Source organism: Miniopterus natalensis, chromosome 6 (genome assembly GCF_054644295.1).
Source record: "Miniopterus natalensis isolate mMinNat1 chromosome 6, mMinNat1.hap1, whole genome shotgun sequence".
Taxonomy (NCBI): domain Eukaryota; kingdom Metazoa; phylum Chordata; class Mammalia; order Chiroptera; family Miniopteridae; genus Miniopterus; species Miniopterus natalensis.
Window position 1 is genome coordinate 6151474 of NC_142086.1, and position 144179 is coordinate 6295652.

The 144179-nt window shown below is 40.5% G+C and overlaps 1 protein-coding gene and 1 pseudogene across 2 annotated transcripts; both read right to left on the reverse strand.

Annotated features, from left to right (window-relative positions):
- Positions 1-5962: 5962 nt before the first annotated feature.
- On the reverse strand, positions 5963-110767 carry PLOD2 (procollagen-lysine,2-oxoglutarate 5-dioxygenase 2). 2 transcript variants are annotated; one of them, XM_087818066.1, is made up of 20 exons: positions 110643-110766; positions 58003-58094; positions 56084-56220; positions 51079-51242; positions 47367-47479; positions 45460-45523; positions 43210-43307; positions 34555-34656; positions 30144-30269; positions 28078-28199; positions 26419-26523; positions 24048-24173; positions 20914-21055; positions 19883-19945; positions 18789-18902; positions 14974-15039; positions 13693-13797; positions 11964-12110; positions 11739-11864; positions 5963-11572 (listed from the first exon to the last, which is right to left on the reverse strand). In XM_087818066.1, exons 1-20 carry the CDS (start codon positions 110749-110751, stop codon positions 11417-11419), a joined length of 2277 nt encoding a protein of 758 aa, XP_087674192.1. In that variant the 5' UTR covers positions 110752-110766; the 3' UTR covers positions 5963-11416. The 2 variants fall into 2 exon arrangements, with proteins under 2 accessions (XP_087674192.1, XP_087674193.1); XM_087818067.1 differs by lacking the exon at positions 19883-19945 and having other exon boundaries at positions 110643-110767.
- Positions 110768-117207: 6440 nt separating this feature from the next.
- On the reverse strand, positions 117208-117308 carry LOC148092845 (U6 spliceosomal RNA; annotated as a pseudogene).
- Between the last annotated feature and the right edge of the window lie 26871 nt (positions 117309-144179).

The window sequence follows — 144179 nt, forward strand, 5'->3', positions numbered from 1 at the left end:
TGAGTCATAAGACAGATGGTTTTGTACAAGGCCCTCAAATATTTGTTGAAAGAAATGACTTGATAAATGAAAAAGCATCCTGCTGGCATATGTCACAATAGTAATTTGCTAATATATTAATGAATTTTTTAAATTGCGATCATAATTTTTAATGTATTTAAATGATGCTTTGTACTTTCCAGCCACCCTTCCTGCTTCAACATTCTCTGCCATGCAACTGCAGTTTCTCCTCCCAGAGGTTCCAGGGGCATTTCTCCAGCCCTCGTCTGGGGCCAGCTAGATGACTTATTTGGCGTAAGGATCAGGTGGAAGTGATGACGCGTCCGTTCCAGACCTAGACCCCGAGACGCCTTCCGTGTTCACTTGCCCTCTCCTCTCCCCCATCACTGCCTGAGAAAAGCCCGCCGGGGTTAGCCCGTGAGGCCTGCGCGGAGGAGACCTCACTAAGCTGCACCCAGGCCGCTCGTAGATCAATGACATTCAGTTGCTGTGATTTAAGGCCCTGGGACTGGGAGTGGTTATGTTGTCCTCAGGGTGGCAAAGGCTCACTGGTAGCTTTGTAAGGCAGGAAATGACCTCAGCCCCTCAGGACCCCAGTCTGGGGGTAACAGCAATGACATTCCATATATGTAGGAAGGTGTTCAGACAAAAGAAACAAGACAAATTCAGTTCCAGTCGATGGTGTATACAATTTCCACACAGACGCAAAGTAAAACAAGCTTCAATATTATCTTGTTACTTGATCTACTTGGGGCCCTTAAGCATAGACAGGATTAGAACTGAGTTGAAAGCAAACAAGACTAAATCTCTAGGTGAAGGCCTAATATGTACAGTAATAGAAAAAAAAGATGGGTAGCTGGTAGTGAGAGGAATGCCTTAATGTCATATAAAGAAGACTCTGTAGAGTAAGGAATGTGTTTCTTCTATTGACTTGGTTATCAAGAGAGCTTAATATAGCTTTGTGTGTAATTACAACCTTCCTTATCTTCATTTAATGTTATTAACATTATTCCTTTGAACTCTCTCTAATTCATTTTAGGTGGGCAGGACAGATATGAATATCAGTGTGTGATGTGTTAACCGATGGACGAGTGCCTTCACAATTGTACACCATAATCATCAACAGGGGACCAATTACCAAGAATACTGAGGGATACCTCATGAGGGTGCTCCTTGCCTTTGGTAAAGGGCCAATAGCATCTTGTTAATTAAATGCTAATTCACTATACTCAGGCAATCTTAACAACTTTGATAAAAGGGCCTTTGCCAAATGACCCAGAGACGCAAGTTTAAATAATTGTAGTTGTTCTAATTAACCCTTACTCAATACTGTGATTCATTTTAGATGTGCCCAACAAAGTTTTCTGCTACCAAATTTTCTTAAACAACAGTGTTTTTAATAACTGGACGATATCAAAAGTCAAGGAATAAAAAATGGTTTAATTTGAATATGCCTTTAGACCCAGTATTTTAAATAAAAAGCCACTAGCATAGGATTAATGCATGTATTATTTGGAAAACCTTGAATTAAAAAAAAAAATTTAATCCTCACCTGAGGATATTTTTTTCCATTGATTTTCAGAGAGCATGAGAGATAGAAACATCAATGTGAGGGAGACACATCGATTGGTTGCTTCCCTCACCCCCCCCCCCAGCGCAACCGAGATACGCACTCTCGGCCGGAATTAAACCGAGGACCCTTTAGTCCCGGGGCCAGTGCTCTGACCACGGAGCCAAACCGGCTAGCGCAGAATAACCTTGAATTTTGTACCCCATGCTTACTAGGCTAGGTCATTTGCTATCAAGGATCATCCAAGTTTATTCAATAGTATGATCTTAGGATGCTTTTATATATGGTACGTGTTAACCAAATTATATTATGCATAAACCCAATAATGTAAGACATACTAAATTGAGAGGGAAGTTTGAAAGTGATTGTAAACTTTATAGTTTAAAAAAATCCTTTCCAAAGTTTTCTACACATTTTGTAGACATTAATAGTAATTTTAATGTTCTTTGTTGAAGATTGAAATGAAAAAATTTCATGTGGAGCCCAGGTGCCTCAGTTGATTGGAGCGTTGTCCTATACAGAAAAAGGCTGCAGGTTCAATTCCTGGTCAGGGCACAAATCTAGGTTGGGGGTTCCATCCCTGGTTGGGGCCAGTTTGGGAGGCAACTAATCAATGTTTCTCTCTCATGTGGATGATTTTCTCTCTCCCTCCCTTCCTCTCTCTCTAAAATTAGTGAACATATCCTCAGGTGAGGATTAAAAATTTAAAAATAAAAGGCATTTTTTTCCATATCATTTCCAAAAGTATAAACTTTAATGGAAGTTATAAAAGACAGATTTGGGCAAAGTCGAGAAAAAGCTTGGCTGTCTCTGAGTCAGGATTCAGTGAACTGCCAGCCACTGGATTATAATGAAGAAAATGTCTATAATTTCAGGTCCAATGATGGGCACGAAACAGACACCGAATAGCATTTGCTAAATGAAGTTTCCAAGTACACTCTGGATGATCATGAATCAGGGAAGCTTGAAAGGGATTTGTTTAGGGTGGGAGTGGGACAGAGACTGGACTACCTAGCTTTTAGGACCACTTCCAATCCTGAGATTCTATTGTTAAATGATACAAATTAAACCACTAAACCCTAAAAGAACTTTAGGTCTTAATTATTTTTAAATCAATACATACCTAAATCCAAATTAAACATGTTTTTATCACAGGTAATTTTAGTATTAGGTAAAAATAAGCTATCTTGTGAGCCTTGAAACCCCGGGGGCTTAGCTTGGCCTCCTGTGTGCCTGTGCCTGGATGATCCACGTCACTTCCCACAGGCGACTGGCCAGAAGCAGTCGCACCACCCACCTAACTGGGAGTGGGTGGAAGATCTGGGAAGCACATGGACAGTCAGTGAAAACTCCACGTAACTGCCACAAAAGTAACCATCACTGCAGATCAGACTCTGGAAGAAGCATCTGAGAGTAGACAGCAATTCATCAGGTGACACAGACAAGAACACATTCTGAACTTCTTGTTCTGTCCTCATTATAGAGCTTAAACAACAGCGTAACCCTGGACTATTTGCAAGAAAGACTACTGAAAGATGACACTGTCTGAAACACAGTACACACAGCATGCTCTCCAAAAGCAACTGAATCTTCTATCTTAGGGCCAAGACAAACATCCCAAACTAGTAGGTATAGCACCTCTAATCAATGGCAAGTTTATGTCCATTTTTAGAATGTGGGTTTATGTTCATTTTTCACAGTCTTAGCTTGAAATTTAATTAGTCTGATTATAACTCCTGAATCTCATGTCTCTATTGCTTTGCACACTGGAATTCACTGTTACCTTTCATATGTGGCAGATGTGCCAAATCCTTGACCAATTTGAAACAGTTAATAATATTGTCTGTGTATTTACATAAAAATACTGCTTCCCAAGTCTGTTTTATTCAAACTCTTACACACAGACAAGACGTTTCTAAGCTCTACTATTTTTTCTTTTTCCTGACATCACCCCAGTTACAGCTCTCCTAAACAATTAAGATTTTGAACAGATTCATTCAGGTCCATACTTTTGAAATTATAAAACTTCAATTCCATTACTTTTCACATTTCTAGGACTATACTGGATACATATCAAAATAGTGTTTGGTTAAAATCAACAAGCCACACCCAATGAGCAGGGCAATCGGTAACCATGGTAACAGTTCCAGAGAAAATACATATTGAGGCCACACTCTCCAAGACATTTGAAAAATTATTGTTTTCACATGTTTCTATTTTAGAACTATTTTTAAGTTTAAAGTGAGATAACAAAATATAGATTTCTTAGTATATTGATAATGCTTTTTAAAATATTTTACTAAAAATTGTTTTAAGATGCATAGTCAAATTCATTCAATTCAAAACACCTATTGAAAGTCTAATGAACACAGGGCCCTAAGCAGGCTACTCCTAAGCTGACTGATCTTTGTCTCAGTCCTTAGGCCCAGAATGCTGAGGGTAACAGTGATAGCAGCTTCTTTCCATAACATATTAGTACATCACTCTGTCCAACTTGGGGCACCTACATATTCCTTTATTCAGAAATAATGCACAAACTTTCTCAAGTGTTTACCGCACATAGCGTAACCAAAATACATATAGATTTATTTTTATTTTTGGTCTCTCTTAAATTCAAAACTCCTATCCCCTCCTGGGATAATTTTGATTCAAATACAATACAATCTCAGACATAAAAACAAACAAAACCAACTGCTTTTACTCATTCACACAAATGCCTACTATATGCCAGGCAGTATGATCCACTCTAAGGCTGGAAAAATTGAGTAAGGCCCAGGCCCTTCCCTCAAGGAGCTAATGGCCCTATTGAGGAAAATGAAAGGTAAATAACCCACTATGTTAAACACTCAGAAAGGCAGATCCTATTTTAGAGGCCTTACAAGCAACTCTCCCTGTTTCAGTTATCTATAGCAAGGTAACAAACTCTACAGAACTTAGTGACTTAAAACAGTGTATCTTTCTCTCATGGCTCTGTGAGTTGACTGGGCTCAGCTGGGTTGGTTCTGTCTTGGGGATTCACATGTGGCTGCAGGCAGAAATCAACCATGGGGAAAAGAGTCATCTGAAGGTTTGGGTTTGATGCCCAAATAACTCACTCACAGGGTGGCAAATGATACAAGAGCTCAGCTTCAGAGGGTGGCTGGAGTGCTTGGACATGGCCTCTCATGTAGCGTGGGCTTTCCACAGAATGGTACCTGAATTCCCCAGGGAGTGCCCTAAGAGTGAATGTTCCAGGAGGTCAAAGCCACAGAGTCTCTATGACTCAACTTGAAGTTACACAGTCACTCAAACTTCACTCTGTTGGTTACAGGAGACCCACCCAGGTTCCACATGAGAGGAAACAGTACAAACACGTGAATCCTCGAGACATGGTTCATGGAGGACCATCTTTGGAGACTTCCTATTACAGGCATCGAATCATTTAGGTTTCAATAATACATACTTTTAAAAATGTTCTCTCTTCTTGGCTCACAGATGATCAATAAGGAAGTTGCCTTGGCACAACTGAAAATCAGTGCTGTGACTCTAGTTAGATGAGGAGCAGCTGGGTTCATTCCAGGAGCCAGGGCACAGGTGACCACAGCAAGGAAAGGTCATCAGGAAGGATGTACGGTCAGCGTTTGAATGTGCGAGGCGAAGTATATTAGAACTACCTAGTACACTTTCCTTCACCAACTTTAAGGGGAACAAATTTTGTTAATCTTCAGAAAAATAAAACAGAGATTATTAATTTCAGACTTTGAGTTGCTCAATTTTTATATCACAGGAATGCTGTCCTCAGTGCTGTACTTATAAGCACTGTGCTGATTACGAAGAAAAAAATTACTGTGATTTACCTTTCCCTGACACACAAAAAAAATTTTTTAATTTTATGTTTTTATTGATTTCAGAAAGAGGAAGGAAGAGGGAGAGCTAGAAACATCACTGATGAGAGAGTCATTGATCAGCTGCTCCTGCACGCCCCTTACTGGGGGTCAAGCCTGCAAACCTAGCATGTGCCCTGACCAGGAATCGAACGATTACCTTCTGGCGCATAGGTCAACGATCAACTGCTGAGCCACGCCTGGCCAGGCAAAGAAATTTTTAAAATTATATTTCCTTTTACAATTTAACTCTCGGGAACAATTCCAGTATTATGTGAGTGACCTTTTTTACTGAAAACAAATTACTGGATCAGTAGTAATTGATCCAGTAATTTTATTACTAGTACAGGCCCATATTCCCTAGTGAACATAAATTAGCAGTTTACAAAGTGTACAAAGAACAGTAAAGAAATTACTTCAGTGTATTAACTAAAAATATGCCAGCTATCACTTATTTCAGAATAAGGTGTCCCAATTTCTCCTTTCAAACTATTGTATTGAATACCACAAAAAAAGTTGTTGAAAAAACTAATTTTCCAATATAATAATTTTTTATTTATATTAGCCTTTATGAAAAATTTTGAAAGCATGAATATTGTTTAAAAATTTAAAGCTCTTGCTCTTTGCTTAAAATTTATACCCTATTAGTTATCTACATTAATGACAAGGTGGGTCTGTGATGTCATAATTTGGCAAGATTCGTAATACATAATCACATGAAAATAATTTAATACAACAAAGTTTAATAAGATGTCATCATTTTCCAAATATGCACATATTTTTCAATTAATTATCTAACAATTAATGCTCTGTAGAATAAAAATATGACTTAACATGTCCACTTCTCACTTTGTCAAAATGTAAAATTTTCCAAGTAGGTGGAGAATTATATAGCACCATGTGATTTCTTAAGGATTCTTTCTACCATTTCATAGTAACATTCGTGAACAAAAAGGTAATGAATATAAATCAGTGTCGAGAATAATGTCTTTTGGTCTGATTTGCTTCTGGACCCAGGGCTTGGAAAAGCAGACCTGGGTGCCCATCTTGGTCCTGTCCAAGCACACACAGCCCCAGCAGAGGGAACCACAAGCTGTGAAGTGCAGAAAACTTCAAACAGGGTACTCAAGGCCAGTCACAAACAGCACCTGACATTGGTCTGCACCAGAGACCATCCAAAAGACTGGGAGTCCTAGAAAACCCATCTAATACATAAAAACAAATCCAAACAAGCAGCCAAGATGGAGAGAGAAAAAAAAGCCCCAAATGAACGAACAAAAGAATTCTCAAAAGATAAAGGAAATGGAGCCCAGCCAGGCATGGCTCAGAGGTTGAGTGTTGACCTAGGATCCGAGGAGATCGGGGTTTGATTCCCAGTCAGGGAACATGCCTGGGTTGCAGGCTGCAGCCAATCAATGACTCTCTCATCATTGATGTTTCTATCTATCTCTCTCTCCCTCTCCCTTCCTCTCTCTGAAATCAATAAAGATATATTTAAAAAAAAAAAAAAGGGGAAATGGAGATAAGCAATCTGTCAGATATAGAGTTCATAATTCTGATCATAAGGATACTCAACAGCATGAGAAAATATATGGAAACTATGAAGGAAATCGAGAATGAAATAGTAGAAATAAAAAATACATTGGAAGGAATAAACAGCAGATTAAGGGAAGCTGAGGATTGGATCAGCAAATTAGAAGACAAGGTAGAAAACAATCACTCATCAGAGATCCAAAAAGAAAAAGCAATTAAAAAACAGGACAGTCTAAGGGAGCTGTGGGACAACATGAAACGTAACAATATTCACATCAGAGGAATACCAGAAGGTGATGAAAGTAAGCAATGATTAAAGAATCTGTTTGAAGAAATAATGGAAGAAAACTTCCCTAACTTGGTCAAGGAAAAAGTCACACAAGTTCAGGAGGCCCAGAGAGTCCCAAGCAAGAATGCAAAGCCCATGCCCAGACACATCATAATCAAAATGCCAAAAATTCAAGACAAAGGGAGAATCTTAAAGGCAGCAAGAGAAAAGCAATCTGTTACCTACAAAGGCTCCCCCATAATGCTGTCAGCTGATTTCTCATCAGAAAGTCTACAGGCCAGAAGGGAATGGCATGAAGTATTCAAGGAAATGCAAAACAAGTATCTGAATCCAAGAATACTCTATCCAGCAAGGCTATCATTCAAGACAGATGGTGAAATAAAGTGCTTCCCAGAGAAAAAAAAGTCAAAGGAGTTTATCACCACCAAACCAGCACTGCAAGAAATGTTAAAGGGACTGCTGTAATAAGAAGTTGAAATAGGGAGAGAGAGAAACATAGGCATAAGGAAACAAAATGGCAATAGATAAGTACCTATCAATAATAACCTTAAATACAAATGGATTAAATGCTCCAATCAATAGACATAGGGTAGCTGAATAGATAAGAAAAACATGACCCAAATATATGCTGTCTATAAGAGACCCACCTCAGAACAAAAGACTCACACAAGCTGACAAAAGCTTCTGGAAAACTTTAAGGGAGAGATCGACAGCCATAGAGTCATAGTAGGGGACTTTGATACCCCACTGATTTTACTGGATAGACTTTCCAGACAAAAAATCAACAAGGACACAGTGACTCCAAGTGACACAGTAGATCAGATGGATTTAAATGACATTTACAGAACATTTCACCCCAAAGCTGCAGAATATACATTCTTCTTAAATGCACATGGGACATTCTCAAAGATAGACCACATGTCAGGACACAAAACAAGTCTCTACAAGTTCAAGAAGATTGAAATCATATCAAGCATCTTCTTGGACATTTACACCATGGAATACTTTGCAATAGTGTGGTAAAGGCCTGGGGCGGGGGGTGCAGGGTGGAGGAGATCAATTGGGGGGGGGGGACATCTGTAATACTTTCAACAATAAAGATAAAAGAACAAAACAAAAAACCAAAAATGAAGCAAAATGGAGATGATAATATAATAGACAACTACTAAAGTATCTGTGTTGGGAGAAATATTCATGCTTATATCTGTGCACATCAGGAATTAGAAATAGTGTGGCCACGATGAGCATTTAAAGCCTTTGTTAATATACACATGCCCATGAGCACACATGCAAACATAAATGGTTATCTTTGACATTCATATACTTTTTAATGAAATTAAATTACTTATGGGAATTCTCCCCTTTCTACTGTTTTTAAGTTAAACAATAATATGCAAATTATTTCCACAGAAAAAGATTTCATGTCCTCAAAAAATTAAAAATAGCAATGATATAACCTACCTAGCAATTCCACTTCTGGGTATATGTCTGAAGGAAACAAAATCACTGTCTCCAAAAGACATCTGCACCCCTATGTTAATTACAGCCTTATTTAATAACCAAGACATGGAAACAACCTAAGTGTCTACTGATGGATGAATATGTAAAGAAGTTACACACACACAGACACACACACAATGTATTATTAGTCAACCATAAAACAGGAAGAAATATTGCTATTTGAGACAACAGAGATGAGCCTTGAGGGTGTTAAGTGAAATAAGTCAGACAAAGATAACTACTGTATGCTCTCTCACATGTAGAATCTGAAAAACAGGAACTCGCGGAAACAGAGTACAAACTGATGGTTGCCAGAGCTGAGCGTGTTTCAAGCTGCAGCTTTCTCCATTCAATCCTGTTTTCCATTTTTCAAATTTTCTGATCTACTTATGGGAATTTCTCACTTTCCCTTGTTAATCATAAATTTTTCTTTTAAAAAGCACTTACATCATTTCATGAAATCTAGGATGAGAAGGAAAACAGATAGAAAGTGTACTCAGCTGACTATATCAATCCCATTTCTAGAAAAATGGCATGTGATTAAAACAGTGATTATAGGTCAGCACCCATGGATACTACCACTGAAAAGAGCCAGGGTCTGGGAGATGTCTGTCCTCCGAAATGTACCACGGGGGCAGTGGGCTGGCTGGTGCTGGCAGCACTCTGTTTTTATAGCCGGAGTCTGTTCTGACTGGGTGGCATCCACGACATACCAGCTGTAACATATTTGGAATACCATCCCTTAAGTATACTAAATGTAACTCACAAATCATTACTAAAATGTCTCCTCAACCACCTTGACAAATAGTAGGAATTTACTCTGGGTATTAAGTGTCATTGAAGAAGAGAAAAGAGGTAGAACCCAGCTTCCTTATTTCCTAAGTCCATCTCCCAGTAATTGTAGCATGTTGTTCATCGCCACATCCTCAATGTGTGCCTGGCCCACAGCAGGACCTTGGAAAACAGCATTGAATAAATAAATATACAATTGAGTCTGGGCCAGGTAGCTCAGTTGGTTAGAGCATCGTCTCCACAGGCCAAGGTTGCGGGTTCAATCTCCAGTCGGGGCACATACAAGAGGCAACTAATGAACGCATAAATTAGTGGAACAGCAGAGCAGTGTTTCTTTCTTTCTCCCTTTCTCTCTCTCTCATCCTTTCTCTCTCAAATCAATAAAATAAAAATATATAGAAAATAGAATAATGAATAAAATAATAAATATATATCTCTATTTCCTCACTTGTAAAATAAGTTAGATCAAATCCCTAGTCACTTTGAGATTGAAGTTATTAATTCTATTTGTAATTCAATAAATAGTTTTCATTAAGTTATGATACTAGTAAATGTACCAAGCAAGGTGAAAAAATCATAGCCTATTATATCCAGATACTCTTTCAGCCTACTTAATTATAACTATCTTCTTAAGCTAAATCACCAATAATAAAGAGAACAGAGACTTATTTTAAATTATTTTATTTTTCATAATTTTCTAACACACGGTGTTAGAAAAATGAATTTTGGCACCATGACTTAGAACTTTTTTTCAAGTTTAGCCTTTAAATTAAAAACAGTAGCTACAATAAGGATATTTAAACCTCACTCAGAGAAACGGTGAAAATCAAGGCACAAATTCTTTTGTGTAGGGAAATCATTTCAAAGTGGGATTTTAAAAAGCTATAAAAAGAGTAAGAAGGACAGAATGGAGACTATGCTGGGAAGACAAAAGTGAATATCCCTCCCTGAAAACAAAACGAGGGGGGTGCACAGGGCAACAGAAAGCTTCGCCAATTTATCTTCCTGATGTAAAATTCAAGTGCTTAAAAAAATAATCGTAAAATGCTGCTACTCATCTCAAAGAAAAATGAACCCTCATTATTTTCTGGAATTAAGAAAACAACCCTCTTTGACTTAAATGGAAAGGCCTGAAAGCCTTCCTAAACCTAATATTTATGTAATATAATCCACCTTGGAAAATTCATCCGAAGGAACACGGGGCGTTATTTCTAATACAAATGTAAAAAAGTCTAACAATCTAAACAAAAATACTTTCAACTGGATATGCAGCTTATTGTGTTTTGTACTAAGTCTCTTAAGGAAAAACACTGTGTAATACTGTTCTGTACATTCCGTCAGGAACTACTATAAAATGTACCTATACAGGTGGTCAAAAAAGTACTTATACAATCAATTGCACACAAATTCAGTTAGAATTCCAGTTTTCCAACATTTAAAAAGTTGCCAATTTTCATTTATATCCATTTTATCTACATGTTGATAAATAAAATTCTTCCCAGGCTTTGTTAAATAAGAAAATATTACTAGTCTCATTTGTCACTTGTGCATTTGTACCCGATTATTTTATCAGCTGAAACACAAATCCAGAAAAATTGTCATTATTCTGAGACAATAAGGCAAAGAAATAAATATTCGATTTTACTGTTTTTTCCTTTCTTTTCTTCTTCAATCTGCGTTTTAAGGCTCAGAGCAGACATTAGGATATATCAAACTTTTTTTAAAAAGTTTCTCAAATGTTTGGCCCAAAGTGAAGCTGTTCTGCTGAAGTTACTTAAATATTCTCTCGTCTTCTCCATCACAACTTCGGGCATGTTCGTGCCAGTCATCCATCCGTTAGAAACAGTGATTCAGGGACAGGGGAATAACTTAGGGGTCTATGAAAGACACTGCAATGTACCGAGTTCCGTTCTTCACGGGGAGTCCTTCGTGCAGGTGCGTGAGTCTCCCTGGGTGCATGAAGCTCCAGCCCTTCCTCGGCGACTCGATCGAGCAGTTGTACCTTAGAAATTTGCAACCGCCTCCCTAGAAGAGATGGACAAATAAACAGCCTATTATGTTTATTTTTTTATCAGTGGCAAAATTAAAATTATGCCATATAAGCAGAATCTTTAAAACAAAGGTGGGGGGGGGAGTAAAGGCCTTTTTGTAGTGACTATTTGAAGAATGTAAAAAATAGCTCCCACATTACCTGGAAATCTTCCCCCACATTATTGAGCGCAATGTTGATGGTGAAGGTAGAAGCATCGTGATGAGGGCGCAGGGAGCGCTGTCTGTCGGGGGAGTATTTCACCACAAAATTCAACAATGCAAAGCCCTAAAAGCAAAGTAAATGAATGGATCTGCTTATCGACAGAAACGTACACAGCACGCCTGTGTGGAACTGTGGGGGGGGGGGGCGGGGGCGGGGGCCCACCTTGGTGTAGTAGCCCGCGAAGACCTTCAGCGTGACCGGCGCGATGAACTCCCGGATGAAGTGAAGCCACACGTTCTCCAGGTCGATCTGCTTCATGTGGATGTCATCAGTTGGGACGTTTTCATAACCGCCAGATATACGGCTGTCCTAAAAACAGGATTAATGATATCATAAAGTATGGCCCACGAGCAACCCACATTTGTACTATCTTGGAACTTTTGCAACCCCAAGGTCATCAAAAACAAAGAAATTAACAGTTTAAGTGTGGCACACCATCTGCTTGAACTGCAAAACTATCAAAAAGACTTAGGCGACACGGCTTCGCAAATATCCATGAAGCAAAACACTGCAGAGTCGGTAGACTCCTTTCCTACTTACAAAATGCGCTAACACAAAAATTAAAGGACGAAGTAAGAGGTAACAAGTGTTTATTTGAGATCCAAAAGAAGAGTTACTCAGAAAGCACTGATTGGGGCAGAAACCCCAGTAGTGTTCTGATTAGGAGGCGAAGGCAGTGGGTGTTTGTGAGAAAGGGAGGGGACAACGACATCGATGGAAGGAAGCATTTCTACAGGTACAGGCGAGCCAGCGGTGACGCTGATGCTGAACAGTGTCCTCAGTTTCAGTCCAGGCAGTCCTGGCATCTCCTTTCTTGCCATCTTTGCACACAGTGGGTTGGGATTCAATGCTGCCCTTGGGTCCAGTCCAGGGTTATCTTGCCTTTTTAACATTCCAAAGATACAGGGACTAAGATGTGCAAGACAATGGGATGGCAGCTCCAAATTCATTTTAAAATGGCTCCATTTATATTATTTTTTGCAAATGTGATATAAGGTCTGACTATAAAGTAAACAAAATTTCCAAAGCCCGCCCAAGCCCCCTAAGGAATGCCTTTTACAGCAGGCCCTCAGGCGGTCTTAGCTGCCTGATGGGCCCCGGCTCGCTGGATTTCCCGCCACAGGAACAAGCTCTCCCTGCTCTGTTCCCCACTTCCACTCTGTGGCGCCCAAGTCCTCCTCTGGCAGCTCTTCATCACCCTGCCTGCAACCTGCTGCTTCAGTTCCTCACTGTTCTCTGAACGTCTGTCTCCCTGACTAGCTAACCAGCCGAGGTGCGCACTCAGCGGAGGCACTGGTATTCAAGGCTATTCCGCTTAAATGTCTTGGTATCCTTAAGGAGCCGGCATCTGTGGGCTCCGAGGAAAAGAAACACACTGACCCACTGGCAGTCAGACCTCTCGCCAAGTCTTTGACAATGAATGTAAATAAAAAACTGAATTACACTAAAGACATTCAGGTTCCTCCTTCTTAGGTTTTATACCAAAAAAAAATAGCTTTGACAATCAACCAGAGAAGCTTAGTCTTGGTATTTTCACTACAGTTCCCTGTAATGCAGAGAATAAGAAGTGGCCTTGAAGAAAATCATGCAGTAAAGACACACATTCCCTTACAGTCTCGGGCCTGGGACACTGGCCTTAGGGACTGGCCAGTGTGATTGCGTGTGTAAAAGGGAAGCTGAGGCCCAGACAGATCAAATGTTAAACATTAATTAGTTAGTGGCAGAATTAGACTTAAAAACAGCTCTCCTGACCGTCTTGGCTGCCCATTCATTTAGGTCCCCTCAGAGACGCACGACACAAGGGACAAATCCGCTCTGAATCCCCTGAATACCTACCCCTCCTCCCGCCCCACATACACATTTCGGTTTTCTCTGTGAAATTACAGCTTACATGATGTTTCCCTCCAGACCATTGGCCATAATGCTCCATTTCTTCCACCAACTCATCACAGGCTTTTTCAGAAAATATGGGAAACCAAAAGACATCTGGACAAGGCTGTAAAACATGGCATCGGCATTAAGACAATAACATTCTGGGTCTTCTAACTAATAACTAGCATTTCAAAAAGAATAGAGCAGAATGTTCAATATTTATCTCACACAGATGTCCTTTTCAAGAAGTCTGTCCTACATTAGTGACATTACTATTAACAAACAATACTAGTTTTAGGGTCTCTTAAGACTTTTATTTTTTTTTACATTTTAACATCGGTGAAATCAACCTGCGTCTTAAAGTCATTGTGATGTAATTTTAATCCCACGGTCTTGGTCAAACACTCATTCTGCCCTCACCTTGTGTGTGCGTATGTGTGTCAGTAGGCATACACGCATTTAGCTGGTGTTGCATTTGCTGAACTGAGTTGCCTTTTAAAATGTTTCTTTAAAGTGATTTTACACTATAATTTGTGACAGAAATGAAAAGTGATTGTGTAGCAGTTCCCTAGAACATACAACATCTATGTCCTAGTAAATGTAAAATAAGTCTTTCCATATGTATAAAATAAAAACATTCTAAATGACTAGAAAACATTGTGTCATAGTTTAATTGGCAGTATTTTGTTTTCTTTTTCATAGTACACAAAATAAAGAGATATTGCAGAATCAAAGTTGCCTTAATTCTCTGAAATAAGGTATGAGCAATAGTTTGGAATACTACTAATCTAAACCAGAGTTCGTTTTGTAAAAGGCACCTCTGAGAAGAGATACCTAGAGCCAATTTCTTTCAAAGGCAAACTGTCACTAAAGAGCTCTGCCAATGGTTCCTTATTTTTAGTGGTTGGAGAAAACAATGACATTAACTCAGACACAGAAAACACTGGTGACTGCAGCGGGGGAGGGAGGACTGGAGGTGGAAGAGGATATGGGGGGATAAATGGTGATGAGAAAAAATAAAATACAATAAAAAATAAAATAAAAAGAAAGCTATGACACTGAGAGCACACTTAAAAAACACATGATCTTAAAATTTGTGTTCATCTCCACATTCTACAGTTTTACAACTATATGACCCTTAGGCTATAAAACTGGGAATTAAGCCATAGAAATTTTACCTAAGGGGTAGTTTCTCCACTTTCACAACATCTTCCACTAAAGCAGTATTGCAGTAATAAAATGCCCTTCTGGAAAATACAGCAAAAAGGCTCTACATATCACAGTAATTATTAATACGAACCTGTTCAACTATATTTTCAGTGAAAATCTTTGCATAATCACGGTTTATATACTTTTCCTTCCAGTCCTACAAAAAAAAATAAATTGCACAGATTAAAGCAAATACATTCACAAATATTTTAATAGGAAATATAAAGTATATGCATTTTGGAAATTGCTCAAACAAGTTATAATGTGTGTTTTAGACAAAATAGGAGTTCTCAGAAACCACAGTTTGTTTTTTTATTTTTGCCTGATTCTATGTATGATCATATGTCTTTCTATGAAACACAAAATTTTTATTTATGAAGTTTTATAACTCAGGATTTTAAAACTTGAGTACTCTTATAGTCATTAGATTTGTATGCTATATCCTATGCATGTACACAGGGCAGGTAAAGATGTGTGTTTAAAAGTGAGTAACAACAAAATCCTACAAAAAAATATTAGTAAATATTAACTAATCAATTTGAGTCTTACTTATACTTCTATAGTGAATTACTCTAAAATAATATCAACTTTAAAATGTACTTAAAATTTCTTCCTTTACTAGTTTTAATATTTATTGAAGAATGATCATAGGGTTACTAATACTTTAACTTCTTTCTAAACTATTTTTAACTTACTAAAATTAAGGTATAGGACCACATATTAAAAATATGTCCTCTTCATGCCTCATGCTAATTCATGAAACAATTCTTCTCTTTGACTAATCTCTGACACATAAACCACACACTGATCTCAATTTTTGTCAACATCAGCTAAGGAATCCTTTTCCTGGGTTTCATGTAAAAACCCAATTATTTAGAGAGTATATGTAAGGACAGGAAAAGGGCCTCTCTTTTTCCCTGCTGTGGCCTTCCACAATTTATGAGAAGCACCTGGTAAATAAACTCTAAGACTGTTGTCTTCTCTGTTCAAACTGTGGGACAAATAAGCTACTTCAAGGCTACATTCTTGCATCTCCCTCCTCCCTGCTGTTTGCACAACTCAGGGATAATTCACACCAAGAAATCTCTAGTTAGTAGAAAGTTCCCTTCCCTCCTCCCTTTCAAACAGGCCTCTTTTGGACTCTTCATGACTTTTGCTCTAAGGATGTTTTAATGGCATTGGAAAAATACTGATAAGACCCCTCCCTAGGACATCTGCTGGATTGTCTTCTGGAAAACAAACTGTAACTTTTCAAGACAAACCTCTCTGGTATCTGCACAACTTCAAGACAACCCAAACCCCTTGCTTCCTTGTTGCCTAGCAACAGCCCCTGCTTAAAAGAGCAGGCAGCCTTTTGTTCTCTGCCCTTGCATTGATTAGCAATGCATGGGCCCTTTCCCTTCAGGGAAAGTAAAATAAACTTCCTCTCTGCATCTCTTCTTTTAGTTGTGAATTCTTTCACAGCCTGCCATCAGCCAAACCCTAACAGTATATATTAAAATATGAAATGATTTATTATCCAAAAAGATCTCTTCTTAAATGTATTTAGGAAATCTAACAAAATTATTAATTTTCTCTTTACAAAGTACAAATATAGGGAAGCGACAGGGAAGAACTGAGGTACAGACGTAAAATAATTCCAGTCAAAATCTGTTTCAAAAAATATTTGTCTGAAATATACCTTTTGAGGCCAGATTTCAAAGGGGTCCAGATAATTTGTATGCGTTCTTAGTTTAGCCCACCTCTGCTTATATGTAGCTAAGATATTGCTGATATAGAGAACCAAAGCTATCTTCGAATTCTTTAATACATTTCATTTACAGTATATAATTATAAGGATCAAATCACTGCATTATCTCATTCCCTCTAATATTGATTAGTTATCTGATTCCAAAATACGGGGAAAATTAGAAGTAAATAATCATTCATAACATTTCAGAATCCTTCTGTATTCTTTCCTATACATCATTATTGATTTTTGAAGTTAAAGAAAAAAGCCCCTAAGGTTTTACATTAATTTTTCATTTTGACGACCTTTAAAATATCATTGAACAAACTGTGACCTTACTAATTTCTAGGATCTCTGATAATGGGACAATCATTAATTATTGTGCTAAGACACCTTACAAGGTATATCTATAAGGTGAATTTCCAATAAACCAAAGTAAAGCCATAGAAAGAAAAGTTGTTCCAACTTACTTGTGATATTATCATTATATAGTCTCCAAAGATTTGAATTTTTACACAAACATCTACAATTAAGAATATAATTTGGAATATTATTTCAGGAACCTAACATTACCTAAGAAATCAAATCATTCTATTTCTCAAAATAACAAGAAATTCAGCCCGGCCAGGCATGGCTCAGCGGTTGAGCATTGAACTAGGATCCAGGAGATAGTGGTTCAATTCCCGGTCAGAGCACATGCTGGGGTTGTGGGCCTGATCCCCAGTCCAGGACGTGCAGGAGGCAGCCGATCAGTGACGACTCTCATCATTGATGCTTCTATCTCTCTATCTCTCTCTCTCCCTCTCCCTTCCTCTCTCTGAAATCAATAAAGATATATTTTTAAAAAAATAAAAACAAAAATAACAAGAAATTCAGTGTTAAAGTAAAATATGTAATTTCACCCTCACCATTAAAAAAAGCCTTTTCTCAAGTCTATGCTTGTCAAAGATGAAGATATGTAGCTAACATGGACTGAAAGTACTTTTAATTAATTAATTTATTTATTAATTTATTTATTTTTTGTTAATCTTCACCTGAGGATATTTTTCCATTGATTTTTGAAGAGACTGGAAGGAAGAGAAGGAGGGAGGAGGAGAGAGAGAGGTGGGTGTGAGACATGCCGATTAGTGCAAGTACTTTTAAAGATATTCTTTTTCTATTCAACAGAGTACTCAGAAACCATTAAATTTACTATTCCAGGTTGCTAACTACTCCTACAAAATAAAACATAATTCTGATTAGGTGGATTGAGTGTTTGTAATTTAAAACTTTTACTACTGGCAAGTGAAAACCCTAAATAGTATTACAAAGATTATTACTGAAGAGGGTATTTTCCCTTGAATAAATGTGCTGACTTCACTACAGAAAACAGAAAAGAAAAAAAAAGTTAATTCGTATAGATTCAAATCTTTCAGAAAAGAAATAATTTTATAATTTAAAAGGAAATAGTGTCCCAACTTAATATTTTCTTTATATGTTAAACCCACTTACTCTGTAACTTTCTCTGGCTATCTTTGGTTATAGTCACAAAATTGTTATAAAAAATAAACAAATGATAAAATAAAATGTATTTTCTCAAACTAACTCTTGAATTTTCTTCCTGAAAATCAAAGTGTAATATTGTCGTATGTGAGCTACTTGTAAACATTTTTTCTGAAACTGATGAAAAATTTGATGGTGCTTTTCGATATATAAGTAGAAATACTGGGAGAAAGAAAAGAAATTTCCACCCTAGCCGGTTTTGCTCAATGGTTGGAGCGTTGGCCCTTGGACTGAAGGGGCTCCAGTTCGATTCCAGTCAAGGGCATGTACCTCAGTTGCAGGCTCAACCCCTGGCCCGGGGACAGGTGCCGGAGGCAACCAATGGATGTGTTTCTCTCTCTCTCCCCCCCTTCCACTCTCTCTGAAAAGCAATGGGAAAAATACCCTCCAGTGAGGATTAAAAAAAAAGTTCCTTCCCCGAACCTAATATATATCTTAATAAAAAAAAAGTTCCTGGTCAGGTTTAGATCTACTCTCTAGGACATAAAATATAATTAATTACATCTTTTAAAAATTTATATAATTAAAGAAACTTTTAAGGCCTATTACCACATTTTCATATTAGTCACCCAATTTATTTTCATCCATTTAGAGTTACAGGAAAATAAGTAATAAATAGAGTATGAAATACATACCACAGGATTTTCAAAAATCTGCCAGAGGTCGTTGTTATAATGGGAAGTATTGTAATTAGCAGTTGATAACAGTCTTCCAAATTCATGTCTATTAGAAATGTACATAAATACACCCTATATGCCAAAAAAGAATAGTATTAACAATCTTAGAATAAAGTACAAGAAAATGTAGTTAACCATAGAAAAATACGGCATATTAATTTCAACTTTTATATTTTCATTTATGAACATGCATTTTTATTTTTCATATAAAACATGCATAATTGAAAATGAAAGAAATAAAATTTAGATTCATTATGAATTCAGACACCACACAAAACTAATTGCTAGCACTGACACTCAACTGAAAAAAAGAAGAGGCAGAATTGACTGCTTTTGTCTCTTTCTCATTGATCCTAGATGTAGACAGCGGGGAAAATTCCTGTTTGAAAGCAGAAGTATTTTTGAGACAGTGTGCAATGAACTGTACCTCTTTTCACTTCTTTCCCTTTCAAAGAAGACATCACATTTTTAAACAAGAATTCAAATGTCAACATTCTTTCATCAGTCTATTTTATTCTTTTATTGTCCTAATGTTTAAAAACTGAAAGCAGAAAGTACTCATACATTCATTAAAGGCAGCCAAAGAAAATCACTCTCACGTCCCTGTCCCAAACCAAATAAATGTGGCAACACCACTAGCGTTAGGTTGTTTCTTTTTGTACCTGTTTTAATGGTAAAAGAGTTAGTTATTAATAATAAAAAAATTCATGAAGAGTATCCAAGTCTCATTTTTACCAAGATATACTTTATACTTACTCCTACCTCTTCTTTCCCTTAAAAATCCAAAAACTAGTGAAAGGGATTTATGTTTCACTTCCTCACCTGTCAGCCATAAAACGTAAATCAGCCCAAAAGAACTGAGAGTTGAATACCCTACAAGGCCCACCCCCAATACACAAAGCTCCCAAGCACATACTCAGACTCAGAATCAATGAATACCAACAGTTTACCAAGCTAAATGGAAAGTTTAAGTAACTTTACTGCTAGGCAAAATACCGTATCTAGTATTAATTAAATAAACAAAAACAAATAAAAAGAAATAAAAAGAACACCTTTGGGGGGATGAGCATTTGGAATGTTTCCGGAGTAGGGGAGTCTTTTTCCCTTTGTAAAGTCTAAAATGAAGAGAAGCATCAGGTAAGTTGACCTGCAAACCCACCCTCTCAGGTATTCTCAGGTAAATAAAATAGCAGCCCTTCATGAGAAGCTGACATTCTTAAATGCTCTTCATAGAAAACATGCAGAACAAGCAAAGCTTATAGAGCAAAGAACAATTCTAGCCCTTTTTTTGTTTTTGGTGAAACATAAATCCAAGCTCATTCCGTAGTATAATTTCCATTAGACATAAAATTAAGACAAAGAGAAAAATGTGTGAGAGAGGCCATTCCGGGATGCGCTGTTGAGTGAAATTAGCCAAACATGAGCACAAATTACAATTACAGATACTGAGGATATTCAATAACAATGCACATAGGTTTGTAGGAAAAACATATTCACACAACACATGCCTTATGAAGCTAATAAAAAAATACTTGCCAACTTTTCTGATTTTGCACAAAATTACATTTGCTTACATAAATTTGAATACAATAATATAATCCTTTCTAAAACAGAAAACCATATAAATATGTTTTAAAAGATATTGATACATTTTGAAAAACAAATTATTTTCTATAGTCATTTAAGTTATATAATGAAAGGAGATTTGTAGAATAGCAATGTATCATTAATGTTTCACACAGATTACATATACTACTTATCTCAATACTTTTCCTAGTTCAGTGGTAAGGAGAGTGGGGATATTGATAATAAAGTTGATTTGTAACAAATTCATATTTATTATTGAATCCCACTGTTGCTGATGAGTTAGCCTAAGCACCAACCTAAGTTTTCAGATATTTCATAAGTAAATGTTCACAAATTACTCTCCATAATTGTTCCCAATATTTCAACACACAACCAAAAAAATTGGCTAGTATTTACAAATTAGAAAGAAAAGGCACATCAAAAGACAATGGCACATCGACTGGGAAAGCAAGCCATCTTCTAAGAACATCGTGCAAGCCACGATTGTATCCCCTACCATTTCTCTAGCATTTCGGCAAAGAGCCATGTCAGGGTCCAGTCTGTCACGAACAAAATAGTTCCTTTCATTCATCTCTGATCGAAGTGTCTTCCCTTTAATTAAGTACACATTAGCCAAGTACGGGACATTCCATATCCCTCTGAAAGTAAAGAAAAGACATTCCAAAATACCACAAATTTTAAATTATTTAAAGTTTTATTTTTGTTTTAAAAACAAATGCCTTGTATGTTTTAAATGTTATATGTATAAATTACTGAATCAAGTTACATACAAATACAAACACATTTGATGATATTTAACATATATATATACACATACATATATGATATATATATATATATATACAGTGTCCCAAAAACATGTATACATACTAACTCAATTGATGTTTCTTTCTTTTCAGCCAGACTAAGCTTTGAACAAGGGAAATTCATCCTAAAATGATATTGGAAATTTGAAAAAGCAGTTGAAATACAAACATTGCCTTTATAATTATTCAAAGTGTGTATACATTTTTGGGGGACACCCTATATAAGAGATTATTTGGTATACACTACATTTTCATGAGATACCTTCCCTAGGTAAACTTTATTTTAAGCTTGATATCTGTTTGGCATTTTGGCTGTCACACCTCAACTTAGTTGTTACAGTTAGAGTATAATATTCTGTTGTACAGAAGGTGTTTCCATTTAAAATTAAGCAGTTTGGCCATGGCTGGTGTTGCTCAGTGGTTAGAGCATTGGCCCTCGCACAGAAGGGTCACGGATTCAATTCCCGGTCAAGGGCATGTACCTGGGTTGCAGGTTTGATCCCTGTCTCGATCGGAGGCTCATGCAGGAGGCAACCAATCCATGTGTCTCTTTCATGTTGTTGTTTGTTTCTCCCTCTCTCTCTCTCCCTCTCTCCCTCTCTCTCCCTCTCTCTAAAGGTGAATAGAAAATATATCCTCGGCTGAGTATTAACAACAACAACAACAAAGATTAAGCAGTTTGATAGAAAAAAATAATGACATCCAACTGGTTTGCTAGCGCTAGTTCACGCTGGCTCCCCTGAGCTGACTAACTTCACTTCCCAGGTCTATGCTCAATGACTTCCCATTAGAAACTTGAAATCAGTCGTAGTAGAAGTATTTACACCACAGATATTGGTAAGCACTGCAAACCAGAACATCCTCCAACCCCAAGAACGGGCTGTCAGACATTCACCAGCACACTGCTGAATAGAGCCTAAAATTATACTAAAATATATTATCTTAAAATTCATTACGCCATCTCAAATTCTTGTTTAAAAGAGAAGATATGAAGGAATACAGCCCGAAGAACACGGGAGGTGCCTTATTTTGTCCTTTGTCCTTCCCAGAGACCCATCGCCTCACTCTGACCATGGCTCACTTCACAAGAACAGTATAAGAAGGATACACATGCCTGCTGCCTTCAGAGAACCTTGACCAAAGAAAATGTACATAGTAAAAAGAACATGATATTTTGTCTTACTAGATAAGCCTTGAGATAAAATGGTCATAAAAAATATATATTGTCATCTGAATTCAGAAATTATTCACTGGCAACGTGCAGTGTTCCAGTTTTGAAAGAAAACACACACACAAATATGTCATAAGGTCTTTCCTTCGTGTAGTTTTTGTACATGACATATATTCTTGTATTAACTAGACCAAAAACCTCTACCTTATTCTTTCTTTTTGCTGTTGTTAATCCTCACTTGAGGATATTTTTTTCCATTGATTATTGTTGTTGTTTTTTGTAGAGAGAGTGGAAGGGGGCAGAGAGACACACACACACACACACACACACACACACACACGATTGGTTGCCTCCTGCATGTGCCCTGACCAGAGCCGGGGACTGAACCTGCAACCCAGGTATGTGCCCTGGATGAAGAACTGAACCCAAGACCCTTCAGTGCACCGGCCGATGCTCTACCACTGAGCCACACCGGCCAGGGCTCCACCTTTCCCTAACTCTCACACTTTACACAATGACAGGAGGTTGGACAGAAAATCACCAGCGTCTACAGCAACGTAAATAAAACACAAACTCTATTCTACTTCTGTGAACCCTGATTTCTACTATACCCACGGACACATCAGGCATATGGTCTATACAAATAATCCCAGAGACAGTAAGTACTTTGAAATAACAGAATACAATCTTAATAGTGCTTTCTCAGCTATCTGCTTTTTAATTGCAGCTAACAAAAGCCTTTATCATTTTTATGTCACTCAAATTTCCTATTACTACTTTCACATAAATTACTATTTTCACAAACAAAACATCTTTTTACTAATCAAATGTTGGACAAGACGTGTGTGGGTTTTTTTCTAAATTTAAGGGCACATATTTTAGTCATGAAAGAATGCTTTCCCATTTTAATTGGGCTGACGTATTTCAGAAAAACAGGCAAAGCACTTAACATCTCAGTCACTCAGGTCCACTGTCTGTATGGAAAAAGAATGACAGTCTTCTGTAATGTTACCTTAGCAAAAAAATGCTATTTCAATTGTGATTATTTTTTAGTTTAAAAAATATCAACTGTGGTCTCAGAAATAAATATCAATCATGCACACACTTTGTAACAAGTACATTCTTTTCAAATTCTAGAAAACTGAATTCAGATATTAGTGAAGAAATTGATATTTAAAGTAGAGTATTTTACACAGAAAACACTTGCAACAGAAAATGTTGGAAGGTTTTGATTCAGAGTATTGTTTTTGTTTGTTCATTCATAAGTTTTAAAAGCTATCACAACAATCTTCATCCTGGCCACTAAATAAATTAGCTAAACTAAACTTGCATTCCAAAATTTTAACTAAAGAATAGTATTCTTCTAATAATCACTTATAAGATTGCTACTTATGGTAACCATATATTGTCTCTTAGTATTTCACACAACAGTTTGTTCCTTGGAAGATTTAGAATTGTGAAAACATTTTTTGTAAAATACTCATTTACACTAATATTTCAGGATCCCAAGTCATCCTCAGGTTTTCAAGTTTCCATTAAACATAAAGAAAAAAGATAAATAGTAAAAAAAAAAAAAAAAATCCAAGTAGTATTAACAAGTCCCCATCCTAGCTCATGGTATTTTACATTAAAAGATTAAATTAAGTGACTTACACTCTATTCCCTTGAACAATATCCACATAATCTTCAGATCGAGCATAGTACCCATCAGGACTCAGAGCTCCCCAGAAGTTGGACCACAGCTTTCCGTGGCGAGTTACAAGAGGAGCGATGATCTTTCTAAAGACAAAGAAAAAAGTCCAGGTAACTACTGTTTTTTAATGACCACAGAATTATGTGTCCTGAACTCAGCACGACACAAAAACATTAAAGTTCATTCAACACACATGTAGTTAGTCCAAAAAACTAAAATAGAGAAATTGCTTCCCAACACTTTTTCTTAGGTGATCGTCAATGGTATTTCTTTTGTTTTGAATGTTTCTGTTGTTGAAAGTACTACAGACGCCCCCCCTTTGTATCCTCATTGGCCCTCCACCCCGCACCCCCCAGGCCTTCACTGCACTTTCCTCCGTGTCCCTGGGTTTGCAGATATGCATATAAATTCTTTAGTTAATCTCTCCCCACCCACCCACCCATTTCTTAAAAAGAGTAACAAAATGTGAATGAAAGTACAAAAAGGACTTCTGAAAGTCCCTTTCTTATGTCCAAAAGAGTGAAACTAACTTAACTATTTAAGTGTTTCAGAAACTATACTATATAAAATCAAATACCATCACTGTTATTAGAGAGACATAATAGTCCTGGGTGCATTAAGGTGTCCAATAAATATCTGTTGAATAAAAAAAATGAATGATGGGCTAACATATTTGTAAATAGGCCAGTTTTCCTAAAGTTAAGTCCTGAATTACTTTAAAGTTATGTTTCCATTTTTTTACAACTTTTAAAAATGTTGTGCTGCCCGAATGGTGTGGCTCAGTGGTTGAGCACTGACCTATGAACCAGGAGGTCCTGGCTCGATTCTCAGTCAGGGCACATGCCGGGGCTTCGGGCTCTGTTCCCCGTAGGGGGCGTGCAGGAGGCGGCCGATCAATGACTCTCTCATCACAGATGTTCCTCTCTCTCTCCCTTCCTCTCTCTGAAATCAACAAAAAACATATATTTAATAAATAAATAAATAAAATGGGTTATTTATTTATAAATAAATAAAAAATGTTCCAGGCAACATGGCAACATGGAACATTTTTCGGGCCTTGAACTAATTTTGAAAACAAGAGGGAAGACAATGGCCAGAGGGCTCTAACCACCTACCAGGAAACAGTCCCTCTGAGGAAAGCTCATTACAAATCCAAAACATGTCACACTTCTTCTTAGGGAAATCTAATTTACAATGTGTCAACATTTTCCAAATAAGGTCACAAAATCTGAAGCTCCTCTAGAATTACTTCTAAAGTATTGTGCACTGTAGTGGTATCTCATAATTTTTAAGAAAAGCTCACAAAACTCCTCCAAGAGAAGCTTATGGACCAGCTACTCTCATAAAAAGCCTATTCCACAACAGGCCAGTCTCCCACAACGCTCCAGGGTAGGAGAGTCAAGCATAATAGATCTCTCATCTGCTTTACTTGGCAAAATAAAAACAGTAACTAACATCTGACTGCTAACCATTCTTACTGTTATAATAATTGTGTTAATATATGTAAACATGCTGGCACTTAATAAGCACTCATTAAAGGTGGGCTATTGCCCTGAGCAGCGTGGATCAGTGGTTAGAGTGTGGGCCTGCACACTGAGGGGCCGAGGGTTCAATTCCTGGTCAAGGGCACCTACCTCAGCGCAGGTTTGATCCCCAGCCCTGGTCAGGCCGCGTGCGGGAGGCAGTCAGTCGATGTGTCTCTCTCACATCGATGTTTCTCTCTCTCTCTCCCTCTCTCCCTTCCACTCTCTCTAAAAATCACTGGAAAAAATATCCCCCGGTGAAGATTAACAAGAACAACAACAAACGTGGGCTATTAGTACAAGTATTCATAATACTATTAGTGGTAGCAGTAGTATTAATAAGTGAAGACTTAATATCATTATGAGCTGGTATAGATGGTGTCAAATAATTTATATCTCTGAAATTTCAAATTCTACAACTCTGTGTACAATATGTTTTTAGGTCAAAAGTTTTATGAAATTCTACTTTAAAAATATCTACAGAAAATTTACAAATTCCAAATTTTACTGGTATCAGATATATCATAATTTCACCTATTTTTAAACAGAAAAATAGGACAAACATCATTGACAAACATCATGTTTGTGACTGTAATAATAAAAACTTCTAAATTTTACCAGGTTCTTTTCTATTTGACTACCTTAAAAGAAAACTAATTAGAATTGAAAGTTTGTAAGGTGCAGAAAATAAGTTAGTGTGAATTCCCTCAATCTGCAAACCTTCCACAGATTCCATTACAGTGTGTCCCACCGACGAAGAAATGATCATCATTTTCAAAATAAACTCTCACTGAATTTTATATAGTACCTGTTTTGTTCAATCAAAATTTTTAAAGTCCTTGGATTTGTCAAAACAACATCTGCATCCACACTAAAGTAATAATCACAGCTGTCATCCTGACGGCAAAAATTCCTGGCATTGAAAAATAAATGAAAAAATAAGAATTAGAAAAATAATATACTTGCTGTTGAAAAATGTTAATATAAATTTGACATGTAAAATAAAGTTTCTCTAACATAGTTTTCTAATAAAAATAGTAAGGCAATAACCAAAAGGATAAATATTGAGTTTCAGAATGGTCAATTTATCAACACAGATGTTCACAGATAGATCAACACTAAAAATGTAGGCCAGGTAAAATATGTTTTCAGCCAGTAAATACTTTAGGACATAAAACAACCAGTCAGAATGGCAGTTTAGAATTTAGAGCTAATCTTCTCTAATAGGCAAAAATAATTTGCCCCAGTGTACAACAATATTTTTTTCAAAAAAATTAAAATGTTTTTGCACATGCATGGGCATGCACACAAACACACACAGTGTGAAATATTAGAAATATTGTATATCCACCACTCAGTTTTTAGTCAATCTTGGAGATAGAGGTCAATGACTCCTAGGTATTAAAACTTTTTGAAACTTACTTCATTGGATCCTTTCTAAGGCTGTTTGTTACTCCCCTGCTTCTCACCAGGGACACTGACTGTGACGGAAGCTTTCCTTGGTAGTCTGAGGTGTTCTATCAGGACACCATGGAATGAATCCTCTGTGATACATGAAATTCTTCCCAGTACTATGGTTCTGCATCTGGGGTCCTTTCTTTCTGGGCTCCCAGTTATCACTCGCAGGTATTGTCAGTGTGTATCTCCACACCACATTTATTTCTGAGCAATTATCAAACCCTTACACCAGGCAGTAGTTAAATTTGTACAAATAATTTTAAAAAATAAGTTTTGCCTATGGACCCAAGGATACTCCAATGAACAAGCTATGGAACCATTAGTGAGAACCTTAGTTTGGTTTTTCTGAGGCCTGTTTTCCATATACCCCTTCCCCTATACGAGGCCATGTCCGTCACACTGAGCCCAGAACATGAAGTCACCGTGACTCACCTGCTCTTTAATCAGCAGCTACTACCCACTGCCTCGAACACTCAATTAACACTTACTGAATAAAAGGTTGTCTTTACTATTAACAGAATTTTTTTTAGTAATCTGTTTGAAGTATTAAAAGGGCTAAACAAAGGATCTAAAATATATCTTCTGTTAACATATTTTCTAGGCCAGTAGGTAGCTAGAATATAGGAAAACCCTTTTTCCCCTTGGTCTAAAACACTCATTTTTACCACACACAACCTTCAGACAGTAAACATGTAAATCACTGCTTACATAAGTCATACTATACATTTGTCTGAGTATTTTTTAAATCTTGATCTGTAGTTCAATTAAGAGTTTGACTAAAAATGTGGTCTCTTAGCCATTAAGAGAAAAATGCAATAACTTCCATGCCCTTTACACACAAGCACAGATGGAGTCTAACAGTAGAGGGTGCTCACACCCTGTGCACAAACACACACGTGCACACACATAATTGAGACATCCAAGTTCAGGGTACTAATTTTTTTTTAAAGTCATTGTTTCTTAAGTTTCTTTAGTAGAAATTGTTTAATTTAAACATATTAAAACATACATTCCCATGTTTCTAGCTTCGGCTTGACTTAGATTTTCTTCTGGTCCTACTATTTTGATAGTGCTGATTTCATGTTTAGCTTTATCAAAAAATATCTTGATGTCCTTTTCATGATAAACTTCCTGTAACATATTTAAAAAATAGAAAATTAGTGAGGAAATAAGACAAGATGACTGAAGGATTCATATTCAAAGTGGTGAATTCCACAATGCACATATTCACTCAGTTACAGACAAAGTGATAACCAAGTCAAGCATGTTTCATTTAAATATCACCTGTCACATACAGAAGCTAAAACAAATACATACCAATATTTTTTGAAGAGAAGGTATCACAATATTATTTTAACATTTACTCCTAGACAGGTGCTTGCATAAATATTTAAATCCTGGGTACTATGAAGTGTTTCTAACTGGGAGTGGGGCAAATGGTGTGGAAATGGCTTATGGCCTGAGAATGTTAGACATGTAGTGTAAAACTTCCATTCAAAATGCATATTAAGTCTAGTAGATGTTAATCTAAGTTATAAATAATCACTTTAAGAAATAAATATTTCAATATTCTGTGAAGCCAGAGGAAAAAAATAACGGTCACATATAAAATTGTGGTTTTACAAAAACAGTGTTTAACAAAATTGTATTGATGGGAATACTATCAATATAAAGAAATCAAATTAGTTTCATTAAACTATGCTAAAACTGTGGTAAGATGACATCTCCCTCACTGGAACATTTCAGAGCTTTGTATGAATCAAATCTCATTAAGTATTTAAAAGCTCACAGCTTGTTAAAATTACTTGTCACATAAAAGCTACATAGAGTTAATTTTAAATAAAAGAAGATAGCCCAGCAGGGCGTGGCTCAGCGGTTGAGCGTCGACCTAGGATCCAGGAATCAAGGTTTGATTCCCGGTCAGGGCACAGGCCCGGGCTGCAGGCTCCATCCCCAGTGACTCTCTCATCACTGATATTTCTGTCTGTCCTTTCCTCTCTCTGAAATCAATAAAGATATATTTAAAAATAAATAAATAAATGTAAGAACTCCTGCCAGCAAGAAGTTTTAGGTCCTACAAAAGGAAGGAAGGTATAAATTAAAGTCTATGTAGGGTGGGGCAAAAGTAGGCTTACAGTTGTTCATTTGGAAAATAATACAATAACTAATAAATAATAATACAAGAATAAACTCTGTGTCTCACGTACTCACAACTGCAAACCTACTTACTTTTGCCCCACTCCATATATAAAGCAAAAGGCCTTAATGTGAGTATATTCATGACACATTTTCCAGAGCAAATACTCAGAGACACCCTTTTAAACTTATTTTTAGCTGGTTTTCTGTAAGTGCAAAATATTCTCTGGAAAAGGCAAATGATTAGCTGACATGTACACTGTGAAGAAAGAACAGCGGTAAACAAAAAGTAGGAGGACAGAAGAGAAAAAATAGCAAACTTCCCAGCTATTGAGTTTTTCTATATGATGCTAAATACCAACAGTTTCAACAGGAAACAGGCAAGTATGGAAAAGTATTGAAAAAAAATGTCCTTAAGTTCAGATTATATGTGAGAGGTGTTTGGGAGGCTCTGAATATTTCTAAAGGAAATGATAATATCCAGTCCTTTGGGGAAGAGAGTGTCATTGTGCGAGTAATCAAAACAATCCTCTATCTGCAAGATACTTCAAGTTCTAATGCTATGGAGTCACCATAAGCTGCAAACAATTCAATGACAGGTTCTATAAAAGAAAGTGCCAGAACCAACCCAGAGGCAAAGGAACCTGAGGCCCTTCCACATCTCTTTATTATATATTAAGTTGAGCCATAGGAACTGGATGATATTCAACCATCTTGATCTACAAAATTTGTTGTGAGTTTCATGAGGCTTATCCCAATATTATGATACTATTTCTAGACTCTTATCCTTAGGACTTAAAAAGTCAGGGCAGTAATTATTCCCAAAATCCCCTACTTACTTTACCCAGTGGATTTTTCACACACAGAGATAATAACAAATAGTTCCAAAGATAATCAAAAATACATTTTACATAAAATATTCATGACTCCAATACTTACTTTGTTATGAATGAAGACTTTAAGTGCTTCTTTTGGGTAATCCAGTGTCAACAAAAGGTCCAGAAATCGAGGTAGGAAAGGGGTTGGTTGCTCAATAAAAACGCCTATTGTAACATTTGGATAGACCTTTGTTTTACAGCAAACATAAGAAAAAATTATCATTAGTGTGGTTTTACTTTAAATTCTACTCAAGTCTTACTCAGAACACCAAATATGCTAGAATATCAATTCAATGTAATCTGCTACACTTGAGTGGTCCAATGGCAATTCTCTAACACTTGAAATAGTTTTGTAGACCCCACCAAAGTGATTGGTTTTACTCTACATCTTGGCATTAAGAATGAGGTGTGAAGAGGAAATTCACTATCATATTTATTACATGCGTGTAACTACTCTACAATTCAACAGTTCCTTTGTGGTAGTCCATAAAGATGCTTCTTTCAGATCTGCATCTATTGGTACAGCTTCATCTAAGAAACCAGAATGCTAATTGTTTCGCCTCTTGTTTCCATGGCTTACAAGTTCAGTGGTTAATTTGTAGCTCAAATAAAGCAATTACAGAGGTCCTGAGACTTTATTTCTATTCTTGAATATCTCTTTTAATCTAATTTTATTACATAAATCTACTTTCATATATATTTCCTATATAGGAAATGAAGTACTATTTTGCTTCATTATATAAAAACAAAATACTATTTTGCTTCATTATTATATTATAAATAGGAAAGCTATTTTCTTTCACTAATACATTTATCTTGTATCTATTTTATATATTTTCTTGTACGTTCAGGGTATGTTTTTTTTTTAAATATATCTTTATTGATTTCAGAGAGAGGAAAGGAGAGAGAGAGAGAGACAGAAACATCAATGATGAGAGAGTCATTGATCAAGCCCACAACGTGGGCATGTGCCCTGACCGGGAATCGAACCCTGATCACCTGGATCCTAGGTCGACGCTCAACCGCTGAGCCACGCCCAGCCAGGCCAGGGTATGTTTTATGGAATAGTTTTTGTATACCAACTTCTGAAATATCCATTATACTTATCAGTCCTTGTGATAACCAACATTTAGAAAAAGGGATGAAAGTTCCTGGCTTGAAAATTTACAAATGGTTGGGGGCCCTGCCAGGCATGGCTCAGCAATTGAGCATCGACCTAGGACCCAGGAGATCATGGTTCAATTCCCGGTCAGGGCACATGCCCAGGTTGCGGGCTCGATCCCAGGTAGGCAGCTGATCAATGGCTCTCTCATCATTGATGTTTCTCCCCCTCTCTCTCTCCCTCTCCCTTCCTCTCTCTGAAATCAATAAAGGCTTTTTTTTTTTAAATGCATACATGTATAAAATGTAAACACATAAAATATCATTACATGTAATAATTTCATATAAGCCTCCTACAACCCTCTGAGATAGTGACTATTACTTTTACGTATAAAGAAACCTGCCTATGGCCCAATCCAAAAATATGGTAGAACTGAGATCTTAAGTACCCGTATAATTTTAATTTTATATCTATTGCATAATAACTACATATATAAAACATATAAGAAACTAATTTTGCCTAATAGAATGGTTTTCCTTTCTAGTATATTTTAACAGGCTGTAAGACAAAATCGCCTAAGAATTAAATGATTTACTCCCATATGCAAACCAAAAAAATTTTAAATAAATGTTTTTCTATTTTTACACCAGGAAGTTTATATAAATGAAACCAAACAGATAAAAATAATTAACTCTCACCCTAGCCAGTCTGGCTCAGTGTTAGAGCACCGGCCTGTGGACTGAAGGGTCTTAGGTTTGATTCCTGGTTAAGAGCAGGTACCTCGCTTGCAGGCTCAATCCCCAGTCTGGCTGGGGCACATGCGGGAGGCAACCAATCCATGTGTCTCTCTCACATCGATGTTTCTCTCTCTCTCCCTCTCTCTCTCTCTCTCTCACTCTCTCTCTCTCTGAAAAGCAATGGAAAAAATATCCTCGGGTGAGGATTTAAAAAAAAAAAAAATTATTACCTCTCCCTCCAGGAGACAGAACTACTTTCTGCAAAAAAGATCAGGATAAATTTTTAAACATTGTCATGATGCAGCTTCATTCAGAAATACTCTGGCATTCTTTCCAGATAGGAAACATTCAGTTTGTTATTTGAGACACTGGCTAAAAATTCTTATTTTCAAGAAAACAGGGCTCTATGTAAAAAGCTCCTCGGTGAGTGTCAAGTTGCAGTGCACATTACGGGCAAACCTACGAGCTGCAGCATGTTTTCCCCGAGCGGCAGGTACGCTCTGACTCATCTCAGGGTCAGGCGCAGATACGATGGAATGCAGTCCTCAGCCGCAAGGAAGGGTGAAGCACTGCCGTTTGCACAACACGGATGGATCTTGAGAATATCATGCTAAGTGAATTAAGTCAGAAAAAGCTAAGAACCAGGTGATTTCACTCGCATGTGGGACATAAAACCAAAACTCATGGACACAAACAGCAGTGTGGTGGCTGCCAGAGGGAAGGGGTGGGGGTGAAGGGGGCCTGATATATGGGGACGGAAGAAGATTGGACTCAGGGTGGTGGGCGCACAGTGCAATATACAGATCATGTATCGTGGGATTCTACACTTGAAACATATATGATCTTATTAACCAATGTCATCCCAATAAATTTAATTTGAAATACGAAAGTGACTCGACGCAAACTTTTTAAATAAAAAGCTCCTAAATATGCATGAGTGACTTTTTACGCTCCTTTCAGGTAATGACAAGAAGAGAAACTATTTTTATTTCAGGAAATTTAATGTTTTACACTGAGGGTGTTTTGTATTTGCATTGGCCCAGGAGTTATAGGGAATTTTAATTTGCCTATTATTTCTACTTATCTGGTGTTCTGTAGATACTCAACGAACTTATGGTGAAGGAAGGAGTCAGCCTTAATAACCAAAATCATCCGTGCATCCATACACATAATAGACTTCCAAGTTACAAGAGCAATTTTTTGGAAGAAAACTGTTACTATAGAATATCTCAGAACTGGCGCTGGCCAGTCAGCGGGCCTCATCCTGTGCATCAGAGGCTGCAGGTCCCATCCCCTGTGAGGGCAAATTCCTAGACCGCAGGTTTGATTCCCGGTCAGGGCCCAGGCCCAGGTGCAGTGGCCACAGGAGGCAGCCGACAGCTATTTCTCACATCGATGTTTCTCTCTCTCTCACTCCCTTCCTCTCCCTCTAAAATCAATAAAAACATATTTAAAAAAATATATATCCACCCTAGGTGGTTTTGCTAACTGGTTAGAGTGTCAGACCTCGGGCTGAAGGGTCCGGGTTCGAGTTCCAAAGGCATGTACCTCGGTTGCACACTCGATCCCCGTGTGTGGGAGGCAACCAATAGCTGTGTCTCTCTCACATCGATGTTTCTCTCTCTCCCCCTTCCACTCTCTATGAAAAGTAATGGAAAAAATATCCTCTGGTGAAGATCAAAGAAAATAAAAATAATAAATAAATAAGAATATCCTAAAACTGCTCTGGTTAACAGAATTGTTAAAAATGTTTTATAAATAATAATTAATATTTCCCATTGTTAATTTACCCTCAAAGTACAAATGATAAACTATAGTATAATTCTCTATAAAATATACACACGGTGGGGCAAAAGTAGGTTTACAGTTGTATGTGAAACAAAGTTTATTCTTGTATTATTATTATCAATTACTGTATTGTTCTCCATACAAACCACTGTAAACCTACTTTTGCCCCAGCCTGTATATATAAGTAGCACTGTGCCTGGCATATGTAACGTACATGACATCCAGGCAAAACCGCACAGTGATGAAGAATATAGGATCTGCAGGCAGACTGCCACAAGTCAAATCCTACCTCCAACCCAGTCATATGACCTTAAGCAAGTTACTTAACCTGTGCATATACCTCAGTTTTCTCATCATAAAACTCAGTCAATAATATTATCTACTGAAAAATTTTATGAAGTTTAAATGAGTTACTATGTGTAAAATACTTAAAATGGTCCTTAGTTATATAACAACATATTACTTTTAAATCAAATTTGAAATCAAGCACAGATAAAATTAGTCAATAAAAATGCTGAAGCACTGTGACCATTTTTTCCTCAATGCTTTACCAAGTTAGCAGACTAAACTAAAACAAGAACACCCAATCACAGTGAGCTACTCAATATTAACAGCCAAGCACCTTTTATTGGTGTCAATCATTAGCTGGTTTTGCTTTCAAAAACAGTTCAGATATACACAAATCCTACAATTATCTGAATCATTTTTTAGCTTTATAAATCCATTATTTATCAACACTATATTCTCAAAACTATACAGTAATGTGCCCCTCACATTTTTTATAAATCACTGTATTTCATAACAATGCCTGTTTTATTACATTTCACACAGTCAATTCCACTCACATTTACTGTGGACAAGTCAATTGTATCCAATTCACAAAGAGTGCAGCCACTATCTTGTGTCCATGCATTAGGCACATAGTTTCCAAAATAGTTCAGGAGAACCTAGTAAATGAAGTAGAGCTGTATTAAAAAAGGTAATCCTCTCCTCTCAATGTACTTTTGTTCCATGTAACAGGTACATGTAACTGGGTACATTTTTTTAATAATTCAACTAATATTTATCAGTTAGAGGTACACACTGAATGACCCATCTCCAGACAATGAATCATAAAGCAGGTCAAACTTTCTCTAGAAATGCCAAAAAATGCATGATAAATCATTTAGGTCATTTAATTTCATTACATAAGAGATACAATTAAAGAAATATGTCAAACAAGGAAACACACAGTTTTAATTGGGCTAATGAGACCTATTAGAAAAACACCACTAAATAAAAGCAGTCACCCCAAGAGTAAATTAGTAATAAGATAAATGTTTAAAGGACCAGCACCGACATCTACAGTGAATGGGTTAGTGGCAGTGTGACCTCTTACCAACCATCACCACACAAAACAAATACTGTATAAACTCGATTACCGCTTGCAGATTAAAATAGATCTAGAATAAGCTCTGAATTACAGCCACCCCACACATCCTCCAACTAAAGCGCAGCGCCGCTCCCACCCAGCCCTGAGGTCCCCGGGAGCACGCCCGTGTGCCTCCTGTCCCCAGGCACCCACCAGCGTCCCTTTACTCTGTGCAAGCTGCGTCCCCGTGTGTGTTCTGGATGAGGCAGCGAGTGAGAGACGGTGGATGGAGAAAGGAGAGGAACCCTCTAAGGTATGTTCTCAGCCCTCGAACAAATCTTCCCCATCCCTAGATTTAAATATCTCAGGGAAAATTCTGCCAATTTACTTAAAAAAAAAATGACTACACTTTCTACTGCAGTATTAATACCTATGGTGGTATGGACATCTGCAGATTTTTATTTTTTTATTGTTTCTTTTCACAAACCAATTATTTCACTTCAAGGCAGCGAAGCCGCAGCAAACTAACTGGGGCTGTGACTCTGTCACTGTTGACAGGAAGCAACCGAATCCTCGCTGCGCTTCTATCACCGACTCTTCACCAGAAGGGGGAGGGGGGCTCCAAAGAAACAGGTGTCTACCCAGTAAATACGATGGGCAAAAACGCAGGAAAGTGCCTAGTAAATTTCCCTAGCTCCCGAAGGCCCTAAAAAAGATCTTAAGGCATGGAACAATGGAGGCATTAGTCCAATACCATTCTACAAAAATCCTCTAAGATATCTGAGATCCCATCCAAATATCTCTGTTGTAATGAAACTTAAAAATGTTGTTAAAACAAGCACAGAATCAATTACAACGGGCAAATCTGTGTTCCATACTACAGGCCGAGGACATGAGCAGCAACGACTCCTTGACATTTCTACAAACTACGCTACTTGAGGAAGCAAACTGCGAGGCAGGAGACGCGGTTATGGCATTAGTCAGTGACACCTCAGGGGTGAACATGGTCACTTTAATGCGTCTCTATGACAAAAAAAATGTTTGCTGTTGTCAAATTAGATGTAAACAATCATTCATGTTCTATACAAAATTATGGTTTTGAAGTTAGGAAATAAAATGATTCATTTGAAAATAAGTTATTTAGTATTATTTACAAAAGAGATTTTTTTAAGCAGCTAGTGAGAAGTATATAGCTTTGTTTAAAACATCCCAGGGAAGAATGTTTTTTAAAGGAAGAAAATAAATCCCCCAAGTAGCTGGCCATATCTAAAATTCCCATCTATATGTAAAGACTGGTCCTTCTCTCACCTCAGAAATCTCATAAAAAAATTAAATATTTATTTCATGAATTACTAATCAGTCTATTAGAATCCCCATGTGAATATGAAAATGACAAATATTTTTTAACAGGTCTGAGCATAAAAGGCATTACTTTTAGTTCTCAAAATTAAAAGTTTATTTCATAACTTTCTACCTCAATTTATTTTAATAGATAATTAAGGTATTTTTAAAACCATGACTTCTGACTGGAAACCTCCCTCTTGGATTTCTCACCACAGAGGAGGAGGTCACCCACCACCCCGGCCTTCCAGTCACATCTGTTTTTGTCATTGAACACTGCAGACATTTACGCTGGCAGCCTTGAAAAGTGCAGGAAACTGTTTATGGAGTCAGGCTGCTCTGGGCGGCCCCAGCTCCTAGGTGGCAGAGCTTTCCTGGTCCTTTCACAATATCAAGATGTTTCCAAGTATTGTGTCATTTCATTGGAAAAGAAACTTTTCCAACCACATCTTTTCTTTTTTTTCCCAAATCATTCAATGATTCAAGGTCATAGTAACCAAGGCCTGGTGGTTTTTATGTAAAAAATTAAATTTTTATTGCAAGTCAAATTAGATTCAGAAATGACTTTTTTCATGCACAAATTAGGTGACCTGATCTCGTGCTATTAAACTCCTACTTGTATAAAAATGCCACCACTTTCATAATGATTACCTTATATTTAAAAGAAAAGGTCAGGTATTTCATCTTTTCTTATGGCTGAGTAGGATTCCATCATATACATGGACCGCACCTTTATCCAATCATCTATGGAAGAACACTTCGCTGCTGCCACCATGAAAAATGCTGCAGTGAACACAGCGGTGCATGTATCTTTGTGAATACATGTTTTTGAGTTTTGGGGGCAGATACCCCCCAAAATTTAATTTTTTGAGGAGCCTCCGTACTCCTTTCCATAGTGACTATACCTGGCTACATTCCCAGCAGCGGTGACTGAGGGCCCCCTTCTCTCCACAGCCTCTCCACCACCTGTCATTGCCTGTCTTGTTGATCACAGCCACTCTAACAGGTGTGAGGTGGGATCTCACTGAAGTTTTGATGTGCATTTCCCTAACAGCTAGTGAAGTTGAGCATCACCTTTACAAACATCTGTTGGCCACTTGTATGTCTTCTTGGGAGACGTGTTCTCTGCCCCTTTTTTAATTGACTGTTTGGTGTTGAGTTATATATATGAGTTCTTTATATATTCTGGATATTAAGCCCTTGTTGGAGCTGTTGTTTGCAAATATCTTCTCCCATTTGGATTAAAATAAACACCTTAAGAGCATGTGAAATCTTGCTTCTTGGCCTATGTCATCAGTTTGGCTCATAAACTCTCATAAAAGTTGTCCAAAAAAAATCATTGTGGGGAAAAAAAAGAAAAGCAGGCTGAAATGGCCTCATTAAACAATCAAACAACTTCTGTTTTAAAAAAAAAAAGTGGCCAGTCGGTGTGACTCAGCAGTTGAGCATCGACCTAGGATCCAGGAGAGCTCAGTTCAATTCCCGGTCAGGGCACAGGCCCGGGTTGCGGGCTCGATCCCCAGTAGGGGGTGAGCAGGAGGCAGTGGATCCAAGACTCTCATCATTGATGTTTCTCTCTCTCTCTCCCCCTCTCCCTTCCTCTCTCTGAAATCAATAAAGACATATTTAAAAATAAATAATAAAAAATAAAAACTTTTTTAAAAGCATCTTATGATGTGTTACTAACAATAAATGAGCTTCAAGAAGAAAAAGTAAAGCTTTAAACCAGCAATCATAGTTTCTTTCGAAAAACTGATTTATATTAGGTTTTATCTAGACAAGTAAAAAAATTAAGTAGAATACAGAAATGGCATGTCCCACAAAAATGTATACATACTTTGAATAATTATTAATGCCAATGGGTTAAATCTGAAAAGAGAAAAATATCAATTGAGCTATCAGTTATTAAGTGTGTATACATGTTTTTGGTACACTATATATTTCAAATAAAATGCTAATTTATAAACACAAAATGGATGAAAGGCGAACCGATTAGTCAAAGAACATATATGTGTAATCCATAATCACAGACAACAGTGTGGTGATGGCCAGAGGGAAGGGGGCCAGGGGCTGGGTGGAGGTGGGCAAAGGGGGGGAATGGGGACATCTGTAATAGTGGCAACAATAAAAATAAAGTTAAAAAAATGCATAAATTTGTTTATAAATCATTATGAAAACAAATGAAAATATGAATGCTCATAGATGTTTACTGAAAGGACATAAAACTGAAAACAGTCATGAATGAAAACAATATGGGAGGTTAGGGGGATTGTAAGTTATTTTTAAAATTATTTTTAAATTGTTCTTCCTAATAATAGCATGAGATTTAGAGAAAGTAACTAAGTAAGAAATTACCTCATTTTTATATACTTTGGTCTATAAACACACTATAATTTATCATTTACAGATTATATGTATACAGTAGTCCCCCCTTACCCATGGTTTAACTTTCAGGGGCTTCAGTTACCCTGGTCAACCTCAATCTGAAATAGTAAAAGAAAAATTCCAGAAATAAACAACTCATAAGTTTTAAATTGTACATTGTTCTGAGTAGCATTATAAAATCTCACACCATCTGGCTTGCTCCTGCCTAGGATGTGAATCATCCCTTCGTCCAGGTATCAAACCTGTATACGAGGTACAACCATTATGAAAAACAGTGTGGAGTTTCCTTGAAAAATTAGAAATTGAACTGCAATTTGACCCAGTGATCCCACTTCTAGGAATATGTCCTAAGAAGCCAGAAACACCAATCAGAAAGAGTATATGTACCCCTATGTTTATAACAGTGCAATTTACAATAGCTAAGATCTGGAAACAGCCCAAGTGCTTGTCAGCAGATGAGTGGACAAAAAAGCTGTGGGACATTCACACCATGGAATACTAGGCAGCTGTGAAAAAGGTTCTCTTACCATTTAAGACAGCATGGAGGGACCTGGAGAGTATTAGGCTAAGTGAAATAAGCCAGTCAGAGAAAGACAGGTATTGCACTTATATGTGGAATCTAATGAACAAAATAAACTGATGAACAAAATAGACCCGAGACACTGAAGCATGCAACAAACTGATGAATCTCTGGTGGGGGGTGGGGGGTAAGCAGGAAAGAGATTAACCAGAGAACTTATATTCATCTATGCATAACCCATGGACACAGATAACAGTGTGGTAAAGGCCTGCAGAGGGGGCAGGAGTGGGGTGGAGGGGGTCAACAGGGGAAAAAAAGGGGGAAATCTATAATACTTTCAACAATAAAGATAAAAAAACAAAAACCCTGTATACGCTCCACACCTGTTAAGTCACTTAGAAGTTAGTCATTTAGTAGCCTTCTCAGTTATGAGATCAGCTGCTGTGGTATCACAGTGACTGTGTTCATGTAATCCTTATTTTATTTAATAATGGCCCTGAAATGCAAAAGGAGTGATGCTGGTCATTTGTATGTGACGAAGAAAAGCTGTAAGTGCTTCTGGAAGTGAAATAGTGTATGTGTGTATGTAGGAAAAAACACAGCATACACAGGGTTTGGTGCTGTGCACTGTTTCAGGCACAGTGGGTCCTGGAACAGAAGGCTTAGGATTTATTGAGTTCAATGTTATGGCACAAAACCACTGACATTACACACTTCCCCCATTAAACAAAATAGTAACTAAAATTAATTCACATAACTCATAAAAATCCTTTCACCTTTTATGATTGCTTTAAAGAAAGTTTATATCTGAAGAGTAATCTACTTTCTTTCCCTGTTAGCCTGGGAATGTGTGATATATTCATGTACCTCTAGTGAATTTTAACATAATATTTTTAACTAAAGTATTAGCATTAGTTGAATGCTTTTTTATATAATCTTTTCTCAAATTTTTATATTACACCAAATAATAAAAGAACTTCATTTTTTGTTGCGAATTAAAATCACAGGAAGAGAGACTGGCTAGGATCATGTCAGAGAAAATATGCCAGCAAGAGTAACAGCCCAAACTGAGAGTGCTCCCCAGAAATCTTAGAATTTCTTAGTCCACACAGGTCTCTCTAAATGATTAAGGATCAGTGACCTTTTCTTGTGAGAAATCCTATAGTCACTTTGTAAAACTCCAGTCAGATTAGCCTGGGGATTCATAAGGAATTCCTCATCACACTAAGAGCACTCAGCCCATGTCTGCTGCACAAGCCCCTGCTAATGGGCACCAAGGGATCAGACAGAGGGCAAACAGAGACACTGCGCACACACACGAGCTAACACACATACGCACGCTGCAAAGGGCTTCCGAGACAAAACCTGTCCATTTGTCAAATTTGCCTCGAGACAGGTATGGTGACCCACAGCAATTTCGCAAGTATTCTGTCTTGCCAGAAAAAAAAAATTGTCTTACCACTCCCAAGAATAATACTAGATCATTACATTGGATAGACTCTGACATTCAAATTCCATTTATCGAAAGACTAATGTAGGCTACGCATAAGCTGAACCCCAGGGAGACAAAGAGTGCAAGGGACAGATGTGATGGACAGATTAGGCCTCTAGCCTAATTCCTGGGCTGGAGGCCCAGCAAGTCAGGCTGAAAAACAGGGCAATTCTGTCACTGTCCAGTGTGTGGAATGTACTTGATGGGCCAAGGTCCAGATACTCTAAAAGTACACACAGGAGTAAAGACTAAGGTGACACCTAAAAGGTGAACCAGACTTAGTAGGTGGGTACAGGATTGGGCACTGGGGGCAGAGGATTCCAGAATGAGTGACATGTGTGTACAAAGACCTACAGGGGAGACAGGAAACTTTTGTGAAGTTCAAAGTAATTCCATGTGGCAGGAGCTGGGCGAGAGAATGCTTCACTATGAGAAATGTGTGTGTGAGTATCTGTTCTGTCAGGAGTAGGTATGGGACAGTACATGGGTGATCACTAAACAGGAGCAAAATTTTAAAAGAACCTTCTGAGACAAATTGAGAATTTGGAACTTCGTACCCAAATCCATGGAGGGCACTGCACAGGTGAGTAATGTGATCACGTTTCTACTCCAGCAGAACATTCCAGGTTCCAGGCTACGGGCAAGAGGCTGCTACTGGTGGAAGGTGGCAGGAGGCCTGAACTAAGGAAGTTGCCATTGGCACTGAGAAAACTGGATCAACCACCACACGCAGGAGTTAGAAAGGACGGCTCCTGGATTGGGGGTGGGAAGCAACTACACTAAAATAAAACCCAGGTTCTGGTTAACCATTTGGATGGAACAGGAGGCAGAGCTTAAGTTCCTGAGCTCTGGGTCTCCTAGAACACACAAATAAATCTACCAACTGGGTATTCAGACCTGGAGTTCAGGGTCTGAAAATCATCAGCCTTGAGAGAGGAGTTGCTGATGTGGGAATGAAGCAAATTACCCAAGAATGTGTGTAGAGAGAAAAGAAGGGTGCCTCAGATGGGTATGAGGAACACCTAACTAGAGGACAGGACCCTTCCCCAAACCCACCCCCTCCACACACAAAGGGGTAGATTTTAAATATACAGTAAAATAAGAAAAAAAGAGAGAGATCGAAGAGGAAAGGCTAGAAAACTCACAGACAAACCAGCAGAGCATTGTGGAAACAAAGGGAAAGAATATTTAAATTAGGACCAAATGGGATCAACACTGTGAAAGTTATCTTCGGGTGCAGTAAAAGCAGGGCAGGCGAGTGTTTCCTATTCAGCAAGGACATCACAGCCCACGGGACCTGGACAGGCAGGGGTCCTGCTGGGGCGGGAAAGGGAGTGGTGGCAGCCAGTCCCCTCGACTTTAAAGCAGCAGCTTGGCTGTGATGCGGGGAAAAGACAGGCAGCTGGAAGGCAACGTGGACTGGAGAGGGTGTTACAGTCAGTGTTGGCTCAGTTTCGTTTTGTTCAGAGGATGGAAAAGATTTCAGGTCTTTAAGATGCTGCGGAAATTGACGCAAGATAGAGATGGGAGCCGGCTTTGCAGGAGAGCGGGAATGGGGTGAAAAGGTAGGAAGATCCACTAGACGAGAAAGGGAGTCTACTTCCATTTTTATGTTGGAAACGCTGCCAATATGGGTTTTCTCTTGAATTTCTTCCCATGCATACAGCTTCTATTGTAATTCAGACTACTCACTTCTCTGAAGCAGCACACGTCTCCCCATCTTGGCTTCCCACAGTGCAGATCTATCTGTTAATCTCTTTCCCAGGTACTTGAGTAAACCAGCCGACTCAGTATCTCAGAACATTGGTTGAAGCATATTAAATACATATTCGGGGTGTATACATGTACACACTGGGTATCAGCAACACAAACTGTACCAACTTACCTCTAAATTTGCAGGCAATTACATTTCCAGCAAGCTCAACTATATATACTTGAAAAGCATCCAAAATGTCATTAGTCAAGTTATGTTTGCCAACTATAACCCAGGTAGAAAGTAAGTGCAAGAGGGAGCATTCTGGGCTTCCAGTTACACCTCAACCTTAGCAGAGTTGTTACTTTAAAAATGGCAACTCAAGTGAAACAAATGATTCCTTAACAACCTCAACAATTCCTATTAGGAGAGGATACCCCATATGAAGGAAACCTGGCCCACTCTCCAGCTAGCTGTTATTATTAAGCACTAAAATGAAATGTGTTACAAATAGAGTAAGAAGTTATCACTCTGCTGAGAAAAAGGCATCAGCTAATCTGAATGAAACCAGATAATACACTGTGTAAAAGAAAGCCAGTAAATTGTTGACATCAAGATAAAGCCTCTTAAAGATATTAAAAAAGAAGATATTCTACATATTGCTCCATAGTCTACCTCCAAAACATAAGAAAACAGAGAAAAGTAACTGGTGACTCACCTTGGTGGGTCCGTTTCCATTAATTGCCACTGGTAATGTTTCATAAAATACATTCTTAGCTCTGGCTTTGCCATTTTCAAATTTCAAAACAACTTCATCTGAGTTAATAAGAAAAACAGGCTTCAGTAATTTAAAATGTGAGTGTTTATTTATATACACTTGTTCTTGTTATAAAATTGCTCATGGATGCTATCAGGTGCTACTACACTTTTAGTAACTTGGCCTACTCCAAGTCAGCAGATACCCAAGTGGCACAGAATCAGATTCTGAGCACCTCACATACTCCAGCCTGGCACCAGCAGACTGGGGTGCTGAGCCACTGAGGCGTCTGGCAGAAGGAGGGCATCTTTGCAATCCTGCCTCTGCCTCTGCCTCTTGATAGTGATATGATCCTAGAAAAGTTAAATTATTGTCTCAATTTATTCATCTGTAAAATGGGATCCTTGCCTGCCTTTCAAGGTTATTATGAAGATAATAATATACGTATGGCAAACAGAACTGCCAGGCATAATTAGCAAGGTTTCTACAATTGGCCAAGATTGTTAGTGTTTCCAGTTCTTGAAAATCAGGCTTACTGTGGAATGGTATGGAGGTTCCTCAAAACATCAGAAATGGAACTGCCTTATGACCCAGCAATTCCACTTCTGAGAATGTATCCAAAGAAACCTGAAACACTAATTTGAAAGAATACATGTGCCCCTATGTTCAGAGCCGTGTGATTTACAAGAGCCAAGATTTGGAAGCAGCTCAAGAGCCCATCAGTAGACAAATAGATAAAAAAGCTGTGGTACAGCCCTGGCCAGTGCTGCGCAGTGGTTAGAGCATCAGCCCACGCCCCTAAGGGCTGCGGGTTCGATTCCCAGTCAAGGGCACATATCTGGGTTGTGGGTTTGCTCCACGCCCCCACAGTTGGGGCACATGTGGGAAGCAACCAGTGGATGTGTCAGTGTTTCTCTCTCTCTCTCCCTTCCACTCTCTCTGAAAAGCAATGGAAAAAATATCCTCTGCTGAGGATTAACAACAACAAAGCAAGCTGTGGTACATTTACACAATGGCATACTATGCAGCTATAAAAAAGAAGGAACTCTTACCCTTTGAGACAGCATAGAGGGACCTGGGGAACATTATGCCGAGTGAAATAAGCCAGGCAGAGAAAGACAAGTACCAGATGATCTCACTCATATGTGGACTCTAATGAACAAAATGAACTAAACAAGCAAAATAGAGACAGACATAGAGAGCAAGCTGACAGGTGTTGGGGGTGTGGGAAGGTGGAGGGATTGTGCAAAAAAAGACAAAAAGGAGAGAAGAAAACCTCATGGACATGGACAACAGTGTGGTGACTGCCGGGTGGGTGGGGGTTGGGGTGAGGAGGTGGGGAAGGGTGTCGGGGGATGAGTGGTGATGGAAGACTTACTTGGGGTGGTGATCACACACTACAGTGTACAGATGGTGTGCTGTGGAACTGTGCACCTGAACCTGTATAATTTTGTTAACCAGTGTTATCGCAATAAATTCAACAAAAAAGCAACGAAAAAAGATCAGGCTTAATGTAAGTTCCGGGAATATATGCGTCAGATGGGAACAGAGAGGTACTTTTGTTTGTTTTCGGGTTCCTTCCCTCACATTTCCTGAGCACTCCAAACAAAATTCTTTCCGTTCTGAGAATCCTGTTACTCTATGTCCTGCCTTGAAGAACTGTATGAATTGCAATGTAAGTTTAAGTATAATGTGTTAATGAATTAATGTATGTTGATTTAACATGTTGATTAATTAATTTTAATGTATCAATGTATTTCATCGACACATATGTCTACTTAGGAAAACACACACACACACTCACACACTCTCCACAGTGAATGTGCCCTGGTACCAGGTATCTTTCAGGTAGGTGGAAATACTCTCATGCTCTACCATTCCTGAGTAATTCACACTTCAGAGAGCTTATAATGAAAATGTGTAACAGTAGGTGTCAATTTAAAAATACATCTATAGTCCCAGACGGGGAGATGCTAAATTCTAAGTTACCTAAGGCTAGAAGCTTATCTTTTTTGCATCAGTCTTAGGTGGTGATTTTAACTGAATGTATTTAACTGTGTCAGTAAGATCAAGTCCAGTATTTTTTAAAAGTTGCAATATCTACACAGTAAACCTTAGTCATAGCTCCAAAATAGATATTTCAAAGGGCAGACAGTTGGAAAGACAGGCATCCATTTGTATATGCGAGCAGTTCAGGATTTGGAAGCATACCTACAGCTCCATTTAAAGCCTGGAAAATTTTGCATTTGTGATCCAATGTGATGTTAAGAGCCTCCTAAAATAAGATCAGACATAGTATTAAAAATGACAGTGGAAACAACAAACAACACTATCATGTTAACAGAGTTTTCTCTATTAAAAAAAACTTTAAACCCCCTATGTAAGTTATTCTAGCGATATTTGCAGGAAGACTGTGACCTCTCAGATGACTGAGTCAGGACAGCGCATGGGAAAGCACTCACGCTGCCTGCCACCAGTTCCACGTCTCCGCCTTCTGACGAATTCTGACCAGCGAACGCTGGCAGAAGTGGAGTGAATCACTTCCAGTCTGGAGAGCTCATTACCAGTTTGCGACCCTAAGTGTGCTCCTCCCTGGCACGGGAGCCGGCAAGGCCGGGGCCGAGAGGCTGCCTGCGGACTGCTGCGGGCCAGGCAGAGGGGACATGAAGCCGGCTGAGCCGCGCGGCTGAGCGAGGGGGCTGTCGCCGCAGCAAACCGCCCGGCTGCCCCAGCGGGCAGGCAACTAGTCAGCCCAGTCATAGAGGTTTACCTGCTGGACAAACCTTATGATTCTCAACACAGCAACTTCTCAGCTACACTGCTCTGTCATAATAATATTCCTAAAACTGTCTTTGCATGCTACTGTGGACTGAATGTTGTGTCCCCTCAAAATTCATATGTTGAAGCCCGAACCCCAAGGAGGGTTAAATTCAGGTTATGAGAGTGGGGCCCTCGTGATGGGGATTTTGCCCTTATAAGAAGAATATGAGAGTTTGCGCACCATGCTCGCTCTCTCCCCCCCACTTTTCCTCTCTCTCTCTCCCTCTCTCTCTCTCTGTCGTTGGCCCCCCATCTCTCCCTTTCTTCCTCTGTCTCCCCCCTGTGAGGGCGCAGCAAGGAGACGGCCATCCCCAAGCCAGGAAGAGAGTTCTCACCAGAAACCGACCGTGCTGGCAACCTTTATCTCGACTTCCAGGCTCCAGAACTGTGAGGGAAAACCTTCTATTGTTCAAACTACCCAGTCTGTGGTAGCTGGTATGGCAGTCCAAGCAGACTAAGATACGTACTAACCAGATAAAATCTTACGCTGAGAGAGGAACTTAAACATGATTTAGACAACCAAAAATATTATAAACCCAACAATGAGGAAGCACCCTAAAGCAGAGACAACTAAGTCAGACCCAAAGCACCTTCCCTGTTGACACCAGGAAAAGACGAGCGGTGTGCTCCGTGGCGAGCACTCAGGCCAAGAGCAGGTTCCTCCCCAGATGGGAGCCCAAGCCCTCCGCCTGCCGCGGCAGGCACACAGACAAAGTGAAATACAGAGATGAAGGGAAATAAACAGTTTGAGAATGAAGTTTCTTAAATACTAAGTGTCTAATGAAAATATTTAGATGACTGAAGCATTTATCTAAGAAATACAAACAGCACAGTGGCAAATTCACTGTAAAATGTACTTTTTAAAAAGCCTTGTTTCCTAATGACAGCACCCACAAATACACAATTCAGCAAACTTTAGAACTGAAATGGTTATATTAGGTAAATATACTAAAAATATTGTTGAATTAGAGAACTTCGGTTTTACTTTTTTCCAACGTTTCATTTAAACCAGTCTCGGGCATATTTTCTCTCTAGGGCCTGTGGCAGACTGCTATCGGCCCCAACGTTCCCCCCTTAACAACAGAATTACAGAACTCAGATTCCAAGCAGGACACATGTGCTTGAAATAAAGGACAGCACTTCCAAAGAAAAACATGAGAAAGTATTTTTCGAGAAGGGAGTTGAGAAAACTGAGATGGTCCCTTAATTACTATTCTGCCTGCTAATTGCCAGGAAGCTCCAGGAGCCTTCTGGACAAAGCGGGTACATCAAAAACGGGAGCAGGAGCTGTTTCGTACCCTCTTCAGTGGGTCTATGTAAATTTTAGTATAAAATAGCTGATCATCATCATTATCCTGGAGATTCCACTGTTGAACTATACGGTTGATATACGGAGCATAACCAATAAATCCTGCAATACAACAGAGAGAAAAGAGAATTTAGTATCAAAGACCAAAACTCACATCTGTGCTAATTCCACTGACCCGCTGCACAGTTACAAACCCAGTAGGTCCTACCCTTAGGCTGGAACGTCACGGTTCACCATGAGAGAAATACGAGTTATTGAGACTCCTTTGTTTATATGTAACTTCCAAGAGTGAGTTTCAATACCAATTGCAAATCAAAGATTCTTTGAATAGACACAGTCCCCAAGTTAATTTACACAAGAAGGGCAACTAATATTTTCCAAGGCGCCTCAGGGAAACAGTTACTATGAAGAGAATAGACTAGAAAGAAGAATGTTCTTCCTGACCTTCTAAAATGCTCTTCTAGGATCCTTTATGCAGTATTCAGTGTTTCTGAAAATGAAAGTCTCTACTAGAGTTGTTTTCCTGTCCGTGCCAGAGATGCTAATGCAATCAAAGGAATGCTGGATTCGCCACTGACTGCAAACATCCCAAAGACATTTTTTATCTAGGACATTTGGGGAATTTTTCCTTTCCTTTAGCTAGTCATTACTGTACCTGCTAAACCATTTTCTGGCTAGCTTTTGTGTGTCTCAGTCTGGAGAAAGGAAATCTAAAATTGGACTGTTCCCCTTGGCCTGAGAACATAAGCATTAAGTTTGCCAACAACAGCTGTCTATAAAAAACGCGGACAACAGGATCGTTTTCCCTTGTTTGAGTCTTCCTCTGAGTTTCAGAAATGCAGCCAAACCATGTCTCACTGACATGCAATCCTTTTTAAAAGAGACCAATATGACTCCTGTGAGTTAAAAGAATCCTGATTTTTACCCTCAAAATTAGAATTCCTTCATAAGAGTAAAAGAATTAAAAGAAATAGGTCCAGCAATATTACTGTTACCTAGAGAAAACAAGACAAAACAAGACAGGGCTAAACCAATCACCAGTTGTTCATTTTTGTTATTTTTGCCAAATTAAAAAATCGTAAAACACTGAAAAATGCAATTTTTAATCCTGTGACCAATCTTCTTGATGAAAAATACATGCAAGTAGACAATGACATTTTACTGTTTTTCAAAAATTATGTTTCCTTATCTTTTTTTATAAGTCCCAAACATCCTAAAAAAATGAAAAGGAATTACAGTTGACCCTTGAACAACATGGGTTTGAACTACATGGGTCCACTTAGATGTGGGTTTTTTTTCAATAAATATATAGTTGGCCCTCCATATCCCCAGGTTTCCTATCTGTGGATACAACCAGCTGTGGACGGAAAATAGTATTTTTGATTCAAAGTTGAGAATCTGTAGGTGTGGAGGGCAGACTGCATGCACTGTTTTACACCATTTTATATAAGACTTGAGCATCCGTGGATTTTGCTATCTGGAACCAATTTCCCTCAGATACTGAGGGACTCCTGAAGTGTTTGGGAAGTCAAAAATTATACGGCAATTTTTAACTATGCGAGGATCAGTGCACTTAGCCCCCGTACCATCCAATGGTCAAATGTACATCTATTTTCATAGTACATGATATATATTTTATATCATTTATATTTTTCTATTAAACTGCCATATTATTTCAAACCAATAAAATTTCTCATATTCTGAAGTTTTCCTTATAAGGAAACATGTTCACTCTCCAGGATAAAGATTTTTTAATTGAATGATATACCCAGAAATAACACTAATGTCCCTTAAATAAATTTCAATATATTATTCATGTCCCTGGCCAGTGTGGCTCAGTTGGTTGGGTGTCATCCCCTGCACCGAAAGGTTGCTGGTTCAATTCCTAGTCAGGGCATAAGGCAGGAGGCAGCCAATCAGCATCAATGTTTCCCTTTCTTTCTCCCTCTCCCTTCCTCTCTCTCTGAAAATCAATAAAAATATATTTTTTAAATATATCATTCATGAAATTACATAAACTTTTATTAAACATATTTAGATTTTCTCATCTCTTTAATTTAGTACAAAAAGCATAAGCATTATATTTTGATGTCCTTGTATGATCTCTCTCTCACTTATAAATACCTTTTCCTTAATTAAACCTGTTCACATGGTAGTTTTTTTTACTATGTCTACAGTACTGTGCATCTGTCTGAAATTAAAAGTCCTGAGTAGCAACATCATGATCTAGATGAACTTACATATTTCATTATGCATGTTATGTTAGGAAAAAAATTCATAAATATAAAATAAAACATCCCAGAGTTCCACAGATGAATGGTTTTTAAACTATCTAAGACTTAACGATAATTTAAAAGATTAGTCTTACTGAGGACCTGCGTTTGGAGGCCGGAGCAGCGCCAATCCACAATTCGACTGTTGAGACAAGAAGTCAAGAGTGGGGAGCGTTTTGAGGGAGAGGCCTCGGCAGTGCACGAACGGGGACTCTAAGGGAGGCTGCTGAGACAGTGAGGCCTAGTTTCTGACCTGAATATGGAAGTAAGACCCAAAGGAGAAAATAAAGAGGTAAAGAGATCCCGAAAAACCATGAAGTGTAGCTGTACTGAGATTAAGAGGAAAGGTGGGCTAAAACTTGGGAGTACAAACTGGAATTTGAGGTTTTATAAGTGTGATATTTATATGGGCTAACAAAGCGCCAGGGTAACTATAAAAATGAGTTACTTTCAAAAAAGTGCAGATGCATAGAGCTGGGACCGAGGCACCTCAGAGAACCTACACTGCTTGCTAGAGGTTTCACTGCACAACTGGCCGGAAAGCCTGGACTCCAGACATGCTGCTGCTCACAGCAGTGCTTATTGGAACTAGCCTGGAGAGTATCGGGGTGTGTGTGTGTGTGTGTGTGTGCATGTGTGCGCGTGTAAATCACTCTAAGACATCTGTTCTCCCAATGCGGCCCGCATGTCTGACACGTCCCCCCATCCTGTTTGATTATACCTTCTGGCCATATGTTTACATTAATCTCAGTCTAAAAAAACACTTTACAGTCACAATAATGTCCAGAGTCAAATTTTACTTTATTTTTTGAAAGGAGGGGAGAAATGTGACAATTTGTTCCTTTAATCGGTGTTGGCACAGCTAATGCAGCGTTTGAAGTAGACTAGACACTGCCAGTTGAATCTTTGTGACTAGTGATTTCAAGACAAATTTACTCATTTACTCCCAATATATATAAAATGCAGATAAAATTAAGTAATGCCTGTTTTTTAAAGCTACATGATGGTAGCTTGCACTTTTTCCTAAGTAAGAGAATTTACTAAATGCATCGTCCTAGAGCCAGGAAATTCTCAATGACGCAATAATCAGAAGACCCGGATCCATATTGCTTTTCCTTTAACATCTGAATGTCTTTTGATGAAGTCGCTTAAATCAGGGGAACATGGGTTTTCTCACTTATAATTCGGAAATAATAACACACTGTCTAGTGTTGTCAGGGGCATCATATGATATAATATATATGGGAAAATGCTTTGTCAGTTATTACATGCACTTTGGATTTTAAACTGATGTAATTTTTCCATAGTAATAAGATAATGATTATTTAAAACTATGTCTATAGTTATACATACCAAAAGAAGTTATTTCGTAATTACGTGTACTTTACTATAACTTACATTACGTTTTCCTGCCAATATCTTACCCACCTCCAGAGTTCAGATAGCGTTTCCCAATGTGCACAACAGGGTACTTGTCTGCCAGCCTTTTATCTGGCCACAGAATTCCATCTGCCGCAAAGACCACTTTGTGGTTTGACTTTTGGAACTTTCTTAGAGCTTCTTCTGGACCACCAGCAAACACGACATCAAAGCTGTTCAGTGAAGGGAACAAGTTTTAAAATACCAAAAAAAAAATACACTTCTCAGGATTTAGGCACATAAACCAAGAAACAGTCTCTAATAAAAGTCAGAATTTAGAATCCAACACAAGATTACTACTAACTATTTACACAGTACACCAAACAATTTCCCTCAACTTAAACTATATGCATTGTATTAAATTATTAGTGTGTACATTACATTGGAAATTGAGGTCCAAACAAAAGACAACTTTTTTTAGGACTAGTCTTACTGTTTTTTTTTTTCAATAATCGCTTATTCCCCTAAATCAAAATTTTAAAAGTGTTGAAATGTTAAAATGTCAGTAGCTTGTTATCTAATTTAATAATATAGACGCAATCATCAACAGAAGTTACCACTGTAACTACCTAATGTTTCAGTTTAATTTGCACCCATTCATTATAATCTCTGAAGATTTCATTGCCTCGAAAAAATGTGACCAACTACTAACTGTCATCAAAATTTATGTATTAAGTTTATATTCTAATCACAATTCAGCTTGAAATCCTAAAATAGTGTATAGATAAGTGCATCTTTTTAAAGCTCAATAAATTTGGAAAAATTTATACAAAAATTGTTACCTATAGTTTCACTAAGTTTCTGGAAGCAGTATTCTTCATGGTCTATTTACAGAATCGCAGTGACTTAACAAAATATGAGCTATAAGAGCCACTACTTAACATATTCCTACTCTGCACTAAGCTCTCTACTCTGGCTACAACCATAAATTCTTTTGCATCAGAGTACCTCAAGGCCAAAGGTTTCCAAAGATGACAATTTAATGACTTAACATCCCAGGTAGCAAACAATAAAGCAAACTAAGGCTCTTGAATTCAGCACCAGGTCTTCCTCGAGTGAACAGTCCAGAGGCCCTGCTGTGCATCACAGCGGGGTAGGAAGGAGACTGCTCCGCACGCCTCTGCCAGCAGGACTTGTCTCCAGGAGCGTGTTAATAGGCTGGGGTAGTAGTCATGCATCAAGCAACATTTCACAACTTCCTATATATAAAGTATTTTATCAAAAAATACACTGTTGCTCATCTCTATAAAAGTACAAAACCAATGAAACTGTTTAAAATTACTTTAGCGAGAAGAGTGTAAGTTTGTACCTGTGGCAGAGATACTGACAGCCCCTATCATTCCCACGCCTTTATTTTAATACCAGGATCTCTCGAGTTACCTGGGCACGCGGCCACCCTGCCAAAGGCCACCCTGAAGCTCAAATGGCCACATGACTACGCCTGTGGAAGGAACTGAGAGGGGAACGGGTGTGCTCCTGCAGTCTCCGGAATTCCCCAAAGCGCACAGCCTGCCTTCGGCCTCCTCTCTCTCTTTGCCCTTCATGGTGATCCAGACCTTACAAAGACTTACATACAAGCCCTCACTATACAGTCCACTTCTGAATCTTGAAAAAATAAACCAAACAAAAACAAAAAACACAACATGAGGATCATAATGTTCATGTGCAACTAAATTCAGTAATTATGCCCAACCAGTTTTTTCTTTTTTAATTGTAAAAATAGGGTTGGGACCAGCAACATAGACTATTTCTTTTCACTTTAAATTAAATTTCATTTTAAAATGCTCTAGTGAATTTAAACATTATTGTCCATCTTTATTTCAGTTACAGAAAAATAACAATTCAAAGTTATGTAGGTGTGTTTTGGTACAGTTTTTCTTTACTCCAGGATCAACAGGCAAGAAATTTAGTGCTACTAAAACATAATCATAAAGTGACTTATGACATACAATTTGAAGTCTGCAGATGGGTTTCTAACCCTAGCTCTGCCCCTTGCTGTCTGAGTAACCTTAACCAAGCCGGTTCTTTATGTATAAAATCAAAGAGAAAGTAGTACCTATCTCATCAAGTTATTGTAAAAAATAAATAAAAAGTAAGAATAGCACATTAAAACAACCCATAAAGCTAACAAAAATTAATATTATTACTAGAAGGGACTAAGATAAGGGGAGAGGAAGTAGAAAAAGTCCCCTTTGAGTTTACACCAATATGGGATTTAAAATAATTTTATTTTGCCCTAGCCAGTTTTGCTCAGTGGTTAGAGCATCGGCCAGCAGACTGAAGGGTCCTGGGTTTGATTCCGGTCTAGGGCATGTAGATTGGTTGCAGGTTCGATCCCAGCCCCTGGTTGGGGCTCGTGCTGGAGGCAACCAATCGATGTGTCTCTGTCACATTAATATCTCTCTCTCTCTCTCTCTCCCTTTCACTCTCTGAAAAAGCAACGGAAAAAATATCCTCAGGTGAGGATTAAAAAATAAAATAAAATAAAATAATTTTATTTTTAGCCAGATAAGTTTTAAATCACAATAAATGTGTTCTAACTAAAACCTCAAATCAGTTTTCCCTGTTTATATAAAATACTGAATTAATCTGACTCCACAAAATAATATTTACACAACTATATCAAGTTTCTATTTTTTCTTATAAATAAGTGCAAGTGCTTTCCTCAGTATGGCCACTTTCAAATCCTGCCTCCTGAGACAGTCTTATCTTTCCAAACAAGGGTATTTTCCTCAAGACTACCAGTTGTTGACATAACTTTTAATACTGAAGATTAGGAAATAAGACCAGTTTTATGGGCAATGGAGCCGAGAGAGGCGAGGCGAAGAACCCAAACCGCCTGAGACAGAGGCTGCGGGCCAGCGGCGAGGAGCCGCATGCAGCCGGCAAAAAGAGCTTCTTCTGGGGCTGGTGAGCGGAGGCCGGGGCCAGCCTCAGCCTCAGCCAGAGCTGTCCCAGGCGGCACCCCCGGGCAAAGGTCCACGCGGCGGGACGCGAACGTTTTCTGCCCCTGTGACCTGGTGGAGAACACGCTGTCTACACAGTCAGTGCACATAAACTATTAACCCAAGTCAGGAGCTTAAAAAGGAAGAATTGTGGCAACTTTTGCTTTTATAATTTAGGATTTTATAAGTAAGCATTACCTTTATAACAAAAAATAATTATCTTAAAGCAAACTGTGAAAGCAAACATTTTATTCTCATAATTCAAATGAGAATTTGATTTTTTTTAATTGAAGGTTACTGAAATATTTTCATTTCATTCTAGTGTTATTGTTATTCCTGTGTTTAAGTGCTTTAGGACATTTCTTTGAATCAATTTAAAACTTTCCAAGTTTTACTATTTAAAATTACTTTGGCCACAAAAACCCAAGTAGTCAAGTATTGTTGTTTTTAATGCAACAAGGTCATAGAAATAATTCTCATAGGAATTCAGTCCATTTAAATATGAAGAACAAAATGAAACTTCCCACAGTTAACTGTGGTAAATACCCCTGACTCCTGCAAAAGCCCTTAGGTTCCGCCTCGTGTGGTCACACTGAGTCCTCTGTGAGACTGGTCAGTGTTCTGTCTCCAATGGGTCACTGAAACTTCCACAACCATTTGTCCATCTGTCCTCCCTGCTTCCATGGCACCATCAACCACACAGTCACCCAAACAAAATCTTTCATGAAGCCTTGCCTCCTCCCTTGCCATGGGCTTCTCTTCAAATTTTTTGCCAAATCCTATTGATTCCATATACTTCATCTATTTAGCATTCAAATGCTCTCCACTCCCACCAGACATAAATCTTCCAAGTCTAAATCTTAGATGAGGGTGACAGGGAAGGGCACAGGATAGGCAGGTGAAGACAGAGGGAAAGTTCTCCCTAAAACCATCATTGTCTAATATTTGGTAGGTTTTACAAGGAGACTCTGCCTCAAGGTCAGTCGAAATCTATATGTGGTAAGTTCAAGCTTACCAAAATGGTTGTTTGAAATCCACAGCAATTTTAAACCAAAACATACTCAATATATAATCTAAACACAGTATGAGCTTCCTACTTTTTTGCCAAGGATAAAAATATATTTAGTAATAGAAAAATTTCCAACACACAAACTAACACCAGCTATACCACATCTTATGGTGCAAGAGTAGGTAACCATAAGCAGAACTTTTTTTTTTTTTTTTTTTGTACATGATATTAGGGACATTTTAGAGATGCAAGTATATAGAACCTTTCAAAACTTTTAAGTGTTGGTGGCACTGAGAATTCATTATGTGTATTTTCCTTTAAAAAAATTTATGCCTTTGTTATTTACACGTGTGCATAAAAAGCATAGTCTTACTTTCATCTGCAATAATTTGTGGTTTTAGATTTTCAAATTGAGGGAAACATATAAAGAAACTTTCCTAAATTAGAGGAGAAAGTGCAAGGGGGTTTTGAATGAGCAGTCAATAACCAAAACATAAAAATTTTAAAATAAGGTAGAGAAAATGGAAGACAGCGGCAACCACGAATGCCTCGTGATAACTTAACATTAGAAACACATAAGAAGGGAAAGAAAGACAGCTGACACTCGAAAATAAGTAGAAGCAAAGTGGAGGAGCATATAAAAAAATATTTAAATATCGGAAAGGTTTTTCTTTCTTAATAAACCCAGGTTTTCTTATTTCTCACTTACAACTTTACATGATCTAGTTCCTCCTGGTTGACCAGAATCCCTGGAGTTACTCTCCTCAATAGAAGAGCTCCACATGACCTTTCCTCCTTCTCTAAATCAAGATCAAGACACGTCACAAAAATGTTAGCTCGTGCCATGTTTTCTCATTGGTGTTTATGGTAACTCATCAGATTTGATCACATTACATAACTATGTCAGACCATGGTTTTATAATTATGAGTACAATCTACTTCTTAAAACAATGATTCCTTGTGAATAGAATAATTTAATAGGTAATCTACACATATGAATTTCAACTCTTTTAAAAAATAATTTAATATAGACTTAAAAATCACAGCTTATTTTTCTCACCATTCAGTAAACAAGATCACCAGATCCTCTTGACTGGCATAATGTTCCATAACTTCTTTCATTAATCTCACTTTTTGGCCGCCTCCAATACTATTAATTCCATCACCACCTCTCCACTCTTCTCCTTGACCAAGGACCTACAAATAAGATCAACATTTCATCCCTGAGCAAAATTTCAAATGACAGTATCATAAAAACTGGAAGTCATCAGCACTTGTATAGCGTTACACAATAACCACTTTTCAAATGTTTCATTAAATCATAATACTAGAAAGCAAACAACGCGATACCTAGGTCAGGTCATAAATCATCAAAATCAATGGAAAAAGTATTCTTAGGTGAAGATTAACAAACAAACAAACAAACAAACAAAGCGGCCTCCTCTGGCCCTAAGATTTATTAAACTTCCATTCCACGGCCTCCTGGACTTCCCCAATGCTGCAGAGAGACTCTCTGCACAGTGCACTCGGCTGATTCTCTCTATTTGTTCCACTAAGCCAGCGTGTCAAACTCGAGCTGCATCTGAAGCTCATGCAGGGCTTGTTAACACACGGACTGCCTGGTCCTGCTCCCAGAGCTGATGATTCAGCAGGCTGGAGTGGGTCTGAGAATCTTCATGAGGCATTCCCAGAGGAGGATGCTGAACTCTGAGAGCCCTGCATTTTATAACAGGAAGACAGCAAGGGGATCAAAAACCCCATTCAGTCGAACAGGACTGGGGTCCAAGATTTGACATTAAAGCTCAGTGCCCTGGGGCAAGTTTTCCTCACTCATAAACAAAGCGGCATCTACCTTACATAGTTCATGTAATGGATCAACAGCACAGCATATACAAAGTTCATACAAAGTTCCTAACACGGTGCCTCGCACACAAGACACATCCCTTGCTCTCCCCAATCTGAACTCCAAAGAGCCCCTCACACTGGATTTCAGCATCGTTTTACCCTGATTTTTCTGTTACTCCCATGTGCCTCCTATCGGTGCATACTACTATATTTCTCCTCTAGCCTAACAAACTTACAACATCGCTCATTTATCCTGCATTAAACCTCTGTTGTTAATATTAGGTCTCTTCCCCAGCCAAGTTCAGCCTCTTTAACAGCTGTTCTGTAATAACATCTGTGCCTCATCTTCCAGTGGTAGCAAATTCTGCCTTCTTTCTACATTGCATACTGGCACAGCTCAGTTTGTCCCTAGGCAAAGCTATTCGCCCTCTTTAAGGTGTTTTCTTTGTTAATGTGTTAATTTGTTTGTTTGTTTTCCTATCTGGAATTCCTCCCCAGTCTCCCCTTATCTGTGGAAAAAACCTGCCTGACAGATCCTCATTTCTATTAAAAAATAAATAAGTAAAAAAAAAAAGGCCTTTCATAGCTCAGTTTACTAGTTCTACGAAATTCCTCAGGTTTCCTCTGATCATTCATCAATGAGATATTCCCCTGGGGATGTCTTCTAAAACCTTTTTATATTTTTATGATGTTCCCAAACTCCTCTAAAATGAACAAAAAACAGCAAAAGTAATTCCTCATAATGGAGAGAAGAGGCATCCCCTTCGGTCTCGCTTCCATTCTCTGTAAACAAAGGAACACACTATGGCAGACAAAAAAATCAGTCAATTCTTAGTTATGTTGTGCTTACACATGACATCTGCCCCCAAGAAATATAAACATATTTTTCTGCTATTTTATAAACACATTTATAGAAAGCATTAGCAAGCATTAAGAAATTATTGTCTGAGTGGCAGAATATTACTAAGGCCAAAATGTATCTTTAAAACAATCAAGTATATATGAATTTTAATAGCAATTGTGTAATCAAATGTCACCTTCCTTCGATGGATTGCAGATTGTGTTGCTGTTGTTATTATTGTTATAAAAATGTACTTTACTTTAACATCTCCATGAATTAAAGATATACCGTACCTTTACTGTATAATTGAAGTACTTGGCCGACTGCATAAATCGATGAAATCCATCACTTTCTTTTGTGGCTACAGTTATGACTAATAATTTATCTGCAAAGACAGAGGAAGTAACATAAGCTAGTTTACCAAGAAAGAAGTTCAATGCTCCCACTTTACAATCACTTGCACCCACAGGAATCTACATAAGGAAAAACAAAGGACTGTTGAAAAAATAGGCAACTCAAGCTCGTTAGACTGATGCCAAATGATGAACCATCGCATAGGAATCACTTTAATGTAAGAAAGTACACTAATGGTTTCAGAAAAGCACTCCGCTGACAGAGAATTTCAACACTAAAAATAACAATTCCATAAAGTACACACTAAATTTTAATCTGTAAAGACAGACTCTCTTAGATAATATCTCATCAGCTAACGTCACAGTCACCTATAAATCATCACTGATTTATTACACATCAGTGAGGTCTGGAACCCATTATATTACTCAAAACACTAACATGTAAAAAAATAAAAGATCCAATCATGAGACTGGTCCTAATTTTTTAAAATAAATTAGGGTAAATTAGGAGCAAATATTTAGAAACAGAACCTTATTTTTTTTCTTCCCATTAATAAATTTTTGTATATGAAAAGTCTGTAAAAGCAGCATTTACATCACACTGGTGCTTGTTTTTTCTTTTAAAGAACAGAAGGAACCAACATCAGCACTGCCCTGGTAAGTACACAGCTTTTAGTCCCCATTTTATACTGGATAGTTATTTTCAGCCCAACAAAACACTCCCTCTTCCTAGAGAAGTAGATTTAAGCAGTCAAACTACCTATAGAAGCTATTAAAAAAGTGCTTATTAGGAAGAGATGTTACAAAATGCATGAAAGAAACAACTGCGTCAGCAAATGCCAAAGGTGCTAGGCCTTTTTTTTTAACCTGAGGATACAGGATGACCAGTGGACTAAGAAAGCAAAACTAACATCTTTTTGACATTTAAGACACTGGCACTGAGCTATATGATTTGATTCTCACTTGCCTGTTATCAATAAGAAAAAATTCAGACGGTCTTAAGTGTCCCCTAAGCAATAGACAGTCATTGAAAAAGAGCATTAATGTATTAAAGGAATCAATTAAAAACAATTTCATATGACCCAAGGTAATCATCAAAATCTGAAATTAATTTAAACCACAGAACATAAGTGTAGTACATATAAAGAATAAATTCAAACATTCAGTAGTCAACCCAAAAAAGGAAACACTGACATGAAAATAAATATCAACATTCTCAGATTTTTTTCTATTAAGAGATATTCCTCACCATTATGAGAAATAAATATTCAAGGAAAAATAAGTCATTTTCATAAAGTTGTCAAGCCCTAAGTAAATAAATTTTAAGGGTACAGTGGAACCTCAGTTTTTTAATGCAATCCGCTCCGGAAGCCCGTTCGGGTTCTGAAATGTTGGAAAACCGAGGGATCAACGGCGACAGCTGGGCCTCAGGACCTTACCCTCAGCGGAAGCCGCGGGGCATGTTCGACTTCCGAGGCGGGTTCAAAACCCGAAGCGTTTCCTTCTGGGTTTACTGTGTTCGTAACCCGAAATGTTCGTCAATGGAGACGTTGGAAAACCGAGGCACCACTGTACTTTTTCAATTAACTACTCTTTTTTATTTAAAAAAATTTCATTTGTAATGTTTCAAACAGGGCTTAACTGATTAAGAAAATCTGACGTTACCCTTCACAAAAAAATATTTGAAAGAGTGAACACTAGATTTTATTTATAAAAGTAAAGAATGTGCTTTTAAAAGTCTCTTTTCTCTGTAATATGACCATTTAAAGGTAACTTTCTTAATTTTTCTACATAAATCATAAGAATTAGCTATAATTTAGATTTTTGACTGGATGGATTTTATGCTTATCATTTCCAGTATAAAATTAACAGCAAGGATTCACTTCAGCATCCTTAACAGGAAAAGTAATGTTGGCCAGACCCTTGACCAGACAGATATGTTACCTAATCCAACGACTCAGAAGGCAAACTAAAAATGTGTAGTCTGTCTGGTAATCTTATGCCAAATAAGGACTCCTGCTCTTCCACACTGTTGCTAATGAGAAAAATAATAATAAGTAATTTTGTTAAATAAAGATATGTTTAATAATATTATACACAAACCCCTGTTTCTCTCACCTGCTAATCAGTATCATTACTGTGCTGAGAAATAAATCTGACTCAGTTGGGGGGAAGTAGGAGAGGAAAGTACCGGCAAGTGCCACTCACAAGCTCTCCCCACCCAACCCGAGTCCAACCTGCTCACCACTTATGAAGTGTTCTTGCCAAAAAACAGAGCCTACACTTGATATATACTTTAGATTTCACTAAAATTTACACTACAAATTTACCTAAAATGAAAGGACAACTGACCTAGAGAATCAATGGCAAATGTGAAAAAAAGGAAGGGAAACTGTTCAGTACAGTAATAGAATTAAGAGAGAATTCAATCAAAGGTAAATCATGGACTTCAGTGGGTCTTAATTTGAAAACCTAACTGCAAAAAAGGTACTTATAAGAAAATTAAGAAAATCTGAACACTAATTGGATATTTGTTGATATTCATAAATTACTAAATTTTGAACATGCTAATGACATTACTTTTTTTAAAGAGTCCTTATAATTTAGAGACAGACACAAAAGAATTTACACAATTAAAGGATACAGTGTTTGAGATTTGTTTCAAAGTTATTTGGGGTTAGATGAAAGGGAATTAAACAAGTCTGGCCATATGTGATGACTGTAAAAACTAAATTCTTTTTGTATATGTTTGAAAATTCCTATAATTAAAAAAGGATAGTTCAACTTTATGCACAGTCCCTAATCTTCCAACCAGAAAAATGACAAAAATATTAAAAATAAAACTTTTTTAACAGTCTAAGTCACCTAATTAAAAAGAAAGATGAACCAGATAGAAGCAGAAATATTTCGCACCGAACAAAATTATAATTTAAACAACTATAATTAGTAACTTATCCAACCCATCCACCACAACTGAAATGATAAAGTGAAAAGACAGGGGAGACGGGCTTGAAAAACAAGCACCCATCAAACACTACCAAAACCAATCTACAGTAGTGTCAAAGAAAAGGTATGGGAGCTCAAGTGTGGCCAGTGTCGCCTCCACAGCCACTGTCTGAGTCTATGAGAAAACAGACAATACAGTTTGCATGAGCAAGAAACATGCCATGCATCTAGAGTGTGGTAGATCAGAACCACCACTTAGCAACGAAAATCACAGAAACACAACGAAAACTTCCGTAATCATCTTTACAGAGTCCCACAGGATGCCTATCAGAATAGCAAGATTTAATAATATTGAAGTGGCTATTTAACTCTCTACAAAAATTCAGATGAATATCAGAATTTCTCCAAAAATCAAGAAGTTTACTTAGAAAGGTCAAAACATGCTGTTTCTCCTACGATGCACGCACAGTTCTGGGGCGGAGGCATCGTTAAAGAGTCAATTTCTTTCTCCAAATAGTTGCTGATATAAGAGCAGAATATCTCAGTATTTAGTGCTGGCATAATTTTTCTTTCAAAGACAAACCATGGATTTAAAACAGAAAGATTTCTTGCTCACAGATCCTATCTCCAAATGCTAAATCAGCACATAAAACCACCTGAAATTCATTCTCTCAGTGACAGGTATCACACTGAGTAACTCAGCAGCAGCCCAGCTGCCTTTGACCCCACCACAAGGGAGAAATCTCCTGTCCTCCCAAGAAACTCTCTCTACAAAGTCAAATTAGTCCTCAATAATAATTTGCAAATATCAAGAAAAATAATTCGACCCCAGGAACTGAGTTCATTGTTCTCACTCTGCAACTCACTCAATTTATGCCCTTCCTCTATAAAGATCAGTAGCTCTCAACTTTTACTAAAGGAATGTTTTCTTATCATGGTTAGCGGAGCACAGGGGCAGCAAACTTTTACCGTGAAGGAATGAACTGCAGGAGCTGCAGGATGGTGATGGAGTAGACGGCTCTTTCTCGCACCTCCTCCCAGAACCAAACTGGAAATAAAACGAAATTGAGGCCCTGGCCGGTGTGGCTGGCTGATTGTGTGTTATCAAAGGCATGGAGAGATTTGGTTCCCGGTCAGAGCACAGGCCCGGGTTGTGGGCTCGATCCCAGCAGGGGCGTGATCAATGCTTCTCTTTCTCATCGACATCTCTCTCTCTCCCCCTCTTCCTTCCTCTTGCTCTAAACTCAAAAACATATTTTAAAAAGGCTACATTGGGGAACATTCACCCCGAATTACCAATTTTAGACTAACTGAAAAGGAGACTTTAAAACAAGGGCAGAAACCACCTGGAGAGTGGTAGGAAGGGCAGGGTAGGGAGATGGGCGGGTCCCGCTTCCACTGGGGGCAGGCTGAGGGTGTGAAGGGATGCCTCTGCTGCAGGGGGCGAGTGCCCCTCAGAGGAGTGAGGCCTAGACCCTAGGACCGGCTCCATGGCCTAGAGCCCAGAACTGGGAACAGTCGCCCACATAATATCCAGCAGTGAAAGCCTGCAGGGGAGAGATGGAGCCTGCCACAGACAAAGCCACGTTTTTTCCAAAGGGCCAGAGCACAGGATTTTCATTGGCAGCCACTCACCCTGGGCTTTGGCAGAGGGAGGGCAGTGTGGACTAGAGTCTCCTGATGAGAGTCTGGGGTGGGAGAAATTGGAGAGAGACATGGGAGATCAGCTGCTGGGATCCCTGTGCTCAGTCATCCCCTCCACCCCAGACCACAGCAGCCATTTCTCAAGAGGCACAAACCCCTCCCAGCAGCAGCAGCCTGGGGAAAGGCAATCAGACTGCCCTTGGGGATACAGCTCACCCCACCCTTTGGAATCCTGCTTGCCTCACCCTGCATCTCGACCCCTACTGAGGAATCGAGGAGGAAGCAGCAAAGGCTGGACCAACCGGTCTGGGCAGACTCAGGGGGTGTGAGTGACTGGCTTTGGGACAGGGCCATGACCCCCAATTTCTCAGGAACCTGACAGGCACGTTCCCCACCTGGGAGATGATAGAAACTCTGGGCTTCTAGCAGACCCCACCAGCCTGCATACAAGCAGCTGGGCCCTGCCTGGGTGAGATAAATATGCCCGGACTCGGGGTGTGGCTGTGGGTAGGGAAACAGGCCCACCATCTTCCCTGAAATCACAACAGCACCTCCCCATCACAGGAGACCCAGAGATCCCATTCTCCGGATTCCACCAAAAGCACTTTCAGAAACACTTAGCACTTTTCAGTGACAGTCTGACAGCCAACCAGCAGGCGGAGATGGGCAGGGTGGATCCGAAAGCACCTTGGGATGTTTCTGACCTGCCCTGAGCCCCACGGTGCTCTAAAGCCGGCCTTGCCGTGCAGCGTGGCCCTTCCATGCACAGCAAGGCCCAGGGGACACAGCCACAAACTGGGGATCACCTGAAGGCTGAACAGGTTACCAAGAGCCAACTGTGCACAGCTTCCGACACTGGCGAGCACCAAAGAGCCTCCCGGGAGGCCCGGAATCAGCACACACACCAGGAAGCTTCGGACAACATAAGCGCAGGATCTAAAGGGAGATCAGCAGACCCCACGCTGTGGAGAAAAACTCCACTTGGTTGCTTTTGGGTGTTTTTTTTTCATTATTTTTTTAATTTTTGTCTTTTTGTTGCTGTGTTATTTTTTCTGTCTTTTCATATTTCTTATTTTTCTCTTTCCTTATTGTCTTTTTTCCTCTTCTTTTTCCTTTTCTGAATTATTTATGATTCTTTCTTTTCATCTTAATTTTTGTCTTTCTTTTCTTTTTTACCATTTTTCTCTTGCTATTCTTTTGTTGTTGTTGTGAATCCTCACGCGAGGATGTTCTTTCATTGATTTTTAGAGAGTGGAAGGGAGGGAGGAGAGAGAAACCTGAGAGAGAGAAGCATCGATTGGCTGCCCCAGCACGAGCCCTGACCAGGCCTGGGGTCAAATATGCATCCTGGGTACGTGGCCTTGCCCAGAAGTCAAACCTGCGACCCTTTCATGCGAGGGCCAACGCTCTGACCACTGAGCAGCTCCAGCCAGGGCTTGCTATTGTTTATTCTTCTATTTTTTCTCTCCCTTCTTTCCTTTCAAATTCTTTTTCCTTTCCCTTTTTTCCTTCTCGTGTTTTTTTTTTCTTTTATTATTCTTGTTCTTTTCTATTTCCTAATTCTGTTTTCTTTTGTGGTTATTTTTGTTGTTGTTATTGGGTGCTTTTGTATATTTTTGTTTCAAATCTTGTTTTCTTTTGTTCTTTACAACAGCTAGCACAATGAGGTCTGGGTTGAGCCTCACAATAAGTCAGCCTGAGGGGAGATTCTACTCACAAACAGGAAAAAAGCAATCAAAGAAATTACAACAGGAGAGCCCAATTAGCCCACACTAGGGGCATTCCTAGAAAATCCAGCTCAGGAGATCAGAGACTACATCACTGGTTCCCCACAGGAAAGTCACTACATGAAGCCACCCCATGAAAACTGGGAGTCACAGCAGTGCTATCGAATACATAGAAATAAACACAAAGAGACAGCTAAAATGGGGAGACAAAGAAACAACCCCCAAATAAAAGAAAAGGAGGAATCTCCAGAAAAACAGCTAAAAGAAATGTAGGCAAGAAATTTATCATTGAGTTCAAAGTAATGGTTATCAGGATGCTCAAGAAACTTAGTGAGAGATAAAAGGAGCTTAATGGGAACTACAAGGAGTGTGGCAGGAACTACATCAGCCTGGAAAAAACAGAAACCATGAATAAGAACCAGTCAGAAATGAGAATACCATATCTGACACTGGAAGGAACTTAAAGTACTCTGGATAAAGCAGAGGATTGAATCAGCAATTTGGGAGACAAGGTAGAAAAAAACACACAGTCAGATCAAAAAAAGAAAAAAATATTTTTAAAAACGAGGATAATTTAAGGGCACTTTGGGACAACATGAACCATAACAATATCCACATCATAGGGGTGTCATAAGGAGAAGAAGTGAGCAAAGGAAGGTTAAAGACAAAATGAGACTCTTAAAGGCAGCAAGAAAGAAACAGTTACCTATAAGGGAGCCCCCCCTAAAGCCCCACTTTAGGCCAGAAGAGATTGGCATGAAGTACTCAAAGTAATGAAAAGCAAAGGCCTGAAGCCAAGACTACTCAATCCAACATGGCTATAATTTAAAATTAAAGGTGAAATAAAGAGCTTCTCAGACCAAAAAAAAAGCTTAAGGAGTTCATTACCATCAAACCAACATTAAAAGAAATGTGAAAGGGACTGCTTTAAGAAAAACAGAGGAACGTATGTATAAAGAAAAAATGGCAATAAGTAAGTACCTATGAATAATAATCTTAAATGTAAATGAATTAGATGCTCCAATCAAAAGACACAGGGTAGCTGAATGGATAAGAAAACCCGACCAATATACATGCTGTCTACAAGAGACCCACTTCAGAACAAAAGATTCACACAGCCTGAAAGTGAAGGGATGGAAAAAAAATATTCCATGTAAATAAAAACAAAAAACAGCTGGGGTAGCAATACTCAAAGCTAACAAAATAGATTTCAAAACAAAGGCAATAACAAGAGACAAAAAAGCTCACTACATAATACTAAAGGGATTGACCCAAAAAGAATACATAACCCTTGTAAACATATATGCACCCAATATAGGAGCATCTAAATAGATTTAAAACATTATTGGTGGACTTTAAGGGAGAGATTGGAAGCAATACAGTCATAGTAGGGGATTTTAACACTCCATTATCATCACTAGATAGATCTTCTAGACAAAAAAATCAACAAGGACTTTTTAAAATTTTTCCAACACTGCCTGCTCCCTCCCACCAGAAGAACCTATGCAAGACCCTTATCTAAGGTCCCTCCTGATCTCTTGATGTAGCTAATGACCATTCAAATTTGAGATTGTCACATACGTGCCATTTCCTCAGGGAAACCGTCCCTGCCCTAGTAATATAGACAGTACCCACATTACATTCGTACCTCTTCATGTGCACTTACCACAAATAGTAATTGCTGTAATAGTATACTAATTTGCCTGGTTATTGAGATTCAAGTCTCTCTCCCCACGAAGCTGTAAACCGCAGAAAGGCAGGATGTCTTCTGCTCAGCACTACACCTCCGGCCTATCACAATGTTTATCATATAGTACATTCTAGACAAACATTTGTTGAATAAGTGGATTCAGGAACAAGTGATAATGTGTTTCATACATATGTGTGTAAAAAACAATTTGTTCTCAACAAAACCCCTATGTAGTTAGCTTCATTATCTCCAATTCACAGATGAAGAGGTCAAGTTTATACAGGTAAAGCAACTTAGCCAAAGTCACCCAACAAGTTACCGGCAGCCAGGAGAACTACAGTTATTCCTCAACGTCTACTTCTTTCCAAGGTGTCATGAGGCTTTACTTGGTGGGGGGGGAGTCAAGGGCCTAAGAACAAACTTTCAGTTTTATTACATGTGCAGAAAAGAGATCCTGTAGCAAAACCTGAGACTTCTATCCTTACAAACACCTGCTTGCAGGGTTGCTCCTTGGCTGGCATCTAGAAAGTTAAATTTGAGAAGGGTCCCCACCATTCCGATAGGAATGGCTCACTGGGCCTAAACTATACAAATAACGTATGTATACTGAACACATGCTTTCCTTCCAGGTGTTGGGAATTTGGGTGCAGAAGGTGCCTGTTTGACCAGCCCTCAATAAAAACCTTGGGCACTGAGTCTTTAATCAGCTTTCCAGATAAATAACATTTCACGTGTTGTCACAATTAGTTACTGTGTGACTACTGGGGAAGGGCTGTCGGAAGCTCACGTCCCTGGACGTGACCCATGTGCCCTTTGCCGTGGATGCTTTTGCGTGGTATCCTTCTGCAGTACTGGATGATAACCACGGGATGACTCTATGCTGAATCCTGAGTCACCCTACTGAGTGGTGAAACCCAGGGGCCGTCTTGGAAATGCCCTTCCCATTGTGCCTCTAGCTATGGGCAGCAAGTTCTCATCTGAAAGAGGCCCCGCAGGACTAACTGGTGATGTGTCTGATCGAGGGCTGGGCATCTGGTTCTGGGCTGAGAGATTAGAAAAGCCTCCAAACAGACTCCAGAAAAGAAGAGCTGCTGCACAGGGCAGTGATACCTGTTCCCCCACCGACTCAGTCATTTCGTTTCAGCACATGCCGTGGCCTCATGAACAGCCTAGCAAAGCTCACTTCTTTTACAGGAGTGATCCAAGGCCTAAAGGGAAAACAAGACTTGTCCAGAGTCCTGCAGCGAGGTGGTAACCAACCTAACTGAACTCAGGGTTCCCAATTACTAAAAACATGGTTTCCCTGGGGCTTATCGTACAATTGTTACTTTAAGTACTGAGTCACCCAAACACTATGACAAACTAAAGCCAAAGAGCCTCGGTGGCAAGAAAACATTTTATTTTGTGGAATTGTTGAAAGAAATTCAAGACAGAAAATCCTCAAGAGCAGTTCACACCACAATTTCAACTAGGGAAAAATCTAAAACGGAGTGTCAAAGAGACACCAGAGGATTCTTCAGCATTTTTGTAGGAAAGGGGGAGAAAAAGAGAAAACTTCAGAAAAAAATAACTTTCAACCACTAGTGCTATGTAGGGAACACGTTTACTCGTGTTAGCGTCCAGATGGAAGCCTGAGCTTCCACATTCCGCTGTGGACAACACACAGACATACAGCAAACTAGATGTGCTGAGAGGTGGGGGGGGTTGGTATGTGGGGTGACCGGCCATCCCCGTCTGCCCAGGACTAACGAGGCTGCCTGAACACAGGAAGTCTGGGCAAACCAAGGTGAGCTGGTCACCCTAGCAGAACGTGCAGAAGACCAGACAGGCTGCATATGGCCAGTTCCGTATGAAAGGCTGGACGAGCAAGGGTCCAGGAGCCAAATGGGAGGAGAACCGTCAGTTGATAAACTCTTCTAGGCCAGAATGTCAACCACACCAGCTATCAGGTGAAACAGGACCAGAGGCACCCAGCAGGTCAGGGTGGACTGACACCAACTCTGTCCCTCATAAATACTCAAGTCATACATTTTTAAACTTTTTTTTTTCAAATTAAAAAATCGTTGCACACATGTTAAATTAAAAGGCTTTTTTTGGTTTTCTGGTTTTCTTTTTCGATGCCCATGTTTTCTGATTATATATACACAGTTTGTCTATTAGATAACTTAGTATTGAATGGAAGGCAAATTTCAAGGCCGTGTCAAAAGGGCTATTAATAATACGCTCAATATTCCTAGCAGCTAGGAACAGGGATTAAATTATTTTCTATCTCAAAGTAAAAGAGGTTTACTACCTCCCCATCTCCTCAAATTTGAAGAGGAAAAAAATAGGTTTCCTCTATCTTATTTTACAGGAGGCAACTGGCTGGGGGAAGAATTAATTCATGGAGAGGAGGCAGATTTTGTATCAATGCTGTGTTAATCCATTCGGACTGCTATACTAAAATACCACAGGCCGGTGGCTTATCAAAAACAGAAACTCACTGATTCTGTTTCTCACGGTTTTGGAGGCTGGAAGACCAAGGTCATGGCCGCGGCACGGTCAGGTGAGAGCCGTCTTCCTGGCTGACAGCCAGCGCCTCCTGCTATGTCCTCTCAGGTAGAAGGGGCTGCAGTCTCTTTGGAGCCTCTTTAACGAGACCACTAGCCCAGTTTCTGAGGACTCTACCCTCACGACTTAAGCAAAGGTGCCACATGTACGACTATCAGCTTTGGGGCTTAGAATTTTAACATATGAATCTGTGGGATGGGGGGCACAAACATTCGGACCATAGCAAATACAAAGTAAAAGAATGTAGAATGAATGGACTTGCCTTGGCAAAGCAGTTTACTGTCTTTACAAATATTAATACAAAGAACATAGGGCAATTTTCCACGATTTATGAACTAGAGAGAACACTTAATCCTTCAAAAGTTATGAAATCTATACTTGGAATGTGATTTTTATGTCAAGGGAAAAGGGATCTGCCTCTTTCACACAGAGCTGACTTTAATTTGTTGAATTCAAGGGTTCAAAGGTTGCAGCCTCCTCCAGCACAGAAAGATATTCCAGTGAGTGATGAGAACATCCTCTGAGTGGGACACGTAATTCAACTGCTGGCCAAATGCTTTAGCAGAGGCTATGAATTGCCTGCCAGAAGCCTGTCCCAAGGTTGTATAGTTTATTCAAACAACTTTGATCTATTGCTGTTTATTTTATGTTTACAAATATTTCCCATACTCATAAGCAAAGAGCACCAATAGTAAAGTTAATAACCAGGACAAACTAGAAGGGGCTGAGATAATATATTACTGCTAATTTGCCTACAAATGAAGAGTTGCCCTAGGGCAGAGGCCATGCTGAGATGGACTTGCAGTTGAGCAAGTCATGCTCTAACAGGGGTTGGGAACCTTGTATCTGCCAAGATCCATTTGAATATTTATAACATCATTTGAGGGCCATACAAAATTATCAACTTAAAAATTTTCTATGAACAAAGTTCCTAGATTTATTGAATTTCAATTCCCGCCTGTGGCTGCCTTGGCAGGGCACACCAAATGACTTCACGGGCCTTACGGGGCCCGCTGGCCAGACGTTCCCCACCGTTGCTCTCAGAGAAAGTTGTAAGGGTAAGGTGCCTAACAAGACGACTTTTATTTCTCCATAATGGAAAAAGAAAAATCTTTTTGAAGAAAAATCTTTTTGAAGAAGTCTGCCTAACCAAAAGGAATGAAAATAAATGAATTTGGAATGTAAAATTTAAAGCGACATGGTCAGTCACCCCACAGAAAATAAATAAAAGCAGTCCTGAGAAGTATGGTGTGGCTGAAATGGTAACAAGAAAGGAGAAAGTCATAACGTTCATCATCTTCAAGTCTAGTAGAACATTTGCTTCTTCCACTCCACAGCACCATGAACAAGTAATACTTTTTTAACATTTTTTCCCCATTAAATTTATTGGGGTGACATTGGTTAACAGGATCATACAGGTTTCAGGTGTAGATTTCTGATACAAAATCTGTATATGACACTGTGTGCTCACCACCCAAAGTTAAAGTAGTACTTTTTAAAAGAGGACATTTTAGCCCTGGCCAGTGTGGCCCAGTTGGTTGGAGCGTCACCCTGTGCACCAAAAGGCTGCCGGTTTGATTCCTGGTCAGGCCACATACCAAAGTTAAGGGTTCCATGCCCACTTGGGGAGGAAATCGATCTATGTTTCTCTCACATCAATGTTTTTCTCTCTCTCGTTGTCTCTCCCCTCCCTTCCCCTCTCTCTCAAATCAGTAAAAACATATCCTCTGGTGAGGATTTAAAAAGGGGAAAAAAGAAGACATTTTCTGTTCTATGCACCTTGTATAGAATTGGCCCATTTAGTCTGAACAAGAGCCCATCCTGTCTTGAGAGTTTTACGGCATCCACTTTGGAAACTTGCTAGTTCTCCACACTGCTCAACAAGTTGAAGTTGCCATAGAAGAGATTACTTGAAAACTGAATCAGTATATTAGATATTTTGGGGACATATCTACAATTGATATCTATACATATAGATACAGCTACATGTATAAACATCTATAGATATCTTCTATTAGAATTACAAGACTCCAAAAAAAATGGAGCTTTATTATTTGTTTTGTATTGTAAGCTGTCATAAACTTTCATCTTTATGTAAGAACAATGTTTGGTGTGTTTTTTTGGAGTATATCAAAATATCAAAAGCATTCCAGCATTCACAGTGCCAAGCCAGAGATTTAAAAATATATTTATGTAGACACAGGACTGACTTTCCTTCACCAGCCACTCTGTAACCACTTTTTGGACTAGGAGATGATGTGGAAGGTGATCCCCTTCCCCAGCACTTCCTCCCAGACACCTAGCCGACTGTCCCTCAGGACATAACAATGATATTGCTCTAACGATGCTTCGAGACATGTTAATACATATACAAGCAAATATCTTATACTCTATACCCATTTTGCATCTTTTTAAAAAAATTTTACATATCTTTGAGATATTTTCAAATGAAATCCAGCTGTACAGTATTCCATCATACGGACTAACCATAATTTAACTAACCACCATGCTAATGACATATTTACATTGTTTCTAATTCAATGCTGTAGTTTAAAAAACAAAAAACTGCACCTGATAATAAAGTGTAAGTAATTTCTTATATGTAAGACAGCATCTATTGAATAACTTCCAACTAGAAATTCTGGGCCAAACATTTTCCTCCACTGACAGTTTACCTTTTGACCCTGTTTTGACTATGCTTTTGGCCAAGAGGAATTCTTTTCTGCAGCATGGTTCTAATGGCCTGTGTTTTGATGTCTAGGTCTTGTCTTCCACATGCTGCAATTATAAAGTAATTTTTCCATAAGAATTGGTAATTATTATAATAAAAGTAATAAAATACTATTCCCTATTTTTTCTAGTACTTTTATAGTTTCCTTATTTTTATATTTATATATTTTATCATATGGTGGATACTGAATAAATTAAATGCTAACCTGCTGACAACTTATCTCATATTATTCCAAACAAGGCAGGCCTTGGGTTCCATTCTGAATTACCAAAACCTATGACACAAAATTAAATAGACTATAAATGTCAGAGCCTAGATTTGAACCCAGCCAGCCTGGCTCCAGAGTCTGTGCTCATAACTGCTGTACAAATACTGTGTCCTATAATGTGACTGGAGCTTAACAGGACTACTCTTGTTGCTATGACTGTAGGAGCTCAAGGGTAAGGGGAGGAAGCCTGATGGAGAGTGTTGACAACAATAATCTCAACTATCGGCATCCGTGATGTGGACCAAGGAGGAGCAGTAGGCAAGATAAAGAGTGATCAGTGTGGATCTGCACGAACGCAGATTGAACGAGACTGACAGACTTAATGTGGGTTTGAGAGAAAGGAGTGGAGATGAAATCCAAAATATTTAAGAAGCCTAGCTGTAAAAGATTAGTCTGCTTTACAGGTGAAATAGTGAGAAAATATTTAATACAAAAGTATCTGCCCTGGCCGGTGTGGCCCAGCTGGTTGGAGTGTCGCCCCATACACCAAAAGGCTGCAGGTTCAGTTCCCCGTCAGGGTCCACGCCTAGGTTACAGTTTCATCCCAGGTCGGGTGCGTATGGGCACGAAGGCAAATCATTGATGTTTCTCCCTCACATGGATGTTTTTTTTCCTCTCTCTCTCTCTTTCTCCCTTCCTCTCTTTCTAATAAAACCAATAAAAATATAACCTCAGGTGAGGATTAAAAAAAAAGAAGTGTTAGCTGTGACCTTCTAGATGGTCAGAAATCTAAATGCCACCTTCCCTATCCTGAAGGGATGCAGTCCCTGTAACTATCAGACAACCTAAATGTAGTGAGTATTTTATCATAATGCAGGATAATGACCAAAGTCACCCTAAAATGTAAAGCTTTCCTGCACCTCATGACACGTCATTTCGATTTTCACTGGTTTTAGCAGAAACCAATATGCAGGGGGTTTTTATTTTTTAAAAACCTATTTGTAGAATAAACAGGCCATAGCCGCAAGTTCCTGTATAAGCACCATCACTTTAAGTCATTGGAAGAAAATGTGTAACAAGGATTGGAATGTGTACATAGAAAAGCAACTGGGGAAAAGAAATCAGCAGTTAGCAACACACAGTCAGAGGAAGGTCATCCTGAAAAAGTTGACCCCTCCCTCCCACTTACTCCCCTCTCATAAGATTATATTCAATACCCAGCTGCAACACATTAGAAATGAATGGTTCACCAACTGCTTATTCAAGAGCAACAAAGCATAGCAAGTCATCAGAAACAAGATACACATTGAAAGCAGATTTACAAAATAACTCTCTTTTTAATGCAATCTAATCTCAGCACTTGAAATCCACACCAGGCAGCAAGCTCTGATGTACTGGGTCAGGTTCTATCTGGACAAGGCAGCAGCTCATTCAGGAAACCCGTGTAGCAGGAACCAGATACCAGGCTGGAAAGCTCAACCCTTTCACATGGGGCCAGGTGCCATAAGGAATCCTCAAAAGCCCAAGCTCTCAAGACGCCTCGGCATTCCACGGTCAAAAAGGGAGAGGTCCCCACTGCTGAACGGGATCCTAGCACGACTCATCAGAAGACTGCTCCCCAGGGAGGTCTGAGTTCACTGTGACCTGGAAGCAGGAGTAAGCACTCAGCATTTTCTTAGCATGCACGACTTCTCCTCCACCCTTTACTCTTAATTCCAGAACTTCTCAAGTAAAAAGACACCCGTATATTGTTAAATATATAAATACCTCAAATAATCGGGAATAAACTACACTATTTATGTGTAGTTTTTCAGAAATATACAATATGACTTAAAAAAATAAGATTTCTTAAATTCACAAACTATTTTTTTTTTTTTATATTTTCATTTATCTTTATTGTTGAAAGTATAGCAGATATCCCTTTTTTCCCCCATTGATCCCCTCCACCCCCACCCCAGGCCTTCACCACAATATTGTCTGTGTCCCTGGGTTATGCATATATGCATATAATTTCTTAGGTTAATCTCTCCCTACCCACCCACCCACCACTGCCTGCCCTCTGAGATTCGTCAGTATGTTCCATGCTTCTGTGTCTCTAGATCTATTTTGTTTATCAGTTTATTTTGTTCATTACATGCCACATGAGTGAGATCGTGTGATGCTTGTCTTCCACCAACTAACTTATTTCGCTTAGGGTCCCGACATGCTGTCTCAAAGGGTAAAGGATCCTTCTTTTTTACAGCTGCATAGTATCCCATGGTGTAAATGTCCAAGAAGATGCTTGATATATTTATATTCATGAACTTGAAGAAACTTGTTTTGTGTCCTAACGTGTGTTCTGTATTTGAGAATGTCCCATGTGCATTTGAGGAGAATGTATATTCTGCAGCTTTGGGGTGAAATGTTCTGTAAATATCCATTAAATCCATCTGATCTAGTGTGTCATTTACTGTTTCCTTGTTGATTTACAGTCTCTTGGTAGGGCCTTCATTTTGAAGTCTATTTTGTCAGATATGAGTATCGCTACCCAAGCTTTTTGGTGTGTTTTTTTCCATTTCCACGGAAAAAATTTTTGATCCTTTAACTCTTAGCCTATCTGAGTCTTTCGTTCTGAGGTGGGTCTCTTGTAGACAGCATATATTTGGGTCTTGTTTTCTTATCTATTCAGCTACCGTATGTCTTTTGATTGGATAATTTAATCCATTTACATTTAAGGTTATTATTCATAGGTACTTATCTACTACCATTTTAATTCTTTATGCCTATGTTTTTCTTTCTATTTCAACTTCTTATTAAAGCAGTCCCTTTAACATTTCTCGCAATGCTGGTTTGGTGCTGATAAACTCCTTTAGCCTTTTTTGGGAAGCTCTTTATTACACCATCTATTTTGAATGATAGCCTTGCTGAATAAAGTAGTCTTTGTTTCAGATCCTTGCCTTTCATTACATTGAATACTTCATGCCATTCCCTTCTGGCCTGTAGTTTCTGATGAGAAATCAGCTGGCAGCCTTATGGGGGCTCCTTTGTAGGTAACAGCTTGCTTTTCACTTGCTGCCTTTAATATTCTCTCTTTGTCTTGAATTTTGGGCATTTTGATTATGATTTGTCTGAGTGTGGGCTTCTTTGGGTTCTTCTTGCTTGGGACTCTCTGTGCTTCCTGAACTTCTGTGACTTTTTCCTTCATCAGGTTTGGGAAGTTTTCTGTCATTAGTTCTTCAAACAGGTTCTCTAACCCTTGCTTACTTTCTTCACCTTCTGGCACTCCTATGATGGGAATATTGTTACATTTTTATGTTGTCTCACAGCCCCTAAGCTGTTGTTTTTTTCATTATATTTTTTCATTTGGTTCTCTGATTGTGTTTTTCTACACTGTCTTCTAATTCACTGATTTAATCCTCTGCTTCCTGTAATCTGCTGTTTAAACTATCCAAAGTATTCTTTATTTCTGCTATGTCATTCTTAATTTCCTTCATAGTTTGCATATCTTTTCTCATGCTGTTGAACATCTTTACATTCATTATTCTGAACTCTATATCTGACAGATTGCTTATCTATGTTTCATTTATCTCTTTTTCAGGAGAATTCTCTTGTTCTTTCATTTGGGGCTTTTCTGTCTCCCCATTTTGGCTACCTGTTTGGATTTGTTTCTATCTATGTATTAGCTAGATCTTCTAGGACTCCCAGTGTTTTTGGGTGGTCTCTGGTGCAGGCCAGTGTCAAAAGCTGTTTGTGACTGGCCTTGAGTACGCTGTTTGGAGTTCTCAGTAATTCACAGCTTGTGGTGCCCTCTGCTGGGGCTGGAAGTGTTTGGAAAGGACCAAGATGTGTGTAGGAAAAGGCCAGCAAACAACAAACAAACTCTGAAGGAGTTGGGTAGCAAGCTTCCCCAGAATCACAGAAATCCCCTTGAAAACGAGGGAGACATTTCTGACAGGAACTGAAAACAGATCCTTATCGATCTGGGAAGCTTGCCCCCAGGAGGGGTGAAGCATTAGCATAAAACAAAGCCATTTGTTCATGCGCTTTTTATAGTTTCTACTGATCACTATCTTTCACACCTGCCTTTCTGTAACTCACAATAAAAATCGCTGGATGGTGAGGAGGGTTGTTGCAGCGCCTCCAGAGCCTCAACCCTCTGCATCTCCACCTAAATTCTACATTCTCCGTGTCTCGAGTTTTCTTCGCATCCCGCGAGCACAACAATTGTCGCAGCGAGCAGGGTCCATAGCAAAGGTCTCAGTAAGTAAGTCACAGGGAACCGGAGAGGGAAATGTGTGCTAGAGGAAAAGCGAGACTCCTGGGAAAGAGGGGGCAGAGTCATGGGGAACTCCCCATCCGCCGAGACACAGTACACGAGATTGTTACAGAGCTTGCTGGCGAGCTCTGGGGTAAAAGTGAAAGAAAAAAAGTTTAAAGAGTTATTCATGGCGGTAAAAAGACATTGCTATTGGTTTCAACCAAAAGGTAAAGCACAATTAAATCTGAAAGTATGGAAACAAGTTATGCGGGCTCTTAGAAGAGCACAGCAGTTAGGGGACCCTATTCCTATGGGGGTATGGTCATTATGCAATTTCATCTCCACAGCAATTGCCCAGTTTCAGTAGGCCTCTGAACACAATATAGATTATGAGAGACCTGTTTTTGAAAGGGATAAACAAGGGAATGTTCTGTTGGGAAACTACAGATCGGGCCAGGCCCGGGGCCCCGGGGAAAACATTGTGGGCTTTCAACAATGCCAATCTCAGGGGGAAGTCAATTACCCCTCCATGCCAGCACCAATGTTTCAGAACTAATGCATGCTACCCAGGGGAGTGCTGCACTGGACCTTCCTACTGCGCACAATGTTACACTAGTCCCGGGTGCAGGAGTTCAGAAGTTGCATACTAATGTGTTTGGGCCTATTCCTAAAAATGCTGTAGGACTACTGTTAGGTAGAAGTAGTTTGACAACACAGGAAATTTTAGTGCATACTGGAATTATTGATTCAGACTTTTTAGGTGAAATCTTGGTCATGATTAGTGTATCTAAAACTACCAATATTAATGCAGGGCAAAGGATTACACAATTGCTTATATTACCATATATTAAAGGGAAAGCTGCACCACTCCAAAGACAAGGAGGGTTTGGAAGCACAGGCAAGCAGATCTTCTGGCATACTGTAATTAATGATATACGTCCCAAAATGAAATTGAGGGTAAATAATAGGGAATTTGAAGGATTGTTGGACACAGGAGCAGATGTGTCTATTATAGCTTATCAGAATTGGCCAAAAGAATGGCCTTTGCAAACGGTTAGGGCTCAATTTACTGGAATCGGCACACTAACCAATGTATATCAAAGTACTAAAGAATTACAGTGTGTCGGGCCAGAGGGACAGATAGGACATTGTCAATTTTATGTGGCTGAGATTTCTTTAAATTTGTGGGGAAGAGATTTGTTGGCTCAATGGGGAGCCACTTTAGAGATTCCTACTATATCTAAATCTGAAAGACAGTTCATGCTCAATTGTCATAGTTCTGCAGCCGGAATAGCATTTCCAAATTTAGAGTGGGGGCCCCTGTACAGCGCTTCACTTTACAACTCACCTGGAAAACGGAAAAACCCGTCTGAGTGGAACAGTGGCCCCTTCGTCAAGAGAAATTAGAAGCACTGCATAACTTAGTACAAGAACATATTGAACCTTCCTCTAGTCCTTGGAATTCTCCTGTGTTTGTGATAAAAAAGAAATCTGGAAAATGGAGAATGCTGACTGATCTTAGAAAAGTTAATGACTGTATTCAACCCATGGGTCCTTTACAGCCAGGAATGCCTTCACCAGCTTTAATTCCACAAAAATGGAGTATCATTATTGTAGATCTAAAAGACTGTTTCTTTACAATTCCCTTGTATCCCAAAGATAGAGAAAAATTTGCCTTTACCGTCCCTACACTTAATAATGGGATGCCTAATAAGAAATATCAATGGGGGGTTTTGCCACAACGCATGTTAAATAGCCCTACTATGTGTCAACAATTTGTGCACCAGCCCCTACAAAAAATCAGAAAAGCTTATCCTGATAGTTTAATCTATCATTATATGGATGATATTTTGTTTGCTCATCCAGAAATGCCTGTTTTACAACAGATCTTTAACATGGCTCAACAGGAATTAACAGAATACGGGTTAATTATAGCTCCTGAGAAAGTTCAAACTACAACACCCTTTAAATATTTGGGTCAATTAATTAAGTCTACTACTATCACACCTCAAAAGATGACCATTAGAAGAGATAGTCTAAAAACGCTCAATGATTACCAAAAATTATTAGGAGATATCAATTGGCTACGACCATCCTTAGGGATCCCTACATATGCATTGACTCATCTCTTTTGAACTTTAGAAGGCCCACCAGAACTAGATAGTCCATGGAAATTAACCCATGAAACAGAAACGGAATTAAACTGGATCGAACAGCATGTTCAAAGGGCTCAGATACATCGTATAGAGTCAATGAAAAATTTCCAGTTGCTAATATTTCACACCCCACATTCTCCTACAGGATTGCTAGTACAAGCTATGAATATTATTGAATGGGTATTTCTGCCACATCATAGTCAGAAGAAAATGGAAGAGTATATTTCAAAAATATGTTATATAATTATTCAGGGTCGCAATCGTTTAAAAAATTTAACTGGGAGGGACCCTGACGTAATTATTGTGCCATTCAATAATGCACAAATTCTAACATTGTGGCAATTAAATGAAGATTGGTAAATTGCCTTGTCTGATTTTCTTGGAAAAATTTCTAATCAATATCCCAAAGATAAATTACTTCAATTTCTAAAGAAAACACAATGGATATTATCTACTATAGTTCAAAAGGAACCCGTTAAGGGACTTAAGGGACCTACATTTTATACTGATGCTAATAAGGCTGGAATGATTGGGTATTCTGGGGAAAAAATTTCCAGAGTAGTAAAAACCTCTCTAACCTCTGTCCAGCAGGGGGAAATATCAGCCATTATCCTATTACTGCAAGAGCAAGAACAAATACTTAATATAGTTACTGACTCAGTATGCTGAACTCACACTTATACATATAGAAACAGTCACTGTTATTGAGGATTCCTCGCCAATTAATTTATTATTTTTGCAACTACAGCAGTTAATTCGTGCACGTAAATGCCCGCTCTATATCACCCATATAAGGGCACACACACGACTTCCTGGACCCATGGCAGCAGGTAATCATGAAATAGATCAGAAATTGATTGGATCAGTATTAAAAGCCACAAAGGCTCATGCCTTACATCACCAGAATACAAGGGCCTTAAAAGATGATTATCATATTTCCTGGAGGCAGGCTCGTCATATTCTGCGTCATTGCCCTATCTGTACACAAATCCAAGGGCCGCGAATGCCAGAAGGGGTAAATCCTCGAGGTGTTGCTAGTAATGATTTGTGGCAAATGGACGTAACACGTTTGTCTGAGTTTGGAAAGTTGCAATATATACATCATACTATAGATACTTATTCTGGATTAACTTGGGCGACCCCCTTGCCTAATGAAAAAGCTGATGCTGTTATAACACATCTTCTTGAGGCTTTTGCAGTGATGGATCTTCCTAAAGCCATTAAGACAGACAATGGACCTGCATACCTGGCAGGCAAAACACAACACTTCTTTTCTAAATACCATATACAACATGTCACAGGCATTCCTTATAATCCACAGGGGCAAGCAATTATTGAACGAGCTAACAGAACCCTCAAGGAGATGCTGCGAAAACAAAAAGGGGGAATAAGGACTCAGTCACCTAGACAGAGAATTGCAAGAGCTCTCTTTACTATTAATTTTTTGAATAAAAACACTCAGGGTGCTACCGCAGCTGAAAAACATTGGACTCGCAAGAGTTCTCCGGAAGTACATCAACCTGTATTTATAAGAGATGTTTTAACCAATACCTGGATCCCCGCTGAAGTTTTGCGGTGGGGCCGTGGTTATGCTTATGTTTCCACAGGTCAACAGAAGTATTGGATTCCCGTAAGGGAAATCAAGATTAGACATGCGCAAGCGAAGGAGGAGTGAATTTAACAACTTAACTCGAAGCATGCAGAAGTTAGATCTTCATGCGCAAACCATCACTGTCCCTTTGCCTCAAACACAAAGGGCTATAGTTCCTACTTGGGGCCAACGAAAGATGATGAATCAGAAAGCTGAACAAGTGTTGCACGAGGCTGGACAGCCAGTAAATGCAACGGCCCTTTTCCTTGCCATGCTGGCTGTTATTTCCACACAGGTAATGCCTATCCAAGCAGAAAACCACACGTATTGGGCATACGTCCCTAATCCACCCCTAAACAGGGGAGTAGGTGGTGGGATTCTACTGTTCCTATTTATACTAGTGAAACATCGTGGATGCCAGGACCTTGTGATACTCGAGGCCCGATAGCTCCTCATGGAGAGGGGATGATTATTCCCTTTTATGACGTAAGAGTAGAGGGTCTACCCATATGTATAGGAGTTTCTGAGCATTGCTTACAAGTACAGACTGCTGCCTGGGTGTCTATAGTCCGAAATTCTACTTGGAAAGATGAAAAATCTAGGAAATTATTTTTACCCCAGGGAAAAACCTTTAGTGGCAACATCAGCAGCAGCGGCCCGCCCTCTCCTGAATGGCCACCATGCCGGACCACCACGGCAACATCTTTGAGTGACTGGGTACATTGGGAACAATGTAGAGGTGAAGTAGCTCGGGTTCTTATTAATACTTCCTATGGGAGTGTCATTGATTGGAGCCCTCATGGTTCTGCCTGAGCGAAGGGTCAAAGTTCAGACTTACAGTGGCATTCTGATGGTCAGGGTAATATATCTACACATGCTAATGGCACCATCCAATGGCATGAGGGAGGCATGTCTGCAAGTGCTCCTCATCTAATCGGCGGGCCCTTTCAGTCCCATCTATGGAAACTAATGAATGCATTAAACCCTATGTATGCTTGGAACAGGAATATAGGGCAAAACATTACGACTAATCAAACTCAGTTACAATTTACAAGGAACTTGACGCATTGGACACAGGCTTGTGTCCGATTGCCATATCTTATAATGATTGGGCAGGTACTATGGAATCCTACTAATCATACTCTAACTTGACATAATTGTTCTTTTTATACTTGTGTGAATTTCTCCACCCCTTTTAATAGTTCTTTATAGGACATTTATCTGCTGAAAGCGCGTTCTGGGATACGGATACCAGTCCAACTGTCTCGTCCTTGGCAAGATTCTCCAACCATGATGTTGTTTCAACAGTTGGTAGAATATATGAAAAGAGGCAAAAGAATGATTGGCATGATCATTACCCTTATCATGGGGCTTATAGCTGGAGTAGCCTTGCACCAAAGCGCGCAAACTGCACATTATATACAACAGTGGCCTACTAACTCTGAGCAGTTATGGACGTCTCAGAGGCAGATTGACTCAGAAATTAATGCTAGACTAGGAGATTTAGAACAAGCTATAGTTATGTTAGGAGATCAAATAGTTAGTTTACAACGTCAGATGCACCTTAAATGTGATTGGAACACGTCTACCTTTTGTGTCACTCCTATTCCCTGGAATCAAACACATTTTCCTTGGCTATAGTACAAAAACATTTAATATACCACTCACATAACATGACTGAAGAAATTGGGGAATTACAAAAACATATTTCTTCTACTTTTCAAAATCAACTACAGCTAGTTTACAAAAATTAAATCCTCTTAATAGTCTTAGAGCACTGGGAGGAGGTGTGGCTGGAATTTCCATTCACTGTTGTGTTGCTTTTTGTCTCCTACACACAGTCCGGAGAGGAGCTCGCCAATCGCAAAACTTAATCACCAAAGGACAGCAGAAAGCAGCTGCCTTCTCTATCCTGCTTCATCAGATTCAGCAAAAACAAAAAGGGGGAAATGTAGGAAAAGGCCAGCAAACAACAAACAAACTCTGAAGGAGTTGGGTAGCAAGCTTCCCCAGAATCACAGAAACCCCTTGAAAACGAGGGGGACATTTCTGACAGGAACTGAAAACAGATCCTTATCGATCTGGGAAGCTCGCCCCCAGGAGGGTTATGGCCTTAGACCAAATGTGAAACATTAGCATAAAACAAAGCCATTTGTTCATGCGCATTTTATAGTTTCTACTGATCACCATCTTTCACACCTGCCTTTCTGTAACTCACAATAAAAATCGCTGGATGGTGAGGAGGGTTGTTGCAGCGCCTCCAGAGCCTCAACCCTCTGCATCTCCACCTAAATTCTACAATCTCCGTGTCTCGAGTTTTCTTCGCGTCCCGCGAGTACAACAGATGTGCACCAAGGTCTGCTTTCTCAAGCCCCAGGTCCAGAAGCAGATAAGCCAGAGTCAAAGCTCCCAGTGATCTGCCTTTGCCTGCAGGCTGATTGTTATTCTAAGTTTCCTAATTAGCCTCAGGCTGTGGACCACAGCAAAGCATTAACTCCACAGGGCGGGGAAAGAGGTTTTCCAATAGGGTGGGGTAACTGCTTCCCCCCCCTCCCCCAGGTAAAAGATGCCTGAATGGCAAAGGTCTGCCTGAGAAAGATGTCCTCTGCCATATGGGGGAATGACTCAGCCCAGGAATCCAAGCTCTATCCCCAGAGCCAGCAACCCTGGATTCTCCTCACACTGCTCTAATCCACTCTGGCCTCCTCCCTGGAGCCCAAACTGAGTAGCTGCCCACACCACTTTGTGCCTTGGCCCTTGATTAGGGTGTCTGCATTTCCAGCCATCTTTCCCTGGCAGACAGAAATCCTGCTGCTTTTCAGAGCCAGATGTTATGTGGGCATTTTTCTCAGTTCTCTTGCTCTGGGCTGGGGAGCCTAGCTTGGGACTTAGACCTCAGAGTTCTCAGTGGGAGTCTTCCACAGCTGAGATATCCCTCCAGACTTTCAGTGGCTGTCTGTGGGAGCCCAGCCAGCCCTCTCCGCCTCTGCACTTCTTACCAGTTTCTGTGTGGTCTCCACTTTACATCCTTGGTTATTAGGGTGCTCTCCAGATAGTCTTCAGTTGATTATTCAGGATGGTTTTTCTGTTAGCATTTTAGGCTCTGAGCATTCCATTCAGTTAAACCATGGAGCCTCTGATCTTTCTCTAAACACTTTTTAATAGAAATCACTCCATAAAAAAACTATAATTAAGCAAAGAACACCAATCAAATATAACCTCTTCCTTACGTTTTATGATTTCTCACTGTACTTCCCAGAGATATAGTAATTCTCCCAAACACACCTACTTCTAGAGCTATTAATCCCCAGAAGTGCCCCAAGGAGGAATGTTTTTCACATGCTGCTTCTGACCTTTCATTTCCTAGTCTGCACTTGGTGTCAGAGTTGACATGCCTGCCCCTGTCAATGGCACAGAATGCTTCTCTGATTCTGCCCCCTTAGAATCTTTATATAGTATACTGAGTTGAAAACTCATTTGTTCACACTGTGTATTAAATAAAGTCAGTAAATGAGTCTTATCTTTAATCAGAAGCAATATAAAGAAACAGTTGGATGTTTAAATTATGGGCAAAAAAAGTACAAATATAACTGTTAAAATTAAAAGTTCTGTATTTCCTATATTCACCAATAATAAAATGATAACTACTACATGAAATAGTTAAACATTTATCTTGCATCTTAAACTACACACTCCCCAGATGCAGTTTAGAAAATAAGATCTTACATTAGGGAGGTTCCAATTTTTATTGAAAAAAAAGTCAGTCTGACTTAAAACTCTCAGACTGACTCAGTGGAAACTATATCAGGCTTCCACAGTATTTGGTGAAAAGTCATGTTGCTTTAATAATTATGAGAATGGTGTGGAAAAAAATTAAAACCTCCTGGGGGGAAAAATACACACACATACACCCATATGCTCTACCTACATACTCTTTTGCCAAAATAAAACGGTAGTATTTGAAGAGGAGGGAACCCTCTAGGCATAAACTCCATGCTCTTCTTTTGTTAGGATAATAATTTTGGACCCTCCAGGACACCTAAAGAGCTTTTAAAAATACTCATGCCCAGGACCCACCTCGGTAAGACCAATTCATCATTCATTCAAAATTGTTGGGTTTTTGCATTTCCTATTTCAAAGAGGGCTCCTGTGCACCACAGAGGCAGGGGCACCGGAAACTTCAGCCTCGAAAAGGGGAAAGGAGTCCCCAGCCTCCGGAGAAGTTTACCTTCCCAAACTATAGAGTTAAACCCTGATTTCATGTCCCCTTGGGACACTGCAAATAATCCTCCATGGTGCTCACCTTTGTTTCATCAATAAATAGTTACTGACTGTTCTCTGTGAACCAGGCACTGTAAGAAATGCTAGAGAGTTGATGGTAAAAATGTAGGACAGTGTAAACTCCAGGAGCTAATGCAACCCCAATTCCTAGCTGACACATAGTAAGCATTCAATAAATATTTTGGGAAGGAAGGAAGGCAGTCAATAAATATTTTTGGAAGAATCTATCATTGTCCTCATGCATCATATAATACAGTGAGGACTGGGGGTGGCAGACAGTAAGCAAATAGTTGCCTGGGTAAGTATAAGCAGAAATTGTAGTAAAGACTAAGAATGAATTCAAAGCAAGAATGAGATGAGGGTTTTATTTTATTTTATTTTATTTTATTTTTAGATTTAAGAAATGTTTATTCCACTGGGATTAGAAAGCAGGACCTGCTTTCAGAGGATGAGCTGAGATCTAAAGTCAGGGTTGGGGGTCCTGGAGGAGATCCAAGGAAGAATTCCTGGAGTGGGAGATGAGGGATTTTAACAGAGGAACCTGTTTTAAACTAAAAGGTTAGGGAAGAAGTTAGGTATTCACTCTAAAACGAGAATCTGAAAGAAAGATAAGTTAGTTGTATAAGGGGATGGAATTAAATATAGTCCAGTGATAGTAATGTCTCAGGGGCCCTCTCTTCGCCAGCTATTCTGAATTTCTTCAATTGTGTCCCTAGAGTTAGATGGTTGGTACCAAGGACCCTTTCTGTACCACTGACCAAATGTTCCTGTCAATAAAGCAATTGCAAAGTTAAGATTTTTTTAAATATGTTTTTATTGATTTCATAGAGAGGGAGGGAGGGGGGGGATAGATAGAAACATCCATGAGACAGAAGCATGGATCGGCTGCCTCCTGCATGCCACCACTGGGGTTCTAGCCTGAAACCCGGGCATGTACCCTGACTGGGGAATCAAACAGGCGACTTCCTGGTGCATGGGAAGACATTCAACCAAGTGAGCCACATCAGCCTGGCATGAAGTTACAATTTAACACAATTTCTTTCTTTCTCTTCAAAAAGATAAAGAAAATACGAATCCATTTGAAAGTAACTCTAAGTGACAACTGAAGCTACTATCTACTGTTATTTAATATCCTTTATTTAAAAAACGAATTTTTATACATATTTTTGTAGCCTAAATCAATGTGTACTCAGTATTTTCCCTTTTCAGTAAATAGAAAATTATGTAATCCAACGAATTTCCTTGTTTGAGTCAATTAGCAGAACGTTTAGTGCCCAATTCCCTGTCCAGCCATATGCAACTATTCACTCCTGATGCTTCTCTCTACTGTTTTTTTGCCTCTTCTTGCGGATTCATTTCCAGTCTTTTTCCAGTTTTTCTTCTCCCATCTGCTCTAGAAAATTAATTGGCACTTGTAACAATCGCCTAGAACTTTTTTCCAGCTACACGGTAGCTGCATTTTTACGCAAAGCATGATCAGTGAAAATACTACAAAACCCAAACCTCTTATATTGCAAGATTAATTTTCCCACTGAACTAAATGGAAACCAAGAAAAAGGGAACTATTTTCCAGGCACATGAATCTCCAAGTGCTTGCCTTTAAACAGAATTTAAGCATAACGCTTAACAAACAATAAAAGCTAAACTCAAAATAAAGCTTTTTAATTACTAAACTACATCAATTATAAGAGAGGGGCACCGTACACATATTCTAATCTGTCGGATCAGGCACACTGATGCCTGCTGCAACCATGGCAATGTGGGGGTGGCAGCACTCGGGTCTTAGGATCATGAAGCCAGGCTCCCCTATTTGTTCCCTCTTCCTTGGTTTGGTTATATGACTACTTATGTAAATTTAAAAATCTGCTTCAAGCCGCTCTGTGACTTTTCAGTACCTTAACTACCATTTTCCAGTGTGTTCTCTCCCACACTCTCAGCTCAGCGCACAGCAGCTGTTTTGGCTGCCTTCCTAGAGGCTAACACCCCGACTTCCCTTGCAACATTCCTCTTGTAGGGGCCTATTTTTCAACACTAGCACTCTACTGAATAAATACCAGGATAATAACATTATAGAAAAAATACTATAAATTTTAATGGTATAATTATTAAAGTAACTGTAAAATAGTTGTCGAAGTCTCTTAAGGAAGGTCCAATCCATGTAGAACACGGCTGAGAATGTGAAGAATGGCAGGCAGAGTGTACTCCTAATGGATGCAGACTTGGGAAAGTTTAAACTTTTAGCATGAAAAATTAAACTCCTCTGTTCCTCTCACATTCCCCCCATCCAATCTACCTGCAAATTCTCTCAGCATTACAGAATCGCCTTACCTAGCCACCTTCTCTGTGACTGGCTTACACCTGGGCCCCATCATCTCTTCCCTGGACTCCTGAAAGGGCCCCTGTGCATTTACCTTGCCCACTTCAGCCTACTCATCACATTGCCACCACGACAACCCCCCACTCCAGCAGTTGAGGGCTACAGCGCACGACTGAGCAGCTGTACCACGCAGACAACCAGCAAGGGCCAAAGGTGAGAATGGGACTGAGACCCAGCCCTCCTCCAGTCAGAGGAGGTAGCTCATTCTAATTCACAAAGATCTTGTCCCTTTTTTCCTCAGAATAGTCCAATGATTTCCTTCTTGTTCTCAAATTCCAACTTCTTACCACAGTCTCCAAGTCTCTCAGATCTGGTCCTGACTGTCATTCTGATCTCTTCACCCAGCAGCCCCTCCCAACCCTGCTGCAGGGTCCCAGCAAGCACATCCTAGGCTCCAGATGTTTGCACTGGTGGAGCCTACCTGCTGCCTGTAATGCTTTCTCCCAGCAACAACCCTTCCTTTCAAATCTCTGCTCAAGTGCAACCAGTATGAAAAGCATCCCTTGAAAACAGGACCTAAAAGATCTTCCTGGCCTCAGCACTCTCAGCCCCAATCCTATTTTATTTTCCTTCTTGGGACTTAAATCTACCAAGTACATCTGTTTCTTGTCATTTTAATGCCACTAGAATGTAAGCTCCATGACATGAATATTCAACTCACAGAAGAAATAGCAGAGACAAAATTGCTTTTATTTTGGCAAGTAAAGAAAGAAATCACTATATATTTAAAAAATAAAAGAGGGTTAAAAAAATCAAACCCTACTTTTCCCTGAAATTGGAAGATATTTCTTTTCTGCCCAGCTGGGCATGGCTCAGTGGCTGAGTGTCGACCTAGGATCCAGGCGATCGGGGTTCAATTCCTGGTCAGGGCACATGCCTGGTTGTGGGCTCGATCCCCAGTCGGGGGCGTGGGGGAGGCAGCTGATCAATGACTCTCCCATCACTGATGTTTCTCTCTCTCTCTCTCCCTCTCCCTTCCTCTCTCTGAAGTCAATAACGATATATTTTAAAAGTAGTGCTGCTAAAAATTCCATACAACAGACCACCTGGTACCTGACTGGCAGAGCAACTTGACAATATGGAACAAGAGATATAAGAGTTCATGTCCTCTTATTTCAGTACTTGGTTTCTTGGACCTATCCTGTAAAAATGGAAACCAAACTCATTTTGAAGAATATTCCTACAACATTATTTCATTAGTAAAAATAGTAAACGATATTCCAATAATAGTACAATGGTTATACAAACTATGGTATAATCTAATGACAAACATGAACATGTTACTTAAAAATCATGAAGAGTAGGTAAAGCCATGAAAAAATGCTTACAATACAGTATGTTATGAATAAGGTAGAATACAAATTATTTCTTTGTGCTTATCAGTAAGTGTATATACCCTGATTTTATAAAGAAAACATACAAAGATATATGATCAGGGGAAAAAAAAGAAAAAATACTATCACAATGTTTTACATTGTTTATTAATGATGAGATAATGAACGAATTTAACGTATTCTTAAATTTCTTCACTTTTAGTTATATGCAAGTTTTTTCTTGTAACCAAATATACAACTTTTAGAAGTTATACCATCTTCATGAAGTCTATTAGATCCCAGTGCTTAACTGATTCTTACTGGTGCCTCAACATTCTAACAAGAGATCTGTAATTGCTCACTATAGCATTCAGAATGATTTACTGATGAAAATCATTATTAGAAAGAGCTAAACTGATGCTGGGCACGTGTCATTAAAGTAAATCCAGATTCACCAAAGATTTATTTTTGTCTTCATCAAAATAAAAGCAAAACTTTTTGAGCTGTATCATTTTAAACACACACTTAAAACCAAAAAGCTAAAATTCTCATGGCAGCATATTAAACCTACATACGCATTATTTAACCTAACCCATCTGTTCCCAATGTAGTTTTGTTTGTTTATTTATTTTAATATTGTAGTATATGTACTTTACCACCTGGATTTGTCCCAAACAATAAGCAAAACAAATATAATTTTAAAATAAATAAATGCCACGTGTAGTTGAGAAGAGCCTAGAGAAGTCAAGTAAAATGAACCAACATTTCCATGTCCCAACTCCAAATACTTCTAAGGAAGACCAACATTCTAATTCCAATCCAAGACTCTCCTCTGTAGATCTGCTCAGCAGAAGTTTCAGCCAGGGGTCTACTTATAGTTTCTGCTATAAGCAAAGAAACTACCAAAGTAAAAAAGATTACATGAAAAGAAAACTTTCAAATAAAAACCATTATAAATAAATCTATAATTATGAAGTTTAGTTACAGTGACCCATAAAGTTTTCTTCTGTACTTTTTCTTTCATGAATACTTAAGAAGTGAAGTCAAATTAAATCATTCCTTCCTAAATGAGCCAGAATTTCTTATCTCTTGACCGTCTCAAATTCCAGACGCCCTGAGTAAGCCCTAGTTGTTTCATCTCAGAAAAGTAACTGAAGCTAGTTAAATATTTACTGGAAATTAATAGTGTTGTATAAGATAAAGCCACTAGAAAATAAGAAAATCGCTGTGTAGCCAAAAATCAAACAAACACTATAAAATTGTAATTAGAGATAAGCTACACTACACTGCCCTCCACATAAGTGAAGATCCTCTGGCCTAAAAGGAAGGAGGGTAGAGAAACATAAATTCCTATTACCTAGTGGCCTCTCTTTGTAGTTTACTCTCATTTTCCTCATAACTGTCTTCAATAGGCATTCTTCTTGAAACTTGAGCAAGCGTTCAGTAACCTTAAACTTCACATCAGACCCCACGTTAATAAGTAGAGTATGTGTTTCACATAATGCTGAGCACATAACTGCCTCCCTACTGTCAAAAACTCACCATAAAATTCTAAAATTACTGAATGAACTGTCAAGCTTCAAGAAGAACAATAACCAAGAAAGTCATGGAAAAATACAAATAATAAAACTATATTTCCCCAACTCCTTCGGAGCCAAGCTTCTAGATGAAAGGCATACCCCTTGCACAGCTGGGGTGGCTCAGCTGGTCGAGTCTAGTCTCATGAGCCAGGTCACAGTTCGATTCCCGGTCAGGGCACATGCCCAGGTTGTGGGCTTGTCCCCAGTAGGGGGTGTGCAGGAGGCAGCCGATCGATGTTTCTCTCTCATTGATGCTTCCCTGACTCTCCCTCTCCCTTCCTCTTTCTGAAGTCCATTTTTTTTAATGTATTAAATTTTTTAAATTTTATTAAAAAAATGATGCCCCTTCTTTGAGGTGCATTTGTTTGAAATTTGAAGGACAGACTATCTCCTCCCCACTACTTTTGGCTGTTTCTCCTGGTAATCATGTCCGGAAGATGTGGGGTCACTCCACTAGTGTCTAATCTTCTGTTTTGTATAGGGATTTTGTATAGGGAGGGAGGGAGGGAGGGAGGGAGGGAAAAGAGAAGGAAGGAAAGAAAGGCAGGAGAGAGAAAGACGGACAGATACGTTGCAGAGCCAACAGTTAGATTCTGCTTTCTGGAGTCCAGTCACCAGCTTCCTGATCCATGGACTACATTTACGGAAAGCCATGCCAGCAGGGCTCCTGGGGGTTTCCTGGCGCCCCCGCAGGACTAAGGCAGTACCCTCCTAACTTGGTCAGTTCTCTCTGCTCTTCTAGGAGTCTGGCTAAAGTCCTCTCTTCCAGCCTTTCCAGTAATAATGTGACCCTGTAATTACTGTTGTTAAATCCCCATCTGCTCTAAAATGGCTTCTCTTGCTGAATGGCACCCTGACAGACATAGGTGCCCACGTCTCTAGTCAGCTGCAACTGGGGAGAGCCACGGGTTACCTGACTACCCCTCCGTGGGGCCTACAGCCAAACGAACTTCCAGAGCCAGTCAAAACAGTATGGTACAGTACTGGCATAATAACAGACAATACACCAGTGAAACGAAACTAAGAGCCCAAAACTAAACCCATGCATATGCGACCAACTAATACTTGACAAGAGAGCCAAGAACACGCAATGGAGAAACGATAGTCTTTTCAATAAATGGTGCTAGACAATTGGATATTCATACTTAAAAGAATGAAACTAGACCCAGATCTTACACCACTCACAAAAATTAACTCAAATGGATTAAAGACTTAAATGTAATACCTAAAACCATGAACTCCTAGAAGAAAACAGGAATATAGCTCCTCAACACGGGTTTGGCAATGACTTTCTGGACATGCAAAAAAGTTGAAAATAAACAAGTGGGGCGACATCAAATGAAAAAGCTTTTAAACAGCAAAAGAAACCATCAAAGTGAAAAGAAAACCTATGGAATAAGAAAAAAAATATTTTCAAACCAAACATCTGATAAGGGTTAATATCTATAGCATAAAAAAAATTCATACAGCTCAACAGCAAAAAAAACAAAAAACAGCCAATTTAATCATGAGCAAAGGACCTGAACAGACATTTCTCCGAAGACAAATGGCCAACAGTAAGAAAAAATGATATTCAACATCACTAATGCTCAGGAAAATGCAATTTAAAACCACAATGAGATATCACCTCATACCTGTCAGAATGGCTAATATCAATAAATCAACAAACAGCAAGTGTTGGGGGGATGTGGAGAAAGGGGAACCCTTGTGCACTGTTGGTAGGAATGCAAATTGGTGCAGCCACTGTGGAAAACAGTATGGAAGCTCCTCAAATTTAAAAATAGAACTTCCATATGACCCAGTAATTCCACTTTTGGGAATATATCCAAAGGAAACAAAAACACTAACTTGAAAAGATAGCTGCACCTCCATGTTCCTGGCAGTATTATTTACAATAGCCAAGACATGGAAACAACTTAAGTGTCCATAGATGACCGAATGGATAAAGGAGCCATGGTATACACACAATGGAATGTTATTCAGCCATTTAAACAAGGAAATCCTACCATTTGCGACAACATGGATGTGAGACAGGACAGTAAGAAGCTAGGGAAATTCCTTGACAAGTGGAATAAGGGAAACTGAGACAAAATAATTAGACAAGGCTAAACAACTTAAACAATTTACAGCCAGCTAACAAATCACAAGGTTTTATCTCCCTAACCAAGGACACTTGGGAGCAAATGGGTTTACACATTCCAAACAGTCCTGGGGCAGACTGGCATCCATCCCAATCCCTCTTCAATAATGTTCTTTAAAAATGAAACTGCCCTAGCTGGTTTTGCTCAGTGGTTAGAGCATTGGCCCAAGGACTGAAGGGACTGGGGTTTGATTCCAGCCAAGAGCACATGCCATGTTTGCAGGCTTAATCCCCCTGCCCTGGTCCAGGGCGCATGCAGGATCTCTTTCACATCGATGTCTCTCTCTCTCTCTCCTTTCCACTCTCCAAAAAGCAATGGAAAAAATATCCTCAGGTAAGGATTTATAAATAAATAAACAAACAAATCTACCAGAAAATAACCCTGGTCCCTTTATACACACATTTTGATGAAAAATCATATTGAAGGATACATCTGAAAAACTAACGAATATTCTGTTAAGACCCTTCCTTGAGAACTCCCCTAGCATTCCACCAGCCAAGGAAAGATAAAAAGCCTCAAGACTAAAGATCCACAGCCTGCTCTTGTGCTCTTCCTCCCAGGAGCAGGCCCACGCCTTTCCCTTCCCTCACTTCCTCCCCCACAGGCTTGCATCTCCTAAACTCTAAGGGACCCCATAAGACTTGCAACCAGGGGAGCAGTGGGCAGCAGGCAGATCGTTTAGGCTTACCTGCTGAACCTGCCTCCAAGGCCCCCTTCTCTCTCTGACTTCCCAGTGAGTTCACTTCTGTCACTGTAACTTCTATTTCTCAGTGAGCCAAAGGAGCCCCACCTTGGCTCTCTCCTGTTGCTTCCATCCTAAGCCCCTCTTTCATTTCACTGTCCCCAGCTGTAACAAACATACTCTCACAAGAGCATGCCCATGCCTTGTATTTTTGCTGTTTCTCTCCTAAACTCTAGGGGACCCCAGGTCACTTGCCACTGGGGGAGCAGCTCAACCTGGGCTAACCTGTTGAACCTGTCTCCAAGGCCCCCTTTTCCCCTTCTCCTGTTGCTTCTCCTACTTAAGCCCTTCCTTTGTTTCACTGTCCCCATCTTTAATAAACACACTCTCAAAATTACCTGGACTCGTGTTGTGAAATCTTTCCTCCATGAAGTCAAGAACCCACACACTACTGGCAGGCCCGAGGCAGACCAACTCAGGGCCCAGACTCAATTCAGTAACAGATGGACTTTGAAGGCATTTTGCTAAGTGAAATAAGTCAAACAGAGAAAGATAAATACTTAAATACTGTATGATCTCACTTATATGTGGAATCTAAAAAAAAAAAAATCATAGAAAAAGAGATCAGATTTGTTACCAGAGATGAGTAGTGAGGGAGGGAGAATTGGAATAAAGTGGTCTAAAAGCACAAACTTACTGTTATAAGACAAATAGTGTTAGGGATGTAATGTAGAACATGATGACTATACATTCAGTTTCTTGAACTGGAGCAGCAGGGACTCTAGTGAGGGGAAGTATTAAAACATCTTCTTTTAAAAGTTTCCAGTTCTTAAAAAAGTGATTTTTGGTATCATCAAAAACAATTTCATGAATGGGCAAGATAAAGACCTTAGAAACAGTAAGTAGGATTTTGGCAGTGGGAGGGAACTGGAAAAACAGATATGACTTTTAAAAGGTGAAATCAGCCGGCGGGTGTGGCTTCGATTCCTAGACAGGGCACTTGCCCAGCTTTTTGGCTCGATCCCTGGTAGAGGACGCAGGAGGGAACCAATCAATTATTCTATCTCATCACTGATTTTTCTATATCTCTCTCCCCCTATGAGTAAAAACATAGTTCTAATTTTTTTTTTAAAAAAGGTGAAATCGCCCGGCTGGGTGTGGCTCAGCGGTTGAGCATCGACCTAGGATCCAGGCGATCAGGGTTCGATTCCCGGTCAGGGCACATGCCCAGGTTGTGGGCTAGGCAGCCAATCAATGACTCTCTCATCATTGACGTTTCTATCTCTCTCTCCCTCTCCTTTCCTCTCTCTGAAATCAATAAAGATATGTTTAAAAATAAATAATTAAAAAAATAAATAAATAAATAAATAAATAGGTGAAATCATGCCCTGGCCAGTGTGGCTCAGTGGTTACAGCACTGGCCCACCCCCTGAAGGGTCTCGGGTTCGATTCCAGTCATGGGCATGTGCCTGGGTTGCACATTTGTTCCTCAGCCCCAGTTGGGCTGGTGCAGGAGGCAACAAATCAAAGTATCTCTCTCACAATCGATGTTTCTCTCTCTCTGTCTGTCTACCCTCCTCCCTCCACTCTCTCTAAAAGTCAATGGAGAAAATATCCTCGGGTGAAAGCATGGCATCTCGGCTGGACCGTGAGGAAGCCAGTGTGTATACAGAGCAGTGGTTTCCAACTGCTGTGCCACAGAACTGTCAAAACATGCAGTACCTCACTATTTATTCAGGGGACCTACCTCTTTTCCCTTGGACTGTCAGATAAAAAAATGACAACAGCCAACACAATAGCTGTCTGGTGTGAATGAATCAAAGTTATACCTTTTTTTTTTTTTTTTTTGGTCAAATAAGCAAAAAATATATTTTTTTGGTGTGTTGCAGAATTTTAGTAATTAGTTTATGTGTGCCATGAGATGAAAAAGGTTGAAAATCGCTACTATAGAGCAAAAACTGGGAAGTAAGGATAAGTGAGATAAGTACATTTGGAAATAGGGAAGCTTCTGAAGGGGTAGTGAAGTTAGAGCTGTGCCATCAGACTGGAGCAGAGGTCCTCACCGCAGCTCTGCTGATGCCAGGGCCGGGCATTCTATGCACTGTAGGATGCTTTGGCAGCATCCTGGCCTCCGCCCACAGGATGCCAGAGGTACCCACCACTCATGACAATCAAAAATGTCTCTAGATATTACGCATATCTGATGGGGGGGCAATATCACACGTGGGTAAGGGCCACTGGACTCAACACAAGATCAGTATGAGAAAACTGAGGCAAGAGTAATAATTTAAGAAGCAATCAGCTGACCCTTGAACAACACCAGGGGTGGATCACCAACCACCACAGTCAAAAATCCATGTGTAACTTCTGACTCCCCCAAATGACCCTCAGTATCTGGAGGGAATTGGTTCCTGAAGCCCCCAAAATACCAAACTCCATGGATGCTCGAGTCCCTTATATAAAATGATGCAGAACAATGTATACAGTCGCCCTCCACATCCACGGATACCCAACGGCGGATGAAAAAGACTACTTTCAACCTGCAGCTCCTTAAATCCACAGATACAAACCCGGGGATATGCAGAGCCAACTTATTTTCCAGAATTCATTGGCAGCCTACACTTCTCTCCCCATTATCAACCAAAACACAAGAATTAATTCCATAAATTCTTGGTTTTGCTTTAGAATAACGCTAAAGGAAGTTTACTATTTAAAATAATAACAATAGTTAGTAGCACTTATTGAGCAGTTTCTGTTTGCAGACCCTGTGCTAAGCTTTTTACTGGAATTATCACATTTAACTCCCAAATCAACTCTAGGAGGCAATCACCATTAGGAAAAAACTGAAATTCAGAGAGGATAAGTAACTTGTTCCAAGAATAACCAGCAAATATGTGTTAGAGATGGGATGTTTTCTTCTCACCCAAGGGCTTTTTATTGATTTTAGGGAGAAAAGGAAGGGAGAAGGGGAGAGACAGAGAAACCGATTGAGAGTGAAACATCAATCAGATGCCTCCCATGCCTGCGTGCCTGAACCCGCAACCTGGGTACATGCCCTGATCAGAAGTCAAACCAGTGACCTTTCAGTGTGCAGGACCACACTCCAACCAACTGAGCTACTCAGGGTAGAGGAGGGATTTAGATTCAGGCTGCTGGATTCCAAACCCCACCCCCTTATTCATTGCTCTACACTGTCTCCTACAGGGCACCTTTCATAGTTAGCATGCTAGCTGTTTATGAGCATCTGGCCCTAAAGTAAACTACGTATTCCAGTAAGCCAGCCACGTTCACACAGACTTTCAATTCAGTTAGAACTACCTCGCCCCGTCCTGTACAGAGAACCCTCTCCGGGGAGGTCTAGAAAGCAAACACTCTCTTCTGTACTATCTCTGCAGTTGCCCTAAAATCTAAAGAGCAAAGTACTGTAGCATCTTCCTCAAATTCTTAATAATATATATTCAGGATCAAAGTGAGACCAATACAGCTTTTCAGATCATTCAAAGCACAACAGACTTGTACCTCAACTCAGAAATACCAAGTGAGTGAAGTACCCTCTACCATGATGGCACACATCCATGGTTGGCACCACAGTCACAGTGTCTATATTTCTGAGCCCCTGCTGATCACCAAGGCAACGAGATGACCTTCAGCCACATGAAAAGCAAGCCCAGCACCACACACCGTCTCAGAGCACGTCCTACCAGAGGCCCGCACAGGGGGGCCACAGGCTGGGGGTCATGGGATGGCAGAAATGGCTGGGATACACAACTTATTCTGGTTAATATGAAATGCAATGGCATCAGTTAGCATAACCCAGATCAATAAATCCCTGGCATGAAGCTACTCATACCATATTTCTGCTTAGGGCATGTCCAGTTTTACATGAGTAAAGTTCCCCTTTGCCAGCATTTGGGGCAGTGGTTTCCAGTTTGGGTTTTTCTGAATTGTCTGAATCCATTTAGATCACATATTTTATAATTTTCTAACACGCCTACAAGCAATTTCACCCCATTCTCCACTTATCCTCTATCCCCTCTTCACACTGAAAAAAAGCTCATTTCGAAGCGTTTTCTACAATATGAATATGTTTGAAACTAATTCAAATGTGGAATTCTCTGACACTAAGAAAAATTTGCACTTTGCAACTACAAGAATTTAAATCCATTTGCAGAAAAAGAGATATAAGTAACATTTGTATTCAATTCTTAACTTTACATGTATGGTTTAAAGTAGGGTTCTTAGTTTACCCTTTACCTCACACTGAAGAATCTTAGCCACCCACTTCACAAGCCAGGACCCACCGCGGTGCTGCTGGTCCTGGTGAAAAGGCCTTTCAGTGACTGGCCCAGAGAAGAGGGGCGTGGCTGTCAGGGATTTCACAGCCTATGATAAAACCCTGTGCGTACACCTGAGAGACATGAAAATACCAACTACTCTGTGTTAAATAGTAATACAAAGGTTACTCTATCATTTAAAAAGAAAAATAGCCTTTTCTTTAACATCACCTACCCTACAGGAGAACCATCTGCTAATGTTTAATTGCTTATTCAATAAATCACAGTTAATCTCCAAAAACAACATCCAGACTAAACGGCTCTGTGATTTCTGGTAATCTTACACTTGAAAAAGTAACAGCTTTTTCAAAACAAGTATATATTTTCAAAATTAAGCCACCCTCTTCTGCACCAATTGTTTTATTTGAACTGCTTCCTTCACTTTACATAAAATCCCTCTGCAAACAGTTACAGGGGAAAGGCCAGGAAAAGAGAAAAGGCATCGGGGAGCACCATCTCCTCCAAGAGCTGGTCTCAGACTCTCACTCACTGGATGTGCTCCATCCTAGAGATTAGAGGTGCAGGCACGAGCACTCCGCCAGCCACTGAGAAGCGGCGGAGCAGCACATAGAAGAAAAGGGCAGATCCGAAGGCATTCCAACTTTCTACTCCGTTCCCAAGGCCTAACAGTAATCTCCATGGCTAGAAACTCACATGCTTACACACACATGGACATATGCACAAATACTGCTTCTCTCCTATAAACTGATTTTATTTACCATGTTCCTAGTTTACAAAATGCAACCAGATTTTAAAGAATTTAATGCATCTAAAAAGTAGATCTAGGTGATTTGACAACTGTTTCAGGAACAATTTAGAAGAGGGCCTCTAATTTTTAATAGCACATTCATGTAAAAAACACTGTTAACTTCTAAAGAGTTACCAGCATAGCCCTGGCCAGTTTGCTCAGTGGTTAGTGTCGGCCCTCGGACTGAAGGGTCCCAGGTTCCATTCCAGCCAAGGGCATGTACCTTGGTTGCAGGCTTGATCCCCCGCCCTGGTCAGGGCACGTGTGGGAGGCAACCAATTGATGTGTCCCTCCCACATCCATGTTCTCTCCCCATCTCTCTCTCTCCCTCCCTCTCTCGCTCTCCTTCCCACTCTCTCTGAAAAGCAATGGGGGGAAAAATGTCCTCGGGTGAAGATTAAAAAAAATAGTTACCAGCATCATTTCTGTTAACCAATATGAGTTAAACACTCAGGACTAAGAGAAATATAGTTATTTTTTTAAGCTTACAATGTTTAAATGTACTAAAGAGTACATCATTCCTCACAGAAGACAGAAAATAGCTTCATATGAACACCAGACTGTTTTCTCCTGTCACATTAAAACACTTGGAATATTTTTAAATATAAATTGAATTCTAGTTATTCTTGGCCTTACTTTTTGACCTCTAAATCAAAAGTTAGGAAAAAAACAATCTCAAAGTCTGTCCAAGCGCAGCTCCTGAAGGAATAACTAGAATATTAAAATATAAAACAACTTTGTATCTGTGCTTCCTTTGGTCTAACAAATATATCGACAGGAAGTTTACTTAAGGACACTTTTCTGATTCCTGCAGCACACTGTCTCTACCACCCATCCTGACACTTAGAATTCAAAAAACATCAAATAACAGAACTACAAAGAGCATAAATTACAAAGGAGGTCCCAAGAGGGAGGTGACTGGCTCAGGGTTGGGAGTGCAGGGTGAGCACTAAGACCCAGGTTTCCCAATGCCCATAAGTCTAGCTCTTCCCGCACAGGCCCTTCACCACGCGCAGTGCCGCTGGGATTCCTGCAGTTTTACATGTGAATGATTCCCCTGCAGGAATCTTAGGATTTCAAGGTGGAGCGGACACTGAGCCTGGAGGGCTTCTTATTTGTCTTGTCTTGCTTTTCTATTTTTCCTCCACATTAGGCAACTCAGAACACAGACTAGTCATTCAATAAATACCTGCTGAATTAAATTTCGAAATATTGTTACACTTTAGAGTATTACACAAGGGGAATTATTCTTAGCATATATTTGTACCTAAGAAGTTAGGACATAGTTGCCTCTAGAGAGAAAATGGGTTCCAGGAGAATTTTTAAAGTTTAGTTAATTAAATAAATATAGATCTATGAAAGTAATAAATGTAGATTCATGAAAGCAAATGTAAATTACTCAAAACCAAGCATTAAAGAAATATGAAAAGACTTACAGGCAAAAATACATAAGAACTTTCACCTATGGAAAAAAACAGTGCCCAGCGGCTAGGGTTATGCTGTTATGTCCTGTGAAAGTATAAAAATGTCTAGTTTCCCACATCTAGGGAAAACTCTGTCATGTTTCTCCTCTATTACTTACACACAACACTTCTGACAACAGATATGGGTGTTTTTTCCTACACTGACCAATTCTCGCACACCAACTGGGTGTCCTACAATTCAATTCAGTCCAACCAGAATTAGTGCAGACCCCACAGGTCTCAGTCCCGTGAAACTGCCCCCACTTCAGATGCCAATCACAAGTAGCAGGTCCCTGTTACCCACAACTTCTGTGTGACCTGGCTACGAACCAGAGGTTCCCAAGACCCACCTCAGGTTCAATATTGGCTAGAGCAGCTCACAGAACCCAGGAAAAGTTTACTCACTATTGCCTGTTTATTACAAAGTATTTTAGAAGATACAAATGAACAGCTAGGTGAAGAGATACACAGAGTAAGGTCTGGAAGGATCCCATGGAGCTGGGGGACACTACCCTCCTAGGTTATAAATGCATCACCGACCCAGCAGCTCTACAAACCCCGTACTTCACAGCTTTTATAGAGGCTTCATCATGTAGACATGAACAATTAATTTATTTTCTAACCCCTCTCCCTCTCAGAAGATGGCGAGTAGGTAGCACTAACAGTTCCAAGCTTCTAACCATGGCTTTGTCTTTCTGGTAACCAGCCCCCATCCCAGAGCCTTCCAAGAGTTGTCTCATTAGAACAAAAGATGCTCCTATCACTCAAGAGCCTTGTGTCAGGAACCAAACACCAAATATTACCAGGAACTGGGGGCAGAGACCAAATGTGCATTTTTTTATTATTTCGTAACCTATTAACAGCTATCTACCCATGGACTTCCTGACTCCAAGCCTGGAGAAGAGTGAGCTGTCTGTGCAAAAGAAAGTGGGGAGCCTGGCCGGTGTGGCTCAGTGGTGGAGCATCGACCCATGCTCGGGTTGTGGGCTCAGTCCCCAGTAGGGGGTGTGCAGGACGCAGCCAATCAATAATTCTCTCTCATCACTGATGTTTCTTTTTTTTAACCCTCACCCGAGGATATTTTTCCCATTGCTTTTCAGAGAGAGTGGAATGGGGGAGGGGGGGGAGAAACATTGATGTGAGAGAGAGACATCACTTGGTTGCCTCCTGCAGGAGCCCTGACCAGGGCCAGGGTAGAGCTTGCAACCGAGGTACGTGCCCTTGGCCAGAACCCACTGAGGCAAACCGGCCAGGGCCATCGATGATGTTTCTCTCTCTCCCCTCCTCCTTCCTCTCTCTGAAATTAATAAACACGTATTTTTTTTAAAAAGAAAAGAAAGTGGTAAGAAGTGAAGAGTGGGACTGAAGAGTGGAGAAAGAAAAGCTGAGCAGGGACACGGAACTTGTCCGCCCACAAGGATGCCAGACATGCAGGTCTGTAGCTCGAGTAAGAGGAGAGCAGAGCTCTGAGTCTCTCTGCTTTATAAGTCTGTTCATTTCTTTGCTTTGGTGGTTTTCCAGTTTCAGGTTTTTTTGTTTTGCCCTTGGTTACCTAGTAAAGTCACTGTTTAGAAAATTCCAACCATTTAAACTAAACTAAGACAAAAAGGAGACTTGTCCTTCTCTAGACGTGGCTGACAGGAATTTCAGAGGGTCTGGACCAGCAGGGCACTCTGGTCATAGCTGTGGTGCCAACTGGGGGCCTGGAATGACCCAGCAGGGCTAGAGCTGGAGAGAGAAGACCTGTGAAGACAAGGGGCCTCAGAGCTGGCTTGGGCATGACTGGAAAATCCCATCAAAGGGCCAGTCTGCCCTCCACATAACAGCTCTTAAGACTTCCCAAGTGACTGAATTAGGGAGGGCATTTTAGCCTTCTGCAAACTGTTAGCCAGCTTCTCTGTTTTTAAGAAATTATTAAAATTCCTGTATTTGCTGACTTTTTTTTAGATGCTAAAATAGCTGCTGGTGTTTAGTATACTGCTAGAACCTGAAAGAAAATGATTACATGTTTAAAAACAAGTTAGAGAATACACTTAAAATATCTAAAAGTAACTGGCTCCCTTCTTAGCCCAGTGTATTGCATCTGTAAGTAATTAGTATCCTAAGGCCCCATGAAAGTTTTGGCTTCAAACCAGCAAAACAGACTAGTCAGTGACAGCCTTGCTGATGGGACACGGGTGCTGTGTTGGGACTCAGTGGTCACTGGAATTAAGAAGTATAGCTTCTGGGACTTCCTGAACAATGTTCTGTATCTCCTCAGTGCCCTGAGTGTCCAGACTGACCAGGGGAGGTTGTGAGAGCAATAAACTGCATGTGTTTGAAAGTCCCTTCACGCCACAAGAATCTTTACCAAACGGTGTCACAGCACAGAGGAGCAAACCACAGCTTTATGCCAAAGGAAAACCCTCTTTTTCTGTAGAAGAAACTTTAAAACGTGTAAGCAGTGACTTGCCCTGGCCGGTGGCTCAGCTGATTGAGCATCGCCCCACGCACTAAAAGGGTGCAGGTTCCTGGCTGATCGATCTCTCGACCTGGAATGCCTTTCCCAGATGAGACCTGATTGGCTTCATTTAATTTTCTCTGCTCTAATGTCACCTGCTAAGCAAAGTCTGTCTGATGACCATAAAACAGCACTCCAGTCATTCTCAGTCCACTGCTCTCCTTCAGGTTTTATCACAGCACTTCATACCTTCTGACTTATATTCCATGTTTGTTTATCTGCCTTAGTAGGGCAGCATTTGCCACCACAAAATATGCCTCTTAGGAATACTGATCATTTTAAGCTGGTTATTTTTAAGGCCTAGAAGGCTCAAGAAGAACTTTGAATCTTCCCTCGAACTGCCTGAAAGAATTTAAGATAGGAAGCCTGTTCCAGAAAGGTGCTATCACCACAGATCATAGTGTAATAGGAAGGAACCAGCAAGGCCCCTTCCATCAAGTCCTCTGTGTAGTGCCCAGCACACGTCTGCTTACTGAACACTAACGTTCCTCTCCCTGTGAATTGCCTTACTGCCCTTTGAAGTGACCAGACTCCGACCTCTCCTCAGTCGAGTAACACATATACCTCATTTTGCCTTACTGTCTGGAATTCTCATGTGAATTCCCCATGTGTACATAGTAAATCTTCATTTTCTCCTGTTTAAATATAAAAGGGTGCAGGGTCAATTCTTGGTCAGGGCACATACCCATGTAGTGGGTTCGACCCCTGGCAGGGGCACCTACAAGAGGCAATCAATTGATGTTTCTCTCTCACATCAGTATTTCTCTCCCTCCCTCCCTCCTTTTCTCTTTCTAAACATATCCTCAGGTACAAATTTAAAAAGAATAATAATAATTACATATGAGCAGTAATTAGAAAATACAATTCCTTTTAAAATTTTGAGGATGTAACCCTAAAGAAAATGCTTAGATGTGCAATTAATGTCATAAACACCAGTATGTCTTACACATCCAAAATAATAAAAGCAATATTTAAAATCAACAGGACAATTAATATAACAAATAAAATTTAATTTTAATTCTGGCCCACTTTGGAGCCTCAACCATGTTTGTTACAAACACTTTTCCTCACATTCAGGCCCCCATTTTAGCTGTATGTACTGAAACCCTTACTTGTATTAAACGTTTTACATAGTTCTGGTGCCAAGTGCCCAGCCACCACAGCCGGGCACAACCCGCTCCGGGGACAGTGCCAGGTGGGGCATGGGACTGGGGCGGCACACCTGTCACATGGAAACGCAGGTGTCCTAAGGCGAGCTCACAGAGGACAGACACCTCCCGTGGAGCAGGGGAAACGCTCGCTTTATCTTGATTTTCAGTACGATACAGACCGTGAAAGAGGGGCCTCACGATCCTCCTGCCCTTTCGGGTTTTAGGCAGGGGGTGTCAGAAAAGTGACCACAGGGATAACTGGCCTGTGGGGCCAAGTGTTCACAGCGACGTCGCTTTCTGATCCTTCGGCGTCGACCCTTCCTGTCCTGGTGAAGCAGAATTCACCAGGCGTTGGATTGTTCACCCACACACAGGGAGCGTGAGCTGGGCCAGGGCCGTCCTGAGACAGGCTAGTTGCACCCTACTGATGGCCTGCTGCTGCCGTGGTAACCCTGCTGGTACAGGGGAGCAGGGTCAGACACCGGGGGACCCGGTGTGTGCTCAGGGGAGGAGCCGAGGGGGCCAAGCTACCATCTGTGGGATATGACTGAGGCCTCCAAGTCAGAACCCCGCGCAGGCCGAACGACAGGCCAAAAGGAAAGGGGGGGGGGGGGGGCGCGGGGAAGAAAGAAAGAAGTTTTATATAGTATATTTAGAGCATTAAGCATGTTCTTGAGTTATATTGAAATTTTAAAAATTGACTTTCAGAGCAAGTGAGCGATCGAGAGCGAGCAACACCGATTTGCTGCTCCGCTCATCTGGGCATCGCTGGCTGATTGTTGCATGTGCCTGACTGGGGATCACACCAGCAACCTTGGCGTGCCAGGACAACTCTCTCACCAAAGGAGCTACGCGGCCAGGGTTTGAAGTCTAAATGTGGGGTTTTTTCGGGGGTTTTTTTTCATTTCTAGTGAAAATTTTAATTATAAATACAGTGGTTGTTCAGAAACATGAACCCCATCAAAGGGAGAAGATAAATAGATAAGAAGACCCTGTCTGCCTTTTGTTTTAAACCCTCACTGGAGGATTATCTTCTCCACTGCTTTTCAGAGAGAGTGGAAGAGAGAGGGAGGGGAAAGGAGAGGGAGGTGGAGACAGAGAGGGAGAGATCAACGGGTTGTCTCCCACACACCCGGGCCAGGGATCAAGCCTGCAACTGAGGCACATGCCTTTGGTCACAATCGAATCCAGGATCCTTCAGTCCACAGGCTGACACTCTAACCACTGAGCCAAACTGGCCAGGGCAGACCCCATCTGTTCTGACAGTGACTGGGGCATGTCCCCATCACTCAGAAATTTGTATAGAAACTGTTACTTCCTTGTCAGAGGAGTAAAAGTCCAGAGGAACAGTAAACAAAGACTTCAGTGATGACTGTGCTTAAAATAAAAGCAAAGATTGTCTGTCTGCTCACCATTTATTTAGTTTCCTCCCTAACTAGACAAAATTAAATTCTAAGTCTATACAAACAAAACTTTAAACCAAATTTCTTGTAGCAGAATAGAAACAGTAAACAAAGTATATTTCTACCGTTAACAAACAGAGCATTTTCTCATTTAATCCCATCTCCTTTAAGAAATAAATTTAACAAGAGGAGCAGATATACCCATATTTCAATAGGAATAAAAAAAATGACTGTTATTTTCCCAAAACTGCTACAGTATGCTACGAATACAATTAAGGACTGACTCAATCTAGTAATTAAGTATGTAAATGCACCAACCTGAATTAGATTTTTTAATAAAGAGTTGTATATTTTTAAAAAAACTGATAACAGAAGTCACACGAAGAAATATGTAATGGAAATCTTAACACACAAAGAAAATATGTAACGGAAATCTTTCCTCTAGGTAGAAAAATAACATACCTCTGCTGTTTGAATTTTGTTTTAAAGTTACCCGGAGTGGAAAACATTAAAAGTTATTTGAAGTTACTGTATTTTTAAATTATAAACAGTACTTTTTGAAGGGGTATTCTTGTGACCCAGCTAACAGGTAGTGATCAGTTCTGTGCTGCTAGACCATCTTCAGAAGCATGACTACCAAACACAGGTAGTGGAAGGACAACAAATCCTAGCACACTGTTGACCATTCTACTGCTCTGGATATCTATTTCTTGGCTAACTAAAATCTCAATAGCTCTGAAAATCAGTTCTATTATTTCAGTTTAGTTTAGTGAGGAAGCACATAGCACATGCAAGCCTGTAGAAGAGAAAAATATGTCACTTTTAAAGCAACCAATTTCTCAGTTTAGCCTAATTTATAGCAACAGTTGAAAAATAAAAATATTCATTGATAAATGTGTTAATCATTCCTGTCAGGAACCTAGACAAAAATTTATAACTGAGTTTCTAGACCAAATTTCTAGGACACACACAAGCTCTGAAGAAATGTGCATCTCTTTTCCAAACGGCCATCAGAGTTTCATTCACTTCTGATCGTAAGTACACTATTTACACCAAAGTATATGTCTCGTTAGCATCAGGCGCCGTGTGATATATAACAGAGCAGCTCTATGCTTTGAATTCAAAGGTCTAAAATGAAAAACAGCCCACTCCAGAAGGTAGAAACGTCCAGTCATAAGAGAAATAAGTACTAGAGACAACTACAGTTAACATTGCCATGTGAGGCACAGAAAAGTTGTTCAGAGAGTTCATCCTAAGAGCTCTCATCACAAGAAGAAAATGTTTTCCTTTCCTTTTCTTTCTTTTCATTTTATTGTATCTCTATCAGAACACTGATGTGAGCTGAACCTAATGTGGGCAATCATTTCACACTGTATGTAAACCAAACCATCAGGCTGTGCACCTTCAACTTTAAAAAATAAAATAATATAAAACAGGCCTCTCCAATGCCCAGAGCCAGCTGCTACTGTCCAGAGTCCGGCTCTTTCCTAGGGAGCAGCAGATCTGCATGAGCCACAGCTTCAGTGGCACTGTCATCGCCTAAGGCACGGGTTGGCACAACTTTCCTCTCCAGGGCCAGGTCATACAGTCTCTGCAACCACTCAACTCTGCACCACAGCACCAAAGCAACCACAGACAATATGTAAATGGACAAATGTGGTTGAGTCAATAAAACTTTATGGACCCTGAAAATTGAATCTCATGTAATTTTCACATGTCACAACGTATCAGTTTTCTTATGCTATTTTTCAACCACTGAAAAATGTAAAAACCATTGTTAACTCACCAACCATATTTAAACAAGGAGCTGTATCTGTCTGGTGGGATCTGGCCTATGGGCCAGTTAGTCACCCTGACCTAGGGCAGTTTGCCTTCACTTTGTACCTGTCCCCCCCATTTATGCAAACCTACCAAGTATGCGCTTTCTCTCTTAGCAGCGAGTTCCTCTGCTTCTTTAGGTCTCTAATGCCCACAGATCCCAAAAGCCCACAGAACAATGAGGACTTCAGGAAAGACTCGGAGAGTGGCCTGAAGAGAGGGAACCACCCCTCGCGTGTTGCTCTGCAGCAATGTGATCGTCTGCAAGTTCCATAACCATCCAAATCTCCACTTCACCACGTATAAGAGAGGATCACAGTACCCAACCGCTGAATGCACTTCTGAAGGTGATTCAGAGATGAGCAAGGAGGGTAGGGCAAAAAATATAACACGGAGGAGAGTTGCCTATCATCAGAGCCAAGGCCTCGACCGATGCTTTACTCATAAATTGCTAGACCACGGTTGTGTAGTGCATGGGTCCCCAGGTGGAGAAAAGCAGCTTGGTGAATTTAATTCAAATCCTGGGGAAAGGAGCAGCGAGCAATCTCTCTGACTGCATGTGAGTCAATTCACATGAGTGGACCAAATCCACAATTCTCTGAGTGGACCAAAAACTCAACAAACATCAATTGAGAATCTCCTTTGTGTTCAAAAAACAAGGAAGTACTGTGGCGAGCACACAGCCTTACTTCAGGGAATTTATAATTTAGGGAACATAAACATCCACCACACAAAGTGGGCATGATCTGTACAAGCCAAGTGGACTGTGTTCGAAAGAGCGCCGAACAAAAACACTAAGAGGAAGAATTTTCTAGGAGCTAAATTTAAACAATCAATAGAATTTCAAGAACAGGCAAACACAGCCCTGGCCATCGTGGCTCAATGGTTAGAGCACTGGCCTGCACACAGAAGGGTCATGGGTTCGATTCCCCTTGGGGGCACATACCTGGGTTGCAGGTTCGAGCCCCAGCCTCGGTCAGGACGAGTATGGGAGGCAACTGGTCTATGCGTCTCTCTCACATCAATGTTTCTCTCTTTCTCTTCCCCTCTCCCTCCCCTCTGCTCTCTCTAAAAATCAATGAGAGAAAAAAATTTCTGGGTGAAGATTAACAAAAAAGAGAGAGAGCAGGTAGACAAAGAAATTTGAGAGTACAGTTGTTCCTAGATATCCACAGGGGATTAGTTCCAGAATCCCGCAGGGATACCACAACTATTTCCAAAAATTTGAAAGTAAAATCAGTCTTTTCTTCTAAGAAAAAACACAAAAAACTACAATGTGCCCTAGCCGGTTTGGCTAAATGGTTAGAGCGTTGGCCCTGCAGATGGAAGGGTCCTGAGTTCAATTCCAGCCAAGGGCACATACCTCAGTTGCATGTTTGACTCCCCGGCCCTGGTCAGGGCACGTGCAGGAGGCAAGTGCAGGAGGCATCCAAACAATGTGTCTCTCTCACATCGATGTTTCTCTCCATTCCTCGCTTTCTCTCTCCTTCTTTCCCTCTCTCTCCTTCTTTCTCTCTCTCTCTTTCCCTCCCTCCCCCTCTCTCCTTCCCCTCTCTCCCTGTCTCTCCCCAGCTCCCTGCCTTCCTTCCATTCTCTCGGAAAAGCAATGGAAAAAATATTCTCAGGTGAAGATTAAAAAAAAACCCATAATGTATGCAGTCAGCCCTCTCCATCCATGGATTCCCAGCTGCTGGTTGAAAATACTGTTTTCGGTCCACAGTCAGTTGGTTCTGAGGACCCAGAACCCGTGGATATAGAACCCGTGGATATGGAGAGCTGACTATGCTACAGGATGGTAGGATATGAGTATTCTCTCTGTCACTAGACATTACTAATTTGTTCTCCAAAGATGATGCAATTTCATCAACAGTCTAAGAGTTTTCACCCTTGCAACACGTAGTATATAATCAGTTCATTTTAAAATGCTTTAGCCAAGGTGATGGGTAGAAAAGGGTATCTCATTTTAATTTTTATTTCCTATCCTCCCATTGTCTAGGGCTGCTTCATATGCCTATATCTATACTATGAAATAAAAAGCACAGGCTGTTTAAGAATGGTGAGTCGTGTGTGGCTGGAGCCCAAAACACAGAAAGTGCACAGAGGAAGCCTCTTTCTCTTCCTTCCAGAGGTTTCTCCAGGACCTTGCTCTTTCCCTCTCCACCCCATAAATTGCCGGTTCGCATCAGCAGTTAGGGACAAACCTCTCCTTTCCTCTTTAAATGCGCCTGAGTAAATTAAAGAGTTTATAAATGAACATGGTTGAAAAATACTGGTCTTGACAGAAACATCTGAAACCATTTCCTCCATTTTTGCCCAAAACTTGGTTTCTGCCCAATTTAGATTATGAAACAGTCAAGGTGCCTCAGAAAACACACAGAAATTCTGATCCAGGTCTGAAGACCCGGCTGCAAACGACTGACAGGAATACATCCACTCGTCTTCTCTCTTTGGAAGGTGGAACAGTGCAGGAAAGATGAACAAGGTATGAACCTGACTTGTTGATGCTCATTAGAAGGGTACTGCCACAAAAGCTCCCATGGGGATATAATTTTAAGGTAAAATTCCATAAATGATTCTGGAAGAAAATGATTGTTTTTAACCAGCATCTTGTTTAGATTCTTTCCATGGTAAGAACAAAGTGACAACCAAAACAGAATAAAAACAACACACAGCAGAACGCTCAGTAACGTAGCAAAGGGCAGTGTTCTCAACTCTGGACCGGCAATAGCATCAGAGCTAGGAAAAACTATATTCCAAATTCTGATTAATGTGACTCAACTAGCACATTCTCTACTTCAACGGAAAAATGGAAAATCACTATAAATACTTCCTTTCAAAAAAGAGCTGCTATTATCATTCCAATAACACTATAAGGCTGCATTGCCTCACATACACATTTGTCTACTCCAGTGGTTTTTCAACCCCTCAGGAGACATTTGGCCCATTTTCATTTTGAGAAAGTTTTCACTCTCACACCCGGAGGAGGGTGCTCCTGGCATGTAGTGGGTAGAGGCCAAGGATGTTGCTAAACATCATACAATGAACAGAACAGCACCTACAATAAATAATTACATGGCTCAAAATGTCAATAGGGCCAAGAAACTCTCATCTATTTCTTCATGGCTAGCAGGGACCTGGTGACAAAGACAGGGAGTTAGACATGATAAGCAAGCTCCCTACAGACCTCCAGGAAGCTAGACAACTTAGTTCCAGAGTTTACTTGATATTTACATAAATAAAAGTTTCCAATTTAGTAATTTTCACTTGAAATATTTTAGGAAGAGAATGGAGCACAGTCCAGGATTCTTGCCACATTATCAGTGTACCATCTACATTTATTAGCTTATCACATCTACCTAAACAAAAGTTCATAGTCAAACTAGCTACTGCCAGCTCTACCTATTAAAAATTAATATTTTCCTGCATTTAGGCGATAACTGAACTCTCCATACCCAACCACCAAAAGCAACCAGTCCTCGAATTTCGGCAGTGGGTTTTACGTGGTCATTTTCTCAGAAAAACATTCATATCTGAAATTCCCTTTCTCTGATGTCCATTAAAACTTTACTGTCCAGCTCCACGAAATGTAAAAGCCAGAGTAGGAAAGGAAGGTGATTCAGACTGTAAACTTAAAGGCAGCGACAAAGAAATGCGTTCTATAAAAAGTAAAGGGTGTTGGTGTTTAAGTGAAATAAAATAGAGACTGAAGAGGTCCCTCTAAAAGTAGCAACGCCCTGAGAGGTTATTTTATTTCCCACTAAGTTTCCTTGGGTATTTTACAAAGAAAGTCATTTTTCCAGTGAATTTTTTTTTACTATCTCCATTTCCAAGTGTGCTGAAGGCATTTATCTGTTTCCTAGCTGTTATAGTAAAAGAAAAATTTTAAGTTATGAAAAAATTCAGTTCAAATTTAAAGGAACCACACAGGGTTCAGAAATCCATTTTGAACCATCAGATATACCTGAGAGAAAGAAAAGCATCTTGTTAACTGACAGAAATCCATCTGAATGCTCAAGTTTCTCAAGCTAACAAAGCAGGAAAGGAGAAAGACCGGCAGTTTACCCACTGAAGTCTTCTGAAACACCTAAAGATGAAGACAGGCTCTGGTCAGGGGGCTCAATTGGTCGGAGCCTCGGCCTCTGCTCAAAAAGGTTGCAGGTTTGATTCCTGGTCAGTGTAGGCTGTGGGTTCAATCCCGGGTGGGAGTATAAGGGAGGCAACCGATGTTTCTCTCTCTCATCCTTCCTCTCTCTCTAAAAAATCAATGCAGAAACAGATCCTTGGGTGAGGATTTTAAAGATGAAGACAAAACTATTGCTACGTGGATTAGCTAAACTCTACACCAAATGTCAACTTGAGTGTAAGCCTGAAACAAAAAATTCTGTCTTTGTGTTAAGCAAAATTCAAGTAGAAAAGTGCACTATGTACTTACAAAAAAAAAAAAGTGCCAAAATTATACTAATTTAAAAAAAAAGTATAGCAGGATATTTATATGCAAGATCTAATTTCAGATAATTAAGCAGAATTACAGCACAAAAGTGGAAAAGTGCACAGACACCTCATGTGTGACAAACGGCAGCCAAGTTATGTTTAGACAAACATGTGGTGAGACGGTCTTTAATCTGGCTGAACGTGAAAAGTTTTGTTTTACATGAACTTGACTCCCCACTGCAGCTCCAGCTTCTGAAACAAGAGCCGGCACCAGGTTCAGGAGCCGGGGGGCTCGGCGGGGCTGTGTCCGCAGCTTCCTCCAGGCCCCGGGGAGGAGGCGGCTGCCCACGCGTACCGGGCAGCCGGCAGCGCTGCCCAAAGCGGCCGAGGCTCTGAGCGCTGTTTTTGGCACGAGGTAGGTGTTACCGGCTGCTTCCCGGGGCGCTTGGAAGGAATGTGTCACCATCAATCAGAAAGTACACTGAGCCCCGTGTTCGGGTCACAGGGGGAGTGCCGCCTCGTCTAACACGGGCAAATCCTGCCAGCTCCAGGGAAGGAGGAGAGGCGCGTGGCAGGAAAGGGGCCGGGGTCGGTGCGGGGACTGCAAGACTGAACGGGCTCCCCGGCCTGGCAGCAGAAAGTCGCTGCGCGCTCGGGCCACCGAGCACTCGGAGCCCGCGGGGTCCGCAGCGCCGCGCGCGGTCAGCGGGCGCGCTCGGGCCCGGGCGGCGCAGCCCACCCCGCGCCTCGGCCGGCCCGCGGGGCGGCAGGTCCCCGGCCTCGCGGGGCCGGGGCGGGGCGGGCCCCACCTGCGCACCTGCGAGCCGCGCGGCCGGAGGATGAAGGAGCCGCCCGGGCGGGCCGGGCGGCGCGCTCACCTGCGGGGATGCCGGGGGGCCTCTCGGCGTCCGCGCCGACGCGGCGAGGCCAGGGCCGGAGCGCGAGGGCGAGCAGCAGGAGCCACGGCTTCACGGCGCGCGCCCCCATCTTCGCCCCGGAGGGCCCGCGGGCTCCGACGCCCCACCGCCCCGCTGCAGCGACTTCTCGCGAGAGCGCGGAGCCCAGGTCCGCCCGGCCGGCGACGGCGGCGGGATCGGCGAGCCGAGTGCGCGCAGCCGCCCAGCTGGAGTCGGGCCTGGCGGAGGCGCCCGGGGCGCAGCGGGCGACTTATAGGCGCCCCGAGGGGGAGGCGACGGGGCGGGCCGCGCCCTGGCTATTGGCCGCCGGTGACCCGCCGCGCCGGCCGGCCCACGTCTGCGGTGCCCGCTCGGGCCGACCTAGTTCAGGGCTGTCTGCCGCTACGTGTGGCGGCGCACGCGGGCCGCTGCGGCCGGGAGCCGGGCCCGCGCCCGGGAGGGGCCCGGGGGGGGGCCGGGCGGGGGCGGCAGCGCGGGCGGGGCCGGGCGGGGAGGGGGCTGCGGCGCGGGCGGGGCCGGGGGGGCGGCGCGGCCCTCGCACCTCCGCAGCCCCGCGCGGGGCGCTGTGTTCCCCCGGCCGCGGGGGGCGAGGCCGTGCCCTTCCCCGCAGTGACCCGCCCCGGCGGTGGCTGCGGGTCCCCGGCCGTTTCGGCGGAGTGGCCCTCGCCAGACTCTAACTTGGAAAGGGTCCCCCCCCCCGTTAAACTCGGGGGTCAAGTTTCTTCTCCCAGCAAAAGGCAGGCCCTGTGTTTATTGCTGTGTAAACCGAAAGTTTTTATTGCCCGGCGAACATTTCTCCTCCCCGGTGCCAGGAGAGCCAGGCCGCCGGCTGGAAACGCTGCCCGGCGGGCGTCCAGCGCTGGGGCCTGGGCCGCGCCCCGCACGCCGAGCTGCCGGCCACGGGGAGGTGCGCCCAGAGCCGCCCGCCTCGCCCGGCCGCCTGGCGCGGCCTCCCCAGCGTCCAGCTTTTATTTATGGCTAAGCAAATGTCTCTGTTCTGTGTCACTTCTCAACGTGTTAGCTAGCCCGGTGTGTAACCTGTTGGGATGAGCGGGGGCAAAAACAAATGAAGGAGGCATCGTGAAGATGCGGCTTCGTGTGCTGCGTGAGGGGCGCGTGTCACGGAACAGAAGGACTGGCAGCCTGGCAGCATTCCCTAATCTACCGCTGTCTTCCCAAAATGGGGGGGGGGGGGGCTGATTTGAGCCAATACCTTTCCAACTCTGAACCTTTGAAGTTGAAAGGAAAAATTATTGAAAAAGTTATGTTCCAATTTGATCACATTTAGTTTAAAATTAGCATGATATGGCGGGAGGGGTGGATGAAGGTGGAGGAGGGCACAGAGGGGATAAATGGTGATGGAAAAAATAAAATGTAAAATCAGATAAAATGAACATGATATCTAGATAAGATGATCACCAAATGGCCCCATGAAAAACAAGTGGCATCCAGGGCCGGGTGGCTCAGTTGGTTAGACTGTCATCCCAAAACACCAAGGTTGCAGGTTGGATCCTGGTAAGGACACAGAAGAATCAGCCAATGAATACATAATTAAGTGGAACAACATCGGTCTCTCTAAAAATCAATCGGTAAATCAATAAATAAAACCAGGTGGAAAAAACCTGGGAAGAAATGTTGTCTGGGGTGTGACATTTTAGAAAAACAATCATTTCCTGTGCTCAGAACTAAGCCAATTGTTACAGTGTTTTGAAGGTTTGGTCCCGGTTTTTTAAAAGGAAAATTGGAGAAAGTTTAGAGAAAAGTAACATAATTAAAGAAATGGAAAGTATGACCTGTGAAAAGAATGAAACAAGGTTTATTCAGCCTAAGGAGCAAAAGCTAAGAGATGGATTCCCTAATAACATCCTCCAGTGTGTGGCCAGCACCGCTCTATAAAACTAGGCAGAAAGCAAATAGCATTAGTCCTCGGAATCTGAATTCTCTGCTACGAATGGCTGGGATTTTTTTGCCAAATCTCAGCCCCCAGAATTCCAAACTTGTGTGCTGGGCCTGAACTCCATCAGTCTCCTTGAACTTGAATTCTTACTTTCCCGGTTGTCCAGTATCTTCAGGAACTTGCCGTCAGAATCTAGCTTTTTGCCTGCCTCTGTGCCCCCGTGCCCGCATGCCCGCATGCACTTTCACAGCCTCTCCACACCACAAGTGTGTGTGCGTCTGCCAAATCTGCCAGTCATTGTAGGTTACCGTGACACTCACCCTTCTTTCTCAGTTGAGAGTTCCAAGGTCAGGACTGTAAGACTTGTAAGTGTTTCTTTGGGATTTTCAAAATAGCCAGACACATGTATCACCATCTTAAAGGGCCCCAATTCTGAAACAAAATCCTTCCTTCCTTCTTGTATTTCCAGCTGTCCGTCTGCTGAACATCTCTACTTGGGGATTCCACTGGCACAGAGTGCAAATGTCTTTAACTCATCACATCCAGATCCCATTCACAGTCTCCTCATCTCTGTTAATGATACTGCTGCTCTTTCACTCGCGTGGCCCTGAAACACACACCCTTGACACCAAATCCTGTCATTTTCTTTTGCTTTCACATTTTCTCTCCATCTGTCCTTTCCGTGCTCACTGCCACCTCACTAATGCACTTCTGAATATCCCCCAACTGTGCTGCTTGAACTGTTTCCTCCTGCAGGTTCTCCCTGACCTCAGTATTATCCTATTAGCTGCCACAGCCAAATCCATCGTACTCAGATACCCTTTTGATTACTTCATCCCCAAACTCAAAGATTTCATAAAGAATTTGGAAATAATCCAAATCCCTTAATCTAGAATTCAAACTCCTTTGCTATCAAAGCTAATCACTTCATATCCCATATCCAGCCAATCTGGTTTCCTTTATTATCTCCCAAAGATATTGTCACTTTTATTCTGTAGAGTTTGGGTAAGAATCACTGTCTTCATTTGGGTTCTTCCAGAGGCCAACCCGGAACCAAGATTTAAAGACCAGCAGTTTGTTGGGAGTTTGAAGGAAAAGGGGTAGATGAAGATAAAGTGATACAGAAAAGGGGAGTTAGCCAGTAATGGGTGCATTCTTTTTTTTTTCTTTTTTTTTTTTAAACATATCTTTATTGATTACAGAGAGATGAAAGGAGAGGGAGAGAGAGATAGAAACATCAATGATGAGAGAGTCATTGATCGAGCCTGCAACCCGGGCATTTGCCCTGACTGGGAATCGAACCCCGATCGCCTAGATCCTAGGTCGACGCTCAACCGCTGAGCCACGCCCAGCTGGGCAATGGGTGCATTCTTAAATCTACCACAGTAGGTGACGAGAGCTTGCCTTTGTTCATGTTATCTCTATCTAAAAAGCTTTTGTCTAAACTTCTCCTCTTCCCTTCATTGGGCTAACTTCGGTCAGACTCAGATGCCACCTCCTACTGGAAGCCCAACTGGAATATCTCTCCCTACCCCAGGTATCCTTGTTCCATGCTTTCTAAATCTTGAAACAAACCTCTCTCTTTTTTGACTTATTTTTATTAGTTTATTTATTGGCAGAGGGCAAGATCCAACTTTTTTTCTTCATTGTATACTAAATAACTGGCACATAGTAGCATGTATTCGTTCATTCATTTGTTCATTCAAAAAACATTGTGTGCCTACATGCCTACTATGTCTCAGGCACTGCTCTAGATGCTGGTGAAACATACCAAAAAACAAACAGCTCTGTTTTTATAGAGATTTTACGTTCATATAATGAAAGAGATAAACCTATAATGGTGAAAGTGATAGAGAAAATAAATCAAGAAAGTCAAATAGAACCAAGGAGAAACTTGGAAAGGCTAAACTTGGAAAGGCCTCGCTGAGAAGGTGATGCTTGGGGATCACCTAAAGCAATGAGGGAAAGAAGTGCTTTCTTGGCCAGAACATATCTGGAGTGTTGGAGCTGGGCAAGGGGCAAGGGGCAAGGGGGCAATGAGCAGGAGCTCAGTGACGGTAAAATTAGCAGGAGATGAAGCCTGGGAGGTAAGAGGAGGGGAGGGGTAAACAGGAGAAAGTGTGATTTAGAGTAAAGCCTGGTAACAACTCTGGCCTTGAGGACATTAGGCTAAATAAAATAAGCCAGTCACAGAAGGACAATACTGCATGATTCCACTTATATCTAAAATAATCAAACTTGCCCTTGCAGCTTTGGCTCAGTGGTTAGAGCATTGGCGCAAAGACTGAGGGGCCCCGGGTTCGATTCCAGCCAAGGGCATGTACCTGGGTTACAGGCTTGATCCCAGTCCCCAGTCGGGGCACATGCGGGAGGCAACCAGTTGATGTGTCCCTCTCACATCGATGTTTCTCTCTCTCTCTCTCTCTCTCTCACTCCCTTCCACTCTCACTGAAAAGCAATGGAAAAAAATAACCTCAGGTGAAGGTTTAAAAAAATAAAACAAAATAGTCAAACTTGCACTGGCCAGTGTGGCCCAGTTCGCTGGAGCGTCCTCATGTAACCAGGAGGTGGCAGGCTTGATTCCAAGCCGGGGCATGTGCCCAGGTCGTGGATTCCATCAAGGCCAGGGCACGTGCCGGAGGCAACCCATCTATGTTTCTCTCACATTGATGTTTCTCTCTTCTCCCTCTCTCTCTATCTCTCCCTCCCTTCCTTGCTCTCTCTAAAATCAATTAAAAAAATTAAAGTAGTCAAACTCATAGAAACAAAAGAATAGAATGATGGTTCTTAGTGGCTGGGGGGAAGGAAGAAGAGGGAATTACTAATCAACCGGTATAAGGATGTAAGACTTCTGTTATGTCAGATGAGTAAGCTCTAGAACTGCTGTGCAACATTGTGTCTTTAGGTAACAATACCGTATCAACAACGCTTAAAAAGTTCTTATCACAATGGGAGAGGAGGGGAAGCACTTGGATGGTTGTAAGCAGAGAGCAGTGACCTGATCTTATGCAGGGTTTGAAAGGGTCAGAGTCCAGATGTTGGGCTTGACTAAGACTAAGGGAGATGGGTGGGAAAATGAAACACTAGGCCTGAGGCCGGTTTGGAGGTTCATGCAGTGGTCCAGAAGGTGACGGTGGTTCCAACCTGTTGGTAGACATAAAAGCAAGTCAGTTTCTAAATAGATTTTGATTGTACAGCTAACAAAACTTGATGGTATGAATGTGGGTGTAAGAGTTAAAAAAAAAAAAAGGAGTGGAGGGTATTTATTCAATGAATATTTGTTGAATGAATGAGAAGCAGAGCCTTGGGAACACCTGTTAATAGGGTGGGGAGGGAGGGAGAGGTTAAATGAAGTAGAGGACAAGGGAAAACAAGCAGCCAAGGGCTAAGCTAAGAGAAGACAGACCCTTGGGTGGGGAGGAGAGGGGCTGGGAGGAGTCAGCAGTGGAGGCTGATAAAAGTCAGACAAACAGAAAAAACTATAGAAGACAGACTTGGGAAATAGGAAGCCTGAGAAAGGGCCACTGGAGACACGAATGTAAGATCAGAGCCCCAGATGGGAGCAGAAACCACAGTGGCTATAAGATGTGAGCTGGCGCTGAGGGCCTGGAGGACACTGGGAAGCGGAGCCTTCATTCTGTGACCCTTCCTTCTAAATCAGGCCCCTCCTGCAGATGCCCATGGGTGGCCTTTCTAATTGCAGGGTGAGCAAGTTGTCACCAAGATGAAGGTTCTGTCATGCTCTGTGGGTCCCAGCATTTTATTCTTTTCTTTAATCCTCTAAGCTATAACTTGAAGGGAAGGATTTCCAAGCTGATTTTTTCAAGAGTTGGATATCTAAATAAAATCGGTGTGAGAAAAGTAACCTGCTTAACATATGGTAAACAAACTAGGCTTTTCACCCAACAAAAAGTTATTTATCACAGGGGAACCGAGCATGGGCTACCTTCTGAAGATACCCTGCTTTCTTATTGTCTTCAGGAAAACATAAGAATTCTTTGGTTACAAATCTGGTTCTCATGTAGCACTTCCAGCCAAGGTACCATTTTATTAACCCTCATTGTGTGTTTTAGTCACCTGAGCACAACAATATAGAATCATCTGGTCTACATATGTAACTTCCAACCTGTAAAGAATTTTTATGTGTTTATTTGAGCCAAGCTGACAACATATGCCAGGGAGCTAGATCTCAAATACTCCCTAGAATAACAGTTTTGCAGCTTCTTTTATGCATTTGAAATTAAGGAGATGTAAGGAAGATGTAAGGATGGGGAAAAGCAAGGTGGGGAATGGATTACAGACTAGTTAAGATTATGTGCTTATGGTTTATCTCAAAGGTGTGCTAACCTGGGTGCACAGAAACAATGGACAGGGCCTTCTTAAGGCAAAGATAAACCTTTTACTAAAGAAGTTATCTGCCTCCACTGACAGACCCTGAACAATCTGATGTCTGTCTGTCTTTGTGGCGGCCCAGATTGAATAGGGGGCTACATCTGCAGAAAAAGAAGAGAGAGAGGAAAAAAGAAGTTATGTATGTGGGGAGTGACTGCCCACCAGGACCGGCCCAGTTAGGAATTTATGACCAGGTCACGCTGTGAGGTTACTTTCCATACCCCGTTTTTCTTTTTTAAAAATACGGAACGCTTCACGGATTTACATGTCGGCCTTACTCAGGGCCGTGCTGATCTTGTCTGTGTCATTCCAGTTTTAATGCGTGTGGCTGAAGCAGCATGAGAAGCCCTTCTTTCGTTCACGCTCCCCAGGCAGATCTGAATTGTGAAACCCTTGTACTGAGCAAAATTATTATGTCAGTTGTAAAACTAAATTCAGTCACATTCAAAGTGAGAAGAGCAGGCCAGGAGAGTGAAGAGAGCCAGAGTGCACACAGTATTCCAAAGATGATCCTAACAGATGTTTTGTGACTAGTTGCCTGATTTGGACAAAGCTGTCTAGGCCATGAGTCACCCTGAAAGGTCGGCAGCAGAAGTTTGTGGCTTTTGCATTAGTCTCCCAAACATATTTTACTGAGTTCCAAGCTGTGACGTATTTGTCGGCATAGGTTACACCAGTATGACATTAATTATGATTGAGCACAATATAATATTAAAAATTTTTTGTTCAACAGGAATATCTAATGATTTTTGTCAAATATTAATTGAGCGTAGTCCTGGCCTGTGTTGCTCAGTGGTTAGAGCATCAGGTTCGCTCCCCACCCCAGGGTGCATGGGAAAGGCAACCAGTCAATGTGTCCCTCACATCGATGTTTCTCTCTCCCTCTCCCCCTCTCTCTCCCTCCCACTCTCTCTGAAAAGCAATGGAAAAAAATATCCTCAGGTGAGGATTGACAACAAAACTATATTAATTGAGCGTAGCAGCTTGGGTCGATTTCTGGGCGCTCTGTTCTTGGTTCCATTGATCTATATGCCTGTTCTTGGGCCAGTGCCAGGCTGTTGTGATGACAGTGGTTTTGTAGAGCAATTTTTAGCGATTTTTAGTGGCTCTCTGCCCTTACAGCCTCTTATTCTCCTGCTTCTGAGGACTATTACCTTCTTTATCTGGAGTCATCTCTGCCCAGAAGCTGAGAAAGTTTTACATTTCCCCTTACTTGCAAGGACCTCTGTGAATGTTGAGAGTAGCTCCGGGAGTTGTACAATATTTGAGGTTGGGAAGAAAGCCAAGTTGTAATCAAGAACAATTACTGAAAATACCAAAAGAGCAACAAAACAAAAGAAAGAAAAAGAACAATTACTGAGAAAGCATTTCTTAGAAACTATCTAGGGGATCTTAGGAAAAAGAGGCCTGAGCCCCAAGGACACAATAAATGGTTAGGTTTTCTTTTCTTTTCCTACACAAGTATTCATTTCTTTCTTTTATATTGGTGACTCCAGTCTTTTTTTTTTTTTTTTCTTAAAGATTCCTTAATGTGATATAAACTTTAGGCCCCATTAAACCTTAATTCACTCCTTGTCCTACCCCTAAAATCTAGACCCAAACCTTTCCATAAGTACAGAGAATATAAGGAGTCTATAATCAACAATTCCTGGGCTCAGCATGGAGTTGGACCTTCCTGAGTCAACTCTGATCATAGGTTCCAATAATGGTATTCTTACCTCAGCAATCCTGAGAACAAAGTTGGAGGAATCACACTACTGGGAATCAAACTATACTACAAGTCCATAGTAATCAAAACAGCATGGTGCAGGCCTAAAACAGACAAACAGGTCAAAGTGTTATAGGAGAAAAGTGTGAGTTTTCTTTTCCCATTGTGAGTGGGAGTGGGGTCCTTGGGGTACCACTGGAAAAGGCACTTCCGGAGGCCCCCACAAGAAGATGAGATATAGTAGAAAGCTTTACTTCCATGAAATTAGATTTCTGGGTTTCCAAAGTCCCATTTCCCTTAGTCCAGTCCTGGAAGAAGTGTAACTGGGGTTTCAGTGGAGCTAGAAGCAAAGCCAGGGTCCAGAGTTCTCTTTCCATGTTGGAACCAGGTCCAGTTCAGCATCAGGCTAGTTGCAGTCCATCATTCCCTTGTGTGGGGGGTCCACATGGCCATGGGCCACGTGGGTGAATACAGGAGAGTGTGCCCTGGGGCAATAAGAATCCCAAGAGTATAAGAGGAACCAAGAGCATAAACTCCTTTGTTCAGGGGATTAAATATCCCAAAGTTAGAACCCTTTCAGTGGCCACTCCCATTCTGGCCAATGACTTATTCCCAGGTGTGACTGACAAAAAAGTACCTTCCTGATGTCACCCAACTTTACTGCGCATGCATCTATTCTCCTCCCTTTTCCAGGCCCTTCCCCAGCCATCTGCAGGAATAGACTCTGGCTCCCTGGGGAGTGTAAAGCTTTAGCTTCCTGGTGAAGCTGCCCAAATGACAGGCCTATCCTATTTGGCCTGCCCTTTGCTCTTTTCCTGTTATGAATAACTAGGTTAATTACAATAGTATTAAAAGGAACAAACAAAGATCCCAGAAATAAAACCATGCCTTTATGGCCAATCAATAACGGACAAAGGAGGCAAAAACATATAATGGGGTAAAGTTAGTCTATTCAATAAATGGTGTTGGGAAAATTGGACAGATGCATGCAAAAAAATGAAACTAGATCACCTTTTTTAAAAAAATATGTTTTTATTGATTTCAGAGACAGGAAGGGAAAGGGAGAGAGAGATTAAAACATCAGTGATGAGAGAGAGTCATTGGTCGGCTGCCTCCTGCACACCCCCTACTGGGGATGGAGCCCTCAGCCCAGGCATGTGCCTGACCGGGAATGGAACCAAAGACGTCCTGGTTCGTAGGGCGACTCTCAGCCACTGAGCCACGCAGGCCGGGCTAGGCCACCTTCTTACACCACACTCAAGAATAAGCTCAAAATGGATTAAAAACTTAAATAAAAACCATAGAAGAAAACATAGGCAGTAAAATCTCGGACATTTCTTTTTTTTTTTTAATCCTCACCTGAGGATATTTTTTCCACTGCTTTTCAGAAGAGGGGAAGAAGTAAGAGAGAAAGAGAGAGAGAAACATCGATATGAGAGAGACATCGATTGGTTGCCTCCCCCATGTGCCCAGATCGAGCCAGCCAGAGAAAGACAAGGACCATATGATTTCACTCATATGTGGAATCTAAAGAACAAAATAAACAAACAAAGTAGAAACAGGCTCATAGACAGAGAGCAGGCTGACAGCTATAGAGGGGAGGGGGGGTTGAGGGCTGGGTGAAAAAGGTGAAGTGATTAAGCAAAAAAAGAAAAGAAAGAACTCATTGATGACCGCGTGGTGATTCCCAGAGGGAAAGGGAGGTGGGGCAGGGAGAGAGGGTGAAGGGGGATGGATGGTGATGGGAGGACACCGGACTTGGGTGTGAGCACACAACACAATACAGATGGTGTACTATAGAATGGTGCACCTGAAACCTATAGAATTCTATTAACCAATGCATCCCCCAATAAATTAAAAAACTAAAGCTAAAACAGGGAGTATAAAATAATAGAAAATCCTAAAGCTTTAGCCTGAGTGAAATGGATATTATTCAGATATATGCCATAATAAGTACTAGTACTATTTTGAATTCAACATTCTTAAAATCTGGAAAATAAATTCTGTGACATACACTGAAGGGAATATGTTTACAATTTAACCAAAAGGAAGGAGAATTTACTTTAAAGGGTGTGCCAGTAGAGAAAAGCAGGGCATTGCCAGCCAGCCATGGCATGTCCAGTCTGCGTGCAGCACGCAGAATTATAAGTGGTGTCTTCTTGAGAGCATTTTCCATTACAGGTTTCCAAAATGGATGGTTTGCAACAGATATAATTTTCTGTACTATAGAGACATCACAATGCACAGAGCCTCTCCGTGCTTTTTGAAGCTAGCCATAATGATCATGTAGCCCACTTGCTGACTGCTTGCAGGGCTCTTTGTATCAGGTGGGAAACGTTCAGTGAACTTCCTGCAGGCATCGTGTTTTGCAGAGTCCCTGACATCATAAGACCACTCTGGTATCTGAAGGTAGCCATTTGGTGACTGCTCTCTAATTTCTTTAACTTCAATCACAGTGTTTTTCTTAATTACTGCTCCGGTGTTACTTTGCTAATGTGTGGCCTTCTTATTTTTTCCCCAGTTAATATGATTCTTAAAAATCACAATTAGAGATAATTAACACTAATTTTAGCCAAAAGTAAAAACACTATTTAGGTGCAAAAGATTATTACTATTTAAAAAAAAAAAAAAAAAAAAAGTGTTAGGTCCAGACAGTAAAAGGCAAATAATTATTTAAAAAACAAGTTTTTAAACAAGAATTGCTCTTTTTCCCTTAAAATTTTGAAAATCTCTCAAAATGAGAAATATTATCAAATCAACTACTTTTGTCATTCTAAGACTCTGTAGAGAATTTTATAAAAATTTATTTAAGGCAAAAAGATATACCTGGAAACAAGATCTCAACAGACTGAGATAAATGCTCTGGATAAAAACAGTTATGTAGTTTCTTTCATGTGTTTGAAATTAAGGAGGGAATATAAGGAAGATTACGTGGAAGAGGGAGAAAGCAAGGAAGGACTGGATTACAGGATAGTTAATAAGATTATGTGCTCTCTTGAGGGTGGGTACTGTTTATTTCAAAAGTGTGTTAACCTTGATGCATAGAAACAATGAACAGGGTTTGCTTAAAAACTTTTCACTAGCCCTGCCTGTGTGGCTCAGTGGCTGAGCGTCATCCATGCACCAAGAGGTCACTGGTTCGATTCCCAGCCTGGGCACATGCCCGGGTTTTGGGCTCAATTCCCAGTAGAGGGCATACAGGAAGCAGCCGATCAGTGTTTCTCTGTCATCAATGTTTCTGTCTCTCTCCCTCTCCTTTCCTCTGTATAAAAAATCAATAAAAAAACATATATTTTTTAAAAACCAAAAACAATAAAACCCTTTCACTAAGTAAGTTGTATGCCTCGGGTGTGACTGCCCACCCTGACCTGTCCAGTTAGGAATTTATTACCAAGTCAGCCTGTGGGATTACTTCCCTTAGAACCTCTTTTTTCCTTCATACCTCCCTTTGAATTCTTTAGGTTTTCAATAATTATAATTTTTTAAATTATGTTTGTATTGATTTTAGAGAGAGAGGAAAGAAGAGGGAGAGAGAGATAGAAACATCGTTGAGAGAAACATGGATCGGCTGCCCCCTGCACGGCCCCTACTGCGGATCGAGCCCACAGCCCGGGCATGTGCCCTGAACAGGTATCAAACCAGCAAGCTCTTGGTGCCACACTGGCCAGGCTCAATAATTACAATTTATTGCCTAAATCAAAGCAAAGATTACTAGTATTCACATAGCAATATTGCCCCAAATCAATTACAAAAGTAGAAAATCCCTTTTTCTCTTTATACCCCATGGTTTCCGTAAAGTGGGTGCACATTGTTCACTCACTGTCAGCACATGGTCGGTGTGTAAGTACCAAGTTCCAGATACTGTCTTGTCTTCAGGACTCCAGGACAGCCGAGCTCAGCAGCGGAGCATCGACCTGGGATCCAGGCGATCGGGGTTCGATTCCCTGTCAGGGCACAGGCCGGGGTTTCAGGCTTGATCAATGACTCTCTCCTCATTGATGTTTCTATCTCTCTCTCCCTCTCCTTTCCTCTCTCTGAAATCAATAAAGATATTAAAAATAAATTTAAAAAAGACCAAAAAAAATAAAATACAATAAAAAATAAAGTCAGTCAGTCTTGACTGGGCATCATTAATAACATGATGTCATGATGAATTTCTCAGAAGACATTCATTTTTATATCAACTATTTACTATAAAATATTTGTCATTTCTCCAAAGTTTTGAATTATGAATTTTTTAAGAACAATAGGTGGTATGTATGTTGAGGGACTAAATAAAGTTGAATTTATGTATTTCATAGGAATTTATTTAAACATATGCCTCCTTTCCTATTGTGTAGATGAATGGGTTTTGGGTGTGCCTTTAGCAATCATTACATATTTGATGATATAATTAATTGCAATCATGGGACTAGAAATGTCAAAAAATGAGTGTAGTTTGTTGGATTAAATTTAAAAGAGTAAAAAAGTATTTGAAGAAATAATATTAAAAACAATATCTCTTATATTTTTAAGATAATTTTTCCCCAAGTATATGTCTCCAAAGCCTTTGGTCTTAGCGGCAGAGCAAATCCTACCGGCAAATGGTGGTGGCCAAAGCCGTGCTGCAGAAAGCATTTAAAACATGGTTGTCTGTAGAAATGTAATCGTAGTGTGTGCTCTTTTGGGTCTGGCTTCTTTCAAGATTCGTCCACGTGACTGACTTTATCGGGTGTTCCTTCCCTTGTGTTGCATAGTAACAGTGCTCTGATCGCAGAAGTCAGAACAGGGGTTGTTACTGGGACATCAGGGGACCGATTGGAAGGTGGCAGGAGAGAATGCTCTGCGGCAATGGAAATGCTCTGTATCTTAACAGGTGTGCTCTTTACATAAGGTTATATATTTGATAACACGTAAGATTTGTGCATTTGACTGTATCTATGTAATTATACTTCAATAAAATTTAAACTTGATCTAAAGGAAACAAAGTGATCTGCAGAGAAGTTTTTTTGGTTTTGTTTTTTTAAATCCGCACTGGGGGATACTGTTTCTGTTGCTTTTCAGAGAGAGTAGAAGGGAAGGAGAGAGAGAGAGAGAGAGAGGGAGGGAGGGAGAAAGAGAGAGAGAGAGAGACATTGACATGAGAGAGACACATCGATTGGTTGCCCCCTGCATGTGCCCTGGCCCCATACTCAGGGATCAAGGTATGTGCCCTTGGCTGGAATTGAACACGGGACCCTTCAGCCCACGGGTGGACGCTCTGACCACTCAGCCAGACCAGCTAGGGCTGTCGAGAAGTTTTTGAGAAGTTTTTGTAGATAGCATGTACTTGTTTATCTGTCAATAGAAACCTATTTCTGTTGGCCCAACTAAACTGCCCTACTTTAATCATGTTTCCTCTTGAACAAATAAAGTTTGCTAAAAGTGTTTTAAAGGTGTGGCTCAAAGGGCCTACGTGAAAACATCTTTTATTAAAACCATTTTGACACTTTATTCAATAGCAAATGTATTCATTAATTTGCAAAGCTTTCGTCATTGTGTGTACCCTGAGCCCTGGGGTTGGAGTGTGTTGAACTGAACAGACCCATTCCCAGTCCTCCTGGAACAGAAGGAATCACAAGTACGGTCACTGTCACGAAGGGCAATGCACAACGTGGCTGGAGGTGTGTGAGTGGAGGGCTGACCTGCCAGGAAAGGTTCTGATGAGAAAATGTTTAAGCAGACTTGAAGGGGCGATGGGATTTCACTAGATGAAGGAGCTAGGAGAGGGTATTTTGGGGACATGGAGGTTACGGGCAGGAGAGCAAGTACAGATTGTTGACCATGAGTGAGCAAGGGGCTCGTGGGATGGGGCTTGAGAGGGAGAGCGGAGTTTGGGGTGGAGGGGGCGTCGCTCTGGCAGAGGGTACCACACAGAGCACTGAAGGCTGGGCAAGACTTGGCCTTTGGCCACCATCAAGGCGATCCAAGTCGATACTGTACCCTTCTTGTCAATTGTTGCTGAGGCTTTCATATGTGCATTTATAAAAGGATTCTGTGTTGCGGTATCATTTGAAGAGAATTTGTTTTAGTCTCACGATAGTGTGAAGCGGTTGTCTTTGAAATGAGACGTAGGTTCCACATTTTTCTGAACCATCAGAAGCATCTTCTGATACAATTTGACATCGTGGAAGATGCCACTTTGTGCAGTTCAGTAACAAGACATTTGGACTCAGAGGATGTAGCTAATTGTAAAAAGAAGGATGATTTCATAATACTGTGCAAGGTCACCTTTTGTCCTTGGGATCCTTTGCTTCTCCAGCGAATTCTCACCAGAAATTGCCTTCTCTCACCTCCAGGCCCTGACACACGGAAGGTCCAGAGTTACAGGGAGGCTTTGCACCTGCCTTGCAGCCTGAACTCTGACTCCCAACCATCTTCCCCCATGAAAACACGTAGTAGTTCTGAAATATGAATTAAGTTGATATTGCATTTAGAAAATTTTTATAGAAGCGCTTGATAGATAAGTTGCTTTGGGTTGTGACAGAAACAAGAGCCCACCACCTATTTTTAAAGGTATATCAATGCAATTTTGTTTTCGGAAACTTTGGATGCTGGTACCCGGGAGAGATTATTTTAATCAAGTGTGAATTTTCACCTTGCTCTATGTTTTTAAGCTAAAAATTTGGGATAGTAACAATGATTTTATGCTAGAGTGGACATGCAGGGGGAATATGGACATTAATTTTTCTAAAAGAGAAAACAAACTTTACTGTTCAGTTTCACAAGATGTCTAACTTCAAGATGCTATTATCATTTTTATAAGAATCATTTTTTCATTGTTTGCTTTTCTCATGAGTTAAGGACAATATGAATGAATGATATTCAATAATGACAAATATATTAAGTTCTTCTGTGGAAAGTTTCAGGAGTCCAAAATTTCATCTTTGATTGCTGATATAAGGCTACATGCTCCTGGGAAGCTTCCCTCCTATGCCTGTAATAGTTTATAGAGATCTTTACTTCTTTGTTCAAATCCAACTCACAATCTTAATCTCAAAAGAACCCTTTGTCTCGTAGTTAATAGAAAAGTAGAAGCTCTAACTGTACCTGTGCCTTCATTCATTGCCGTCAGTGATCCCCCACCTGAGCTCTCGGTCAAGTCACTTCAACCTACTCACATCCTGAACCCGATGGCCTTCTCTCCTACACCTCCAACACCACCTCTCTCACTTTGCACTTGTGTACGCCACAGATTCTATTATAATAAAATCAAAACACCCACTTTGGCCTTACATATCCATCCACCAAATTCTGAGCTAGAGATTCTTAAACTTTTTAGAATACTTTATATCTTTAAAAATTATTAAAGGTCCTGCTACATAGACTGAATGTTTACCCCTCCCCCTTCCCACCCAATTTATTTGTCCATGTGCAAGAGCCCTAACCCCCAAAGTGATGGCAATCGGAGATGCAGCCTCAGGTAGGAAATCAGGTTTAGATGACACCATGAGGGTGGAACCTTCATGATGGGATTAGTGCCCTATAAGGAGACCTCTCTTATCCTCGGTCAAGTGAGGATACAACAAAAAGGCAGCCATCTGAAAACCAGCAAGGGCCTTCACCAGAAACTGAGTCTGTCAGCACCTTGATCTTGGACTTCCCAGCTTTCAAAACTGAGATAAATAAATATTCACTGCTTAAGCCACCCAGTCTAAGATATTTTGTTATAGCAACATGAACTGCCTAAAACAGGCCCCTCTTTGTTTATGTGAGTCATATTCATTGATATTTATCATATTTAAAATCAAAACATTTTTTATTAATATGTATCCATTCATTTTAAAGTACAAGTGAAAAGCTCACTGCATTTTAACATAAATATTTTGTGAAAAATAACTTTTTCATAACAAAAAAATTTAATAAGAGTGGCAGATTTCTTTAATATTTGGCTTAACTGAAAACAGCTGGATTCTCAAGCCTTCTTTTGCATTCTATCTGTTGTGATGTTTTTGCTTTTAGGTTGAAGTATATGCAGAATATCTAGTCTCAGACAAATATGTCATCCAAGGAGGCAGGATTGTGGTAAAAGCCATTTCAGACCATTGCGGGTATTCTTTGAGGCCACGCCCCAACCTGAAGCATGCTAGTTTCTGAAAGGTTAGTTGCAAAGTGAAATCTGAAACCATGTCAATGAACATTTGCTATTCTGTTACACTGAAACCTGCTGGTGTAATTTGCAGTTTGAATGTATTTTTTACCAATGTATGATGTTGATGTTGCACTGCATTTTTTTAAAAAACCTATCAGCTCATTGAGTTATGCAGACCTTCCAAATATACAGCAGAAAACTCCACACACACTCATGAGACAATGAGTGAAAAAGTCAAATAAACTCTATTATTACTATGAAAATAGTTTTGACTATTTCTAGATGGTAAGGTCCAGTGGTTAAGAGAGCAGGATCTGGTGTGAGACTCCTGGGTATGACTAACGGCTCTACCACCTTGGGAAAACTCTGTGCATCCATCTATTATGTCAACAATAAAGATACCTTCACCGTTAGCACTGCCGTTATGTTAAAATGACGCAATACATGTAACATACTGGCCGACAGTAAATAACTGAGAACGATAGTTCTTTTTACATTTCCTTTAGTTCCTCATTTTCTTTTGTATTTTTAATTTCTATCCGTGTTCTTTACTTGTATCTTTTCTGCTCTCCTGATCTCTCCATCCGGGGTATATAGGGCCTTCCTTGGTTCAAGCCTGAAGAAAATTTTCAGAGATTACAATCTTTTGAAAATATATATGTTTTTATTGATTTTGAGAGAGGAAGGGAGAGGAAGAGGGATAGAAACATCAATGATGAGAGAGAGTCATTGATCTGCTGCCTCCTGTATGGCCCCTACTGGGGATGGAGCCCGCAACCCAGGCATGTGCCCTGACTGGGAATCGAACTGTGACCTCTTGGTTCATAGGTTTGGTGCTCAACCGCTGGGCAGATATTATAGCCTTAAGCTAAATCCAAATTGGAGAGCCAAGAGACAGGCTCATGCATGCTTTTTCGAAAGTGATAAGATTTCTAGAACTTGGAAGACAAAGAAAATGAGTCCCTTAAATCCCAAGGATCCAAAAGTTTCACAGGTGAAGGATAGGATTTATTAAGGATATTTTCTTATTAAGGACAGGCTATGACTCATTAAGAGGAGTGTATTCCCAGGGCCTCCTTGGGCACTCTGGAACGGGAAGCAGAATTTCTCCTGCAGGATGCTTGGGTTGATGGACACTTGGGAGAGCATTGTGTCAGCCTGCGGAGACTGGCTGCATCTGGCTCCCGGGCCGTAGAGCACACTGATTTCCAGCTGTTTGTCAGGAGTCTGACTCAAGTTGTGTGTGAGTTTCCAGTTTTGCTGCTTCTGCTGTGTAACAAATTACCCCTCAAATTTGGCAGGCGGTGCAACTTAAAAGAAGTGTTTCCTTAAGTTCCCAGGTTCCCCCATCAGAACATCAGACAGAGCACAGTACACAGAGCCTGACTCTGCTTCTCCGTGTCTGGGGCCTTAGCTCAGAAGACTGGAAGGCTGTGGAAACCCTGCAGAGTGGACGTCACCTGAAGGCTGGCTCCCTCTCATTGTTGGGTTCAGCACCCACGTTGGTCTTTCTGTGAGGCTGAGGCTAACTCACAACATGACAGCCTGAGGTCATCAGACTTTACGTGGAGCTCAGGGCTCCCAGTGTGAGTTCTCCAGGGAACGAGTTGGAAAAGGCACTGCCTTTCACGACCCAGCTTCATAAGTCACATAGTATCTCTCCAGCACCCTGACCTGGTTGAGACGGTGTCTCAAGACGACCTGCACTCAAGGGGAGAGAACACAGATTCCACCACTCAGTAAGAATGGTGTCAAAGAATTGTGTGGTCATGTATTAAAGCCACCTGAGTTCCAGACAAGGAAGCTATTCTCTGGAGCTTAAGGTAAAGAATAGTCTAACCCTGGATGTCGGGCTGGGGATGCAGAATAAAGGGGAGAAGCCACAGAGGCTTTCAAGGCCCGGGCGCCATGGGCTGGCCAGCGTGGGGCCAGCTGGACGGGGCTTGAGAAGGGCCGAGGCTTCTCTAGTCGCGGAGCTGGGTGTGAGAGACTGAGCGAGGAAGCCTGGCTAGGAAACTGGGGAAATGAAGCAGAAATAACGAAAATAAAGTCACTCGCAACCCAAGCACTCAGGAGTAAGCAGAGCTTACACACCGATGCGCGTGTTCTTTCAGGGCTGCCTGCGCGTGTGTGTGAGAAGGCCCGCATGAGCGTGCGTGTGCTGCGGGGCACATGCGAGGCGACACTGCGGTCACACGCGGTTCCCGGTCCTGTCTTTCCAGCCCAGGATCGGGCTGCTTCTCATCGGCATCTTGCTCTGAGTTGATCTGAGCTCCAGCTTTATTCAAGGCTGCTAATTCAGCTGTTATTCTTGGTGGCGTTCCCTCTGTTTAAGTTTCTGTGCCCAGTGCCTGCCGCTGAGTTTTGTTGTTGTTGTTGTTTAATTATTTATCAATTCGAAGAAGCCTTTCCAACCTAGAAATGAACAAAGCGACTAATTACTCCTGTCCAGGAACGTAAGGGCCAAGGCTCAGATACAATGGAGTTTCTGCCCTATGATCCAGACCCTGCTGTGTCCTGTTAATACGACATTCCTGGTACAACAGCAAAGACAGGAAAAAGTGGCTGCTAACAAGCATCGCTCGTCCCTTCCAGCAGTTCCTGGCAGGGCCGCAGCTTGACCATTTAACCCCCTGAGGTCTCCTGTAACAAAGGTCCAAAACAACGTAGTAAACTCCTTTCTCCTCTGCTGGTAGCTTCATCTCCCAACGACCAGTTTTTCTGAGATAGAAAAGAGTCCAACTAGCAGCTCCCAGGCTACTAATTCCTGGATTCCTAACCTCAGCCACCAGATAGGCCCGAGGCAGAAAAGCTTTCCACGGAGCAAACTGCTGAGGAGAAATTATTTCCAGATTTGTATCCCAGGAAAAAAAGCTAGAGCCAGGAATAAACATCTCTCGTCCAAAGGCTGAGAAGGATCTAAGAGCAGGGAATCAAGCTAAATATATATAATGTGCTATATTTTTTTAAAATTGATTTTAGAGAGAGAGGAAAGGAGAGAGAAGCATCGATTTGTTGTTCCATTTATTTGTGCATTCACCGGTTGATTCTTGCATGTGCCCTGAGCAAGGACTGAACCTGCAACCTTGGCGAATCAGGACGACGCTCTCGCCAACTGAGCTACTTGCCCAGGGCCGATGTGTTGTATTTTTAAACAAAAAAAATTTTTTTTATGGCAAATGGGTATTTTCTTCTTCAAAATAGCCATGATGACTAGGCACACAATTATTCTAAGGATTCTAATTCCACTTTTGAAATTACCTTTATAGAGGCCGTCTTAATTATTTTGCCTACATTCAATGGCATTTATTCAACATTTATTTAGTTCGTGCTTCTAGTTAGTCACTGATATATGCAGTGAGGATATAGTGGTAAACATGACGCACAAAACCCCTGCCTTCTCAGAAATTATTATAAACAAACAAGCAAACAATATTTCTGATGGTGCTAAGTGCTGACAAGAAGTAGAGAGTAATTTGCGGGACTGGAAAAATGTTAGGTAGAGGAAGTCGGGGCACGGAGGTGAACTGTGAGAAAGGGAGGAAGCCACCTTAGGACCTGGGAAGAGCGACCTAGACCCTGAGGAGAAACAAAGTTCGTGTTATGATAATGGGTGGACAGAGAGCTACCAGGGCATGTGCAGAAGGGAGCAAGTTATTCGGGTAAATCACTGAGAGTGGACTTGAGTTAAGTGGAAGAATGTGGTGATTCAACTCAGTCATAGAGTTTATGGTGCAAACTGAGTATTATAATTCCGGGAGTCATTTTTAAAGTATGATTTCCCAAACTGTTTTAGCAACAGCAACCCTAGGAGGGTCCCCACATTGGCCTCGCCCAAACTAAGTCTTTACAAAGAGCAAATATCTCATTAGCAATGGGAAAAAAGGGGACATCTATAATTCTTTCAACAATAAAGATACATTTTTAAAAAGACACACACGAAACAACGCATGTATGTATGAGGGCAATTAAATTTGTAAAGAATTTAGTGTGTCTAAGAACTGAACATAAATTATACGTAGGCAGATGATATGGTTACTTACATTGCTTTTCTCTTCTTTTTGGGCGGGTTACATATGCTGTTTGATTTTTAAAAATTCTTCATGGAAACTGTAATAGTAGACTTGAGGCTAGAGCCTGACTGAGTGACCACATATTCAACTCAGAAGAGCCTGATGTAATGCAGTCTCCTTGAGCTCTGAAACCAGAAATGGGTTCTGGCTCATAAGGGAACTTAAACTAGCTAATCTACCTAGACATATGGAAACACAGCATCTGGACATTTTTTCCATTTCATTTACTTTACCACTCAGACTTGGGGGATCTTCCTGTAAATTTGTCTGTGACTCATCCTTGGGTCGATGACTTAATCTAACCAAGGGAAGGGAACATGATTATTCAACAAATCCACGAGTTCCAGTTAGGGAGCCAGGAACCTCTAAGGGGGCTAATCTTGTGGCTTGGCACATTTCATTTCTTCTTTTTCCTTAAAAAGAAAATAATCAGTGCTTACAGTTGCCTGCTAACTCGTATTTCTTTTATCCATTGCGAGTATTTCTGGGTTCGTTTGCTTTGCTAGCTCGCTCACACGGGAGCCTGGCTCAGCTTCTTCTACAGAGCAAATCAAGTCCTATTCCTGCTGCTATTCCTTCTTTTCTTACACACAGTAAAAACATAAATTATCTCATTGGATTTCTCACAATAACGCTGTTATCAAAATAAGCCAGGCATTATGGTTTAATTTTACAGAAGCAGAGTGGAGGAGAGGGAGCTTCATTTCTAGCCTCAAGTCACTTAATTAGGGAGGGTGGCTGTGGGGCCCCAGGAAGTGGGGTGCACTCTGAAGATCACATGTCTCCGCAGAGAACACCCAATACTTGCTGATACCTGCGTCCCACCCTAGTGCCTCTGAGAGCGGCCACAGTCTGAGCCGCCGTTGTTCTCGTATCTACGTGCTATCTGTGGTGGTGACTGGTGCAGTTAATGGAAAAGTCTAGACCACAGTTTACACACTGGCAGAGATAACAGTCCTTTCTCTTCAATAGGCCCTTTGCTGAAAGAGACTGCGGTTTATGTTTGAAACAGACTCTGAAAGCAGCAGCTAGGAGATAAATTTACCCAATTCCTGGGTTAGCACTGACAGGCTGTACCCTGAGGCTTGCGTTTCCACAGGAACAAAAGCAGGATAATCCCTGAAGGAAGGGCGCACATAGTCCTGCGTGTCCGTGCACACACTCACACATTCACTCTCACACACTCACACTCTCATCCATTCACACACACTCACAGTCACACCCACTCTCACACAGTCACACACAAACACACACACACTCACATACACTCCCACAAACACTCACATACACTCACATACTCATGCACACACTAAGTCACACACACACTCACACACACACTCACACACACTCTCACACTCATACACACACACTCACACACACTGGCCAACCCATCTGTGCATTTTCTTGCTTTAGACATTTCCTGTGTGGTGCAGAAAAAAAGATTAGCAAAATCTGAAAGTAGGTTGGTTAGTTGGTTGAAAGGAGGAAGGGTTGAGGGTGGTGGGAGTAATAGGAGCAGAGATTGGCAGTTATTGGTTTATTTGTTGAGTTGGGTGGAGGAATTCAGCCAAGAAACTGAGCCAGTTGATATAAAGCCCAGGACTATTAGGGAAGCGAGATAAATCAAGACGACTTTTCGGGCGTTTTTCGGGCATTAGCACAGTGATCTCTCTTTGCTTCCTCCTTAAGTATCCAGTCTCCTAAAGCTCTTTTTCATGCACAGATCTTTATTACTTTTCAGTGATTTTTGGGAGACTATTTGTTTGGTTTGTAGGGTTGCCAGATATCACAAATAAAAAGACAGGAAGCTCAGTTAAATGTATTTTCACATAAGCAATAAACAATTGATTTGTATTCAAGTCTCAAATATTGCATAGGGCAATCTTTTACTATAAACTGATATCTGCAATTTGAATTTAACCAGGCAGGCTCTATTTCATTTAGAAACCCTATTCATTGGGTTAAGACACGGATAAAAACAAGGACATTTGTTTTATCGGCTTTAATGCAAATTGGAGGAAAATTTATTGGGGCTTTGGGCAATAACTTCTGTTACCAAACTTGGCAACATGTTAGAATCACCTGAGGAACCCCGAATTCTGGTGTGGCTCGGGCACCCAGCCAGGGAGTGGGGTTTTATACAGCATTCCGGGTGATGCTCATGTGTGACAAGGAGAAGTCGGGCGATGGGTGTCCAGTGGTTCTCATTCTGCACTACACAAATAAAAGGCCTAAGGGATTTATTTTTAAGTACCTATAACTAGATCCCACCCCAGAGCATTTAAATCAGTATCTGGGGGTACCCCCCTCCATTGCAATTAAGGAAAAGCTCTCAGATGCGAGGGGAAGATGGCTGCACTCTGACAAGAAGCAGAGCGCCCTTGCTCCCAGCCACAGACTGGATTTACAGCTAAATTACTGTGTAGCCAGCTTGGGAAAACAAGAGAAATATACCTAATTGGACATATTTCAAGTAAGGAGCACTGAAGAAACATCAGAGAGTCTGGTAAGAGGGGGAGCATAGAAAGGAGGAATGCACCCTAAAGACTCTCTTCAGAAGACTCTGGAGAAAGACCAGGCATCCACAAGGGGGAGGCAAATAGACAACAGGAGGTGGTCCACAGAGAGCCTGGGACCAGCCAGCTACATGAGGACACCAGAGCCAATCCTAGACAGGCCCTGACACTGGTTAACACACAAGTACTTCCCAGGAGACCCAAAATCAGCACACAAAACAGTGAGCCTCAGACAACATAAGCTGCCCAGATGAAACTCACCTGGTTGACTTTTTTTTAGAAAACAGAGGAAAAAAATTTTCTTTAATTTATAAATTTTTACTTTTTTAATTAAGTAATTGTTTCATCTTGGTTTGCTTGCTGTTTTGTTTTGTTTTATTTTTTGTTTTATTTTTGAGATTTTCTTGATAATGTCTGCTTTATTGCTTGGATATTATCATTATGATCAATAAATTCATTGCTTTTCTCTATTGTTTCCTCCATATCTCTTATTGCCCTTGCTTTACATCTCTCTCTCTTCTTGTACCATTGGCATAACTTTTATTTTTGTTTTTCTCCCCCTTTTATTCTCTGTCATCCTGTCTTTTTGTTTGCTTGTGTATCTCTTTTAATTTTTTTTTTTTCTTGTTCAACCATTTTCCTATTCCTACTCTCTACCCTTATTTTTGTTTTCTCACCCTTCTCTCAGAATCTTTTCTTTGCCCTTTTAATCTCCCAGTAGCTTCTCTATTTTTCACTTTTTATTTTATTTATTTTATTATTTTTTTTTACTAGCAAGAATATCCTTTTCTCTCTCTCTCTTTTACTTTAATATCTGTGTTCTCACTTCACTCTCCCAATTATACTTTCTCTTGGGTTGTTTTCATTGTGATTGTCAGGATATTTTATAAGTCCTACTTATTTCCTGGCAGTTTGGTTGTGTTTTGTTTTGCCTCTCAGCACCTGTACAACAGCTTATATGACGTGGTTATGGCTGAGGCTCACATTTAGCCAATCTGAGAGGAGAGTCCTCCCATGACTGGGTTGACAACAATCTAGAACCAATCACAATAGGAGAGTCCAAAGAACCCACAAAATGGACACCCACAGAGGGACATGCCTAGAGCAAAGAGCTCAGAAGTATAAGGAAAACACACCTCTGGATCCTACTGGACATACACTACCAAAATCCACCCCATGAGACTGGGAGATAGCAAATATAGGTAATATACAGATACAAACACAAAGAGTCACTAAAATGAGGAGTCAAAGAAACAATCCCAAACTAAAGGAAAAGAAAAAATTGCCAGAAAAAAACCTTGATGAGATAAGGGTAAGAAAGTTATCAGAAATATAGTTCAGAGTAGTGGTTATAAAGATGCTCAAGGAAATTAATGAAAACCACAAGACACTTAATGGGAAGGTCCAGGAACTTAGTGAAAGCATGACAAAAAATATAAATATGATAAATAAGAATGAGGCAGAAATGAATATTATATCTGATATCAAGATTATGATGGAAGGAATTAAAAGCAGGCTCAATGAAACAGAGGATAGAATAAACGGGTTAGAAGATAAGGTAGAAAAAAAACATTCAGTCAGAGCAGCAAAAAGAAAAAAAAACATTAAAAAGCATGAGGACAGTTTAAGGGAAATTTGGGACAACATAAAGCAAAGCAACATTCACATCATAGGGTTACCAGAGGGGGAGGAAAGTGAGCAAGAGATAGAGAACCTGGTGGAAGAGATAATGACAGAAAACCTCCCTAAGCTTGTGAATGAGAAAACCACACAAGTTCAGGAAGCACAGAGGGTTCTAAACAAGAGGAACCCAAAGAGACCCCCCAAGACACATCACAATTAAAATGGCAAATGTTAAGGACAAGGAGAGAATATTAAGGGCTGCAAGAGAGAAACAGGGAGTTACCTACAAGAGATCCCCCACAAGACTGAGAGCAGACTTCTCAACAGAAACACTTCAGGCCAGAAGGGAGTGGCATGAAGTTCTCAAAGTAATGAAAAGCAAAAACCTACAACCACGACTGCTTTACACAGCAAGGTTATCATTTAAAATTGAAGGTGAAATAAAGAGCTTCCCAGAAAAAAGAAGGCTAAAGGAGTTCAGTACCAACAAACTAGCATTGTAAGAAATGCTAAAAGGACTGCTTTAAGAAGAAGGAATATTGAGAGAAAGGTACATCAGCATAAAGGGGACAAGTGGCATTAAATAAGTGTATATCAATAATAACCTTAAATGTAAACAGAATAAATGCTCCAATCAAAAGACATAGGGTGGCTGAATGGATAAGAAAACAGGACCCATATATGTGCTGTCTACAACGGACCCACCTGAAAGCAAAAATTCACACAGGCTAAAAGTGAAGGGATGGAAAAAAATATTCTATGCAAATGGAAACAAAAAAACCCTGAAGTAGCAATACTTATTCCTGACAAAAGAGACTTCAAAATAAAGACCATAACAAGAGACAAAAAATGTCACTATATAATACTAAAGAGATCGATCCAACAGGAGGAAATAACCATTATAAACATTTATGAACCCGATATAGGAGCACCTAAATATACATAAAATTTCTTGGAGGACTTTAAGGGGAAGATTGACAGCAACACAATCATAGTGGGGGACTTTAACACCCCACTGTCAGCATTGGACAGATCATCAAGACAAAATATCAACAGGGAAACACAGACCTTAAATAACACACTGGATCTAATGGATTTAATTGACATTTACAGAACATTTATCCCAAAGCAGCAGAATACACATTCTTCTCAAGTGCACATGCAGTATTCTCAAATATAGACCACATGTTAGGGCACAAAATAAGTCTCTTCTAAGTTCAAGATGATTAAAATCATATCAAGCAGATTCTCCAACCACAATGGCATGAAACTAGAAATCAACCACTATAAAAAGACTCAAAAATATTCAAACACATGGAGGCTAAATAGCATGTTATTTAACAATAATGGGTTACCAAAGAGATTAAAATACCAACAGTATACTTCACAGAACTAGAATAAATATTCCAAAAATTTATATGGAACCAAAAAAGACCCCAAATAGCCACAGCCAGTTTGAGAAAGAAGAACAGAGTTGGAGGAATGACTATATTTGATATCAAGCTATACTACAAAGCTGTTGTAATCAAAATAGCCTAGTATTGGTACAACAACAGGCATATAGATGAATGGAACTAAACAGAGAACTCAGGAATTGACTCACACCATTGTGGTCAATTAATATTTGACAAAGAAGGCAAGAGCATACAATGGAGTAAAGACAGTCTCTTCAATAAATGGTGTTGGGAAAATTGGACAGATACATGCAAAAAAATCAAACTAGACCACCAACTTACTCCATACACAAGAATAAATTCAAAATCGATAAAAGACTTAAATGTAAGTCACAAAACCATCAAAATCCTGGAAGAAAACACAGACAGTAAAGTCACAGACATCCCACGTAATGGAATTTTCACTGATACATCTCCTAGGGCAAGAGAAACAAAAGAAAAAATAAACAAATGGGACTACATCAAACTAAAAAGCTTCTGCACAGCAAAAGAAATCATCCTCAAAATACAAAGGAACTCCATGGTTTAGGAAAACATATTTGCCAAGGATGTATCTGATAAGGGGCTAATTTCCAAAGTGTACAAAGAACTCATACAACTCAAGAAGAGGAAGACAAACAATCCAATTAAAAAATTTTGCAAAGGACATGAATAGACACTTCTCCAAAGAGGACATACAGATGGCCAAGAGACACATGAGAAAATGCTCAAGGACGTTAATCATCAGAGAGATGCAAATTAAAACCACAATGAGGTATCACTTCACACCTGTCAGAATGGCTCCATCAACAAATCAACAAATGACATGTGCTTGCGAGGGTGTGGGGAAAGGGGACCGTGGTGCACTGCTGGTGGGAATGCAGACTGGTGCAGCCACTGTGGAAAACAGTATGGAAGTTCCTCAAAATATTAAAAATGGAGCTGCCATTTGACCCAGTGATCTCACTTCTAGGAATATATCCTAAGAATCCTGAAACACTAATCAGAAAGAATATATGCACCCCTATGCTCATAGCAGCACAGTTTACAATAGCTAAGATCTGGAAACAGCCCAAGTGCCCATCAGTAGATGAGTGGATAAAAGCTGTGGGACATTCACACCATGGAATACTACGCAGCTGTAAAGAAGAAGGATCTCTGACCCTTTGGGTCAGTATGAATGGACCTGGAGAATATTATGCCAAGCAAAATAAGCCAGTCAGAGAAAGACAAATATCACATAATCTCACCTATATGTGGAATCTAAGCAACATAATAAGTGAGGAACAAAATAGGTTCAGTGACATAGAAGCACGGAACAGACTGATAAATCTCAGAGGGAAGGCAGGGGTGGGTGGGTAGGAGAGATTAACCAAAGGATTTATATGCATATATTCATAACCCATGAACACAGAACGCCTGGGACAGGGGGCGGGTGCAGGGTAGAAGGAGTCAATGGGGAAAAAAGGAAACATCTGTAAACTTTCAACAATAAAGATAATTTTAAAAAAAAAAAAAAAGGAAAATCTGCCAGTAAATTGTAATGTTCCTTCAAGGTTAGGAAGCCCTAAATTATAGTAAAAAATATGACATTCTAGGGAGGACCAGTTACAGGAAACTTAAAAATTTTATCTTGAATTTTTAAATTATGAAATTAATATTTATTATAGTGAATTCAAACAATAAAGAAGCATCTAAAATAAAGATGAACTGGGGCCCTGACTAGGTAGCTCAGTTTTTTAGAGCATTCTCCTGATACACCAAGTTTAAGTGTTCAATTTCCCGTCAAGGCATATACAAGAAACACCCAATGAACACATAAATAATGGAACAATAAATCTATGTTTCTATCTCCCAATCCTCTCTCTCTCTAAAATTCAATAAAATAAAAATTTTAAAAAAATAAAGAAGAACTTCCCTAATTCTACTTTTCAGAGGTATTCACTGTTCCCTGTTAAAAGCTAGATCTGTTTTTCCCATGACAAGAATACAGGGAGGAAGAATCAATGAGAGGCAAATGATATATGTCAGTTATCCTTTGTTTAAAAGATTTTTTTATTGATTTTTAGAGAGGAAAAGGGAGAGGGAACGAGAGAGAGAAACATCAATGTGAGAGCAAAGCATTGACAGGCTGCCCCCTACCAAGAATTGAGCCCACAACCCAGGTGCCTGGACCTGGAATTGAACCAGTAACCTTTCGGTGCGCAGGATAGCACACAACCCACTGAGCCACGACTGACGTTCCCACGTAATGGCAGTGACATTGGAAACCGCTCCTGGCCATTCTCCATCCTCTCGTGTATTTGCTTCAGGAGCAAGGATAACTTACCCAGCTAGTGAGTTTGAGAGAAGGAACTGGGCATAAGTAAGTTCAGTCCCTTCTTTTTGTCTCTTTGGAGAGGCAGCCTGTCTGCAGGGAGCGCACATTCACAGCTCCTCCACCCGGTCAGTTTTATATGGGCCAGCCTGCACCAGGGCCCCCTCCAGTTTTCTACCTCTGCTTGAGACATGGAGGGAAACTCTGATTCTATATTATCTGTAAACCCATTGTTGGCAAAGAACACCACATGTTCTTTTTTTTTTTTTTAAGCTTAAATTTAGTCATTAACACTTCAATAGTGTTTGGAGTATTGAGTTATGGTTAGTGGATGAGAGTAAGTTCATTAGCGTGAATCAAGGGTGGACATGAAAATCCCATTTAATTTTAATTTTTTTTTTTCCAGAGAGGAAGGGAGGGGGAGAGATAAAAACATTTGGCCAGGGGTTTGTTGATATTATTAATCTTTTCAAAGAATGAGATCTTTGTTGTATTAATTTTTTGTATAGTCTTTTTGTTCTCTATTTCAATCTATTAATCTAATTTTTATTGTTTCCTTTTTTCTGATGACTTTGGGTTGCTTTTGTTCTTTTTCTATTAAGATATAAAGTTAGGTTGTTTACCTGAGATTTTTTCCTGTTTCTTCAGATAGGCCTGTAACAATATAAACTTCTCTCTTAGTACTGCTTTCACTGCATCCCAAAATTTTTGATATGTCATATTGTCGTTCTCATTTGTCTCTATATAATAGTCATCTTTTTAAATCCTTACCTGGGAGTAAGGATATTTTTGATTTTTTTTCTTTTTTTAGAGTGAGAGTGGAAGAGAGGGGAGACAAGGAGAGAGAGAGGAGGGTTTGGGAAGTTCTCATCCACTATTTGTTTGAATAGACTCTCTGTTCCCTTCTCCCTCTCTTCTTCTTCTGGATGCCTATTATTCTAATATATATATATATTTTTTTATGGAGTCAGATAGTTCTCATAGAGCTCTTTCATTTTTCTTTATGCTCAGGTCTCTCTCTCCTTCCCTCTGCATCATTTCTAGATTCCTCCCTTCTATATCACTAATTCTTTCCTCCATCTGGTTGGCTGTGTTTTCTATGCTCAGTAGCTCATTCCTAATCTCCTTAATTGCATGCTTCATTTCCAGGATTTCTGATTGGTTCTTTTTTAAGTTTTAATCTCTTTGGTAAAGTACTCATTTTGTTAATTGATTTGTTTTCTGAGTGCACTGAGTTGCCTGTGTGTATTTTCTCACATCTTGTTGAGTATTTTTAGAGCTGCAATCTTGAAACCTCTGTCATTTATATCACATATTTCCATTTGTTCTAGCTTGCTTTCTGGGAATTTTTCAATTTCTTTTTGATCATCCTCGTTACTGTGGTTGTTCATGGTATTTGCTCTTCTCCTTCATCTAGGCATAAATTTTCCTTCTAAATCAATGTTCTCTGAAGAGGTCTTTCTACTATTTTCCAGTAGATGGTGCTGAATCACAAAATTTTTTACCTTCTGTGATCTCCCGGACTTGACTTTCATGAGCTTCCATAGGACAGGACAGCCAAACTGCATGGGGCTGGGGTTTGTTTCGCCTTCACCATAAAAGCTGCCCCAACCTCCATGGGGTCCTGCCCCAAGCACCAAACCCGGGGATCAGTCACAGAAGGAAACAGCGGTTCCACTCCATTAGCTCTTAGTTTACAGATAAAATGTTCCTTAACCTGACAGCAGGGGCACCATGAGGCCAGTTTGGGGATCCCAAGGGGCGGCAGGGCTCTCTGGTTCCATTTCTTTGTCAGAAGCACCCCCACCCAACAGTGGACAGCCATGCAGCAGAATCTCGCACTCTGTCAGGGGTCTGCTGGCTCAGTCACTGTTCTCTCCGCTCACCCTGCTGGACTGTCCCCCGCAGCTCTCTGTTCCTCTCTGCTGCAGGGCTGTGCCTGAGGGCTTTCTGAGCTCTCCTCCCTTCTCACCTCCACTTATTCCCAGTTGCCCACCTTTAGATGTTTCAGTGTGCCGGCCTCTCAGGCATGCCCCTGTGTTGAGTAGGGAATTTTTTGTTGAGTTGTAGTTGTAATTTGTTGAAGTTCCAGGGGGAGAGGCCAAGGGGATCTCTCATGCTGCCCCTGCTCTGACACCACTCCTGCTCATAATTTCTATTTTTGAGGGATAGAGGATTGCCATTTTATTTGTCTTCTTAAACATCAATCACAGTGTCATACACATATCAGAGTTTTGTTATGAATATTTGTTGAATGAATATTTCATTCATTCAACACTCCTGGGCTCTACATTTACTATCCCGACTTTGCTTGATAAAATTTTGCTAAGTTGACGTTCCATTTGCATTTACCATAGATCAACTTTCAGACAAGACTGTAAGGTGCATCTTATTCACCTTCAGCAGTGCCAGGAAGTTTACCTGGGCATGTGATACAACCAGGCAGCCTGGGCTGTCTGATTAAGGACAGAAGTGTTGTATATTATACAGCACATGGCCTCTACCGAATGTGCCAACATCCCATTGAACACACATCCACTGCAGTCCTCAAAGATGTGTATTTTGTTTGTTTAACAGTCTGTCTCATTCATTAGCCTATGAACTCCAGAAAATAGCAGTTATGTATTTTTCACCTTTGCATTTCCCTCTGTCTTCAGAAATAGTTCAGTGCCTGAATTTAGTGGATGCTCAATAAAGTAATTATTGATAAGGTGAAATGGTGGAGAGAATGGTAAAACTGATGCTATTGTAATTAACTTAGCTATTAATTAACAGGAAAGGAGCAAAGGGAAGGCCAGATCATTTAGGCATGACATTTGGGTCAGAAAGCTACAGTTTAACACTCTCTAGGTCTCTTCTCCACAGATCCTGGGGGGAAGGACTAGACAAAGAAAAATAGAGGCATGCCCAATAAGGTCTAAGTGACGTAGGAAAGGTGATTACCTGTCAGTCACACCTGGGAGCCGGTCATTGCCTAGAATGGTGTGGCCACTGCAAGGGGTGAAATCTGATACATAGGCTCCTGAACAAGGGGAGTTCCCTCCCTTGGGAACTCTCTTGCGCTCCTGGCTCTCTTGTTGTAGGAGGCACACTCCCCTGCTTTCCCCCACATGGCCCACAACCATGTGGACCCCTCACACAATGGATTGATGGACTGGAATTAGCCTGATGCTCTGCTGGACTCAGCTCCACCATGGAACAGAAACTCTGGACACTGGCTTTGCTTTTAACACTGCTGAATCCCCCACTGCACCTTTTCCAGGACTGGGTTAAAGGACATGGGACTTTGAAAACCAGGGGATATAATTCCATGCGAGTAAAACTTTCTACCACATCTCATCCTCCTGTGGGGGCCTCTGGAAATTCTTATTCCAGCGACGCCCCCCAAACCCCACACCCACTAGCAATGGAGAAATTCTACTTGAATAATTTTCTGATAACAAAATTTTTAACTGGCTACTATAACAAATTTTTAAAAAATATCTCCATAGGATGTAGTTATTCATTAGGCAGATACTGAGTGAACGAATGCCTGCTCTGTGATTTTATTAACCATGCAAAGTGTCATCATGTAGTGCACACGCTATGCTGCCTCACCTTGGCCGTGCTTGGAATGGAGCATTCTGCTTTTCTCTTTCCTGGGATTTACTATTTAAGAGGCCTAGGGACAAATGGGAAATGCATTCTGCGTAAGTCAACCAAGTTATGGGAAAAGATCCATTTAGAACATTAGCTATCACGAGCCAAAAAGCTGAATGTGGTATTTGTTTAATAAATCCAGACTTATGGGTTTCCCAAACTTGAATCTTTCAATATAAATTAAATTAAACCTTGAACACTTGCGGGGTGGGGTGTACTGAAAAGTAGCCAGCTGCCCCAACACCTGTCGGATGCTATTTCCTGGAACTACTTCTTATTCTATACTTGAACTTAAAATTAACATCTAGTTTGTTAAAAATTCAGCTAGTAAATTAGGCTGGTAACCAGCTCTTTGTATAATTTCTGTGAAATCTGGTCATTAAGAAGAAATCGTTTTAAAATGCATCCTTCACTGACATTACAAATTCTAGCAGCTTTCCTCCATGATATACTTGCTCTGAAATCATAATTAAAATTTAAATGTGTTCTAAATAAGTGGGTTAGAAATAGGCATTTATAAATAACATTTATATATGAAAGCTAGTTACTACTATGCCATACTACAGAAATGAACTTATTTTATTAAACTTATATAAGAAAGCAAGAACCCTGAATGAACCTGATATAATAAAAGACAGTTCAAAAGTCCCTTTGAAAAAAATATTCAAAGACTGTCTTAGTGCATTTTGGCTTCTATGACTGGGGGTTATAAACAATGGAAATTTATTTCTAAGAGCTCTGGAAGTTCAAGATCCAGACCCTGGCCGATTCCTGGTTCATAGACGGCTGTCTCCTCAGTGTGTCCTCACATGGCAGAGGGTAGAGGGGGCTTCCTGGGTTCTCTTTGACAAGGGCCCTAATTGCTTCTACAGGGACTCCAATCTCATGATGTAATCACCACCTAACGGCCTCACCATCAAATACCCATCACATTGAGGGTAGATTTCAACATATGAATTTGGGTAGGACACACATTCAGTCTATAGTATTCCACCCCGGCTCAGGGCAAAACTCATGCTCTTCTCACATGTGAGAGACACTCATTTCATCTGTGGATAAAAAGGGGACTGCAAACTAAACCTGACCAGCTCAGAGGAGCCCTGCGTGGTGGCCTTACACTCAGGGACATAAAGTAACCACATAGGATGGTCTGAAATGAAAACTTCTTTAAAAAAAGCAGTTTATGGCAAGCAGTCATGTCCTAGGCCAAAATCTTAAAATGTAATGCATAAAACACGGTGCAGATCGGGCCATTTTCCAGAGCATTTTCTCAATTCATCAAGGTTTTGCTTCCTGGCAGTTGTCGGCAGTTTGGCTCAAATAAACTCGTAAAAATTCTCTAAAGGTTTGAATGTTTCTTATGTTGACACATTTTAACAGTCAAAAAGTACAGTAACTTGTTTTGGTAACAACTCAAAAGTCTGTCCAAAGTCTCATATATAGGGCATCCCAAAAAAATGTGTACACACACTTTGCATAATTATAAAGGCGGTGTTTATTAAAATACATTTAATTTTAAAATTGAGCTAACAGGTGTGTCTAGATCTTTGGGGACACCCTGTATATCATCTAAATCAGACATGGGTGAGACTCAAGGTGTGACTCATCCTAAGGCAAACTGCTCTCTAGCTGTGAACCTGTGAAACCAAACAAATGAGGTGTTTCCAAAATACAAGGGTGGGACAGGCAAAGAACAGACATTCTCATTCCAAAAGGGAGAAACAGGAAAGGAGTGAAAGGTCCCAGGTAAATCCAAGACCAAACAGGACAAGCAAGATTAAATCTCAAGG

Excerpts from the sequence above, each read along its gene's own strand:
- PLOD2 (XM_087818066.1), bottom strand. The coding sequence starts at position 110,751 with ATGGGGGCGCGCGCCGTGAAGCCGTGGCTCCTGCTGCTCGCCCTCGCG. Across the intron at positions 43,308-45,459 it reads GGCTTTAAATGGAGCTGTAG|ATGAAGTTGTTTTGAAATTT; the intron begins GTATGCTTCCAA and ends TTATTAACTCAG. Across the intron at positions 18,903-19,882 it reads AAATGCTCATCCCCCCAAAG|GGTGTATTTATGTACATTTC; the intron begins GTGTTCTTTTTA and ends TTTGGCATATAG.